This window comes from Oncorhynchus nerka, linkage group LG3 (assembly GCF_034236695.1).
Source record: "Oncorhynchus nerka isolate Pitt River linkage group LG3, Oner_Uvic_2.0, whole genome shotgun sequence".
NCBI lineage: Eukaryota > Metazoa > Chordata > Actinopteri > Salmoniformes > Salmonidae > Oncorhynchus > Oncorhynchus nerka.
Genome location: NC_088398.1, coordinates 41,375,578 through 41,500,712, shown reverse-complemented (window position 1 = coordinate 41,500,712; position 125,135 = coordinate 41,375,578). Strand labels below are relative to the sequence as shown.

The following is a 125,135-nucleotide window of genomic DNA, read 5'->3' as shown; positions in this document are numbered from 1 at the left end:
TATGCCGGTTGCTGGACAAAGACACATCATGGCACTGGCTACCCAAACATGAGGCCGCAGTAAAGGAGATGAAATCTCTGGCTTTATCTATGCCAGTGTTGCGCTACTACGAAGTCACGAATCCTGTCACAACCCAGAGTGACTCCAGCCAAAGGGGACTTGGGTGCTGCCTTATGCAGGCCAGCCTGTTGCGTTTGCCTTGAGAGCGCTCACCCCCACCGAACAAAACTATGCACAAATTGAGAAAGAGTGCCTCAGCATCGTCTTCTCCTGCCAGCGCTTCCATCACTACTTGCATAGTCGAGAGCTGGTCACTGCTGAAACTGACCACAGACCACTCATTGCCATATTCAGTAAACCTCTCCTCAATGCGCCCAAGAGGCTTCAAAGCATGTTTCTGACTCTGCAAAACTACAGCCTGAAGGTCATCTACAAGCCAGGACCAGAGATGTACATCAGCGACACACTGAGCAGGGCAACAGCACAATGTACAGGCAGAGGCACTGCCTATCAGCAGCATGCCATCTGTTCCCTACAGCAGGAACAAGAAGATGTTCAACAGATCAATAAAGGCAAACTACTTAAACGTCACAGATCACCGCCTAGCCCAGATCAGGCAACACACTGACAAGAACGAACACCTTTGAATTTTTTTTAAACCTTTTTAACTGCTCCCTGACTTGTCTGCAGAGACGGTCATAAAGCGCTGCAAGGTGTAGTTTGCAAGGCAAGGTCAGCCTGACAAGGTCATCACGGACAATGGCCCACAATTCACTGCACAGTTCAAGAGTTTCGCCTCAGAATGGGTGTTTGACCACGTGACCTCCTCTCCAAGACACCCAAAAGCAAATGGCAAGGCAGAGTCAGCTGTCAAGATTGCAAAAAAACCTGTTAAGCAGGGCCTTGCGCGACAGCAACGACCCATGGAAAGTGATCTTACAGTGGAGGAACACACCCACCGAAAACATGAACAGCAGCCCAGCACAACACCTTCTGTCCAGATGTCTGAAGACTACCATCCCCGTAGCTAACAAGCTACTTGAGTCCTGCGTCATGGTTGGCGTCACGGACAACTGCGTCACAGAAAGCAGCCCGCTAAGTGCTTCTACGACCAGACTGTGCGAGACCTACCAGAGCTGGAGGTGGGTGATACGATAAGGATGAAACCACTGCCGGGAGACCACACAGGACTTTGGAGGCTGGGCACGTGCCTACAGAGTTGCACCACGTTCTTACCTGGTGGATGTTGGTGGCTCCCTCTATTGTCGCAATCGGGTGGATCTGCGCGTAGCAGAGCAGACAAACCAGAACACACCATACACTCACCTAGATGAGCTATATCAGAGTCCAGGCCTAAGGGCAAGGGGCACAGAATTGAAACATGAGCCAACTGAAGGTGAGGGACCTACCCCACCATGCTCTCCAGCTCGTGGCCCTAATCTTACCCCTGTCAGAGCAAATAGTTACTCATGGGAGGGATGGCTGTGCAAGCCATAGGACAGGCTTACTCTGTAAGCAAGAGACTGTGTTAACTTGTCCTCTGTTTTATCAAAATAAATCAAAATAAACTTAAATTAAAAAAGAGATGATAACTGAAGTAAAAAGAAAATGTCATGCTTTTTCAATTGTTATGACTTGACTGTTAATAACTGAATGTTATGCCGTTATGTTTGCACTTTCTATTGAAAAGGATGATTTTACGGAGTCTAGTTGATAGGTAATCGACTAGCCGGACTGTTCCCCGGACTCCGCGTGTAGGAATTTGTACAATGCTTGAACAAGGCTATTGAACTTGACATTGGTGTCTGTCTTTATTCATTTATCAAACATATCATACTGAAACAGTAAGGTCCCTTGCTTGCACCCATAGGGACACTTGACCTTCACCACTGCTGTGACCATCCGGTGAGGCTCCCAGGATCCCAGACTCAGTGACCCAAAGCCATGACTCCAGCACATCCATCCCTGTAGACATGTTGAATGCCTTGATGCCCTCCTTTTCGTTATATGTGCTCCACTTTATAGACAACACCGCATCCAACGACTGAACACCTTGAAATGCATTTGTTGTAAGAAATGTGCTATATAAATACGTTTGATTTGATTGATGACATTACAGCTGTAGAATATGAGGACAAGTACAGTTTTTAATATATATAGTACAACTTTTAAGTAAGAACTTGGGATTTTATGACATATCAATCATATATTGGGAAGGATCCCATAAATCAAGACTGTGTGAATGTATGTACCACTCCGAATAAAGAAATACTGTGCCTTTGAAGATTTGTCTCTGGTTATAAAACTATAATACAGGCTGAATGTCTAAACAAAGTCTATTTTGAATGTCAATAGATTTGTAGATTCATTCTAAAACTGAGTTATCACTCATCAAATTCTGGTATCCGGGGTAATCTGGTTAATGATTATACCACTGATTAATTGGCTCTTTCCTTGTAGAATGTTGACAGCTGTATAGAAGACATTGTATTGCTAAGATGCTCAAACTTAACTTAATAGCTACACTCACTGACACAGGATAAACTGTATCTCTCATGCTGGCCCACACCAAACCAGTAAATTGTCTTTCACTATAGCTGCACTTCTCAACATGGCAGACTTACCCTTTTAATGCTCTTATGCCATAAGGTCTGAAATAGACACCAAAGTCAACATCCTGTACAAACAATTATTGAGGCTAAGTAAAACAATTTTTTTTTTTTTATATTCTGCTAACTAGAGTGTAGTCAGTGGCTAGCTAGACAGAAAAAGGGGATTAATTCATGTCTTGGGCACAGATCGCGCTGGTGAAGTGTAGCTGACAGTGTGCTAGAGATTAGGTTCAGGAGCTTCCTGCAGGAATGTGTTGTCTTGCTGAGGTCTTCTCTGTTGCTAATTTCCAGTTAGAATATGGAGAGTAAATTGAGGCGAATATATTGCGAACTCACCTTGTCTGAGCGAGAATTACATGGTCAAAACAATCGGAACCATTATCAGGTTTTACCGCTAACGTTAGGTTGTATGTGTATTATGAGGAAACCACAGTGCCTGACTATTGCGCTTCCTGCAATGATGAGGGTGCGACGTGACTAAACCAGAGAGGAGAGGAGAGAGGGTTTACTCCATATACAAATTCTTATTTTTGGGCGGAGGTCAATGACAGCGGCAAATTTGGTTAAGAATAAATGTAATTGCTAATATTCTACATAATGCTTATTTGATCAAATATAAGTTTCGTAATGGTTAGTTTGTTTAAAATGCACGGATATAAATGGACGCACGTGGCATTTCGACAACTTTGAAAAAAACTACCTTGTATCGGAGTTGTGCCAGTCTTCACACGCCTATCTGCCCTCTCATTGGCTAGAATGGTCCCACCTGATCGCGCCTGTCTTCCATATTTGAATACATATATTTCCATTGTTAGAGAAGTCACTCGACCATCTTGTCAATATAATAGATCATCTTTGCTTAAACTTGTCATACGAGTTTCCAAGTTTAGAGTAGCATTTGAACGCGACATTATCATCTTCCTGCTGTATACCTGTATCACATTAGTTGAAACCAAGACTTGTTCTCATGGCAGTTTAGGATAATTTTAACGTGACAGGTTAGGATAATTAAGTTAAGGATAGGAAAAGGTGTAGGGTTAGCTAAAATTGTCCCTGGTGTGACTGGAACATATCTAACTGCAACCAGGCCTGCCCTGAGAACAGTCTTGGTTTCCACTAACGCAATGACGCGTAACCGGACATCTCAGCGTCAGGAACTACATAAGAGCTGTTACCAAAATTCTCATTTACATTTGCTCGGGTTTAGAACTCTGGAAAAGTTAATAGGTCTATTTGACAATTTACTAATGAGATTTTTTTTTTGTCTTCGTTTGACAAAATAATTAATAGGCCTATCAAGAAGAAGTAGGCTACCTCAGGTTGCAGTTACTTTGTTGTAGTCTACTCTGGAGAGAAGTGTATTATTTTATCGAAAAAAGCCACTGAAACACCAAAAGATGGACTCACCAGCAAGCCCCCTCACTCGTGCTGGGAGGACTTTCTGGACAGTTTGGGTGAGTTTCTGCGCTGAAATAATTTACTACAGGACACTATTTTTATAGCCTACCGTGATTGGTTCATTATTTCCTATTGCTATAATTACAATAGATATATTTTAGACTACTTAATAATTTGTTGATGAACAATTAGTTTGAATTGAGAACTTCCCCAAGGAGGAGAAAAAGACAATGATTGCATTAACTCTATTTCACTGTACCTGGATTGATGTAATGTTATGTTATATGTTATCATATATGGACAAGGAAGTAAATGACATTAACATAGAGTAATTCTCTCTCTCTCTTTCACACACACACACACACACACACACACACACACACACACACACACACACACACACACACACACACACACATGCGCACACACACACTCACACTCACACATACAAACAGAACTACTTTACGGAAGTTGTGGGGAGGTATCTAAGCCCAGAGTCCATTAACAATGACACAAGCTCAAGACAGGAAGCCACTGCTGCACAACAAACAGACGACCATGGAGATGGTGCGAAAAATGAGATAAAGGAAACTGAGGTCACTTTTGAAACAGGCTCTGAGGTTAAGAAACTAAGATCTGTTGTTGCCTGGGAACAGTGCGATGTCATCATTGGTCCAGGCCTCGGCAGAGACAATGTGCAATACACTGGACAATCCAACAGAGGGAGTGATAGCAAATCATCCCCTAAGGGGCATGATATAAAACAAGAACAGGTGGACCGAACAGAAAATAAAGGCACAATCCAGCATGTTACTAAAGAAGAATTAAATATGGGGAAAGGGGTCCAATCAGTGGTAGTCACTGGGATCCCGATCTTATTTAGAGAGCCGACATCTGAAAGGTCAGAGGGCCAGGGAGCACAAGGACAGACTGACAGTTACAACTGTGCTGAAGCAAATATATTAAGAGGTGCAGTGGCAGAAAGAAAAGCGGAGGAAGAAGAAATCCCTGAAGAAGTTACTGAAGAATTCCCCAGTGGTGAAGAAGGAACCAAAACAGAAGAACATGAAAACAATAGAGATGGAGAAATACATTTTGATATAGAGTCCCCAAACCTTACATCAGCCTGTGCTGAACCTGCCATACTTTTGGATAAGAATGGAGACAAGGAAAATAAGGACAGATTAATGAAACACGATGTGCAAAGTACAGAGGATGAAACCATGGTAAAATTAAATGAAAACGATGGAGAGAAAAAAACGGAAGTACTCTTCATGGAGACAGGCAAAGAAGGGTGGAAAGTAGCAGAAATAGTAGAATTCTCAGCGGGAGGGGAGAATAGCGAGGATCTGTGTGTAATCAAAGACAAACTGAGTCGAGATGGTAATGAAGTGAAGAATGGCATAGACATGGAAGAACTTGGGAGGAAGGAGGAGAGAGAGGAAGAGAATAGAGCAATAGAAGAGATGGGCAGAAGAGAACAGGAAGAGATATTGGACAGGGGCTTTGGACCGTACAATGATATCCAAGTCTCAGAAAACAATAACAAACATGAATATGGTGACAATCGTTTGAAGTTTGATGAAGGAACTATAGAGAGGTTTGATCAAGAAAATGACCCCAACCCACGACCACTTTGTGGAGGATTATCAGACGAAGACAGAACACTGGGAAGAGGCCAGGACATCTTTGTTTCAGAGGCAGAGTTGGAATTGCCAATGGCCTATGACAAAAGAGTCTTTGTGTCAAATGATGAGATAACTATTGTTAGAGACGAGCAGAGAATGGAGGGCAACACTGAAAGAATTGACAGCACAGTGTTAGAGGAAAGAAAAGAAGAGGTATCAGAGGATGGATCCAAAGTGTTTGAGGACAGGGGCAGTAACAAGATAGAAGACGTTGCAATCGGTATTGGGACGAAGACGGATACAGAGGCAGAGGATGTGAAAGATAAAGTGACTGGGCTGGACACTTTCTTTTATCAGGAGAGAAATGTTGTAGTGGAGAAAAATAAACTACAGGAAGACAAGATTTCAAAGGAAGACGAAGACCCCCTTAATGAAGTGGAGGGAAAACGTATTTCAGTGGTTGACAATAGACTGGAAATCAGAGGCGTGGCAAAATACATTTCCCCTGGGCTATGTGAGGACCTTGTTGTGGCTCAGGAGCCAAAACGTGTAGCGTGTGAAGAAACTCGAGAGGAAATTCCTGAAATCAACAATGGCAAAGAGTTAGACGAGAATACGGCACCGAAGATCCTGGAAGTTGGCGGCGATGAAGTCAACACCACCCGTTTACAAGAAGCACACACCGAAAGTGATACCAAAGGGTTAGAAGGTGTAGAGAACACTGGAACTAGTATTAAATCGGACAATTCACCAGTGAGTGAACTCATGGAAGGGAAAGAAGACCTGAAAACTGTTGAAGGATTATTTGAAAGTGAGGATATTGAGAAAGCCTCTGATACAGTGGTAGACGAGCACACAGTCGCGAAAGCAGCGAAATCACTGGGAGAAACGGAGAGAACAGATTCTGTATCACTGAATGAAACAGATACTCAAATACTAGAGGACCTAGCGAAGACAAAGGCTGAATCACACGAACCGATGGAGATTGAGTTAGGACTGTCAGAGGAAGCCGCAGAGACATATGTTTGTTTATCAGATGAGACACTGAGGACAGAGGCTGGATTATACAAAGAGACAGAGGAGATAAAGGCTGAGTTTAGAGAGGGATGGATGGAGTCAAAGGCAGGGGAGACAGTGGGGACAGAATTTGAATCAGTGAAGGAGACACAGGCAGAAATACCAGAAGTGAGGACCGGGGTTGTGCCATCAGAGGACAAAGATGAGACAGAGTCTGGATCAATGCAGGAATCAGCAGATACCAATTTTGGATTACTAAGGGAAACTGTGGCGGAAGGGTTACAAAAGGGGGCAGAGGTAGACACACCAGAGGTGAGGACAGTGACTGTGCTGTCAATGGAGACAAACACAGAGGAATTAGTGGAATCTGAGGCTCGGGACATGTTGGAAACAGAATCTGGATTAGTGAAAAAACACGAGGCAGAAATACCAGATGTGAGAACTGAAACTGCATCATCAGAAAGAACTGTGACGACAGAGGCAGGATTATCAATGAACATGACATTGTACCCATCATCAATTCACACAGAGGCTGTGTTTCTCACAGAGACAAAGGCTGTGTCATCTAATGAGTCACTGGAAACAGACAAATCATCTGAGGCTGGGGCTAAATCACAGGGAATGGTAGAGGCTGGATTACCAGATTCGACAGAAATAGAGGCCAAATTATTTGAGGAAATGGTTTGTGGAGAAGTTGTACTATCACAGGACACAGAAGATGAATTATCAGAGGAAAAATATAATATAAAAGCTACATTAATGAAAGAATTAGTGGAGCCAGGGGCTGGGGAAACATTGGAGCCCGAAAAGGGAATCCTGAATGAGACAGACGCAGCAATACTTGATATGAAGATTGAGGAATCGCCATCAGAGGAAACAGAGTCTGGAATAGTTGACACAGAGGCTAGAATTGTTCTGGAAACGACAGCGATTGAGTCTGAATTATTGGAAGAATTATCTGAGACTGAGTCTGGATCACAGAAGGACAAAGAGACAAAAAGACATAGTATTGAGACAGAGCCAACGGTGGAGACAGACGTAGAGGAATTAGTGGAATCTGAGGCTGGGGATACGGTGGAGACAGAAATTGGATTAGTGAGGACAGAAGCCGAATTACCAGAGGAAGTTAGGCCAAAGATAGAGCTATTGGAAAAAATGAATAGAACAGGTGCTGATTCATCAGAGGACACAGATGTGACAGAAGTCAGATTTTCAGAGGAGATCGAGACTGATTTAGTAGAGACCAAGTATGGGTTACAGAAGAACATAGAAGAAGACATACTACATGTGAGAACAGAGACTGTGCTGTCGGTGGAAACAGTAGAGATGGATACGGACTCATCAGACAAGTCACTGGAGTCCAGATCACTTGAAATATCAGAGGCTGGATTATTTGAAGAATCAGTGGACAGTGAGGCTGGATTAAAGGATATTTACACAGAAATACCAGATGTGGAGAAAGAGTCTGGATTATCAGAGGAGACCGTAGATGCTGGATTATCAGAGGAAACAGATGAGTCAGACACAGAATTAGTGAAAAATACAACGGCTCTGATAATGCTAGAGGCTGAACTTTCAGAGGCGACAGAGGCTGTGTTAAAAGAGAAGGCAGGAGATAACACGGCAAACAAATCACTGGAAATTGAGGTAGGATTATTTTGGGAAAACGATGAGACCGAGGCTTTGGTAACAGAGGAAGTTGTGAAGACAGGGCCTGTTTTATCAAAGCAGACAGATTTTGGATCACAGGGTCAACTACCGGAGATCGACGATGGAATAATAGAGAAATCCCAGGTTGGGCAGTCTGGGGAAACTGTGGAAACAGATGCAGGATTACCAGAGGAAAACAGAGGGGAGGGTGCAAAAGCAGGATTCAGTTCCCCGTCCGGAACCAAAAATGTAGACCAAAGTCTTCAGCTTCAGGTAATGATAATACTTTCCCTATTAAAGGGATACTTCAGGATTTTTGGCAATGAGGCCAAAATCCACAACTTCCTCATTTTTAAAAATGGTATCCACAAGTTCATCTGACTCTGGGGAAGTAGATAAAGGGCCTCATTGCCAAAATCCTGAAGTATCCCTTTAAAAGAATGCTATCAAATACATCACGATTGTGATGTCTAATCGTAAGAGATAAAGCAAACGTTAGTCTATTTCATATATTTTATTGGATTTGTTTAGCTTATTTTTATGTTACCGAAATTAAGCTTGATAGCTTCATCTAAAAGGATGTTATGAATTTGAAAACTTGTTAGTAAATCAGTTGTTTAACATACCATTGCAGTTTGACGCCTCCGCTTTGGACTTCACTGTTCAAAAGTCTCGCATTGCCCTCAAGAATCCACATGCCCGTCCACCCAGGGATCCCCGTACTCTTCTACAGATGCCATCTTTGACCCCCTCCCCTTCAAAACCCACCGTACACATTCCAGTCAGAGGCCCAACAGGGATACCAATGAGGGGCATGGGCGGCATCGGAATCAAACTACCTGGTAAGTTTAACAGAGAAAAGAGGAATTTAATGTATGTGTTCTTTCATTCTGTTATCGTTGGTGACACAATGTTCTATGACAGATAATGGATGATGCCCAGATTTAAGTGTGAATGGATATCTTTCTTTGTTGTTTGTGTTGCTATGATGTTGTTCAGGACTCGGTGCAGGGCCCCCCATCTTAAGAAAGACCGGAAAGGGCGTGATAGGTGAAAATAACACCGAAAATATCCCTCAGGTACCAATCAGATACTTGCACTTTTTGAGCTCAACCTTTGAATAGGTCTAGTAGTATGTTTATTATTCTGACTCTTAATTTGATTTGGCAATGTCATCTATTCAACAGAAATCTGAGCTCGAGCCAGATGTAAGGGATGAATCTCCCAAGAAAGAAGAGACGCAAGAGGAGCGCAAAACTAAATGGACACCACCTAGGCACCCAGGGTAGGGAATCAATTGAACTATTTTCTACAAGATTCTCTTAATTTCTTGTTTGAAATCACTTTTATATGGAGATATCTCCTACATGAATGTCACTCTCTTTTTATTATAACACCTTTTGTTTAATATATATCCACCAGATTTGGAAATCCCCTGATGATGAATGAGCTGAAGAACAAGCTGAAGAAGACTCCAAAAGAGAGTGGAGATGATTGACAGGACCTTTTTTCTCATTGGTGAACCATGGTTCATGAACAATGGGTTTTAATTTATCATAAGTATCTCCATTTTATTTAAAACTATCTTTGTCTATTTCTTTTGAATATCTTTGTATGAACATTTTCCCAAAAAATAATATATTTTTGTTTTGGACAGTGTTTACTTGTTCCAGAGGGTTTTTAAAAACTGGTGTGATAAAAAAAAAGTTGACTGCTCAAGGCATTAAATTGATTCAAGAAGACTATTTGTGACATTTGTTTATTTCTTCATCAGTGGGTTTGTTCCAGCAAAAATACATCTCTCATGCATTATTTCCGTGCTAATTATTGCTGTTGCTACTGTAGTTACCTACAGGGAAACCAGCTATAGCGTCTTGATATTTGGGCTAGCCTATAATTGCCTATACTGATTAGTCTTATGAAGCTGTTATATAAACCTTAAGATTCATTATATTTTTTTAAAAACTGTTTATTTTTGGGGGGCTTGCCTGTTCGCTTGTTATTTTGGCATTAATATGTCACATATCAGTTTGCAAACAATGTAAAATAAAAATAAAAAATGTCATTGAGTTAATAAAACTGCATACAAACATGGTATTGTTTTCGCTTTCTTCAGTAAGGCAGCTCCTAAATGCAGGTGTTTCAGCCTAGCTCAGTGCTTTCTGTCATCAAATCGACAATCATTTTTAATTCATGTCATATGAAGAGAAATAATGAAGAGAAATTATAGATAAAAACGTATCGGTGCTCATCGGCCGTTGTACATAAAGATTACACAAGTTGGAAATCGCAAATTCAGCAATGAGTTGTTTGGAAGGAATCAGTGGCTAACTGCAAGCATTGCAAAGAAACCATCAACGTTAGCCTGCTATTCAATGGAGTGGCTGTTTTTTTTTCTCTTCCAAGTTCCCGCCATTAATCCAGAGAATGCCAGACTTTGATGACAAAATTTGTCTACAAAGGCCCGCTGCGCCACCTGCACAAGGTGAGTCCAAAAATGTATTGAATGCTTCTGCATAAATGTCATATGCAAGGGAGAAATGTGTACTGTAGCTAAGAAAGTAATACTAAGTGTATGTTGTGTAGTAAACTGTTAGTAGCTCATGTACCTCACCCTAATAATTTGGTCTATTTTCACCAACGCGGTATTGTAAACATAACGTTAGTAGTTGTGGTGCTTGGTTTGCACGTGCAAATTCAGCACACACACCATTCTTGAATAGAATGTTGTTATTTCACGTGTCAAATTAAAGGCTTAATTTAATGCGTGAAATAGTGTTATATGACGTATATTTTTTGACACGCGAAGACCCAAACGGCATTCAATGTGCTTTACCCTAATAATTTAGTCTATTTTCACCTCTAAATTTCACCGACTGTTCTAACTTGGTGGTGCACAAATAGCCTATAACCTGTTTTAGAGAAATGTAATAATTGAATATTGTAAGAGCTTTCATTGTATGTTTATATGCCCCCTTTATTTATCCTACGGTTCTGACTGGTACAGTGCGTACACTTTAAGAACGGCCCATGTTCTGAATTATGATGCTGTACATTTCAAAAGTGCTTAACAAATAGTTATATTGACCACGTCCGTCGTCGCTCGCTCAAAGTCTTAATCGAAATTACGGATTGCATCTTATCTGCTTGTCGGACGTATTTGTACATCTCAATTGTCAGTAGATACCACATTTGTTTAAGCAAGTCTGAATGAACTGTAAATTAGTCTGAATGAACTGTAGCAGTGGTGAGGTGTTGGGACTCTGCTGTTGGGACAGCTTTATGTAGGCCCTAACAGTTTGTGGACACTGTTTGTCACCGTTATAATGCAATTCATGTATTGTTTAGTGTTGTGTAGTGGCTTTGCTGGCATGCATCCCACATGTTTTTTTTTTTTTGCCCCACCAAGATGTACATGATAAAATCGCCATTGGTAACAACCAACTCATTAAGAAAATTATATTAGTTCAAATAAGCCATTACATGTTTTGTTAACCAAATTCGACACTCTCATTGACCTTGATACAAAAACAACTCGCATAGTGAGCAAAAAGAAAACTACACCTGCTGGCAAATACAGATTGTGGCACCAGTTATCCCTCTCACCTCGCTTCTTCCTTTCTGGTGCTATCCCGGATTGTTGGGACGTCCCAAGCAAAGGGTCCCGGAAGGCAGCAACTCGCACCTCTCTTGATTCAGAGGGGCTGTTTTCATGAATTTTTATGAAATAGACTATTTGGACTTTGTGGCTGTAACTAGTAACTAGTGACAACCATTTTTGTTTTTGTCTTTGCTAGCTAGCTAATAAATAATCAATTTAGCTACTATATTCGCTACTATCTTCGTATGTTAGCTACCTCATCAAAATGTCTGCAAAGAACCAGAAAGAGAACGAAAACTTTGCTGAGGGAGAGTCTACGCTGAAGGAGGAAATAAATTACAAGGTATAATGGGTTGTTGACTTGTCAAATGTCTGAGCATCTAGCTACAGTAGCTAGCTAGCTCTTTGGCAAACGTTGGCTATGCCATCTTATAAAGGTTCTCTGAACTGACTTCATGTCTGTAGCTAGCTATATAAGGTTTTCTCACTGAAAGTGAAATGTTTCTGTAGATCAAGGAACATAAAATGGTGATTGATGAGCTCCAATCTGCGTAAAAATAGGGTAAAACAGGGTTAGCTAATTTAATTAGTTTAAAACCCACTGATTGCTCTAACGAATATGGTATTGTCAGACCATAATTTACGGACATCTGCTAATCGTCATCCATATTTATTTCAGAGCGTCTATGTCCAACAGCCCAACAGTAACCTATTCTTCTTGGCAGACAGAGTGCAGACTCTTGGTTCATGCAAAAGTAGGCCAAAGTGCATACAAGTTTCATATTATTATACAAGTTTAGTTTTCTCTTAGCCATAGATAGACTAACCTGTGAACTTTTCTTCCCTCAGAGGAACTGGTCAACATGAAGAAGGTCCAGGATATGTCGAAATCTACACAATCTGGGAGGGAAATACAAATGAAGCCTTCCTAGCTATAAATATGTGTGATATCTGTTGTATGCTGGAGAAGAGTATGCAGGAACACCTAAGGAATAGAGGGCCTAACTCCAGTCGTATCACCAAAAAAGCTTCAAATCCCCACTACCAGTGTCTGTTCTCTGCTCGTGTACTTCACATGAGATTGACTTTCACCTCAGCCAGCACAAGACAGTAACAGGAATGTATTGATGTGGAACCAATATGTTTTTGGTGGACTGTCATTGAGACCAGAAGATAATGACACTGATGTTATTGGCCACCATCTCTCAGCCTGTGACAGCCCTACAGAGATCCTGTCTGTCCTGGCCAAACCTTGTGGACCCTGGACTTTTACCTATTACCAACAGGCAATAGGCACTATCTCTGGTTTAGGAGAGACGTCTTTGGCCGGCGAAGCTTGCTTTGGCAATATGCCGCTGAGGAGAAGTCTTTCACTCTGACGTCTGTGGCTGCCCATCTCCCTGGCTCTGACAGACCACCATAGTGGCAAGAGGTTCCAGCAGTAGGTGTTTACAGAATTGACCTTTGCAGAGTCTGGCTCTTTGACCTTTGAAGTTTATCCATGGGTTCACGCAGGTGAGAGTCTGTCATCTATTAGTCAGGAATCCAAGTTGGAGGGTATCCCCAGGAACACCTCAGCAGTGATGAACAATTCAGGTCTCTCCCTAATTAATTCTCCCTAACCTCTCCGGTTTGCTCACTGAACATGATAATCCCTCAGTTGTCAAAGGAGTAAGAACATGATCCGAGCTCAAAAGCCTCAGTTAAAGACCCGGAGGTGTTGCTGGAGTCTGATGATAGAACGTTTGTGGTGAATAGTCTTATTGATGTTCTCAGTGAGGCAGTATGGAGTAAAGGTCGACCGATTATGATTTGTCAACGCCGATACCGATTATTGGAGGACCAAAAAAAGCTGCTGCCGATTTATCGGCCGATTTCTATATATATATTTGTAATAATGACAATTACAACAATACTGAATGAACGATGAACACTTTTATTTTAACTTAATATAATACATCAATAAAATCAATTTAGCCTCAAATAAATAATGAAACATGTTCCATTTGGTTTAATAATGCAAAAACAAAGTGTTGGAGAAGAAAGTAAAAGTGAAATATGTGCCATGTAAAAAAGCTAACGTAAGTTCCTTGCTCAGAACATGAGAACATATGAAAGCTGGTGGTTCCTTTTAACATGAGTCTTCAATATTCCCAGGTAAGAAGTTTTAGGTTGTAGTTATTATAGGACTATTTCTCTCTATACAATTTGTATTTCATATACCTTTGACTATTGGATGTTCTAATAGGCACTTTAGTATTGCCAACCTAATCTCGGGAGTTGATAGGCTTGAAGTCATTAACAGCGCAATGCTTGAAGCATTGCGAAGAGCTGCTGGCAAACGCTGTAAAGTGCCGTTTGAATGAATGCTTACGAGCCTGCTGCTGCCTACCACCGCTCAGTCAGACTGCTCTATCAAATTATAGACTTAATTATAATATAATAACACACAGAAATACAAGCCTTAGGTCATTAATATGGTCAAATCCGTAAACTATCATTTCGAAAACAAAGCGTTTATTCTTTCAGTGAAATACAAAACTGTTCCATATTTTATCTTACGGGTGGCATCCATAAGTCTAAATATTGCTGTTACATTGCACAACCTTCAATGTTATGTCATATGTCATGAAAGAGCTGCAAAACCTAGACCCGTACAAATCAGCTGGGCTTGACAATCTGGACCCTCTATTTCTGAAACTATCTGCCGCCATTGTCGCAACCCTTATTACCAGCCTGTTCAACCTCTCTTTCATATCGTCTGAGATCCCCAAGGATTGGAAAGCTGCCGCAGTCATCCCCCTCTTCAAAGGGGGAGACACCCTGGACCCAAACTGCTATAGACTTATATCCATCCTGCCCTGCCTATCTAAGGTCTTCGAAAGCCAAGTCAACAAACAGGTCACTGACCATCTCGAATCCCACCGTACCTTCTCCGCTGTGCAATCTGGTTTCCAAGCCGGTCACGGGTGCACCTCAGCCACGCTCAAGGTACTAAACGATATCATAACCGCCATCGATAAAAGACAGTACTGTGCAGCCGTCTTCATCGACCTCGCCAAGGCTTTCGACTCTGTCAATCACCATATTCTTATCGGCAAACTCAATAGCCTCGGTTTCTCGGATGACTGCCTTGCCTGGTTCACCAATTACTTTGCAGACAGAGTTCAGTGTGTCAAATCGGAGGGCATGCTGTCCGGTCCTCTGGCAGTCTCTATGGGGGTGCCACAGGGTTCAATTCTCGGGCCGACTCTTTTCTCTGTATATATCAATGATGTTGCTCTTGCTGCGGGCGATTCCCTGATCCACCTCTACGCAGACGACACCATTCTATATACTTTCGGCCCGTCATTGGACACTGTGCTATCTAACCTCAAACGAGCTTCAATGCCATACAGCACTCCTTCCGTGGCCTCCAACTGCTCTTAAACGCGAGTAAAACCAAATGCATGCTTTTCAACCGATCGCTGCCTGCACCCGCATGCCCGACTAGCATCACCACCCTGGATGGTTCCGACCTTGAATATGTGGACATCTATAAGTACCTAGGTGTCTGGCTAGACTGCAAACTCTCCTTCCAGACTCACATCAAACATCTCCAATCGAAAATCAAATCAAGAGTCGGCTTTCTATTCCGCAACAAAGCCTCCTTCACTCACGCCGCCAAGCTTACCCTAGTAAAACTGACTATCCTACCGATCCTCGACTTCGGCGATGTCATCTACAAAATGGCTTCCAACACTCTACTCAGCAAACTGGATGCAGTCTATCACAGTGCCATCCGTTTTGTCACCAAAGCACCTTATACCACCCACCACTGCGACTTGTATGCTCTAGTCGGCTGGCCCTCGCTACATATTTGTCGCCAGACCCACTGGCTCCAGGTCATCTACAAGTCCATGCTAGGTAAAGCTCCGCCTTATCTCAGTTCACTGGTCACGATGGCAACACCCATCCGTAGCACGCGCTCCAGCAGGTGTATCTCACTGATCATCCCTAAAGCCAACACCTCATTTGGCCGCCTTCGTTCCAGTACTCTGCTGCCTGTGACTGGAACGAACTGCAAAATCGCTGAAGTTGGAGACTTTTATCTCCCTCACCAACTTCAAACATCAGCTATCCGAGCAGCTAACCGATCGCTGCAGCTGTACATAGTCTATTGGTAAATAGCCCACCCATTTTCACCTACCTCATTCCCATACTGTTTTTATACTGTTTTTTTATTTATTTTTTTATTTACTTTTCTGCTCTTTTGCACACCAATATCTCTACCTGTACATGACCATCTGATCATTTATCACTCCAGTGTTAATCTGCAAAATTGTATTATTCGCCTACCTCCTCATGCCTTTTGCACACATTGTATATAGACTGCCCATTTTTTTTCTACTGTGTTATTGACTTGTTAATTGTTTACTCCATGTGTAACTCTGTGTTGTCTGTTCACACTGCTATGCTTTATCTTGGCCAGGTCGCAGTTGCAAATGAGAACTTGTTCTCAACTAGCCTACCTGGTTAAATAAAGGTGAAATAAAAATAAAATAAAAATAATTACGTAATATTCTGGTAAATTAGTTCGCAACGAGCCAGGCGGCCCAAACTGTTGCATATACCCTGACTGTGTGCAATGAACGCAAGAGAAGTGACACAATTTCCCTAGTTTAATATTATACTTCTGTGTATAGATTTTAAGAAAGGCATTGATATTTATCGTTAGTTACATTCGTGCAACGATTGTTCTTTTTTTTTAAATGTGCTTTTGTTAAATCCTCCCCCGTTTGGCAAAGTTTTCTGTCTTTGTTAGGAAGAAATAGTCTTCACACAGTTCGCAACGAGCCAGGCGGCCCAAACTGCTGCATATACCCTGACTCTGTTGCACAGAACGCAAGAGAAGTGACACAATTTACCTAGTTAAAAGAAATTCATGTTAGCAGGCAATATTAACTAAATATGCAGGTTTAAAAATATATACTTGTGTATTGATTTTAAGAAAGGCGTTGATGTTTATGGTTAGGTACACATTGGTGCAACGACAGTGCTTTTTTCGCGAATGCGCTTGTTAAATCACCCGTTTTGGCGATGATAAATGATAAATTAACAGGCACCGCATCGATTATATGCAACGCAGGACAAGCTAGATAAACTTGTAATATCATCAACCATGTGTAGTTAACTAGTGATTATGTTAAGATTGATTGTTTTTTATAAGATACGTTTAATGCTAGCTAGCACCTTACCTTGGTTCCTTGCTGTACGCGCATAACAAGTAGTCAGTGTGCCACGCAGTCTCCTCGTTTAGTGCAATGTAATCTGCCATGATCGGTGTCCAAAAATGGCGATTACCGATTGTTATGAAAACTTGAAATCGGCCATACCGATTAATCGGTCGACCTCTAGTATGGAGGCATGTGCAGTGTCTTCTCTTTGATACACTGGTGACATCACCACCGACCAATGACGAAGCGGCAATTGCCATAATTTCCTTGATTCCATGATTCTGGCTGACTGCCACATCCCAACCCACCAACCAATTGACCTTCTGAATGTGGCATTCAAACTGCAAGAACCAAAGGTGCTGAAGGAGTCTACCAAGAAAAGCAAAAAGCACAAATCAAAGCCCATGGATTCTAAAACGGACGTTGCTGATTCCCATGTGTATAGCCCCTTTGACATACCAGACAGGATCACTGGCAGAGCAGGCCTGCAAGAGCTTCAGCACTTGAGAGAAAATTGAATTATGTTGAAATCAACGTCCCTCGGGAGTTGCAGAAAACTCGCCAAGATCTCATCTGTCACCTGGTGCACCCATTGGATACTGTGCTTGATGACAGCATTGGATGTGCTGTGTGGTTTGCAGCGAAAGGAACCGGCTTCTTTACAGAAGGCAACAAACCGATGGGGGGTTCACTTCATCTGCCAAGGTACAGTATCACTGATGTGTTTGTCTTGTCCTTTTTATAGATTTTTTTATTCTACCTTTATTTAACTAGGCAAGTCAGTTAAGAACAAATTCTTATGACGACCTAGGAACAGTGGGTTAACTGCCTTGTTCAGGGGCAGAACGACAGATTTTTACTTTGTCAGCTCGGGGATTCTTGCAACCTTCCGGTTACTAGTCCAACACTCTAACCACTAGGCTACCTGCCGCCCCTTTGTAGATCACATGGGTAAAGTAAGAAGGAACATGCCATTTAGATGTGAATAAAGTATTTTCCTTTTTTGAGAAAATTATGCTAGCTTGGGCGTGGTGTAAATTCGATCAACAGTATGTAGGCCTAATCGAACCACTGCTCTGTCTGCAAGTGGCTTTGACAGGTTTTGGAGCCAATGAGCAGAAGGCAGGGTACTCCAGACACAGAGTCCGCTTCAAGACCTCTGGGTAGTCGGGTCTGGTCCAAGAGCTGGCCATGGAGCTGGGCAGAATTTCTACAAGGAATCTAATTTCGAGATGACAGAATCATAGCGGACCATGGGAAGGAGGCTAGGCAAGTACTGAATAGGACACTAAGAAATAACATTTGTTTTCGTTTTAGTGATTAATGCCCATTTATTACCACCAATTTAAAATGTTGATTTGAGTCACACCAGTCTGTCGTCACAGTTTCTGTCCTTCTTCAGTGGCAAGCAGATTTTCCATTATTAAAAAAATAGGAACACAGAAAGAGGCCATGAGTAACTTGATCAAAAAGAAAGGCACAGATTCACCTATAGGGTTAGGGCTAAAAAGGGAATTAATATTATTTTATACTAATACAATTGCTCAGAGAAAGAGTTTTTGTTTAACCCTTTACACTTGTGGAAATTGGCCTATATGGATGGGGCTGCATTTAAATGTTTCTTACAGAAGAAATATGAGAAGCATATGCATAACCATCGTAGCAATTGAAAGGGAACAGTTTAGAGATAATGGGAAAATTATTAGACCAAAGGTGAGTACACAACCGTTCACCTGACAAGTCTGAATCCAAACACTACACTGTTGATTTTATGTGCATTTTTAATTTACTGTGCTTTTCGCCGCATTTGTTGATGACGAAATCGGAAAATACTCTGGATACATTCAGTAACTTTAAGACTATTACTGGAAAATGTGGGATAGATGCAACACAAGACAAAACATTTACAAGGGTTTGAGTGAGAGGACTAACTCGTGTCTCCAAGTGGCCACACACCTCTCCAAAGTGGGCACAGTTCCTAAGTAATTTCAATGCACTTGATTTACTCAAGGAAAGAGTTCAACTAAAAGCTACTTTTTTTTTGTTGCTCTATTAGCATTGCCATTGAGGAACTGAAGCAATCGCACATGCTATATTTATTTGTTGGTTTTGTATAGGCTTCCCTATTTGGACGAGGATGTGGTGTGTTTCCTGAATGTCCTGCCAGTGTCCGAGAAGGCAGATTTGTCGGGAGGAACTACTACTGAGGCTGGCTGCCAAGGAGCTGGGCCTTGGGAACTTTGCTCTACTCCCTAAGAGAGCCATGCAGTTTGGTGCCCGCATCGCAAAGAGGAAAAACAGCCATGGGAAGGCGTCAGACAAGTGCAAGAGACTCCTCACAACTTAGGTCAGCAGAACATTTAATCAGGAATGTTATCTTTGTTCACTGTATTGACATAAGCCAACTAAGTCATGCTTGTAATTCGGGTCACAGTGAGCCACAGTATCAACAGAAATGTTTTAATTCATTTGAATACATTTACTCTTGATATGTTTTTGTAATAGTCAAAGTTGCTGTTTTCTTCACATTGTCAATCTCACACATGCACCTGAGTAAGCTATATTGTGTAAGACTTCACATCTTGAAGGTCTTCTCTGAAGTACCAGTCACGTTAAACATAGGAAGGAAGGTTTCCCACACCTTGAAGATCTTCTCTGAAGTACCAGTCACGTTAAACATAGGAAGCAAGGTTTCCCACATCAAAACGGCCAGAAATCTGATGAATATACACAGGCTTTCTGTAGAGGGAAAAGGAAATGTGTGCTTAGAGAATGCATTGTTTTTACATCCATGAATGTTGACCATCAATCTTAAATAGTACCTTGAAATGAGCCTTGACAAAAAAGTTTCAAATCCATTAAGTTAATGATTGATTACCAGCACAAATTAAGGAAATTACAAACTGTTTACCTTCTTTCCATCAAGAAAAGCATCCTCCAATAAAGGCTTTTCTTGGAAAACATGTAGAAACAAGGACACTGCAAAAAAAAAAAAGGAGGCCTAACTTAATAATGAGGGCGGCCACATTCCATACAGATGAATATGTACACACTGTAGAAAGTTAGGAGGGTTATTTATCAAGTAGAATGTGGTTTGCTCTTATCAGCAAAAAGATTACTCGATCCCAGTTTGATCCCTTATAACATTAGCCAAAGTGTCACGCCCTGACCTGAGTATTCTTTGTTTTCTTTATATATTTTGGTTAGGTCAGGGTGTGACATGGGTGATGTATGTGTTTGGTACTGTCTAGGCGTTATGTAGGTTTATGGGGTTGTTTACCATGTAGGTGTTTATGTATGTCTATGGTTGCCTAGATTGTTTCTCAATTAGAGGCAGCTGTTTATCATTGTCTCTGATTGGGAACCATATTTAGGCAGCCATCTTCTTTGGGTATTTCGTGGGTTATTGTCTATGTGATGTTGCATGTTTGCACTCAGTTTTGATAGCGGTCACGTTCGTCTTGTTATTTTGTTTGTTTAGTGTACTTCGTGGTTTTTCGTCTTTCATAAAAAAGATGAATTCACATCACCCCGTGCTTTGGTCTCCTAACTACGACGATCGTGACACAAAGGTTTATCTGTGACTTCTGTCTTTTTAATGTTGCAATTATAAACCTTCCGAGGGTAAAACAAGTCATAGCTAGGAAGTTGGTTATATTGTAGGGAGGGACAGTAAAGTGTTAGAATGCACTTATTACTCTTCTAGATTTGGTCTCAGAGGGAAGGGGTTTCTCAATTCATATAGAGCACCTGAAGGTTTCCATTCACCTCAAAAATACCATGCTTCTGTGTGTCTATGGGAGCAAAGACCGATTTTGTTCTTAAATAAAGTTGGCTACATGTAGGCTTATATGTAATATTATTTATTACATGTAATAAATCATTCACAAATCTTATCCCTTTGGAGATATGCTTCAAACAAGTCATGTGTGATTGATGCAAAGTTATAAAGGTTTAAGTGTACATCATCTCTCGTGGACAGACTACGTAAACATATGGTGCCGTAGATCTGTCACGAGACAACGGGATGCGTGAGATATCGATCAGCTTTAGTTCCAGAGCGGATTTAACACCATTGCTAGGACCTGCATTCGCCTATAAACATTTCCCGTACTTGCCAGATGGGTATTTCCACCTACACGGTGGGATTTAAGTTTGACGTCGGAAGCCGTCAGTTAGAGGAAGTCTCTGAGGAAACAAAGGTAAAGGTTTGGATTCACTTCAAATTTACGAGTGAGCCGTCGCAAGCCACTGAACATACTTATCTACTTATTGACTCAAGACATATCATTTTTTTTTTTTATTAACTTGTAAAGATCTCTAAAAACAGAATTCACCTTTTATATTATGGGGTATTGTGTGTAGTAGATCAGTGACACAACATTTACTTTTAATAATGGCTTAATTCGGGCTGAAACAAGCACATTTGGAAAAAGTCAAGCGGTGTGAATACTTTCTGGGGTGTTTTAGCCACAATGGAGCACGTAATGAGTGTTAAAGGTAAACTAATTCTGCAATAGAATCTAATTATCGACAGACCCTAAAGTAGCTTTCCTATACTTCAGGAGTAGAGTTGCAAAGGGAGGGTATAATATTGGAAATTCCAAGTAAACTACCAGAATATATCACAAGACATCTAGTGGCCCTTTTAGGTACTTCAGATTATCACAGGTGTCTGTAATTATCTCTGGCCCTCTGTCAGGTGTAACGTCAAATAATGAAATGAAATGATAAAATTACAAAGCTGTAAAACATTATCCTAAATATAAACTGTTATGTTTGTTCCTTGTATAATGACAAACTGGGGCGTAGGTTTAACTACATATACTTCAGCTAGAAAACTCCATGTTTAGCCATGAAAGGCATTCTTTAACCATCCGCCTCCCGCATAGCCTGCTGGGTAAAGTAGTCTAAATGTTATTAACACATAACAACACATAAACCATCTACGTTGTGAATACCATTGGTGTTTAATATGAGTATGCTTTTTTCTTCAACATTTTTCTATGTCAATATGTTATTGTTAATGTTTTGGCGTCAAACTGGTGGCAGTTGTGAAAAAAGTCAATAGTTGGACAGAGGTAATTGAAAATAGTGCCATTGTTGATTTAGATGCTTTTTTTTCATGAATTAGGCTATTTTTCTCTTGAACCATATGGTTTATCTACTAGAAACTCATGGACAATATGGACACAAAGTTATTCAAGTATATATTACCAAAATTACCAAAATTCCGGTGACTTTGGTAAATTATTGGTAGCTTTGCAACCCTATTCAGGAGGAATCCTGGAGCTGATGCGTAGCGCAAGGCCAGCACTGCAGTGTATGGCTGCTAGCTTGGTGGTGTCACATTTGAAAAAACGCTTGTGTTTGAGGCCCTGGGGCCTCATTTATCAAAGGTGCATGTGCACAAAAAATACTCTAAACCTTGATAAATGAGGCCCCTGATGCGCTACAGTGCCATGCCGGTGCTGGTCAATCTCCTTGGCAGCCAGCAGGCCATGCTCCACTTCCGCTGTGCCTGGTCAGGAACAGCGACCAGTACCAGTCCCTCATAGCCCAGCAGGTTAGTACTGTTTAACCAATGTCTTGTGTGTGTGTTTGCATGTTTGACCATTCCTGTGTGCTTGTTTGTGTGTGTATCTAGGGTGGGTGGCTCCATTGGTGAGGCTCCTGGCAGCGAAACAGTTAATTCAGCCTCATGTACTTCCTTTAAAAAAAACATAGCTGATATGGCTGACTTGTTTAAACAAATGTGGTTTCTATTGACAATTGAGATGTACAAACTATAGCATAAGGGGACGACGAGCGGCTAAGAGGCAATCTGTAATTTTGATGAAGACATTAATGAGCGAGTTAGGACGGTAATTTAACTATTTGTTCAGCATTTTTTAAATGTACAGCGACAGAATTCAGAGCATGTGCTGTTCTGTGACAGAAAAATTATGTATTCACCTTATTTGTTGGATATGTAACACCATTATTCACCTAAACAGTGAGATATTTCTGAGATATTTCTGTCCTGCTAGTGCTGAGTTTTATGTTGTCCACTCTAGTTTCCTGGTGATAAAACCTACAGCTATCATTCCAGTGACAGGATGTGGGGTGGTTGTAACACGGATAGAGAGGAGTAGAACAAAGGCCTCAATGGTTCTTAGACATCCTGGCCTGGGAAAATAGGCCAGGGTCGGGGGTTAAGATAACGCCGGTCTCATTATTGCAATAATTAATTGATATTAAATAAAGATGATTGTTTGACGAAATGACCAAGTCTCTCAGTACTTAATTTCCACGACAGTTCTTACACTATTCTCCCTGTACACCAAGTCAGAACCATAGGATAAATAAAAGGGGCATATGAGCAGAGAAGGAAAGCTCTTACAATATTCAATGATTACATTTCTCTAAAACAGCCTATAGGCTACATGTGCACCACCAAGTCAGAACGGTAGTTGAAATTAAGAGGGGGGGAAAAGGGACCAAATTACTAGGGTGAGGCACATGAGCTACAATCAGCTTACTACACAACATACACTTAGTATTACTTTATTAGCTACTGTATACACATCTCCCTGGTATATTACATAATTCATGAAGCATCATACAATACAGTTTTGGACTCACCTTGCTGTGTTCACTTGAACAGGTCCTTCATGAGCAAATTTGGTCATCAAAGTCTGGCATTCTCTGGATTGATGGTGCGTCCAAGATGACTGGGAACTCTGGGGGGAAAAACAAGGTCAAATTACGATGACGTTGGAGCTCTAGAAAGAGGCCTGAGTTCCCGACTTGCAATACCGATTTGGATGACCGTTCAATTCCGAGTTCCCAGCTGTCTTGAACTCACTGAAGTCAGATTTCAAGGTTCTGAGTTTCCAGTTGTTTTGATGGCAGAAGTCATGCTGAATTGACAGCATGGCCAACGTTGAATGTTTATCCTTTTAAGTTTGGAAAAGAGACCCTTAAACCCAGACTTGGAACTACAAACCCACTCCACTGAATAGCAGGCTAGGGATTGCTTTGCAATGCTTCCAGTTAGCCACTAATTCCTTCCAAACCACTCATTGTTGAATTTGCGATTTCCTACTTGTTGTGTAATGTTTATGTCCAATGGCCCATGAGTACCGATACGTTTTATCTGTCATTTCTCTTTATATGACACGGATGAAAAAGCACTTGCCTGTAGATTGTAAACTTGATTCATGATGATGACTGCTAGCTAAGATTTTGAAAGTATGATGTTGACATGATCAGTCCAATCAAAGCTAGTGTAGAAATAACATGATTTGACAATTTTATCTGTGGCCAATGACCTTGAGGCTTCTTGGATGGGCACTTCTAATGTAACTCTAATGCAGCACCCAAGGGGCTTGAATTTTCGAGCTCTACCCTTAGATTTAGCGGTGATGTAGTGTCCCCATGAGTGACAGAACACTGAGCCAATCCCGGCACAACTAGAAAACATTACCCAATCATGGCGCAACTAGAGAACATTACCAACCTCTACGCTCTGTATTTTCCGCTGGCTGCTCAACCACCACAGAAAGCACTGAACTGGGCTGAAACAGCTGCCTTACTCAAGAAAGCAAAAAAGGGACCATGGCTTTATTAACTCAATGATTATTTTTTTTTAAATATTGTTTAGAAACTGATATGTGACACATATTAATGTCAAAATAACATGCAAAACAGGCAACCCCCCTCCCCCACCAAAAAACACCTGCCCTGAATGATGGATAATGGGATGTTTCTCAATATGCATACTACTGTGCTTCACACTCTCATGCTCCAAGTGCATTTTCAGAGGACTCTCTTGAGTACGTTCTTGAGAGGACAAGAGGGTGGAGAACATATAAAACCTTACATTTGAGAAGCACTTGTTCTTCCCCTACTGTAGTATCTCACACTGCATCTGCCCATTCACTGAAACTTCTTCCAGCTAGGACAATGGCAACAATAGAAATGAAACAAGCAATTGTTTTACTTCATAATTATCAGCTAGTTATAAGTGAGTCACTGTAATCTAGCTAGACAGCTAGCTACTTAAACAAGCAAAAATGACCTAAAACTAATGTTAAGCAAGGTACAGTGGATGTCAATTATCCGTGGGTACAAACTGATATTTGACACACATTAATGTCAAAATAACATGCAAAACAGGCAACCCCCTAGTTTATAATTATTTGTGGCTAGCCAACTCACCCATTATCTGAACCTTCCTTCTTCTAGCCAGGACAATGGCAGTAGAGATGAAACAACAAATACACAAAGCAAATGTTTTATTTCATTCCTATCAGCTAGCTATAGGTGAATCGTAATAATGTAGCTAACCAGATAGTATAACAGGCAAAAATGACCTAAAACCAATGTTATCCAAGGTATATGTAAATTATTTGTGGGTAGCTAGCTAACAATTATTTGTGGCTAGCTAACAATAGTAGCCAGTTATCTCTATTGACTTACAATGGGCTTGTAACCTATGCACTCTACGGTGGATATTGTAGGCAGGAAACAATGCCCAAATTAACATATAATGTATTTAATATATCATGTATTTATTAACACTCTGGTAGCACTTCAGCACAGTACTTTAAGTTGTCCCCTCGGCAGTGTTCAGGGTTGAGTTCAGTAGGGCACACAGTATCAAACAGTTTCGTCACAGAAAATCAAAATGTGTTATTATGAGACAAATTCAGGTAGTACCTCCCTGTTTTAATTTGTTTCTAAACGTTTTCTCCCTACTAAATGTGACCCAGGTGGAGGTGAGGTAGCAGGGTGCCGTCTCTCTGTGGACCTTGGTAAGACACACTATGAAATGGCAGAGCATATCGGCTACAACTCTATCCTGGAGCTCATCCTCTCCTCCTCGCGACAGGGTGCAATATGTCGGTAGGTTCCTTAAACTCCAATTCCAACACTTTTGTTTTAAATGCCACCCCTCTGTACTTGCCAGAATTTTCACGCAAAATAAGTCCCTTACACCAAGGTAATCTTTCTTAAAAGAGGACTCCTCGGCAGAGCAAAGGTTAAGTGACACTCATCAGTTCATGGACAGAGTTGGCTCGCTAACAAGCTAACGTCAAGCTTTTCCAGACAACATTTAATTCGTTCAGGGGGATGCCCTCTCTAGGGATCGATGAAACGAAACACAGAGCGTCGTAAAACAACGCTACTTCCATGTGCCGTTGACAGGCAATGCAGATTAATGATTGACTGTACTGTGGACATGCACCCTGAGATTTGTGCTGGAGCGAGGCCTGCCTCTGTCACCGCAAGTCAAGCCACCTCCTGCCCCCAGACGGCTTTCCTCTGCTAGACTCATCACCCCCAGCCAGAGCACAGGAAGGCATGTAGCCAGGAATGTCTACCTTGAAAAGAAGAGGAACACAATCCTAAACAATACTGACTGTTCCAAATGTTTCGATATCCTAAAGTTGATTTGGAAGAACTGGGATATCAGTTGAAATGGGATGGGTGTTCACTGTTTTGTTGTGTATCCGAATGCTTACTTCTAACTCCCTGAATAGATGTTTTCTTTTTCCTGTAACATGGCAACAGCCTCTAGTCTTCCCTCAGGTCCCCTGTCTGTCACACACGTCTACAGAGAATCTGTACAGCAGCATCTGAAATAGTAACTGTCCAGACAAGACAACAGATGGTTCTTTTTATTCCAGCCTTTTTCAGGATAAATGTCTGTTCTCTTAATTAGAGAGACAAAATTAGGTTAACGATGTGGAAATGGTAACTTACATTTCTACGTGAATTTAGTCAGGTTGTCCAAAAAGTGACATATTACACCTTTTAATGTACAGCTTGAATTATATGTAACACTTTACTTGAACCCTCTTACACAAGTTCTACATAACGCCATCCTAGTAATGACAGAACAGTCACGACAGGTGATGTCATCTTATTGGCCTAGCGACTAACTTTACACTATGCTAACCCATTGTTATTAGGGTCAGGTAATTGGCAAGGCATTACACTAGCGAACTAGCTTACCCTGGTCATATTTTCCTTGACAGTTTCATGAGGTGACAGATGGCATCAACTTATGCCCTCATCCTGTCATCTTCACACGGATCTTCACACGGTCACCACTGCTGGCCGATATGCAACAAAGGCATCACTCACATCCCGCAACTGCCAATTGTCAAATGTTGTGTGGAGGTGTTAGATATAGTCAGGCCAGAGATGGCCCTTACGTAGCCCTTATGATTCAAGTCAAGATTTACCTACGATTCATGTTGGTAAAGTGTAACCAAATAGTATTGTGTTTCAAGCTGCCAGGCAGTTATAGCGCAATCTGAGCCACCTGGACAGGATGTGTAAAGAGAACAGAGTTCCACCACTGGTTCATCTACTACGGGTGTCCCGGACAACTAAGAGAACCCTCCTCAGTGTTATACGAGCCCTGGGCATCCTGTGTGTTGGTACGTACAGTTGAAGTCGGAAGTTTACACTTAGGTTGGAGTCATTAAAACTCGTTTTTCAACTACTCCACAAATTTCTTGTAAACAAACTATAGTTTTGGCAAATCATTTAGGACATTTACTTGTGCATGACAAGTCATTTTTGCAACAATTATTTACAGTTTCAAAAAATTCACTATCACATTTCCAGTGGGTCAGAAGTTTACATGCACTAAGTTGACTGTGCCTTTAAACAGCTTGGAGAATTCCAGAAAATTATGTCATGGCTTCTGATAGGCTAGTGACCGGAAGGTTGCAAGTTCAAACCCCCGAGCTGACAAAGGTACAAATCTGTCGTTCTGCCCCTGAACAAGCAGTTAACCCACTGTTCCTAGGCTGTCATTGAAAATAAGAATTTGTTCTTAACTGACTTGCCTGGTTAAATAAAGGTAAAATAAAATCAATTGGAGGTGTACCTGTGGATGTATTTCAAGGCCTACCTTCAAACTCAGTGCCTCTTTGCTTGACATCATGGGAAAATCTAAAGAAATCAGCCAAGACCTCAGAAAATAAAATTGTAGACCTCCATAATCTGGCTCATCCTTGGGAGAAATTTCCGAACGCCTGAAGGTACCACAGTCATCTGTACAAACAATAGTATGCAAGTATAAACACCATGGGACCACGTAGCCATACTGCTCAGGAAGGAGACGCTTTCTGTCTCCTAGAGATGAACGTACTTTAGTGCGAAAAGTGCAAATCAATCCCGGAACAACAGCAAAGGACCTTGTGGATACAAAAGTATCTATATCCACAGTAAAACGAGTCCTATATCGACAGCAAGGATGAAGCCACTGCTCCAAAACCGCCATAAAAAGCCAGACTACGGTTTGCAACTGCACATGGGGACAAAGATGGTACTTTTTGGAGAAATGTCCTCTGGTCTGATGAAACAAAAATAGAACTGTTTGGCCATAATGACCATCGTTATGTTTGGAGGAAAAAGGGGAAGGCTTGCAAGCCAAAGAACACCATTCCAACCATGAAGCACGGGGGTGGCAGCATCATGTTTTGGGGGTGCTTTGCTGCAGGAGGGACTGGTGCACTTCATAAAATAGTTGGCATCATGAGGGAGGAAAATTATGTGGACATATTGAAGCAACATCTCAAAACATCAGTCAGGAAGTTAAAGCTTGGTCACAAATGGATCTTCCAAATGACAATGACCCCAAGCATACTTCCAAAGTTGTGGCAAAATGGCTTAAGGACAACAAAGTCAAGGTATTGGAGTGGCCATCACAAAACCCTGCTCCTCAATCCTATAGAGAATTTGTGGGCAGAACTGAAAAAGCGTGTGCGAGCAAGAAGGCCTACAAACCTGACTCAGTTACACCAGCTCTGTCAGGAGGAATGGGCCAAAATTCACACAACTTATTCTGGGAAGCTTGTGGAAGGCTACCCGAAACGTTTGACCCAAGTTAAACAATTTAAAGGCAATGCTACCAAATACTAATTGAGTGTATGTAAACTTCTGACCCACTGGGAATGTGATGAAGAAATACAAGCTGAAATAAATAATTTTCTCTACTATTATTCTGACATTTCACATTCTTAAAATAAAGTGGTGATCCTAACTGACCTAAGACAGGGAATTTTTTCTTGGATTAAATGTCAGGAATTGTGAAAAACTGAGTTTAAATGTATTTGGCTAAGGTGTATGTAAACTTCCGACTTCAACTGTACATCCTCAGCAAGGCTCAATCTTTTTTTGAGAAACAGTACATTCACTCAAAGGTTTGCAGAAGTCATGCATTGGTATCAATGGGAGATTTGAGCAACCGTTTGTCATGTTATTACTTGACTATTTTGCCCATTACTGTTGTAACAGTGTTAGAGTAGTAACATGGCTTTCAGAGTTGACTTGGAAACAGGTCACAGTATACAATCTAATAATATACCATGACTTCTGGTTTATACTGCACATCACAGGAGGTTGGTGCCACCTTCATTGGGGAGGACAGGCTTGTGGTAATGACTGGAGCAGAATCAGTGGAATGGCATCAAATACATCAAACACATGGTGTCCAGGTGTTTGATGCTATTCCATTTGTTCCGTTCCGGCCATTATGATGAGCCGTTCTCCCCTCAGCAGCCTCCTGTGCTGTACATGTGTTTTTGAGTGCATGTTTCGTACATCTAATTTTAGGATTGACACAAACCAATAACCCAAACGGCCAGAGGGTCATAGCTGAGGAGCAAGCCATTCCAATGCTTTCACACATTTCTGGTTGGGATAACATCAATAATTTATGTCCTTTTCAACACAGTTTGAAGATAAATGGTGGCCCACCTGTTCCTCAGTGCAACAATAAAAAGGTACATTTTGTTATGTAGTAAAAATGCCCTACATTTGGTTTCATGATAAATCTCAATGTTTTTCATGATTGGCTTTGACTCCTATGTACATCAGGTGTGTCCAAAATGACAAGCTGCACTAATGGCCAGCTGGTGTCTGTAGGTCACTTTGGGCGGACCAGCTCGGCTCCAGCTCCAACGCCAGAGGAGCTGGACAGCCAACCCCAAGCTTAGGTTGTGGGGGACAGCCCACCCTGGATTCATTAAGGCTGGATGAAGACAGCCAGCAAAGACAGTGACCCTGGTGGTCAGTCTGGGATCTAACCTGACTGGGAACCAGCTTAACGTAGTGATCTTGTGACTCAGGGACTGAACTCAGAGAACCATTCTATTTATGTTCAAGATGAATATATTACATTATATTATTAATGGGAAAGAGTGACTTAATGGTCTAATATATAGGATGTAGTTTGAATAATAAAACAAAATGAAACAACCATTAACATAGTATGGAGTCATTTCTGCTAGGATGTACAGTATATCAAAGGTTTAATCATAAATGTTGAGAAATGTGTTGTCAGTGTTGGACAGGATTAGAGGTCGACCGATTATGATTTTTCAACGCCGATACCGATTATTGGAGGACCAAAAAACCCCGATACCGATTAATCGGTGGATTTTGTTGTTGTTGTTGTTGTAATAATGACAATTTCAACAATACTGAATTTACACTAAAAACACGCAGAAATACGAGCCTTTGCTCATAAATATGATCGAATCCGGAAACTATCATTTAGAAAACAAAACGTTTATTATTTCAGTGAAATACGGAACCGTTCGGTATTTTATCTAACGGGTGGCATCCCTAAATATTCTTGTTACATTGCACAAAATTCAATGTATGTCATAATTACGTAAAATTCTGGCAAATTAGTTCGCAAATGAGCCAGGCAGCCCAAACTGTTGCATATACTATTTTTCTTTTCTGCGTGCAATGAACGCAAGAGAAATGACACAATTTCACCTGGTTAATATTGCCTGCTAAACTGGATTAGTAGTTATAACTAGTGATTATGATTGATTGTTTTTTATAAGATAAGTTTAATGCTAGCTAGCAATTTACCTTGGCTTCTACTGCATTCGTGTGCAATGGTTAGAGCGTTGGACCAGTTAACTGTGCGGTTGCAAGATTGGAACCCCTGAGCTGACAAGGTGAAAATCTGTCGTTCTGCCCCTGAACAAGGCAGTTAACCCACAGTTCCTAGGCAGTCATTGAAAATAAGAATGTGTTCTTAACTGACTTGCCTAGTTAAATAAAAGGTATAAAAATGTTTTTTTAAATAATTCTGAAATCGGCGCCCAAAAATACCGATTTCCGATTGTTATGAAAACTTGAAATCGGCCCTAATTAATCGGCTATTCCGATTAATCGGTTGACCTCTAGACAGGATGCCCTTTCCTTCCTTCAGTCTCAATTGCATTCCTGAAAAAAATCAAATAAAGAGTAGGTGCATGCCTTGGACTCCAAAGCCATATTTTCATATCCAAAATATCCATGACTCCATTTTTAGTACATAACTTGGATGGAGGACAAAGCAAATGTAATTCAGTGGCGTCTGTGGCAATCTTCAAAGCCGTAATGATGTACTGGTTACTGGCAAGTCCTCCTGACATCACCTAACAGAGCAAAACCTTTAGGAAAACAGACTTGAGTGTTTGTAGAAATATACCTTTGGTCCAAAAGGAGATCATCAGTAAAATATGGTGAATTAGATCATCTTGAGAGCTATGAACCCACTATCCAATTATGGGATGAATTCACTCACCAGGGTTCTAACTGACAGGAAACAGTCCACCTATATCAATGGTTAATTTTCTTCCCCTAATGTGTTAAACTGTGGAATACCGCAGGGCAGCTGCCTTGGGCCACTTCTCTACTTAATATACACCAACGACCTTCCCTATGCCTTGGTTGAAACTCAAGCTACTATATTTGCAGATGATACTACAATTTATGCAGCAAGACAATCGGTTCAACAGGTACAGCAAGGAGATTTGGAGATTATCAAGAAATGGGTTTGCCAAAACAAACTTGCTTTAAACACCAAGAAAACCAAAGTTATGTTGGTCTGTTCAACTAGGAAAAGGCCAAAACAGCATGGGATACAATTAAGTATGGGAGGAGTACAAATTGAAGAAGTGGCAGAAACCAAACTACTGGGAGTGCAGCTAGACAACTGCTTATTATGGTCGTCTCAAATAACTAATCTATGTAAAATAAATATATATATTAAAACAGCATGCATAATCACAAGGATAGCTAAATATTTACCAGGGAAAATCCTTCAGCAAATAACACAGGCATTGGTTGAGAGTCAAGTGAACTATTGTTTGGTGGTCTGGGGAAATGCATCATCTAGTGAAGTTAGGAGGCTGCAGAATGCACAGAATAAAGCAGCAAGGATTGTTTTAAGGCGGAGATATGGTTCTTCTGTTGCAGTCATGCACAGTGTTCTTGGTTGGTCATCAATCGACAAGATAATTGAAAAAAAACATGCTTATCTTATTTTATAATATACATAATTTAAAACGGCCAAGTTCTATTCACAATTGTATTCAGTTGGTAAGAGACAGACATTCCGTAAATACTAGGAATAGATTGTCCACCATCTATGCGTTATCCAGACAGAAAAAAGAAATGGGCAAAATAATATTTCGATTTAGAGCAATAAAGAAATTGAATAAATTAACTGAGCAAACTAGAAACCTTTCAATATATAAGTTTAAACATGATTTAAAAACAATTTAAATATAGTATATAGAAATGTTGTGGGACTATAGTAGATGAAGAACCAATATTTATATATTTTTATTTATTTTTTAAAATATATTTTTAGATTGAGTATTTATTGGGTCATTATGCTAGTGTATTATGTATGTTTGTAATACTGTGTTATATGTGAAAGTGTGTTTGTATTATACATTGTATTTTAATGTTAAGGACTCTTGGAAGATTAGTCCAAATGGGGACTAAAAGAGATCCTAATAAAATCAAATAAAATCAACCAGGGTTGGATTGCAGGAAGGCAGAAGGCCTTACAGAAGAAAATTGCACGATGTGTGCACTTGGCAATGTGAGAGGCCACTGTGTAGCGGCAGCTGTATCATTCACACATGCAACAAAGTCCCCTGCTCCACACCTTGGATGAAACAAAAAAAACACAATTGATGCATTATTCACACTTAATTTAAATTACCTGATTCAATGTGTCGACCAGGGAAAGGTCATGATATTAATGCATATTATATATTTGACTTATTTATTACCTTCCTCTTTTTTCTGTATTGACATTGTCACCTGATTTTGCAGAAGAGCAAAGGACAAGTTACAGTCATAGTCTGCTCCCATTGGTGGCTTGAAGAGAAACATCAACCTGTCTCCAGCTTAAGCCAGAAGCTGTATTGCTTGACCCCCACTTATCGTGGATCACTTTGGGTGTTTGATGAGTGACAGACATCTTGCCACCTGTGAATGAACAAAGGTCACAAATTCAAGGCCAAGAAAACCCACCGGCCTCTGACAAGTGTTTTCTTAAAGGTAGACTCATGACCTTGTCTGTAGTGTCCCCTGGAACACCATCCAGTGTTTGACCCAGTAGAAGAAAGTCGCTGATTCCTTGGGCCAGAGCCAGGAGAGTGACCAGAGACCAGGAGGACAAGGAAGGGGAAGACCACTGGTTGGAGCATCCTGACCATCAGGGCATGGGCCTCCATGTGGTGGATGGGGATGAAGTGCTTCTGCTGTTGCTTTACAAAGCTCAGGCTGAAGTCCAGACCTATCCCCAGACTCAGGGCCCGGCTTCAGTGGTGGCTACAGCAGACCGCTCCATGGCCTCCTGTACAACATGACCTACAATATGTTCTCTCTGTGGAGCCGCTGCGCAACAGTGGGAATAATCCTTCTAGTCCTACAATGAAATACAAAATCAGACCATCACTTCTGCTGGATGAACATGAACAAATTAACAAAATTATACCCACCTCTTTTTGTGAATGAAGAGATTCTCCAAGGATTAAGCCTTTTTTTATCCACTACAGCCGCACCTGTCACATGCCATGAACAAGCCTGGAACTCATTGCTACTCTAAAAGCACATTTCCATAAATGCTTGAGTATAAACATAGGTGGACCCTGTGGAGCTGAATTTTTAAATGCAAACATTTTTCACTAAAACAGAAGTTCCTGCATTAGCCAAAATACATATCCATAGCAAATCACCAAAATCTAAGATTATGGATAATACTGACAAGATACTCGTCTCTACGCCGAGACAAAGGGAGATGTTGTCCACACTGTCAAACTCCTGCCTATTCCTCTCTATTTTAATTTTACATTTTTATTTCACTTTTATTTATACAGGTAGGCTAGTTGAGAACAAGTTCTCATTTGCAACTGCGACCTGGCCAAGATAAAGCAAAGCCGTTCGACACATACAACAACACGGAGTTACACATGGAATTAACAAACATGCAATCAATAATAGAATAGAAAAATGTATATACAGCATGTGCTAATGAGGTAGGATAAGAGAGGTAAGGTAATAAATAGGCCATGGTGGCAAAGTAATTACAATATAGCAATTAAACACTCTTTGGATTGTAGCACATAACCCATACATTTTTTGGCTGACCAAATTCGACACTCATTGACCAAAAACTCAACTCCACGCCATCTGCTGGAGAAGACAGATTTTTGGCTGAATTGAGCCTCTCGCTTCGCCTCTTCCTCTCAGCAAAAATGGAAGCAGTGTAGCTACCCACTGGACACACACACACTAGTTGAATCAATATTGTTTCCACGTCATTTCAATTCAATTACGTTGAACCAACGTGGAATAGACGTTGAATTGACATCTGTGACCAGTGGGGTACCAGCTACCATGACTATTTTTGAAAGGTACTGTATTAAAAACTTGATTATTGAAGTCTGACAACAATACCGTTGTATCAAAAGCTGAAGTTGCAATGCTGAGAAATGGTTTTTGCATGGAGCTCCACGACTTTTAAGATAGTGAAATAGTTTACCATTGAGGGGGAAAAAAGGGTCAGTTCCTGTGGCTCCCATAGACACCAATGCAATCGCAGTTGGGTCTGGTCTACTTTGGCTGCGTTTAGACAGGCAGCCCAATTCCAATATTTATTTTTTATCCAGCAATCAGATCAGCTCTGAAAAAGATCTGATGTGATTGGTCAAAAGACCAATTAGTGGAAAAAATATCCAAATTGTGATGCCTGTCTAAACGCTTACTTAGTTAATTTGCCTTTTCTCAATTGGATTTGCTTAACTCCTGCATACTCTCTGGCCTCCTTTTGAAATAGGTCAAAGGTAATTGAGGGGAGGCTGTAAGAAGAGGGAGTAGACAAAAATGCACTTGAATGAAATGAGACTATTCTCCAATCGTGCATCATCAGTAAATGAGTTATAAAGACAAATATAGATGTGCAATACATTTTATATATAAAAGGACACGTTTTTAAATGTTAGCATGATTTTCTCCTTCGAGAAAATAGTGGTAATTTCAAAACTCTTCCATGAATGACTCTGGTAGGATACACTTGTGCTTCCTCGCCAAAAGGAGGCTATCGAGGAGGGGATGAGCATCTTCCGTTTGCCTACTAACGGATTGACACTCCGGGACCACATACCGGTTTCTGGGTCACGGAGGAGAGGTTTTTGGAGGAGGGCGGAGGACGGACTTTGGTCCAAATGAGAAAAGGCCATTGGCCTTTTATCAATTAGATTTCCCCGACTCCTGGGTCTTCACTCCTTCCTCTCTCTCCCCCTTTTGAAAAAGGTCAAAGGTAATCAAGGAGAGTGAACGTGGAAGGAAATGTGCTTGTTTGAAATTAGATGGTCCTTCTCCATTCACACATCCTTAGGCAAAGGACGTTTACAGGGGTGGATTTCAAAACAAATGTGTAAAGTGATTAAAACAAATTAAGTTAGTTGTGCAATACATTTTATAGATAAAATCAAAATGCTACTTATTGTTTTAAACATGTGCATGTTTTTCTCCTCTGACGAAACAAAAGCTGATTCAAAATGGGTGTGACGGATTTAACTCTTCGATCAAACGTGGATATGGAGGGGAGAACACTCTTCCGTTTGCCTACTAATGAAATTAAACACTCCTTGACCACTTACTGGATTCCGGGTCATGGAGGAGAGAGGACGGAATACGGTCTTTTGCCCAAATGAGAATTTCCCATAGATACAGAAAAAAACAAGGGAGTGGTACAGTATGTCTCGCTTCCTCTTCTGTCTCTTGACACTTGTACTGGTTTCCACTAGCTTCTATAGCCACAAATTGTGGTCTTAATGTAAGGTTAGGCATAAGGTTAAGGTTAAAATCCCATTTTAACAAGATAAAATTGTAGAAATGGCTGGGGTATATGACTTAGTGGCTATAGAAGCCATTGAGGTATAATAAGAACTGGAGATTACTTCCAAGATGTCCGTGTATTTTTTTAAAGGTAATTTACTCACGTTCGTATATGTCAATTCATGGACTGTCTATATCGGGTTGCATCCGGTTTATATGGACCAACATCACATCCACACTAGCATTCAGTGCGCACAGGGAGCAACAACGTCATCATGTCATCCAAAAACATCAGACATTGGATGAATATAAAATGTTAATGAACGTGTTAAAGGATCAAAACCACAATGTACATTGGGTAAATTGTGACTGACTAATAAATTAATAGTTATTTATGATGTAAGGTGATTTGTATCAGTCTGCAGTCGCATTCAGTCGTTTTGGTTCTCTCGGACACTGCCATTGGCTTCAGCTGTGAGTGATAAAATAAATGGCCTCAGCAACAGTTATTTTAATAATTCAATGGATGCTTTGTGCACAAAAGGTGATGACTAAAGTGTCTTATTAGGATTTTTCAAATCTGACTTCGCTATGTGGCGGTGTATGGAAATGTTCTTTCTGGGTCAGGCTCCAGTTCAACTGTAGAACCAAAGCATAACTATAGGAGCATTGGAAAACATGCTTCTAGACTGGACTTAACATTTATTAACAACAAATCAATACAGAAAGTACATGAGGGAACACAAGTATACATAGATTAAATACAATGGACAATCGAGCTAGGGGGTACAATATCACATTACAATTACACAAGGACCTTAAGGGACATGCATACACTTATAATTCTAACAGCTTTTTGTTAGTAGAGTATTTAATTGTCTTAAAATACAGTTCAATTTCTTTTTGTAGGGTAAGAAAATGTGTTTTTTTTTGTTGGAAATTTACATTTGTGTATATGAAACTTGGCCAAAATAATAATGAAATTAATTACATAAAAATGTTTCAGCTTATTTCTATCGTAGGTAAAGAATCCAAGCAGTACATCTCACCACAATAGTGTAAAATCTTCATAAATGTGTTCAATTAAATACAGTTTCCTTACATGAATACAATGCCAAAAAAGATGCAACACTGTTTCTGGGTGGTCATTACAAAAGGAGCAATTTGAGTTGATGTTTTCTTTAAACTTCTTCATATAGTGGTTGGCAGGATAATATTTATGAATAATTTTAAAGGAAACTTCCTTAATTTTGTTAACAAGTAGGTATATGTGTGGCAACATCCAAACTTTTTTCCAACAGATATTATCAATAAATCCATTCCAATAAGGAATGACATAAGGTATAGATATAACATCCTGCTGAAACAAGGTTTGTATCGCTCTGTTGTTGAATGGACCAAAAGAGAAACAAATCTTTCCTACTGATGAGTCAACAGGGTCAATAGCAGGTAGGCTCTGAGGGTCAGGTCTTGACACGTTCCTGAATAACAGAGCAACACCTGAGGGAATGGGATCTAAAACAATTGCAAAATCTTTAGGTATTACAGGGACCTTGTAAAGTGATAAGAATTCCCTATAACCGAGTAAAAGACCCTCTGCATTTACCAGTTTGCTCACCAATAGGATATTATTTCGGAACCAATATTCTAAAAACAAAGAAGTATTTTTATACAATATATTGCCATTTTTCCATATATAATAGCTGCGTGGAGAAAAATTGTGTTTATAAATTAAGGACCATGACGAGAAAACTTTCTGCTTTTCATCGGCAGGTTTCACTGGAACTTTGTCAATATTATAATTGCAAAACAACATGTTAAGGTTAAGGCCATCAAAAGTTAAGGCCATCAAAAGTAGAGAAGACATGATGAGGAATAAAATTCCAGATAGAAGTGGGTCTTCTTAGGAATTGTTTTATCCAATTGATCTTAAAAGTATTATTTAAAGTAGTAAAGGCCAGAAAATTCAGCCCACCATTCTCATAAGTGTCCATTACAACAGTTGTCCTAATGTAATGGGTACGGTTTCTCCAAAGAAAGTTGAAAAGCATCTGGTCTATCTCCTTGCTTATTTTACTGTCAAGACATAAAGATAGAGCGCCATATGTTAGTCTAGAGATACCGTCGGCCTTAGTTATTAGGACTCTACCTTTTAAAGATAAGTCCCTCTGTAGCCATTGATTTAGCTTATTCTGGGTTTTTTTAATAAGAGGGTTAAAATTGAGTAAGCCTCTAGACTTTGGTTATGGTTATGTCTAAATATGTTCTTCTTTTACTGGAATACCATAATATGAAGGAGTCACACAATCTTTGACAGCTATGAGTTCACATTTATTAATGTTGAGATATAGACCAGCCGCTTTGGAAAAGGATTGTATATCACATTGATCGATATGGGAATTTGGTTAGCGTCTTTCAGAAAAAGTGTAGTATCATCAGCCAGCTGGCTTATAATAATTTCTTTATCAGCTATGGAAATACCTTGTACAGGACTATTATTTAAAGAATTTGCAAGAAGTTGGGTGATTAATAAAAACAGGTACGGAGAGATAGGACAACCTTGCCTAATTCCTCTCTTTAACTCAAATCTAGGTGAGGTGCCATATTTCAATTTGATAGAGCTGTTACCATTTGCAAAGATAGCCGTAGTCTTAATAGCCTTACAGAAAAAATCCCCAAAGCCAAGTTTCTCAAGGGAGTGGAAGAGAAACTGATGCTCTACCGTGTCAAATGCTTTATAAATATCTAAAAATAATATGAAGCTATCCTCAGTTATTAGGTCTCAGTAGTCAAGTATGGCTAATACTAGTCTGACATTGTTAGAAATATGTCTGTTCCTCATGAAGCCAGACTGTGTTTCATCAATGATTGTATCCAGGACCTCTTTAATTATTTTTGCAAGTAGTAAGGCTAATATCTTATAGTCATTATTAAGAAGACAAATTGGACGCCAGTTATCGATGAGCAGCACTTCTTTTTTAGGCTTAGGTATCAGTGTTATTAACCTCTGACTCGTTGTAGGAGGGAGAACATTGTTTTTAATACTCTCTAAAAAAGACTTCAAATAGGATGGGAGCTACTTGTTCAGAAAATAATTTGTAAAATTCTGATGTAATTCCATCAACACCTGGTGACTTATTGTTATTTAGATGTTTGATAGACTCTAATCTCTTCAACTTTAATGGGTTCATCACACTGTATAGATTCTATATCACTGATAGAGTGAACATTATTCAGTGAGTTAAAAACATATGTGGATTCCTGACAGTATGTAGAGCTATACAATTTTCTGTAAAAATTGCTGCAGTATTTAGCCATTAATTTTTGGTCATATGTAATAACACCATCAATGTTTACTCATGGATAGTGTTATTTTTAGAGTGAAATTTCTCAAGTCTAAAGAAATAGGATGAATTCTGTTCTCCCCCCTCAAGCCATTTTTTCCTAGATCTAATAAAGGCTCCTTCTGCTTTTAATCTATATATATTATCCAGTTGATTTTGTAACTCGATTAGTTCCATCTTCTCCTCCCCAGAGAGGCTGGCTGGGGACCTCTGAGAAAGGGAAGTTATCTTAATGATCACCTTTTCCTCCTCAGCTCTTCTGGTCTTAGCAAGATTACTACCATATTTTATAAGGTATTTGGACACCTCAAATTTAAAGAGCTCCCAGTTCTTGCAATAAGATTTTTCTTCACAAGCCCTTCCCCAAAAGTGTAAGAGCAGATCTTTAACCTCAAATTCAACTATATCATTATTTAATAATGAGCTATTTAGCTTCCAGTAGGATGCTCTACCAAGGTTAGTATCCGGGGTAAATATTTTGATATCAATGTAAATGGCCCTATGGTCTGTGAGGGGACACACTCACTATCAATACATTTGGATATAAGCCAAAAATATATTCTGGATTGTCTGGAATCTGTTTTGTTACTCCAAGTGAATGATCTGTCAGCCGGAAACCTCTCCATGTATCAGGAAGATCAAACTTTTCCATAAAAAGTATTAAACCCAAATGATGATTGGTTGGCCTACCTGGGGGCCATCTATCATTTGAATTATCTATAGTAATATTAAAGTCCCCTCCTATCAATAATAACGAATTGGGAAATTGAAATAGCCAATGAAGTATATGTTTCTCTATAGATTCAAGTAACTCATCATTCTCATGTTTGGTGTACCCGTAGAAGTTTACAGTAATGAGCATAATGTCATTGTAACTGATCACAAGACAAATAAAGTGACCAAAGGGGTCACATTCCGAGTGTAGAATATTACCACCAAAGGTATTTTTCATTGTAGTGACACCAGCAGAGCGTTCAGATACATGGGCCAAATATCGTTGCCCCACTGTGACCTCCAGAAGTTGGCATCAGCCAAAATTGAGTGAGACTCTTGAAAAAAGCAAAAATCTGTTCGAAATTGTTTAGCAAATAAAAATAAGGCCTTGCGCTTCACATTGTTTCGTAACCCCCTAGCATTAAGAGAAACTATAGACAAAGACAAAGCAACAAAGATTATATAAAAGTATTAACTGTAGTAGGATGAGTCAAAGACGTAGGAGCAGTGAACGTAAATGACAAGGAACCGAGATCTGCACCATTTAAGTCCATTTAAAATGAAAATAGCTCATTACATAAACTTTGAGCTGGACGTTATCCGGCTTTGAAATTCAACTCAACTGAAAATCATGTTCAAGACCAGACCTAGGGTTCTTGTGGTAAGAGAGACTAAAAACCCTCTTTAGTGTAATCAGGAACTATTCTGAGAAATAAAATACAAATTAATTTAAAAAAAAAAGGGTACCTACTATTTTAAGTTCATATGAAAACTGATCATAAAAAAATGTTTTACATATACACGTTCCTAGGACCTTTTTTGGGAAATGAGTATTAATAACTAAATAGAACAATAAACGTGTAAAGTCATTTAAAGTCAGAGCAGACCTGTATGCCCTTTAAAACAGTATCTTAGTTACTGTATACATAAAAAAAAATACAACTTTCAATCTTCTTCGTAAGTTTGTAAACAAAACAGGTATTCTGGTCATACAAGAACAAACTAATAAATTTAAGTTCCTGAGTATTCCTGAAAAATAGTCACCTGATGCTTGTTAGGTAAACAACATAAGGAAAATTTGAATACCATGGCTGAAACCATCAACCTGTTCCTCCTGGTGAGGTTTTAGGGAGGAATATGGATTTCTGAACCATTGATGAAGCCTCGTCCTCCGACGAAGTAAGCAGCCTTTCCCTCATTTCGTGCCATCTTTGGCCACAACTTGTTCCTTCTTTCTATGTCCTCCGGGCTGAGATGCTCGGCGAAACGCATACCATGGCTCTGAAGGAAGGCGTTCTTACTAGCAGCTTTCCAGACAGCATCCCTGTAGAATCTGGCAGTGAAGAGGATGATGATACCCATTGTTCTTGAATCGTTTTGCTGTTGCTTCTTGCCGAGGCGTCGATGGTATCACCAACTTTGTTCTTCTCTGCAGGCATAACGTCTTGGCAGATGAGGATAGCCTCTCCTCGCACATCTTCATTCTCCACCTCTGACAAGCCGTAGTCTCAGGTTCCATCTTCTTGTGTATTGTTCCAGATCAGTGAGACGTCTATTGTACATTGTTATTCTTTTCCACTTTAGCCACTCTCGGTTTCACATCCTTGATTTCACCGCATGCAAACCCCACAGTCTTTTTCAAGCCTTCGATAACCATGTCGTTCGCGCCTACCATTTTCTCAATGGCGTCAGACCTGGAGTTGAGGAGTAAGGAGAGGGTAGCTACGATGTCAGAGTTCATGGTGGGTTTTTCGGAGGGTGGAGGTTTGCACGGAGTAACCTGTAAAGAGGGGAATTCGTCATCTTTAACAGCATTCGAAAGCATGATATTATCCATAAGCCAAGCGTAGTTATGGCAGTTGTCTATAAGCATGTTTCTCTCTTGTTGATTAGCAATAGAACGGCTAACTTCTTCCTTTCTATTTTTGTCACGACTTTGCATTGACATGCCGAAATAAATTATCCAATTATTATTCCAGTAACAGGAAAGGTCACCCTTTTCGCTTCTAGACCGGACGCTGACCCCTTCATAGAAGCTAGTGACGTCCCGTGTACTTTGGTCATGGCTAGACGGTATCCAGCTTTTGTCAAATCAATGTATTTAAGCTAACCCTAACCCTTTTTATTAACCTTAACCCAATTCTCCTAACCTGCTACGACCGTGTACTTATTATACTTAAGAGGAGCTTTGTGTCACATGAAAACAATTCCTCCATGAAACCACAAATAACACTAATCTAACGTTAGGTGGTTTCATTTTTATGATTTGAGAAATATGAAGAAAATGTTAAAAGGTTTTTCTGATATCAAAGGGATTGTTTTAATTTAAAATCAGTGCATTTTATGAATCTAGGAAACCAATCTATGGGTGTCTATGAAGAGTGATAGCCTTTGTTTCAGGGGGATATTATATGCAGTCGGACATCAACAAGCATGGATGGAAACGGAGAGCTAGCTCCACGTATCTGAAATCTGTCACGTTTCACACTTCTAATCAAAGCTGGTCAACAAGGTAATTTTAATTCATCAATCGGTAATGTTAAGTATACACTGACAGTATTTTTTTCCGCATGCTCTGAAACAACCTTACATCTCTGCGCCACTACATCCAATGTTTATCTTATTGTAAACATTTGGTCTGTATCCGAGTCGTTTCATCCTGATTTTTAACAGAGTTGCTTTGAAATGGAACCACAACCCAAACGCAGAAAAGAATATGAGTGTGACATAGACTCCTGGGTTGCTTACCCTGTGCTGTCCAACGAGCAGTCACAAGACATTGAGCTAATCGAGGCCTTTGCGGCTCCCATCATCAACAAGAAAGAAACCTCTCGTTTGATCAAGGAGTTGGCCAAAGTATACCCATTACCTGGACTTCAGCACATCAAGAGAGTACGTTCATGCAAGGATAAGGGCAGCCCTCACCCTTTGGAGGTCATTGTATGCCTTGCCAGTGATGCACCAGTCGTTGACCACAGTAAGGAGCTGCACATATCTGATCTGTCGTCATCCGGTAGATTAAACTGTGAAGGTCTAGGATACCCTTTCCTGGTCAAGATACCAGCATGCCCTCCTTTGACCAGACCGCAGTTTGAGCAGGCCAGCAAACACTGGCCCACCTCCTTTCACGAGGACAAACAGGTGACTGTGGCCCTGAGGGGCCAGCTGTTCACCTCCTCTCAGAAATCAAAGATGCAGGAGTACATGATGGCTGCTGTGGCTGCAGCCAGAGCGGGGCAGGAGAGTGGCATGGAGGCTGTGGGGGCTGCGGTCGTTGACCCAGAGGCAGAGAGGATCCTCGCTGTGGGACATGACTGCCAGCAAGGCGGTCACCCACTTCATCACGCCATCATGGTCTGCATTGACCTTGTGGCACGTGGGCAGGGGGGTGGGGCCTACACCTATGACAAGTACCCCGCCTGCCAGTCTGTTTTGCCCTATTCCTCACCCTCTCAAAAACAGGGCGCCACCACCATGACAACCTGTGGGGTCGTGCAGGACGGGGACAGTGCAGAGGAGAGAGTTGAGCCATACATCTGCACCGGGTACGACCTGTATGTTACTCGAGAGCCTTGTGTTATGTGTGCCATGGCGCTAGTCCATTCTAGGATAGGCAGAGTCTTCTATGGGACAGCCTCTACCGATGGGGCATTTGGGACTAAATATAAAATCCACGCTCAAAAAGATCTGAATCACCGCTTTGAAGTTTTCAAAGGAGTCTTGGACCAACAGTGTGAAGACCTTAACAGGCCTATACACTATATCAAAATGAATTCTTAAAGGTTCACATAATTGTTACAGGAACGCTAGACCATTATAAACGGATTAATCTCGTGTCAGACTACTAGGCACACATGGTTGATGAACGAGACTAGATCAACGTGTGAATTACATAAGTAACATTTTACTTCTGGAAGATTTTGAATTTACATAAACACATTTTAATGTTTTACTTTGTTACTGTGTAAAATTCAATGCAATAAAGTTTGGCCACTGTGACATCAAGCATTCACAACCTGTTTTATTGCTTATCGTCAATATGGTTCCCATCCATTTCCCATGAGATTTCATCCAGTTAAGACATACATGCTGCTTTCGGGGCATAAATGTTTTAATGATGTTAGGTACAAGGGCTGACAAAGCTCCAAGAATACCGTGGATAAGACATAGGTAGTCCTGTTTTTGTTTGGTTGTCTTAATAGTAGCCTCCAGGAGATATTCATATCCTAAACAAGTAGATCTACATGAATATACAGGCAACTGACAAAATAAAAGGAAACACCAACATAAAGTGTCTTAAAAGGGCGTTGTGCCACCATGCCCCTCTTTACACAGTTATGGTTCCGGAACTGACACACCCACTTGTTTTTAGCATGCAAATTTCAACAAAATGCTTGTCAAGTGGAATAGGTACAAAAATCTCCAGGGTGAACCATTCATCCAAAAGACTAGAAATTGTAACAAAGTGATATGGAAGAAAAGTTAAGGGTACAAGACTACATACCAGTTAGGGGGCAAACAAACTACTCATCCCATACGGCAGTGCAGCCTGTTTCATCCAATCGGAGCAGATGAAATTCACATGACCACTGGAAACTTTCCTTGGAAATTTGAAAAACATGCTGGTTGTTTGGCGAGGTGTTTCGTTTAACAATTTCTGTTAGCTACCGGAGTTGCCATACATAGTACTAAAATAAACAGACCTGTTAGTAAAATCACAGGAACTGAATTTGTTGTGTTATAGTCTCCCGTGTGACGATCAGTTGCCCAAACTACATTATGTTTTACCTCTGGGTTAACCGAGATTAGACACATTAGAACAGACCCAGGGTCTGTTTCTGTGGCAGCAGAACCGCCAAAACTCATGTTTAGTGTTGTTTTTGGTGCCCTTTGAAGCCAGGAACTGACATAAAAGCACAACTTCAACACAGGTTGAAACATTCATAACCGATGGACACTACATCAACATACGAGTTGTTATCTCAGGTGAAAACAGAACATCTACATTGCACAGTAATATCGTCATCACTAATATTTAACATCACCACGAGGATTGAGACGCGGCACCATTCTTCCTGTGAAATTCCACCATTTGGTGTTTTGATGGTGGAAAATGTCTCAGGCACCACTCCAGACTCTCCCAGAAGTGTTCAATTGAGTTGAGAGCTGGTGACACACACACTTTAAACCACCTATGCTCCTTTGAGACCCCTCTTTAAAGTCACCGATCTCTTCTAGCCATGGTAGCTGAAATAATGGGAAACTGGGCATTTTATATGACCCTAATCATGATGAGATTTTAATTGCTTAATTAACTCCGGAACCACAGCTGCACAGAAGCACCCACTTTCAATATACTTTACATCCCTCATTTACTCAAGTGTTTATTTTATTTTGGCAGTCATGTGTAGGTACATAGCCATACCATAGACCTCTCTCAGTAAACAATTATCTGACAACACTTAACATCTTATGACAAATCATCTGATCTTCACATAAGACATGAACCTATACAGACAAGCTATATACATTGCAAAAATGCCTGCCCTATATGATTGAGTAACAAGGATAAATTATTAATATACAATGGAAATCATGCTAAATTAGTATTTCATATTGATCAGGGGCCTCAAGTGTCACATACACACAAAATATGCCCAAAACATGCATGTGCCAGTATTCACACAAGTTGGCATTAATAAAAATGTAACTTGATGTGCTTATCCTCCCGCATACCTTAGACCAAGGGGTGTCAAACATACAGCTCACAAAGGTGGTCCCAGTAAAAACAACTCAATATACTTTAAAATTTAAATTATAATGAACCTATATTTATATAGTTTGACTGTCCAGCTCAATAATCACTGTGCAGTCAATGGATCTATATTCATACAGTTTCTTGACTGTCCATCTCACTAATAAATCACAAGACAGTCAGGGAGCATTGAAAATTCCAAAAACTGAATATAGGACTTTTTTGTGTGCTAATTTTGATGGCAAGGATCAATATAACATTTTCAGTGTAGCCCTCAAACTCGTTGAAAACCGAATGCTGACCCCGGGGCACAACTAGTTCGCCACTGCTGCTTTAGACCATGCGTACGCACAGTCTCTAGTGGTTTCAGTATTGCATTGTAAGGCAGAAGTAGCCTAGTAGTGGCCTTGTGCAGGAATACATAATGACACTCTTATAACAAAAAAGGTTGTGTTTTTTAGACACACACAAAAAAACAGGTAGGCCTAGCTAAATATAAGATGCAATCATTTACCATTAGTGAGAAGAGCGAAAATCCCTTTATTTGATCTAAAATAATTATAGAAATAGATTTATTCTTTACCTCAATTACATGACCATTGTAGAATAAATTCCTCACCTTTTCTGACTGATGGTTTCATACAAGTTAGGATAGGCTACCATTCATCCCATCTCTCATTTAATTGGACCCACTTCACAGTAGTAAATAGATAAGCTACGTTAAGTATTTTGCTCTGTGATCTGCTCTTAAGTGCAGGTTAACGGAAGAGCAGAGGGTTCACCTCTTCCTGTTGACGTTTGTGAGACACGTCTGAACACTGTAATGTCAAATTCCGAGACAAACATTGCATTTATACACAACTATTGCAAATGAAATTGCTCACCTTTTCTGGCCATGAGTTCATTTTCCTGAAGCAGCCATACAACAAATTACCAACGCGCATCTCATTTAATTGGGCCTATTAATATAGGCGAGTATAATTACATTTTTTGCTCTATTCATCCGAAAGGGAGCGTGGTTTATAACATACAGCTGAATTTAAACAGGTGAGCAGACAGGTTGATATTTTGCATTGAAGTGTGTGTCAGCTACCACTAATTAGGCCTACTAGCTTATTTCTATTTCAAGGAGTCAGTTTCAGAACTCGGGGGCAGTGCACCATATTTAGATTGGGGGAAAAAGTAAAAAGTAAAATGCCAAACATGATTAAATTAATTCAAATCTGTTTACAGGTCCACGACAATTAGCAAATGTTTGTCTTCCAGAAACAGTCAGATAGGCTACCGCAACAGTCACTGCAAAAGAAAACATTCTGCCAACACCTCCAAAAACATTTGATCACGTTCGCCATTTCCAGATATAGTCTTAGCCTAATTCCAATACTTCCAAAGTAAGTAAGGGCGCTAATTGTCACCATAAAAGGTGACCGATGGGGCGTTTTTCAGGCGGAGTTATAATGCTTGTTCACGCACGCAGTTTTACGACAGGTCTGATTTCTAAGGGGAAACATGCGTATGATTGGCACGTGCCAAGTTTATAAATCTCAATATTTGTGCGTGCACAGACTTCAGAAATGGCGCATGCAGATTTAGTGTAAAATTTACGCAACGGTTCTAAGGCCCCAGTTTTTTTCCAGTAATCATTTTTAGAAGGGTGTCATTCTTAAGTGTGTGTCAAACAATGAACCATAGGCCCCTACTTTTATGAAGAAATCATCTTTAAAAATACATCTGGTATTTTTAAGGCTTCCGGTTAAGAACAGAAAAATACATTGTGACAAGGAACGCAGTCCATGTCACTGTGTGAAGTGAGGGCAAATAACAAAAAAACAGAACAGAACAAAAAAAGGCCCACGTTTGAACCCTGGGCCAGCCCAGGTCTATGCAGATCAAAAAAATACAACATTAAATATTTACTTAAGTTAGTAATGCACATGGCATTCTCGCTCATTCTCCCACTACAGTTTAACCTGACGTATCTAAACAATGAGTGATAATTGCACGTACTGTACAAAACTGCTTAGTACACACTCCAGTGGTACAGAGTACATAGGGTTAACTATTCATCTTGCTATGAGGAAAGAGCTCCTTTGAGAGTTGGTCACACACCACTGACCCTCTTAACACTCAGATTAATACTTGTTGATGCCAAAGATTCGGACTCCATGTAGTTGTGGCAATTTGGGGATCAGCACGCTCAAAAGGGAAGCAGTGTTTATGACAAAGTGTGTTGTGTCGTACTTTGTGTAGAAGCTGGCAAGAAAATATCTAGGGGGATAAAAAAAATTAAAAAGTTAGCAAATGTAAATGAAAAGATAACTGCAACATGGTCAACAATTAGCATTTATAGGGCCATTTTCACAGTCACAAATGGAGCCTAGTCCGGGACTAAAACACAATCTCAATGGAAGACCTCCATTTAAGTGCTTTTCAGTCCAATACTTGGCTTAATCTGTGTTCAGGAAACCGCCCCAAACAGTTTACAATTACTTTTGCACTGGATGCTAAGTGGGTATCTAAAGCTAAATGTACAAAAATGTAACCTCTTGTTCTAAATGACGGAAGGCTACGTACAAAATGATTGGGGAGATAGTGAAGAATTTTCTGGATGATGTGAACTGCACGCCGTAGTCCAACTGTTCCCAATGTGTCAGGAGCCGGGCTTTGCCTTGGTCTGGGGTCTCAAACGGAGTGCCTTTCACTGCATGCATGAAGACATACATCCCCTGGAAGACACAGACATACAGGAAATGAGTCCAAGTCTCAATGGTGAGTGACAGTCCACTAAGACAAGACAAACACATTTTAAAGTAGCAAATGGTGTGCCAGGGACTGAGGGTAGATGTTGCAGCACAGCTATGTGTCTTTTCGGTTACGTGTCTTTTTCTTTCAAGAATAGAGAATTCATCCTTCCATGGTCCCGTGTAGGCTCAGTTGGTAGAGCAAGGCACTTGCAGCGCCAGGGTTATGGGGGACCAGTACGGAGAAGAAGGGGAAAAAAAGTATGCACTAATGACTAAATCGCTCTGGATAAGAGCATCTGCTAAATGACTTAAATGTACACATTTAAAAGACATAGCTGCGATAGAACCTGAACTGTATTTAAGATAAGAAGCTGAGCGCGTGTGAAAACTGCTGACCAAAGCATGTCATAATTACCACAACACAGGACTGATACTTAAACTACTTTCTCATAAGTGGGACAATGGGAGTTAGTATGTTCTGGGTATTCACTTAGTTTCTTTATAACACCTGGCACTGTGGACATGAGGTCATTCCTTAGATTTTGCAGGACCCCAGGAAGGCAGCAACTAATGGGGATCCATAATAAATACATTAGAATAATTAGGGCTGGGACAATACCGCAACACTCGTTAGTATTGTGGCAAGGAAACAAAACAGATTGAACTTCTTTAGGAAAACAGCCCTAATGTTGGAAACAAACATTAGTGTCATCCAGAATCACATTTCATTTATTTTCCAAGCCATAGCACACAATATTTTACATACAGCAGGTTTTTAAAAAGGACCAAAATGTGGTCTTTTTCATGTTTTAATTGCAATGCCGATATTGTCCCAAGTAATAATAGGTGATAAAAGCACTCAAAATGGGGTCAACACAAATGTATTCATGAGAAGAAAAATTACTTACAAAATTGTGTATAACATTTGTGAGAGTCCACACCACAGGTACACCGAAGAAGGGTATGCTCAAGAGCACAATGTGAAGCATTCCAACACCGAGGGCATAGGTCAGCCAGATCCCTCGACTGTTCATGACCCGAGTGTTGGGGTTCACCTCACTGTGGGCTACACCAACATTCATTTTGTTTCTGTGAACAAGTGGATTATGTTATTGATGAACATGCATTAGTCCTTTGAAAAACATAACACAAAAAACGAGTCATTCAAAATTAACCCCAACAGGGAGCCATTTGCTTCAGGACTATAAAATAATTACTTTCTGCATTGCAATACACAAAAAAGGTCATAGCCTGGAGGTACAAGAAATGATTACGCAAATATTATGAACATGATCTGCTTATGTAGTACACTTTCACCTTTCTTGCACAACAATGCCTACCGCTGTTTACAGGCAAATCAAAGAAAGCTTTTCACAACATGACATGAGTAACCGATTTGGACTTCACTTGTCTTAAGAGTTGCTTTTCAGACCAATTGCTTGGCATGAGATCGAAAGTTCGAGGTTGCGTCATACAGTCTAAGATTTCTCAAGCTCTTGATAATGCTGGGAAAATAAATACGCCTGTGGGCAAGTAATGCATGTTTATGTAAATCCTTTGCTGGTTAGCTTGTATCTCTGCCGTTTCGTGAAAGCGTGTGGCATGTTTGTTTTCAAGCCTATAATGGGAAACCAAGCTATTCACGTGCAACTGTCCTAAGAAGGGAATGCATTCATAAGCAGCTGCACGGAGGCTCAGAAAAGTGCAGTAGCAATGCTAGGCAACACTTGCGAACTTCGTTTTGAGACAGAAAAGATCAAGGCACGAAAAGCAACTCACTAACCTCAGGTAGCAGACAGCAGCGTCTACGTTAAACAACTTTCCCGAGCCAAGCCTGTGTGATCGGAAGTTAACTACAACTTTCCCGAGCCAAGCCTGTGTGATCGGAAGTTAACTACAACTTTCCCTAGATAAGTGTGATTCTTAAAAAAAGGTGAATTCAACATGAACCCTGCTCTTAAAATTGGGCTTGCTTAGTTACCTATGCTAAGTGAGATGCCTTGTAATTCATTGACATTCATTTATCATATTTCTAGCTAGCTAGTTAGTTAGCTTACTTTGCATTATGTTCACATTTGTATAAGTCCCAGCTATTAATGATTCAGCCAAACTCCAGCTAATGTTAGTAAGTCAAGTATGCTTGAAACACCAGTTGAATAGCTAACTTCCTAGCTAGCCATTTTGGTGATAAGCTAGGAATATCTAGTTACTGTAACGTTAGATAGTTAGGTGACAACATTTGCATACCAATAGCTAGTGTTATCAAATACTTGAACAGATATGGCAATATACTTACTGGAGTACCTTGTTATGAATCTGTTTTTAAACGTGACAGTGAAGAAGGCCAGTCTCCCCTAATCAAACGTGCGGTTGTTGACTGAACCTGTGCGCTTAGCGACTAGTGAGCTATCTAGCTAACTTTGGCGCAGTTCTTCTTCTATGGTATTATGGCGGTCCACCAAAATTCGTTAGAGGTGCATGTCGCCACCTACTGTATGGGTGGTAAACTATAGGAAAACATCTATTGTAGAAAAAAGAAGAAAAAAACATCACACTCCTTCAGTCACATTCCAATTCAAGTCACATCCCTACAAAGGCTCAGGGGTATGTGAGGGTGGATCCTCCTTTGACAGGATTTCTTGCAATACCTCTGCTGTAAACTCAGAGGATTTCAGGATTTCTTCTTTGTTTGTGCTATGCAGTTAATGACCATTGCAATAAATGCTAAAGTCCACCTTTTTCCACATGTAATATATCAGGATCCCTTGATTGCAGATAAACTTTCACTGGTGCAGCCCCAATTACCACTGCATCTTCAACGCCACTTGCTCCTTCAACTCTTCTCACATCCTCTTATTCTTGCCACCTCTGTCTCCTAAACCCAACAGAGCAATCCAGAAATTCGAGGGCATGTTCACCACCACAATTCAATACTCTTCCCATATGCATACGCTTGACACATGACCAAATCTTTTGCATTTATGGCACCGAAGGGGTTTGTGCAAAGTCTCTTACAGGTTATCTCACATAGCCCAACTTGACATGAGAAGGGAGAGACTCTTCATCAAAGAAAACAAGTATGGATGAACAGAATTTCTTCACTTCATCTACCATATGGGTCAGTCAACCACGTGCGCCCACCACTCTATCTACTTCCACAGGTTTTACATCTGCACAAATAGTTCAATCTGGTTTCATCAGACCAGATAATCTGGTTTCTCATGGTCTGAGAGTCTTTAGGTGCCTTTTGGAAAACTTCAAGCGGGCTGTTATGTGCCTTTTACTGAGGAGTGGCTTCCCTCTGGCAACTCTACCATAAAAGCGTAATTGGTGGAGTGCTGCAGAGATGGTTGTCCTTCTGGAAGGTTCTCCCATCTCCACAGAGGAACTCTGGACCTCTATCAGAGTGACCACTGGGTTCTTGGTCACCTCCCTGACCAAGGCCCTTCTCCCCCGATTGCTCCATTTGGCCGGGAGGCCAGCTCGAGGAAGAGTCTTGGTGATTCCATACTTCTTCCATTTAAGAATGATGGAGGCCACTGTTCTTGGGGACCTGATCTCAAATATATATATATATTTTTACCTTAATTTAACTAGGCAAGTCAGTTAAGCACAAATTCTTATTTACAATGACGGCACTAATAAATTCCTTAGGCCCTAAACTATGGATGTCACATGACTGGGAATACAATACAGATATGCATATGTTGGTCACAGATACCTTAAAAAGAAAAAAGGTAGGGCCGGGATCATAAAAACCAGTCAGTATCTGGTGTGACCACCATTTTCCTCATGTAGCGCAACATATTTCCTTCGCATAGAGTTGATCAGGCTGTTGATTGTGACCTGTGGAACGTTGTCCCACTCCTCTTCAATGGCTGTGCGAAGTTGCTGGATATTGGTGGGAACTGAAACAGGCTGTCGTACACGTCAATCCAGAGAATCCCAAACATGCTCAATGGGTGACTGGTGTCTGGTGAGTATGCAGTTGTGTTCATTGTCCGTAGCTTATGCCTGCCCATACCATAACCCTACAACCACCACGAGGCACTCTGTTCACAACGTTGACATCAGAAAACCACTCACCCACATGAGGCCATACACGTGGTCTTTGGTTGTGAGGTTGGTTGGACGTACTGCTAAATTCTCTAAAACGACATTGGAGGCAGCTTAAGGTAGATAAATGCACATTACATTCTCTGGCAACAGCTCTGGTAGACATTCCTGCAGTCAGTATGCAAATTTCACACTCCATCAAAACTTGAGACATACATGTCATTGAGTTGTGTGACAAAACTGCATATTTTAGAGTGGCCTTAGTCCCAAGCACAAGGTACACCTGTGTAATGATCATGCTGTTTAATCATCTTCTTGATATGCCACACCTGCCAGGTGGATGGATTATCTTGGCAAAGGAGAAATGCTTACTATCAGGGATGGAAACAAATTTGTGGACAAAATATGAGAGTAAATAATATTTTTGTGCGTATGGACAATTTCGGGGATATTTTATTTCAGCTCATAAAACATATGTAAAGTGTTGGTCCTAAGCCGCCTTACTCTGACACCACCTTGTATAGAGGTCCTTGATGGCAGGGAGCTTTGCTCCAGTGATGTACTGGGCCGTATGCACTACCTTCTGTAGCTCCTTGCGTTAAAGATGCCAAGCAGTTGCCATACCAAGCGATGATGCAGCCAGTCAAGATGCTCTCAATGGTGCAGCTGTATAATGTTTTGAGGATCTGAGGGCCCGTGCCAAATCTTTTCAGCCTCCTGAGGGGGAAAAGGCGTTGTCGTGCCATCTTCACGACTGTGTTGGTGTGTGTGAACCATGTTTATTCCTTAGTTATGTGGACGCTGAGGAACTTGAAGTTCTCAATCCGCTCCACTATAGACCCGTCAATGTCGATGGGGGCATGGTTGTTGTCCTGGCATCACACTGCCAGGTCACTAACTTTTCCCCTATAGGCTGTCTTATCGTCATTGGTAATCAGGCCTACCATTGTCGTGTTGTCAGCAAACTTAATAATGGGGTTGGAGTCATGCACGGCCATGCAGTCATGGGTGGACAGGGAGTACAGGAGGGGACTAAGCACGCACCCTTGAAGGGCCCCCGTGTTGAGGATCAGCATGGGGGAAGTGTTGTTGCCTATCCTCACCACCCGGGGGCGGCCCGTCAGGAAGTCTAGGATCCAGTTGAAGAGGGAAGTGTTCAGTCCCAGGGTCCTGAGCTTAGTGATGAGCTTGGAGGGCACTATGGTGTTGAACATGGAGCTGTAATCGATTAACACTATTCTCACATAGGTATTCCTCTTGTCCAGGTGGGAGAGGGCAGTGTGGAGTGCAATAGAGATTGCATCATCTGTGGATCTGTTGAGGCGGTATGCGAATTGGAGTGGGTCCAGTGTGTCTGGGACGATGGTGTTGATGTGAGCCATGACCGGCCATTCAAAGCATTTCATGGCTAAAGAGTGCTATAGGGCGATAGTCATTTAGACAGGTTACCTTGGCGTTCTTGGGCACAGGGGTTATGGTGGTCTACTTGAAACATGTAGGTATTACAGACTGGGTCAGGGAGAGGTTGAAAATGGTGGTCAGCGTATGATCTGAGTACGCGTCCTGGTATTCCATCTGGTTATGCGGCCTTGTGAATGTGAACCTGTTTAAAGGTTGTGGAGGAAAAGTGTTTAGTCTGAAGGGACAGCCTTGAATTGTACAGTTTGTTTCATACAATCATTGGTTCCTGTAGGTACTGGGTAGAAATATGAGGGGGAGACGGTCATGACCCCTCCTCAGACCTTTTGGCAGAATGCCCAGAATATGTTCTAAGTTAAGATAGGAGACTGTGCCAGACACGTGCAGGAACCAACCCTATGAACCATGCTGTCATGACTGTCCTGTGAGGATCCAGATGTGTCGGATCAGCTTTGCAATGGAGGATTTCAACCAGACCCTCTCTCACCCACAGAAGCGATTACGGCCTTGAGTCTTCTTGTGTATGACGCTACAAGCTTGGCACAACTTTATTTGGCGAGCTTCTTTCATTCTTCTTTGCAGATCCTCTCAAGCTCTGTCAGGTTGGGGAGCGTCCCTGCACAGCTATTTTCAGGTCTCTCCAGAGATGTTAGATTGGGTTCAAGTCCGGGTTCTAGCTGGGCCACTCAAGGACATTCAGAGACTTGTCCAGAAGCCATTCCTGCGTTGTCTTGGCTGTCTACTTAGGGTCGTTGTACTGTTGGAAGGTGAACCTTCACCGCAGTCTGAGGTCCTGAGTGCTCTGGAGCAGGTTTTCATCAAGGATCTCTCTGTACTTTGCTCCATTCATCTTTCCCTCGATCCTAACTCGTCTCCCATGCTTTTCTCAAGACCTCCTGCCCAAGATGCAGAAAACTCAATTAAGATGAAGAATTTTAGGAATGATTCAAATGTAACATAGTGAAAACTAAGTACATATTTATTTTCTTTCTTCTAGGACTGATGGAATGTCCGCTACAAAGTTTTTTTGGACAAGTTTACCAATGATTCTCTATCTCTCCCTTTGAAAGGCTTCCTGAGGCAGGTGCCTTAGGAGAGCAGTTATTGAGACTGTGTTGTCTTGACGTTGGCCTCTTTGGGTATAGCAAGCCCATCCCCCTCTCCCTGCCTCCTTCAACTAGGCTGCTGTGGTCAGAGGTCATAAATTCCTGAGAAGACCTCATGGACACAGTTATAGAGAGTAGTTTTTCATGGAGACAAAGGAAATCCTTCCACCTGAGGTACGAACAAATTTCATGTTCCGGAGAAAGTGTAAAAGATCGGTGAAGAATCCAGTTACGAACTGGTCCGTTTGTCACAACTTGGGAAGCTCATGGGAGACAGTGTGGCCACATTACCATAACGCTGTCATGTATTGTCATATTATGTCTTGTTCCTGTTCTTTCTCTTCACTCCGTCTCCCTCTGCTGGTCGTATTAGGTTACCTTCTCTTTCTCTCCTCCCCCCAGCTGTTCCTCATCTTCTCTAACTACCTCGTTCACCCTTTCCCACCTGTTCCATTTTTCCCTCTGATTAGGTCTCTATTTCTCTCTCTGTTCCTGCTTCTTTCTTTGTCAGATTCTCGTTTGAGTTTCTCATGCCAGAACCAAACTATCGTCTCGTTTGCTTCACCCTTGTCCCGTCCTGTCGGAATCTGCCTGTTCATCTGATACTACGTGTGATCAGGTACCTCTGTCCTCTACGACCCGCGCCTACCCAGAGAGACCAGCAGTCTGTCGCCGCTAACCCAGCTATTCTCCTCTGCTGCTAAGAAGGGGACTCTAACCCAGCTATTCTCCTCTGCTGCTAAGAAGGGGACTCTTTTGTAAATATCAGAAGGACTTTTTGTTTCATTTGTCGCCCTCTCTGCGGGTTGTCTATTTTGCCATTATCTACATCTGAAGAGGATCTATGTCTTCCCTGTGTTTTTACATTAAAGGACTCTGTTTTTGTTAAACCGCTTTTGGGTCCTCACTCAAGTGCATAACAGAAGAATCTGACCAAGAATGGACCCAGCGACTTCGGATCCTTTCCACTCAGCCGTCGAGATCCAGGGAGACTAGGCAGACACGAGCAGGAATTGTCTGCTGCTCGACATGCCGTTGAGACCCTGGCCGCCCAAGTCTCCAACCTCACAAAACAGATTCACCATCTCCGCCTCGATCCACCGGCCACTTCCAGGGCTTCCGAATCTCCGGAGCCCAGAATCAATAACCCGCCGTGTTACTCTGGGGAGCCCACTGAATGCCGCTCGTTCCTCACCTAGTGTGATATTGTGTTTTCTCTCCAGCCCAACACTTACTCCAGGAGCACAGCTCGTATCGCCTACGTCATATCTCTCCTTACTGGACGGGCTCGTGAGTGGGGCACGGCAATCTGGGAGGCGAGGGCTGAGTGTACTAACCAGTATCAGGACTTTAAGGAGGAGATGATATGGGTTTTTGATCGTTCTGTTTTTGGGGAGGAAGCTTCCAGGGTCCTGTCTTCCCTATGTCAAGGTAATCGATCCATAACAGATTACTCTATTGAGTTTCGCACTCTTGCTGCCTCCAGTGACTGGAACGAGCCTGCTTTGCTCGCTCGTTTTCTGGAGGGTCTCCGCGCGGAGGTAAAGGATGAGATTCTCTCCCGGGAGGTTCCTTCCAGCGTGGATTCCTTGATTGAACTCGCTATTCGCATAGAGCGACGGGTTGATCTTCGTCGCCGAGCTCATGGAAAGGAGCTTGCGTTCTCCGTTGCCCCCCTCTCCGCATCACTACCATCTTCCTCCGCCGGCTCGGGTGCTGAGCCTATGCAGCTGGGGGGTATCCGCATCTCGACTAAGGAGAGGGAACGGAGAATCACCAACCGCCTCTGTCTCTATTGCGGTTCCGCTGGTCATTTTGTCACTTCATGTCCAGTAAAAGCCAGAGCTCATCAGTAAGAGGAGGGCTACTGGTGAGCGCTACTACTCTGGTCTCTCCTTCAAGATCCTGCACTACCTTGTCGGCCCATCTACGCTGGACCGGTTCGTCAGCTTCCTGCAGTGCCTTGATAGACTCTGGGGCGGAGGGCTGTTTTATGGACGAGACCTGGGCTCGGGAACATGACATTCCTCTCAGACAGTTAAGGGAGCCCACGGCCTTGTTCGCTTTGGATGGTAGTTCTCTCCCCAAGATTCAGCGTGAAACGCTACCTTTAACCCTCACTGTCTCTGGTAATCATAGCGAAACCATTTCTTTTTTAATTTTTCGTTCACCTTTTACACCTGTTGTTTTGGGCCATCCCTGGCTAGTTTGTCATAATCCTTCTATTGATTGGTCTAGTAATTCTATCCTCTCCTGGAACGTCTCTTGTCATGTGAAATGTTTAATGTCTGCTATCCCTCCTGTTTCCTCTGTCTCTTCTTCACAGGAGGAGCCTGGTGATTTGACGGGGGTGCCGGAGGAATATCACGATCTGCGCACGGTGTTCAGTCGGTCCAGGGCCACCTCTCTTCCTCCGCACCGGTCGTATGATTGTAGTATTGATCTCCTTCCGGGAACCACTCCCCCCCGGGGTAGACTATACTCTCTGTCGGCTCCCGAACGTAAGGCTCTCGAAGATTATTTGTCTGTAGCTCTCGACGCCGGTACCATAGTCCCCTCCTCCTCTCCCGCCGGAGTGGTTTTTTTTTTTGTTAAGAAGAAGGACGGGTCCCTGCGCCCCTGCATAGATTATCGAGGGCTGAATGACATAACAGTTAAGAATCGTTATCCGCTCCCTCTTATGTCTTCAGCCTTCGAGATCCTGCAGGGAGCCAGGTTTTTCACTAAGTTGGACCTTCGTAACGCTTACCATCTCGTGCGCATCAGGGAGGGGGACGAGTGGAAAACGGTGTTTAACACTCCGTTAGGGCACTTTGAATACCGGGTTCTTCCTTTCGGCCTCGCAAACGCTCCAGCTGTCTTTCAGGCATTAGTAAATGACGTCCTGAGAGACATGCTGAACATCTTTGTTTTCGTTTACCTTGACGATATCCTGATTTTTTCACCGTCACTCCAGATTCATGTTCAGCACGTTCGACGTGTCCTCCAGCGCCTTTTAGAGAATTGTCTTTATGTGAAGGCTGAGAAGTGCACTTTTCATGCCTCCTCCGTCACATTTCTCGGTTCTGTTATTTCCGCTGAAGGCATTAAGATGGATCCCGCTAAGGTCCAAGCTGTCATTGATTGGCCCGTTCTGAAGTCACGCGTCGAGCTGCAGCGCTTTCTCGGCTTCGCAAATTTCTATCGTCGTTTCATCCGTAATTTCGGTCAGGTGGCAGCTCCTCTCACAGCCCTTACTTCTGTCAAGACGTGCTTTAAGTGGTCCGTTTCCGCCCAGGGAGCTTTTGATCTTCTCAAGAATCGTTTTACATCCGCACCTATCCTTGTTACACCTGACGTCTCTAGACAGTTCGTTGTCGTATTTTTCTCATCGCCTGTCGCCGTCGGAACGTAACTATGATGTGGGAAACCGCGAACTGCTCGCCATCCGCTTAGCCCTAGGCGAATGGCGACAGTGGTTGGAGGGGGCGACCGTTCCTTTTGTCGTTTGGACTGACCATAGGAACCTTGAGTACATCCGTTCTGCCAAACGACTTAATGCGCGTCAGGCTCGTTGGGCGCTGTTTTTCGCTCGTTTCGAGTTCGTAATTTCTTATCGTCCGGGCTCTAAGAACACCAAGCCTGATGCTTTATCTCGTCTCTTCAGTTCTTCAGTAGTCTCCACCGACCCGAGGGGATTCTCCCTGAGGGGCGTGTTGTCGGGTTGACCGTCTGGGGAATTGAGAGGCAGGTAAAGCTAGCACTCACTCACACTCCGTCGCCGCGCACTTGTCCTAGGAACCTTCTTTTCGTTCCCGTTCCTACTCGTCTGGCCGTTCTTCAGTGGGCTCACTCTGCCAAGTTAGCCGGCCACCCCGGCGTTCGGGGTACGCTTGCTTCCATTCGCCAGCGTTTTTGGTGGCCCACTCGGGAGCGGGACACGCGTCGTTTCGTGGCTGCTTGTTCGGTCTGCGCGCAGGCTAAGTCCGGTAACTCCGCTCCTGCCGGCCGTCTCAGACCGCTTCCCATTCCCTCTCGACCGTGGTCTCACATCGCCTTAGATTTTATCACCGGACTGCCTTCGTCAGCGGGGAAGACTGTTATTCTTACGGTTGTCGATAGGTTCTCTAAGGCGGCTCATTTTATTCCCCTCGCTAAGCTCTCTTCTGCTAAAGAAACGGCACAAATCATCATCGAGAATGTTTTCAGAATTCATGGCCTTCCGTCAGACGTCGTTTCGGACAGGGGCCCGCAATTCACGTCTCAATTTTGGAGGGAGTTTTGCCGTTTGATTGGGGCTTCTGTCAGTCTCTCTTCCGGCTTTCACCCTCAGTCTAACGGTCAAGCAGAACGGGCCAATCAGACTATTGGTCGCATCTTACGCAGTCTTTCTTTTCGTAACCCTGCGTCTTGGTCAGAACAGCTCCCCTGGGCAGAATACGCCCACAACTCGCTTCCAGAGTAGCCTCGGGTACCAGCCTCCGCTGTTCTCGTCTCAGCTCGCCGAGTCCTGCGTCCCCTCCGCTCAGGCTTTTGTCCAACGTTGTGAGCGCACCTGGAAGAGGGTCAGGTCTGCACTTTGCCGTTATAGGGCGCAGACTGTGAGAGCCGCTAATAAGCGTAGAACTAAGAGTCCTAGATATTGTCGCGGTCAGAGAGTATGGCTCTCCACTCAAAACCTTCCCCTTAAGACAGCTTCTCGCAAGTTGACCCCGCGGTTCATTGGTCCGTTCCATATTTCTCAGATCATTAATCCTGTCGCAGTGCGACTTCTTCTCCCGCGATATATTCGTCGCGTCCACCCGGTCTTCCATGTCTCCTGTGTTAAGCCCGTTCTTCGCGCCCCCGCTCGTCTCCCCCCCATCCTTGTCGAGGGCGCACCTATCTACAGGGTCCGTAAGATTTTGGACATGCGTCCTCGGGGCCGTGGTCATCAGTACCTAGTGGATTGGGAGGGGTACGGTCGTGAGGAAAGGAGTTGGGTTCCCTCTCGGGACGTGCTGGACCGTTCGCTGATCGATGATTTCCTCCGTTGCCGCCAGGTTTCCTCCTCGAGTGCGCCAGGAGGCGCTCGGTGAGTGGGGGGGGTACTGTCATGTATTGTCATATTATGTCTTGTTCCTGTTCTTTCTCTTCACTCCGTCTCCCTCTGCTGGTCGTATTAGGTTACCTTCTCTTTCTCTCCTCCCCCCAGCTGTTCCTCATCTTCTCTAACTACCTCGTTCACCCTTTTCCCACCTGTTCCCTTTTTCCCTCTGATTAGGTCTCTATTTCTCTCTCTGTTCCTGCTTCTTTCTTTGTCAGATTCTCGTTTGAGTTTCTCATGCCAGAACCAAACTATCGTCTCGTTTGCTTCACCCTTGTCCCGTCCTGTCGGAATCTGCCTGTTCATCTGATACTACGTGTGATCAGGTACCTCTGTCCTCTACGACCCGCGCCTACCCAGAGAGACCAGCAGTCTGTCGCCGCTAACCCAGCTATTCTCCTCTGCTGCTAAGAAGGGGACTCTAACCCAGCTATTCTCCTCTGCTGCTAAGAAGGGGACTCTTTTGTAAATATCAGAAGGACTTTTTGTTTCATTTGTCGCCCTCTCTGCGGGTTGTCTATTTTGCCATTATCTACATCTGAAGAGGATCTATGTCTTCCCTGTGTTTTTACATTAAAGGACTCTGTTTTTGTTAAACCGCTTTTGGGTCCTCACTCAAGTGCATAACAAACGCTGTTTATATAATAGCCCCAGATATAAGGTTTACATCTAATTGTTGTATAAGATGAATGAGTGAGTATGATACTGTTTACACAATTTTACAATGTGATTTTGGACTGTTTAATGAAGGAAAACTCGAAAAGGGAATTGGATTTGAACTAAATCAGAGGACCGCCCCTGAGCCCAGTTAGGGTCAGACATCCTGGGACAGCCCTTTTCTGCCATTCCGAATAAAACACAACTTTGAGAAATTATCCCCAGACCAAGCTTACCTCAATTACGAGATGGCTAAAGGTGTAGACCATTGCTGAATCTTTTTAACCATACCATGTAGTTAAACTCTTAGACTATCGATACCGACAGAATAAGAACAAGTCTTTGATATTGATTACTAGTCTGCAGCTAGGAATTCGGTATCATTGAACGCGAAGAACGACAACTGCCGAAGCATCCATTCTATAACGAATGTCACTCTGAACAATCCCCTCTAACCACAACCGAGAGAGAGAGGGAGAGAGACAGACAATTCTACAAAAGAAATTAACTTTTCACCAGCGATCAACACGACACACTGAGCGTAAATATATATATTGATTGCAATTGTTCCCGACTGAGTGAGCGTTCATGTGTAAGGATTAGCATTTCAATTGTTATAGTTATCACTTTGTAGTAACTTCTTAGTCGACCCCCACTCCTCCTCTTGTCTAACAAGCTGCCATGCGGTTCAGCCCACTAGGGCACATTTTACTATCATTTCATGTAACCACATTTACCATGTTTGTTTGTTTATGCATTTCTGTGAATTACTTAGTTAGTAGTAAATAAATGATTTAAGACAATTGATGTATGGATGACTCATAGTGTAGACTGGGTTCGTGCAGATAACCAACAATTTACGACGTTTGGAATGAGACTAACGTGAGGTAAAATAAATAAATCATTAATCAGAAGACTATTGATCAGATATGAAAATATCTGAAAGGTTATATTGGGAAATTATAACTTTGTAATCTGAATACTTTCCTTGGTGCCCTGACTTCCTAGTTAATTACAGTTACATGATTATTCAGTTTAATCACGTAATACTAATTACAGGAATCTTTGATAAAAACTAAGTCTTCAATTTAATGATAGTAAAGACACGACAGTGTACTATACGTAACTATAGTACCCTGATCGGGCTGTTAAGGGAGCTCCCACGCTAAGTAAGGTCTGGCCATTTTGTTACCCCATGTTTTACCTCACATGCCAGCACCCACACAACCCACCTGTTATGAATATCTGTTAGTGGTGTTAACACTGTTTGATTTTTTTGTGTGAGGTCTATTTATTTTGGTTTTAGTGGGTTTTTCACAGGTTAGAAAGGATGCACATTAAATGGCACACAACTGACATTTTCTACCTATTTTCCAAGTTTTAGGTACACACATGTACATTCTCTTGATAATAAATGTACTGAAAAGTCCAATGTAAACCGGGTACACAAAATGTTTGGAATGTTTGAAATGTCTTTAAATAATGAGTCTGAGGTACAGTAATGGGAAAGAAAAGCTCACTTAAATGGGGTGGAATGACTTCTGACCTCTGTTCTGACTTTGTGGTGAGGCCTGATCTCCCTCGAGCTGCCCCTGAATGAGGGATACCCGTCTCTAATTTATTTATTTAATTCTAATTTGTTATTTTGATTTACCCAGCAGTGTTTTTTTTGGACGCATGAATCATGAAGTGATTCGTATCAAAAGGGAAGAAGTGTATTGTTGTAATTGTTTTGTTTCGATACACATCTCACCTGATTGGGTCTGCTGGATGTTCGGGATTCCTGTTGGCCCTCTGACTCCCTGACCCTGTAACTCTCGCCAAGATGTGTGTTGTTTTTTTTTCTTTGACATTTGTCTCAGAGATCTGTATTAAGAATATTGGTAGTAGTAATGATTTGTCATACGGTAAACAGTTTGTATGGATATTTTTCTCTCTCTCTCTATATATATATATATATATATATATACAGTGCCTTGCGAAAGTATTCGGCCCCCTTGAACTTTGCGACCTTTTGCCACATTTCAGGCTTCAAACAAAGATATAAAACTGTATTTTTTTGTGAAGAATCAACAACAAGTGGGACACAATCATGAAGTGGAACGACATTTATTGGATATTTCAAACTTTTTTAACAAATCAAAAACTGAAAAATTGGGCGTGCAAAATTATTCAGCCCCCTTAAGTTAATACTTTGTAGCGCCACCTTTTGCTGCGATTACAGCTGTATGTCGCTTGGGGTATGTCTCTATCAGTTTTGCACATCGAGAGACTGAAATTTTTTCCCATTCCTCCTTGCAAAACAGCTCAAGCTCAGTGAGGTTGGATGGAGAGCATTTGTGAACAGCAGTTAGTTGTCTCTGATTGAGAATCATACATAGGTAGCCTTTTTCCACCTGTGTTTCGTGGGTGTTTATTTTCTGTTCTGTGTTTGTATTTCACCGTTCAGGACTGTTTTCGTTGCGTTCTCGTGTTTGTTGTTTTTGTTCGAGTATTCGTTTTCATTAAAAGAGAATATGAATACTTACCACGCTGCACCTTGGTCCTCCTTTCTATCTCCCAACGACAAGTGTTACAGTGAGGAGAGCCACCAGCTTGTAGCTTGGGCTAAAATGACTCAATCCCCAATCTCATTCTTATCAAGGTTAGTGTGAAACTGTTATAACATGTGTTCTCTCTCTTCCCTGTGAAAGTCAATATGGTTTCTAGGTGGTGTCAAACATGTGATTGATCATTGTTCCAGATGAGGGATTGCTGGAAACTGACATTTTTTGTAACTGACTAATTGACTTGAGCAAGTTATTAGTATGTTTATAACTATATAAGTGGAGCAATTAATGTGTTATGGGTGAGATGGAATGATTTATGTGCAAATGTATTTGTGGCCTGAGGCAAAGTACAAAGGCGGCATGTTTGTTTCTATAATGGTGAGGTAAGTCCCGAGCCAAAGGGACCAACGCAGGCCTGGAGTGGCCCAGAAGTCATTGTGGAAGGACCATGAGGACAATTTGTTCCTATCTAGAGCAGAAATGGTTGCCGACCTGATATCCAAAGAAAAGGACTATTGGATGTGTGGGTTGTGTCTGGTTAAGGAGGTGAACTTTACTATAGCATTTGCAGGAAAAATGCCTTTTAAGACATAGTACAACAATGTACTATGAATCTTAATGGATCAATTGCCTGCACTGTTGGGTTTGTGGTGACAGCTATGAGAACCATTCCAATCAAGAGAGACAAACCTCCTGGATTGAGGAGAGATAAGAGGTATCTGACTGACATCACTCACACCCAGGCACCTGCCTCCAGGTTCTTTGGTATATTTTTTCCTGGGACTATCTTTTGACAGGTCAAGGGGGCACTCGTGCAATCATTGGTGATGAATGTTGTACTTTTGTCCCAGATCACTCTTCTAATATGACTGATCTCGCCGAATACATTGCCACTGTTGCTAAAAAGAATTCCCCCCAACCAGAGAGGACACTTGCAACTTGGTTGGAATCCCTGTTTGGAAGTTTGGGATTCCAAATTGCCAAATGATCTGCCGCGTGTGTTTTGTTTGCCTAATTGTGTTATTAACATGCTGTGTGTATATTTTTTATGAATTCACTCTCGTTAATAGAAGTATAACCTTTATTATGATGAGAGTATTACCCAGTGGTGGAAGAGACGAAGGTTGAAAGTCATGCGTCCTCCGATACACAACCCAACCAAGCCGCACTGCTTCTTAACACAGCGCGCATCCAACCCGGAAGCCAGCCGCACCAATGTGTCAGAGGAAACACCGTGCACCAGGCAACCACAGGGGTCGCTGGTGCGCGATGAGTCAAGGATATCCCTACCGGCCAAGCCCTCCCTAACCCGGACGACGCTGGGCCAATTGTGCGTCGCCCCACAGACCTCCCGGTCGCGGCCGGTTGCGTCAAAGCCTGGGCACGAACCCAGAGTCTCTGGTGGCACAGCTGGCGCTACAGTACAGCGTACAGAATTGTACATCTTGTTTCATACAATCATTGGTTCTTGTAGGTGCTGGTTAGAGATATGAGGGGGAGACGGTCATGACCCCCTCCTCACACCTTCTGGCAGAACGGCCAGAATATGTTCTATAAATTAAGATGGGAGACGGTGCCAGACACATGTAGGAACCAACCCTATAAACCATGCCTATGTGGCTTGTCTGTGTAAGCAGTATATAAGAGAACTAACGGGACTTCCCTAGCAGAGCTCACTTCAGACCGGTACTTTTTGCATCTCAGTTTGACTGTGCATGCTGATAATAATTAATTTAAGATTGACTTCGGTGTCCCTGGTGGTAATTTCCACGACAAGGTTTTACTCACATTTTCTACGGAGAGCAAGATCACGCAGTCATTTGGAACAGCTGGTGCTCTAATGTACGATTCAGTGTTGCTTGCCTCGAAGCAAGCATAGAAGGCATTTAGCTCGTCTTGTAGCCTCACGTCACTGGGCAGGTCGCGTCTGGGTTTCCCTTTGTAATTCGTGATAGTTTGCAAGCCATGCCACATATGACAATATTTTAAGTTGGCAATAATTATATTACACAATTTCTGACATATCACATGCATTACTTTTATTTTCCTGGATTATGCCGCTACAGCCATTCATTCCAATTAGAGCGATTTGGCTTTCTCACTGAGCAATATGGTTGACTATTTCACTCCATTCTGAAACTTTGCGGGTTTATGACATAGGCCCTCTAGTAATTTAATAGGATCTCGATGCATGCCAACACTTTCTGTGTGCGCTGTGTCTGCCTGCATTTCTGAAGTGTGACTTTGTTACACTTTATGATACAAAAAGATGAGGGGAAAAAAGGATGAGGAAGAAATGTACCTACCAACTAACCCATACGATACCTTCTGACCCTGGAAACCTCAACCTGCCATTCTCTCACAGTCAATGCTATCCGGGATCCTTAGGACGTCCCAACCCTAAACCCTAACCTAAACTCTTACCGTAACCATTTTACATTTCAACTTCAATGGGGTATAGTTAATACACATAGCAGCTAGCTTCTTCTTATTTAAAAAATGTGTATTGGCGGATCGTAACCAACTAAAAGGTGCATACATTGCCACCTAATGTACTGGAGTGTGAGGCCGGTCACGGTTCTTTGTACCTCAGTGGTCACAGCCTCTTATCTAGCTCCGTGTTTCCAAAATACCACCCAAACCCCATCGTACCTCTCTTACCCTGTCAAGTAAACTCTCCCTATATACATCATAAAATTCACAATATAATAATACAACTACATGTTCAACTGTTTCTTCCACCATACACCCATTGCACGTTCCAGTACCATGCTTCCCTGTCAATATAAAGAATTTATGAAATCCTGTATGCTCTAATCTCATCCTAGACAACATTATTTCTCTCTTCTGTTCCCATTACAAGACCTGTATGAGCAGGGAAACAACAAAACAGAACCTCTATCCCATTTCTTTGTTTAGCAAATACAATTCTCACTTTCTGACTTCCCAGATCCTATACTGCAAAACACTGATGCAGAATCCGAACATACTACTCTTCTTGGTTGCGCTGCAACATAGTCTCAGAGCATTTCGTATTATTAAGTATGTAAAGCAGAGACACCCTGTTTAGTATGATAGAATTCGTATGGTATGTATTCATTTGTGGGTTACCTTCCTCCATTTTGTATGATACGTCACAAATTGCCATTTGGAAATTATGTTACAAATTTGCAAAATGTATGATATGTTACAAATTCCAATTTGTTGTGGCAAACGTTAGCTAGATGGCTAACGTTAACGTTAGCTAGCTGGCTAATGTAAGCTAGGCGTTAGGGTTAAGGCAAGAAGTTAGGTTAATGGGTTAAGGTTAGGAGAAGGGTTAGCTAAAATGGTTAAGATTAGGGGAAGCGTTAGCTAACATGCTTAAGTTTAAGAGCCCTGTCCTAGGCAATAGATCGCAAAGCAGGGCATCCTCACTAAACTTTTTGGAAATGGCAAGTTCACTTTCTCATCCACAAACGCATCTTAAGTGCAAACACAGTTCAGCAGCTCAAATCAACAGGGATGGGGGGCATTGTTCTTAGGAAACACGTCTACCACCATGGATCGCTAAAATAATGATTATGATCACACTTCATCAATTTAAATATTATGGGGACACAACTTTCACTGCGAACAGTGTCATATCCCCCCTACATTCTGAAATTGCATTTTGTCCCCCCCAGGTTTTATCATTGCAATGTTAATACAAAAAACAGCGACAGTGTGCTTTAGGACCATGCGGACGACTCTGAGCGGTCGGGTAGGCTGTTTGGAGTGTTCAGCAGGCTGGATTTAGGACAGCGCAGACACCACAAAGCGGGCTGACAGGCTGTGTGAAAGCAAAGCCTCTGGAAGGCTAGCCAGGTCAGGACAGGAGAATTGACCATAGTGTGTGTTGCACTCTTTCACCTAGTTGTAAAAGCAAGCAGAGCATAAACTGACTACTCTTCAATTGACTGATGTAGCTGGCAAGGTAACAGCTGTTTAACTTAACAAACAAATAAACTAAACTAGTGTTTATTCGGGTGCTGAGCTAGTATTGTAACTGACATGTAATGTTACATAATGTTTCATCCCATCTCAAATGAGGTAAATAAATTAGCTAACTACGCTAGCTAGTAGATACCACAGCCAGGTCAGCTCAAACCACTAGCTATCTGTCAGATAGTAATAATAGCCACCTCATATTGCTATCTTAAAGCAGTTGTTTGTATGGAAATATATTGTAGCCTTTGTTTTGTCCCATGTCAACAGAATAAAATTAACTTGGCTAGCTTTCGCCAGTTGATGTACCATTAGAGAGAGAGGAGAGCCGGCCAAAAGTTGGCTAATGTTAGATATTATTTTTGCCTCAATCACAATAGAACTGAATCAAACGATGAAACCATCAGCCAAACTTTTGAAGACTGATATTCTGACGCTTTTTCAGTGCAATGTGAGTTATTAGTCAGTATGCCAATGTAACGTTATTGATCTGTCTGTTTCCCTAGCTAATTCCCTACTTTTCACACTGACATAGTAATAAACAGCTCTAACATTACAGGCTTCACTGTCACGGTGAACAGTTAAGGTCTGTGCGGGAGCAATTTCTTCCTCCCGCTCCGGAAGCTTTTCATACCACACTCCAACTGCTGGCTTTCTGTCCGACTCACACGTGCTACCGCAAAGTAATGGTCCCAAACCCAACCACAGTCCCGCAATGCTATTTTAGGCGTATGTGATCCAGCTCATTTGCCAGCCATGGTCCCAGCAATTTTGCGTCCAATAGGCAGTATCAAATGAGCAAAAATAACTTACGAAATAGTTAAAATGACCAGAGATTCTCACATGGCCCTTATATTATGCCATCTTTATTACTGGGCTATATCAGCCAATATGCTGAATGTCGTTTGAGGAGAGAAGAGTAGGAGAGACTTGCACTTTCTCTAGCTATTTGTATAGCCTGCCTTTTAGGAGTGGGAAGGTTTTCAGACAAAGAAATATGGGTGATAAATATGTAGGCCTATTTCTAGGTAATGTAGTAAACCATTTAGGAAGTAAATGTCCTTGTAAAGATAACTGCTCCGTGCTTCTCCACCCATGCATAGGCTATAGCCTACTCTATTTAATTGAGACCACACGCGCACCCGATCTCTCTGGTATGGCTATTGAACTTGAAGCAGAATGAACGATGACAGCAATTGCTACATTTTGCATAGGCCTATAGGATATAACCTACCTTTTAGGAGGACAATTTGCAGGCAGAGACAAATAAAATGGGGAATCAATACTTATTGAAAATGAAAAGATGCAAGGCTCGCTCACCATAGTTGCGCGTTGTGTCTTTTCCCTTTCAATAAATTATTCGATTGTACTTCGACTCACGTTGGTTGAGCGCCCTCCACTTCTTTCCATTATCAAAATGTATTTACAGACACTGTAGTAAACTACATTCTAATCACATTTAAGTTAATTTCATATTTAATGTCTGCAGCCTACTCTATTTTCAATGAGACCCACATACTAGGCGAACTGGAAATCTCACGCCTAACTAGGAGAGGTAGGCTACTGAAGTTGAAGTGTGTGGATAATGCAACAAAATATGTGATTTTAATACAATAGGTAGGGTAACGCATAAAAAGCAGAAAGAGGACCGTTTCCAAATAATCTGGGCCAACAAAAATATTTTCATCCCACGACCAGGCCGCAATTATCTCTGTCAGGACCCGCAGGTCCCATAAGCATCCAGCGGGAATGCAGCCCTCTAGTGCACAGTCGGGATGTTTTAGCATGATCAGATGGTGACAGAGGTCCCAGCAGGATCAGACAGCCAGGGAAGTCCAGTCTATGGAGCTCAGGTGAATTTTGCAGTATATTAACAATATCAGTGAAGGAACTTTGTATCAATCTTGAATTGAAGGGTAGACCTACAGTAGCTACATGACAGCAGTTTAAGCTTACAGCTACAGTCTGGGATCTGTGAATAATGGTCATTTAAATGATTGAACCATTGATTCTATTCTTGGATAATGTAATGTATAAATGTACACCAAGGTAATTCTTTGTCAGGTCTCATCATAGGAGGATCAGATTGTGACAGGGGTCTCAGCAGGGTCAGGCAGCCAGGGAACACCAGTCTGTGACAGAGCTGAGGTGAATTTTTGAAGATACTAAACTTTATTCTCTGTGCAGCAAACATTGGACAAGCCAGATGCTATTTTAAGGCAGTCTGACAAATCTCCAAAGTTGATTTCCAAACTGTATCAAGGGTTGATAGAGGCCTTTTCCGATGACACAAAACATGTCAAACAAAAATGTGAGGAAGACCTGGGAGACGCTATTGATGATGATGAAAGGATACAGATAGAGTGCATTCGGGTAGTATTCAGACCCCTTTACTTTTTCCACATTTTGTTACGTTACAGCCTTATTCTAAATTTGATTAAATAAATATCAGACCTCGACTTTTGCAACACAATATTTAACAAAATAGGCTTTTTATAGGCTAAATTGATGAGCAAATAGGCAGCATCATGCAATTGTCAGTCCTCTAGAATGCAAATAGTCTTCTGTCTTCTTCTTTAAGTTTTTAATTGGCAGATTGCAACCAACTGACAGGTGCATACCCCGCCACCTACTGTACTGGAGTGTGAGGCCGGTCACTATGTTCTCTTAAACTTACTCTGAATTTCTAATCAAATCAAATAATTCCCTATAAACCTCACTACTCCCATCACCCCCACGCTGTGGTCTTCCAAGTAGGACTCTGCAATAATGAGGTGGCGTGTACGCTTCTGTTTCAACGTGTTTAGGGAGTCGAGCAAGAGTCGACTCCTTCAACCAACTACAGGAGTCATGCACCACCAAAAGAACAAGAATCACAAGCTAGAGGGGGTGAAGGTGCACATTTTCATTGTTATTGAACCAGTTGGGCATGAGACAGGCTTGAGTTTGAAGTGAAGGGAGTACAGGGCTTAGCATGTCTCTCTCCAAAAAAATAGTTTTCGGGTGGAAATGTTGAATATTTTCAGATGGAGTCAGGTAATTCGTTAAGGGAGGAGGATTGAAGGAAAAGAGAGAGGAGGTTGAAAAGACTGAGGGAAGTAGAGGATGGGTTTGAATCTGTTGACGCTAGTAATAACAAGGGAGAGGGTATGTTGCGGACCCCAGTTCGAGTTCTGGAGGTGAAATAGAAGGGGTGGAAGGTGTTGTGAGGAGCTCAGAGCCTTGCATTGATGGACATGGTTATGATAAAGATACGTTTGGTCCAATGGAAGTGAGATTTTTGAAGAGGGTGGAACCAGGCCTTTCGGCAGATCTAAGGGTGGTTTCATGTTGGGTGGAAAAGATGGTGGGTGCCTTTGAGTCGGTGAAGGTAACCCCAAGTGGACTTGTGATGTATGTTTGTGTTTCTTCAGATCAGAGGGAGCAGGTGCTCCGTGCGACACAACTTGGGGAAAGACCTGTATCTTGCTTTGCGCTTAGGTACAGGGCACCATTGAAAGGAGTGATTTCTGGGGTAGGGTTAAGTGTGGAGGTGGAGCAATTTAAGTTGAAGATTCATGGTGTTTGTGACGCCCGCTGTTCGGTGTGACACAGATCCGGTGGGGAGCGTGGTGAAACAGAGGTGACAGTCTGTTCTTTTGATCTTTAATTGAGTCTTTACCTGACAAAGTAATGTTAGGACATATATATATATATATATATATATATATAAGTTATGCTGTTAGAGCTTTTGTGCGGAATACACTGTTATTGGTGTCATGTTTATGGTAATGTCACAGCAGTGTGTAGGATGGAGATTCCAAAATGTGGGAAGTGTGCAGGAGGACATGGGACAGAAGAATGTGTAGTTTTGGTGGAAGAAGTTGTGTCAACTGTAGGGGTGCCCATTTTGCTGGGCATCGGAGGTGTCCTTTGCAAGAGAGGCATATTGAGATGGCCAGGGTCAGAGTAGTGCAGAAGATGTCGTATGCTGAGGCAGTGAAGAAAGTAGGAGGGTGGATTAAGGGTGAGGGATTCTGAGAGGATCTCTGTGAAGAGTAGATCTGTGCCAGAACAGAGGAATACGCCAATAAGTGATACAGTGTATGTTTCAGTAAGGTTGTCTTCTTAGCGTTCATAGCAACGGTTATCTCTATCACAGAAAGGAAACGTACTTCACAGAAAATAGATGGTGTGGTGGCAGCTTGCAGAGAAGTATTTGGGGGTACGAGATTTGACTTGACCAGTAGAGTTACAGGGTGTGTTGAGTGGTAGTGTGATACTCTCAGATCATGGCCTGGGGTAGGATCTGATCGGGTTAAAGTAGTGGAATATGGTGGTGGGTTTTAATGTGTGTATTGTTAGTTGGTAGGGTAATTAAAAATATTTAATTTTCCCTTTTCCCTTTGGTATCACAAAGTGTAATTAATTTATACTATAGTTCAGTTGGGGGCGGTAATGCACCATATTGGATGCCAACCGCCATCAAACTCAACCGAAGAAGAAGTGCAGAGGAGACAGCTATCATGCAAAATGCAATAACCTTGTCAATTCAAATAAATATTGTTTAATAACTACACAGCCCACCAGTGAATCACTATTCATAATGTATTGTAAATGTGTTCTTCGTTTCAAGAGTTAATGATTGGCAGGTAAGGTTATAACTAACGTTAGCTGTAACGTTAGTTAATTAACGAATTAAACCCTACTCAGCCTAGGCATGTTTTGGAGATTTCTGGTATATCATACAAGTAAATTCATCGAAGCAGTTTTTGAACTCCGTCGGCCGTTTTTACCTGATTAAATACCATTAGAAATGAAGTTCAATTCATATTCCTAAAACTTAAGTTAAATGTTGTTGTTTTTTAACATCAATTATTTTTCATCAATTATTTTTTCGTCGCTGCTTCCTGTTGACTAGACATTTTGATAAATAGCCCAATGACAAAACACAGTTGTAACGTATCCAAATCAATATCCAGTATGCAGAAACAAATCCTGATATGGCGAAAGCTTAAACATACAATTTGCTATCCATCTACACATACATGTGTAACAATAGTAATTATTTTAAACAAGCACCAAAAACCCTGTTTTGACAAGTGTCAATAAAACTATCGATTAGAGGGGAAATCGGGTAATACGCTGTTGAAACTAAAACAACAATGTAAGGTTTTCAGCGGTTACATCCGCCCATATTTTGGCTCCACTACAATTCCGACGCGGTGTGTTTTAACGTTTAGAAAAGTAAACAATCACTTTCAACCCGGTTTTCGAAACATGCTGATATGCCCTTTATCTCTCGTATCAACAAGGACTCTTTAAAAATAAAAATAAACTTACTGTTTTGCACAGATCCACAAGCTAGACATCCTCCCATGTTACGCTTACACAGATGTTCGTTGCTCGCAAGATAGCCGCCAATGTCTTCCATCTGTCTTCAGTAAACAAGCGATGTTGGCGGTGTGGGAACACTAACACAATAAAGGTGTGTAGTAATTTAACCATTCGTTTTTTGAAAATTATTCCTCGCTGATATGAAAGATGCGTTTCTTATGTTTCCAAAAAACGTAACCTACCGCAAGCGATGCGTTTGAATGTTTAGAGCAAGTATCGCGACTCCTAACAAAACTGGTCAGAAGATTCTACCGTCAATAGGCGCAAAACCAGTCTATGAATGGGGAACATAACCTGCAGACAATCAGTTAGATGTATTTTGAGTAGGGGTTCGCCAAAATGGGAAGAGAAACGCAACATTTATTTGTCAATCACACATCGATATCACGTTGAAATCAATTGGGGGGGGGAGATGAGGTTCCACGGTCTGTTAACTAACACAGCTGGAAAAAAATACATGGAATCTGGGAATGTGTATATTACCGCAATCAATCACCCCAACTACCCTGTACCCCAGTACACTGATTCGTACCGGTACTCCTTGTATATAGGTATTGTGTTATTTTTTAAATATTTATCTATTTGTTAATGTTAGTACTTTTTAACTGCATTACTGGGAAAGGGCTCGTAATTAAGCATTTCACGGTGAAGTCTACACTTGTATTCGGCACAAGTGACAAATACAATTTGATGTCACTGGTTAGAGGACAATTTGTATCGAACAGCTTAGCTACCTTTTGATTCAAGTGGGTCACCAAAGCTGTACGTTTAAACGCAACACTTTAATAACTCCCATGGATATCACGCTGAATTCAGTAGAATACAGGGTAAAACGTTTGGGGTGTAGCGCTGTTTAAACTAACACTAGTCAAAGACGACACGGAAACTTGGAATAATCTTTACATGGTTCGTTAAGTAAGTAAATAACCTATACATGGTAGAAATTACCTATAGATGGTTGGTATTTCACCCTTTAGTGTGGCCAGTGAAGCACATGCACGTCACTCATGACCTGTAGAAGGCTTATATCTATATTTTGCAATGTCACATGTTGATTTCGGGAGGCTGCCACCATGGAAAAGAGAACAAAACACTTTTTCTGTTGGATAATTTAAGTGAAATATTGACTGTCAAATCCTTGTATTGGTGTGGCCAGTGACTTTTATAGAGACCCGACCCCCAATATTCTGTGTCATTTCCTGGCAATTTTATTAACTCCGCATTCTAAATCCTGCACATCCCAGCGCGCGTGACGTACAAAACCAAAGATATTGAACCGTTTGAAGCAATCAGTCTTATGTCATCGTAATGACTCAACTTTTATACTAAAACCACAAATCTGAGATAAAAAGGATGTGTAATTCCACTCAATTTTATGGGTGAAAATGCAAGCTTGTGTAAGGTAGCATCACAAACTGTCCACATTAGGTAAATTAGCACAATGTACTTTATTTTAATATGGCAAAAATAATGAAACATGCCCATTTAAGATGATAGTATATGTTGCCCACTCACAAACTATTGCAACAATGACATCTATTTCTCACTCATTGAACAATTTTAGAGAGTTTAAAAATGCCCTCAACCACAATTTAACGGGACACTCCAGACTAGAACCTCCAGTTGTGAATGACAGCTCATTGCACAACAATGTCACATCAACGTTTTCTTTCTCCATATTGCAGGTGTCCATAAACAGTAGCTAATCATGAAACCGCTGCCTGCAGAAACTGCGCATTCTGTCCAACTGTGAGGTCATCACCTCTTTGGTAAACGTGGTGAAGGAACTCCTGGTGCTGGTGCCTTGAGAATTTACATTAAACTGGTAAAAAAAAAAAATGTGTGTTCACTCTTTAGTGTGGCCAGTGAAGCACATGCAAATCACTCATGGCATGTTGAAATTGTCACATTGTAAAGCACATAGCTATTGTACTTGTTTTCCCTGGTTGGAATTAGGCCTACTTAAAGGTATCCTGTTAAACATGTCCTGATAAAATGTATGTAACTATACACACACCCTCTCCAACTCCCAATGCTGTCAGAAATGGTTATAGTGTACTCATATGGTCATGTCATCTGAATTCCTCAGATATTTTCCCATTTAGAGTGGGCTCGGCTCACCTGCTCTCTCTGTGAATTTGTTTTTCTTGGCATGGGGGAATACTTGAGTTCTCTCTCATGAGTGCACTCTTTGCCCACTTCAGAGCCATTTCTTAATGAGCTGTCAGCGGTAATCCTTTCGGGCAGCACAGCCAGCCTCTGAGGACATAGTGAAGCCTTTTGATTGGACTAATATTTCCAACACTTCTCCTATATTGCCAAGAGGAAAGCAAATCCACTTATCAAGAGGAAAACATTTTCCCGGAACTGAACACCACATGATCAATATCAAACGACCTACAAGTATCTCTAACACATAAACCTGCCTGTATGGAAGGAAGCAAATGTTTTTTATTTTGTATTTATTTAACCTTCATTTAACTAGGCAATGACGGCCTACCCCTCCACTAACCCGCACAATTCTGGGCCAATGGTGCGCCACCCTATGGGACTCCCGATCACGGCTGGTTGTGATACAGCCTGGGATCAAACCACGGTCTGTAGTGATGCCTCTAGCACTGAGATGCAGTGCCTTAGACCGCTGTGCCACTGGGGAGCCCAATTTATTTGAAGCACAATTTATAATTTCTTGTACTTACACCTCATTGAATTGGAAACGGAGCTGGAGTGGACACTAACATACACTGAGTATACCAAACATTAGGAACACCTTCCTAATAGGAACACCCCCCACATACTCAACCCATGCATCAATTGTCTCAAGGCTTAAAAATTCTTCTTTAACCTATCTCCTCCCCTTCATCTACACTGAAGTGGATTTAACAAGTGACATCAATAAGGGATTATAGCATCACCTGGTCAGTCTTTCATGGAAAGAGCAGGTGTTCTTAATGTTTTGTACACTCAATGTATATAATAATCAGATCAATCCACAAAAGAGGCTTTAAGAACTTAGAACACATAGCTGTTAATATGACAACAACAACAAAATCTAATCTGCTTTCAAGGCTCTTTGAAGGGACAATACTGAACATTCTCTATTTTATGTATTTCATGTGTCTTAGGAGAATTATGGTCTGGATCGAATAGAAATCATAGACAATGGCTCAGGCATAAAAGCTGCTGATACTGCTGTGATGGCTGTGAAATACTACCCCTCTAAAATCTGCAGCCACGATGGCCTGGAGCGCCTGGAGACATATGGCTTCAGAGGAAAGGCCCAGGGCTCCCTATGCGCTGTGGCAGAGGTCAGAAGCAGCTCTCTTTTACACTAAATTCTGCTTGAAAAAGTCCAAAGTGGTAATAAGCAGCTGTGATAGATTTGCCCCGTGGTCTCCCACCAGGTAGCTGTCACGACAAAGACTGCCGAGGACGACGTCGGCACCCAGTACACGCTTGACCTCACGGGCAGGGTCGTTTCCCAGAAGCCCTCACCCAGGGCAAGGTTTGGCATTTCCCTTTTTACTGAAATTGGAGTCCGTTTCTGATGGTATTTATTATGTATACGTCACAGAGAAACATTTTATAGGTAGACATGGGCTTTGATGTCTTTTCAGGTACCACAGTCTGTGCACTGAAGCATTTTTTAAGAATCTCCCACTGAGGAGGCAGTATTGCGCCAACATGAAAAAGTGCAAGGAGGAGCAGAAGAAGGTGCAGGACCTTCTCATGGCGTATGCCACTGTAAAACCAGATCCGAGACTCACCCTCACTCACAGTAAGGTACAACTTCGTTCTCACTGTTTATTAATCTTTTTGCACACAATAACACTTCTTACCACAAGGTGTCCTCATCTGTCTGCATTTCCATGGGTGAAACCCAATCCCCGCATTCCAACTCCATTAATCACTGCTTAAGCTCATTAATGCCATCAATGATTTGATACTTTAGTGTTGTCGTTGATAGGGCTTAAACGTGAAGCAAACATTTTTCTTTAGTCATACGCCTCTTTCATTCTCTCGAACACTGTCACTGCTCTCAGCTATTAGTTAGAGCTTCATCAATGGGCCATGTCTTTCAAAAGTTACTGGCATTGGAGTAGTTCCAGTGTATTTAACACGCCACACAACTCATATCTATGTCAAAAAGCCTTCCTCCAACATTTCTTGGGCGTTTACCTTCTTTTCACCCAAAAAATGTCCATATATTGAGCACAGGTGGGTTTATTTTGTGAATGAGATTGATTTTGTGGAAAATGCGTGATTTAGCCTAGGTTTCTGCTTGTCAAAGTAAAGTCTCATTAGATATGGCATCGATGTAAAGATGTAGTTTTTCCATCATTTATCACAACTTCCCAGGAGATAAAATGGGAGACAAAGTATTGCGGAGAAATAAGGAATTATCGTAAAAAAAAAAACTAGTAACACATTGCTTATGCTGTCACTGCAGTATCTTGAGAATTCAAGATCTTTTTACACAGGTTCTCACTTAATAGCACACCAATTAGTATACCACATTTGTGTGGGAATTTGACATGTTTATGCTGTGCAGGAATCCATTTAGTTCTTGCCGGGCACGCTGTCCAGACGACAGAGATTATTTTGTGGTGCCAGTGAAAAGATGCGCAATTTCCCATGACCTGAACCCACTCCCTCCCGTAGTCATATTTAGTGAACTGTGGATGCCTTTGGAGCTGAGTTATGGAAGAAAGGAAGACCGTCAGAGAAAGCTGTAGAACACTGGGCTGCAGACTTAACCCCAGATTCAGTTTCAGTCAGTGGCCACTTGGAGTGAAACATTAAGGGAAGGGGTCAGAGGTATAACACCACTGTATACTTTTCACTGAAATCACTCTGACATCATCAAGGGAGGAGCGTGCCCCCATTTCATGGCATCAGCACATGGGAGGCATATCTGTATCCCGAACTTTGCACTTCGGCCTGTGTTGGGTTTCATGGCTTCTCCAAGTGCTGTGTGTGATCCGTTTACAGTCACCAAATTGCATATTTCATAGCGGAGACGTGTGCTGCTGCGGACAGCATACTTTCAGAAATCAACACCCAGGAGATATACTCGCTGGTGGACACGTCAACGACAAGCCCACCCGTGGGTGTGAAAATATGTGTTCTTCTCATTTAGTGTTGGACTAATTTTCTCTCACATATATCGGACATGAAGGAAAAGTAGAGGATTCCAAGCCTCGGTGGAGGTTGCACAGAGATGAGGAAGATTGTGTAACCTTGTGGTCACTGTGTATCTGCTTTCATTATGTAGTGTACATTGATCCAGTGGGTTGAAATAATATGTTCAGACAACATGCTGATTTGGGAATGGTGTGAAGTACGGTCCGTTTATTCAGTCGAACTGCTCTCACAGTTTGTGACCTGACATAGGCATCAGCGCACAGTAGCTTGTTCTCTACTCATCCCCAAACCCCTCTGGTCTGGTTTAGGCCTTTTTAGAACAGATGACACATAAGCCCTATTCGGACGGGATTAGTTTTACTGGGGGAGGTCGGGTAATGTAATTATGTGCACAGCACAAAACACCACACCCGTGCGAATATGCCATGTCAATCATTTTCACGGGACAGGAGAGTGATAATTCCAGCCAGAATAACCTACTGTTTTTTTTGGCATGCAGACTCCAAGGTCCTCTGATAATACTTAGGGGTATTACTGTGTTTAGCAGGTGCTGCTTGCAGTTTGGGTTAGAACATGGGAACAAATGGATGCTTAAAATGTAATGCTATGCACATACCCTACAGATGAATGATCTGTTTTGTCTCATCAGCTTTTTACTCTTTTTAAAGATGAAGCGGATGATATTGTGCCAATGAATTGATAAATTGCCAAAAACGTCAGTTAATTAAATGTCTGCACGCAGTTAGTTCACGGTTCTTATTGATGTTATTTTGACATTCTCCCAACTGAAAGCCATTATTAGGCTATCTTTAGACAAGTTGAAATATCCTCATGCCTAGAACAGCCTCCAGGCTTCCGTCATAATGGGGGAAAAAATAATTACAGGGGGCAGTTTGGTGAAAACGAATCCCGTCCGAATCATCCTCTGTGAAAAAACAGACATACTGGGGGTTAATAATGACATAACCTACGTTCTATAGTAATGCAAGTCCCGTGCGAGTAGGACTATTGTTGAACCTCTCTCCGAGCGATCCACACAGGTACGGGAAGTGCTAGAGAAGAGGCTTTGATTGGTCATCAGGGTCTGCTGGTTTGAATGCGAGATCCGGGCAGGTGGTCTTTTTTTAGGCGGACTGAAAATAAGCTGCTGCGTGTTGTTGCAGGTGGTGGTGTGGCAGAAGGCCAAGGTGTCCGATCACAGGATTGCTCTCATGGCTACGCTGGGGCCCAACGCTGTGGCCCACCTGCTTTTCAGTCCACCATCAACAAGAACAACCAGAGGTCAGTCAAACACCAGCATCACTCAGCCATGGCCCTGGTCCATCCAAACCAGTCATCAGAGATAAAAACAACACTCTTATACCGCAGGAATGTCACGTAACAATGCTAAATAAGTGAAGCACAAAGATTTGTATTTTATTGCAGGTTTTGCCTGCGAAGAGACAAACGTTAGACCATTTGTTTTGATACTGTCCACATGTAGCTTGTCTTTGGTCGCAGGTTCAGGAATGGCTGAAGAATTGCAACACTTATCTGGAGCTAACTCTGCAAATAGCACTGCTGGGTGATTTGAAATCAACTTTGAGAATAGAAAGGTTCAGAACTTTTGCGAAACAGCACAGTTGAAAAACATATGTCAAATAGAAATCGAAACTGGATGGTGTTCAGAGATAGATGGGAGTGGTTGAGTGGAGCTGAAGGGTGGAACTAGAAAGAACATAAATCATTTAAAATATACTGTGTCTGTAAAATGCATGGAGGTCCAGAACTTTTGTGAAACAGTACAGTTTAAATATATATGGCAAGTAGAAATCAAAACTGGATGGTGTTCAGAGATAGATGGGAGAGGTTGAGGGAAGCTGAAGGATGAGACTAAATACAAAACAAAAGATAACTATTGTAAACTATACCGTGTCTATAAAGTGTATATAGTATGTATAAGCTGCAAGTAGAAGCCTAGGTGCAGATGTCCATTAGTTTACTCCAGTTAGGGGAGGGGTAGTAGGGTTAAGGTAAAATAATAAAGGAAAATATATAAAAAATATATATGTTGACATAATCTTTTTTTAATGGCGATTGGAAATTATGCAGATGCAGACAATTACATTGATGGCAAGCTGTTCTTGGAGGTGTCCACACGAAGCTTGACTTAAATATTGCTGCTCTTGCAGTTCTGTCCTTTCCTGCAGTGCTCAATGACACCAATTTCTGTTTTACTGATTCAATTCAGACTTCCATATCTCCCAAAAGTACATGTCACACTGTTTCGCTCTACAATAAGTGCCCTGAGATTGGCATTTTCTCCTAACCAGGAGTACAATGAGTGATGCAAAACTGGGCACCATTAAAGATACGGTGTGTCTAATTTGTGGCCCGTGGTGCATGTGGATGGCCTAGCGTCATAGAGAGACATAGCACGGCTGCACTGGCACCCAGCCACTCGTCCTCCCTCTGCCCTCCAGTCCTGGCCAACACCAGGGGTCCCAGAGACCCTCTCCCCATACCCTGGGTGTGTTCCACAGTCTGCATGAACCTTTCTCTGGAAGGTGGTGGTTGAGCTGCAAAACAAACAGGTCCACCACAGTCTGTGTGACTGACTGCAAAGTGAAAAACCCAAGAGAAATACTAGACAGCAAGCTTGTAAAATGGCTGCATCAAGAACTCTTGATTTCAAGCCAGTATGTGATGTTGGCTGGCTGTTGGGCAGCTATGTCCATGCCCTTTTCTCCTTCTGTGTGAGAGAGATTTGCTTTGCTGCTGGTAATTGAGTTGGCTGTGGAGCGTTAAGTTTCTGCTTGGTCACGGTAGGCGTTGTGTGGCTGCTACCTGCCGTGCATCTCCCGGCTAATGTGGCCTGACAGATATGGAGCGCAAGTCCCTTTTCCCCCATTTCCTTTGTTGTTATTTTGCAGCAGGACTCTGGAGCCCAGTTATGACAAGGACCTTTGGCCTTTGTCCTCTACTCCCTGTAGCAATGAAAGAACACTTATTGCCTCCCCCTTCTCTGGCCGAAGCTTAGCGATCACGGAATCCAGTTCAAAGATTCCACACACAACTCTGGCAAGTTGATGGAGGAGCCATGCCCCTTGTGGAACAAAATGTTACACTTATTTTGGCAACGTGTCAACCCACAACCATGCCCTTTTGAGCAAAGGTGCCATTGGTTCTCTCATAACCTGACCTAATGAGTAGATAATGAGCTGAACGAGAGGAAACCACATGTACCCGCAAAACCTCAAACAGTGTTGCATCAATGAACTGGCTTTCCATTTACTATGTGTTTTAAAAGTTATGAGAAGTTTTGTATTGCTCATTAAAATGATCAGTGTGCCAATCCTAAAACAAAGCTATGTGTCCCTGGAACTACTTCTTCCATGTGTGAGGATAGTGCTTGGTTTTGTGGTACAGCACTATATATAGCCCAGCCACAGTGATTGCTTTGCAATTTGTTCCTCTCTTGCCTGTTATATAATATTAGCCATAGGTCTGGCTCATGAACATCATGTGCCAGATAAGGAAATGTTTTTGTGTACCAATTTATTGTACTTTTCTCTCAACAATTCTTAGAATGTCCCACCCTCTTAATTTATGCGGTGAGAGATCTACTTGAATAATCAGTCATTAGCCAGGAAAAGATGATCAGTCATCAGGTAGGACGCCAAGCCGAGATGTGTTCCAGTTCCGGGCTCATGGGTGTGACACGTGAAGACGTGTGCAGACAGACTGGGGAACACAGCCCCGGCCTATTGCTCATGTCACCTGAGAAACGTTTGCATCAATCTTAGGACTTTGTGTCAAACCTAGGACCTCTGTTTTGCAGATTTAGGTAGATCTTCTTTCAGATTTCACAAGCCTCAGAGTTCTGACTTGGTTTGTTTTATTATTTTCCTTTTCTTCTCGTGCCTATTATCTTTCTGAAGTATTTTATCACTTTAGGCAAGATAGAATTGTTTAACAAATTTTGTATAAAAAATATTATTGGGGGGAAAAAGTCCATACTCGTAATCACTCCTTGATTGAGTGGACAAATCGAGAGTTTAAGAGACTTAGCTTTAAATTTATTGACAGTGAACCTTGGTCAGTTTTTCTGTGCTGCTTTTCTAATTACCAGAGCAGGGTCCTGTGGCAGTGAACACTGCTGCCAATGAGGCCCAGATGCCTCTACACAACTCAGAATGGGAATAAAAGGGCTAATTCATGGCCAGGCAGTCAGCAGGCAGGATCAACTGTATCACAGTAATTGACAAATGTTGTAATGGCAAAGTATATGTAATGTACACAGCTATTATCAAGGTCTCAATGGCAGTAATTAGAGAGTTTTAAAAAACTCCAGTTGTATGACCCTGATGCTCGTCAACTGCGAAGCTTGTTTATTTTAGAATTGTTTGCCCGAGTCATGCAGTGAGAGATTTGCTAATTAAGTAATTTGGATCAGTTTCTCTTTTCACCAACACTTGTCAACGTAAACTGTTTTCTTCGAGTTTAGAAGGCAACAGCATTTAGATGTCATTGGTTGTTCAAACTTTTTCAAAGTGTCTACAGCGTGTGATGTGTTTGTGTTGGGGAGAAAAAAAAACGTGAATCCTTTTAAGATTTAAAACCCTTGAGGATCCGACATGAATCTATTTGATAGTGTACTTTTTAAAATCTCAAAGTCCATGAGTTTGTATTTTTCAATAACTTGGTTTGAAGTGAACATGGTTTGGCTGTGAAATTTTAAACATGTTAATATTGGGTCTCTGGTTTTTGGTAAGAAAACATTATTGTAAGCGGTTGGTGACAGTGCAGTGCCTAGGTAAACAATGAAAGCATAGAGAATTGTCTCTCCTTGTCCATAGAAGGAAACAAATAAGTAATTTTGAAATTTGGGTGAACTATCCCTTTAGCATTCTGTATTTTTACATGGTGTTTAAAAATGACAGATGACAGATGCCGTGTGGATAGCTACATATTGTTACAAATTATGCAAAAAGCATGTTTGTAACTACAGTAGCTATGTAAAAATGTCTACATCACATTCTACCTTCCTGTGTACTATGCATGTTAATAGGCAGAGCCACTTGGAATGAAGTGGGGACCGAAATACAAATATAGAAAATATAAATTAGGTTTTCACTGAAATGGTTCCCCAGTTATTATGTTGATTTGATTTCTTTTAACAGATTGTGATAGATGGATTCTTTCCCAAACCTGGTATGGATGGCTCTTCATCAAGCTCCAGTAACCCCAGCAAAACATCTATCTTTGAATGATCGACCTGTCCACCAGAAAAACATCACGAAGTTAAAAACATGCTTTTTGTGTTCATGAAATGTACATGCGTCTCAGATGTTTGTTGTGGTTTGGGCGAAGGAAATATGCTGCCAAATATGATAGAGGTGTTCAACAGACAATAGCTTCTCAAATTGCTTGGACAAAGTATTTTAGATGTGGATATTTGTTCTCTTAGTTGTACAGGGAGTTTTCACGTGTTACATTCACTCTTCGTTTACCCTACGTTCACACAAGTCGTCCAAGGAAGACATTTATAATTATACATCAAAATAAAAATAAACAGTGTTTTATTTACCTGAAGATTAAAAATACATATGTGATGCCGCTCCAGCTGAAGACAGCAGCGCAGGCTTATTTCCATTGTGGTCCTCTCAAGTATCACTTTGTCCTCACATAGGCCTGTCTGTTATCCCAAATGTAGCTCTCTCTGTCATTGATGAAGTCACTTTGTTATGTAAATGCTACAACACTGTCACTGTGAAGCATTGCCCATAGGATCACCGCTGCAGTTCTGATACGTTCTCTCTGCTTGACCATCAGGTGGTCCGGCAGCACTACCTGGCTCAAGTACCCGGCAGACTCTGCCTGCAGCCGTTATCCCACTATGATGCTCAACATCGCTGTTCCCGCATCCACTGTAGGCGTCAACCTGACCCCCCCCCCCAAGAAGACCCAGATTCTGCACCAGAACAGGGTTTCCGTTTTCTCTTTTTTTCTCTCTCAATTTCCTTGCGGACAGATTCATGTTCCACACTACCGCTCTCTTTCTATGATCTTTGGTTGAAAGAATACAAAACTCAGGGGAAACTAAATATGATTGAGGATGTTCAAAAGATGTTATAAAAACGGACAGTAGCTGCAGAACCAGATACCAGTCAATTTATCCTTCTCAGCTTTCTGACCGATTCAGCTGCAAATATGCGATGCAAGATCCAGTTAGCAAATGTATGATTTCCCTACATGTAGCTTCTACGGTACAGCAAGGAATCCATTCACTTGCTTTGGCTAGCTAACGTTACTGTCCCTTTACCCTTTGTCCAACTATCTCGTTTCTCTCCTCAAAAGAACTTGATTGATTTTCTGTGATAAAAAATAGAAAGCGCTGACAGTAAACAATAAGTTGCCAATCAGTTCCTTAGCCACCACCATTTGAAATAGGAGGAGCTGACCAGTGCTGTAATTAACCACATTAACTAAATGTGCAGTTACCTGGGTGCACAGCCACTGCCCGTAAAGAAGGGAAAGTGAACAGCATGGGCATTAGTGTGTTATGTTATTTCTCACAGAGACTGTGACTGTCAGGAGGCTGTGCTGGCAGCATTGGAGACGCTGTTGGTTTCCTTGTATGGCCCTGGTTCGGGGTCTCCTAGTGAGGCTCCACCAGTCACTGGAGAAGATGCCTACAGTTGCCCATTATCACTGGGCAACTGTAGGGGAAACGCTGACGTAGAGGACAGTCTTATGGAGCACAGTGTCACGGTGGACAAAGCTCCATTTGGCTGCAGTGATGGTTCTCCATCAAGGGTAGTGGCTGGTGACCAGACAGTAAACACTAGCTCCTCCTCTTCCTCTGAAGACTGGATAGTCAACCAAATCCCAGGGGACTTTGACTTTTCCACTATTGGAAGATGAAATTGCTTTGACCTGCAGCGAGATAACAAATCCAGGCCCAGCCAAAGGCCTGGAGAGGCTCAACCGCCATGACCAAGGTCCTGACCAAAACGTTGAGCAGTTATCAGCAGTGAGTTGGAGCCGAGGCACGGCTCTGACAGACCCCTCCACAGGAGAGCCACTGCAGTCCGTCAAGGTCCACCTGCCCACCGGATGCAGCAATGACCTGGGCCTGGTCCAGGCCAAGGATCAGAGCAGCCCTGGCAAAAAGGTGTCCAACGCTATAACGGAGAAACGTGTGTCACTGAAGGCCTACAACCTGATCAGTAGCCGTACCATGAGGACCCCCCTCCCCCTGTCCCCCGCTGCCTGTTTGAGAGGGAGACCCGGGCAGAGGTTCTCCAGGAGAAGCCCGCAGCAAGCCTCCAGGACATCACCTCTGCCGTGCAGGAGAGATGGAAAAACCTGGGGGAGGAGGACCGAAAGAAGTGAGTTTCCAGACTTCACCTTCGAAGCAGTTTCCATTAGTTATTATTAGCAAGGCAAAAAAAAAGAAAGATTGACCTGTCACTTGCATGTGTAAAATATGGCCCTGGAAATTTTGCTTGGCTTATTCATGTTGCTACCCAGACAGAATTGTTAATATGAGCTATGTTTATATTTTCCAGACTGCATCTGATTACTAGGTTACATGGTCAATATTTTCCACTGTTAAACAGGTATTCTGCATGAAATATCTCCTTTTTCCAAAGTATGCCATGCATCTTGAGCACTCAAAGGTATTTTGCTGGTCAGACGGTTAATAAATTTAATATTCTGTATGTGGACACACACTAACCCTCTCCTTTGTCTTTCCCGTCTGGTGCGGTTTGTTCGTAATCAAGATGTTGTAAGGAAAATCAGCAAGTGCATAAGATGGGCCACATTTCTTGAATTATACTGAACAAATATACAAGCGCAACAATTTCAACGATTTGAAATAAATTCATTAGGCCCTAATCTATGGATCTCACATGATTGGGCAAGGCCCAGCCATAGGCCCACCCACTTGGTTGCCAGGCCCAGCCAATCAGAATGGGTTTTCCCCACAAAAGGGCTTTATTAAAGCAGAAATACTCCTCAGTGTCATCAGCTGTCCGGGTGGCTGGTCTCAGACGATCCCGCAGGTGAAGAATCTGGATGTGGAGGTCCTGGACTGGTGTGGTTACACATCGTCTGTGTTTGTGATGTTAAACGTACTGACAAATTCTTTAAAACTATGTTGGAGGTGGCTTATGGTAGAGAAATGAACATTCAATTCTCTGGTAACAGCTCGTGGACATTCCTGTATTTAGCTTGCCAATTGCACCTTCTGTGGCATTGGATTGTGTGACAAAACTGCACATTTTAGAGTCTCCTTTTATTGCCCCTAGTACAAGGTACACCTGTTTAATGATCATGCTGTTTAATCAGCTTCTTGATATGCCACACCTGTCAGGTGGATGGATTGGCAAAGGAGAAATGCTCACTAACAGGCATGTAAACAAATTTGTGCACAACATTTGAGAGAAATAAGCCTTTGCTGCGATTGGGATCTTTTATTTCAGCTCATAAAACATGGGACCAACACTTTACATGTTGCATTTATATTTTTGTTCAGTATGTAAATTATGAACAAGTTTGAGTATTTCGCTTAATAAAAATAATATGTAGGAGAACGAAATTGATACGAATAAAATTCAGAAAATGCAATTGAACATTTTATAAAAAAATGTGAAAGTTACATTTTGTGACCCTTAATTGCCTTTCCACAGCTGAGAGGCCATGGTTTTCGGTGGTATCTGTATAGTACAGCACACTGTAATAGGGTCTGCGTGACTCATGATTCAGCACGAGAGAGGTCACTCACCTTTGTGCTTCCCTAATAGTGAAGAATTGTTTTAAATTGGATATTTTTACATTTTTAATTTGACCTTTATTTAACTAGGCAAGTCAGTTAAGAACAAATTCTTATTTTCAATGACGGACTAGGAACAGTGGGTTAACTGCCTTGTTCAGAGGCAGAACGACAGATTTTTACATTGTAAGCTCTGGGATTCAATCTTGCAACCTTTCGGTTACTAGTCCAACGCTCTAACCACTAGGCTACCTGCCGCCCCATATCAAAGATACGCAATGCACGTCGTACTGCCATTAGGGACCTTTGGAAAAAATCAAATCCCAGAGCTGACAAGGTAAAAATCTATTGCTCTGTCCCCGAGCAAGTCAGTTAACCCACTGTTCCCCGGGCGCCGAAGACGTGAATGTCGATTAAGTCAGCCCCCCGCACCTCTCTGATTCAGAGGGGTTGGGTTAAAAGAGGAAGACACATTTCAGTTGAATGCCTTCAGTTGTACAACGGACTGAATAGGTATCCCCCTTTCCTTTTTATTTTCTAACAACATCCAGATGTACATTCACATGCCAGTAAAACAAATCATAAATGGCATTATCTTCTGATCTACATCCACTGAGACTGAACAACTCAACCAGCATCATGGAATAGCATCATTACCCTCTACCGAAAGCACTCCACCCAATTATCGTGGATCACTGCATACCAGTTTAAAGTAATTGAAAGGACGGAAAATGTGTCTCAGCGCTAGCCTACGTGTGGAACTTATGTAAGGTATGGACGAGTGTATGGAAAAAGACATCTGTTTAGAATCCCACCTTGTGTTACCGCTGTCTTAAACGTGAAATAAGACGAGGCAAATATTTGGCTCCTTTTTCGACGCCACAGTTAAGGGGCACGCCACTTCTAGGAATCGTTATCGCTCTCACGTGAACTCTAGTAACACAGGTCAGTTGCATGTGTGGATGCCGTAACATAATACCAAAAATAATCATTTACATTGAAGCGTATGGGAGTGCAAGTTAGCAGATTCAATTGCCTTTACCCCCTTACACTAAAGCAGGCTTTTTATGAGTGTAATTTAGTTGACCTTACCTCTAGGACATAGCAGCAGTGGCACACCTGGGATTTCGTCTCATTGACCTCTGATGAAATGTCCAGAAGCATTAGCAGCAATATTATGTCATTGTAGTATTACAACCTTTTGGGCTTAATTGATTGACAATCTACATTATACTTACTTACTTCTTCTTCCCCTATGGGGACATAAGGCTACAATGAGTTCCTTCAACCACTCTCTGTCCTTGGCCACGTGTTGAGCCTCGCCCCCACGAGAGGTTCATCTTGGCCAGCTCGTCCGTCACAGTTCTGCTCCATGTAGTTTTAGGTCTTCCAGGTTCTCTTTTCCCTGGCGATCCACCATAGGGCAAATTTTGGGATGCTATCCTGCTCCATCCGGAAAACATGGCCAAGCGAACGCATTCTTCTTATCTTGATTTTGGTATGTGATAATCTGGCTTTTGGTCTTCCTGTAGAGTTCGTCTTTGGTGGTTTTTATTTTGCCAGAAAATTCTGCAGATTCTTCTGAGGCATCCATTATGGAATGCCTCAATATTCTAGGTGGTGGGCAGAAAGCCGAAAAACGTGAAGTTGATTGATCTCCTTCGAGGGAGCAGATTTGTTTTGTATATCAGTGAAACATTGTTATAAAGACTATAAAATTTGTTGGCACCTTCAAGTCTTGCACATTTTCATAAAAAGTACATTTCAACACTGTCTGCACAGGCACATTTGCCAAAATTGGAACCAATCAGAACTCCTGTACATACCCCTCGTGATGAAGGCAGCCAATGGCCGGCTTCTATCTAAGATGCAAACGCAGATATACAGTCATTGAAACACAGCCTCGCATGAAAACTCGAGCTGCTGTCTGTGTGTAATGACTGAAATAAGATCCATATCTGTTTGAGTGCACTTGAAAAATACAGCTTGCAATGAACATTGTCTTAATCATATGAAGCACTAACTCCATTGACCACTTGGGCAATTTATTGAGGCTGGCTAATGTTAGTTTGATTAGCCTAGCAAGCTACTGTAAATGTAAAATTGCCTGCTGACAAAGCCAGTGTTTCATTAGTTCCCTCTCTGTTGGTGAATTACATGTTTGAATCATGTGTTGGCATGGTTATATTTATACAATTTTAAGTAACTAGCTTAAAGAAACATTTCAGTTATATAATTAGCATAGAAACCCAAATAAAAGCATGTCGATTGAAAAATGTGTGTGTCATGTATGCTAGAATGGAGGTTTAAAAACGAACATTACAGCTACCTTAGAATTACAATCTTCTCTAAAAACAGCTGGACAAAAAATGTTTACAATGTGGTCTGCAATAACATGACCAGAGTTTGATTTCTAAACTAGATGAGTTCTCAAATGTCAGCAGCTACCCAACACCATGGTGGGCATGTGTAACTTTTTATTTTTTAAATGTTATTTTACCTTTATTTAACTTGGCAAGTCAGTTGAGAACAGATTCTTATTTTCAATGATGGCCTAGGAACAGTGGGTTAAGGGCCTTGTTCAGGGGCAGAACTACAGATCTTTACCTTGTCAGCTCGGGGATTCGATCTTGCAACCTAACCACTAGGCTACCTGCCGCCCCTAATGTTTGATGCATTGGAATATAAGGTATGGATAATGATACAGATTCTGCAGCATTATAGAAGAAGCAGATGGGAATTCATGTTTGAGTTTCAAATACTAAATGTAAAGGAAATATATTTAGGTGGTTTAAATGATTAGGCTAACTTTCCCAACAAGCTCTCACAGTCTCACGACACAATTAGACGTTCATCCATGTTTCTCAAACGTCAAATTGCCAAGTTGTTCCAAACGTCAAATTTCGAAGTGAGTAAGGTGAAATGAATCCCTGTAGCCCCTAGTGTCCGGTTTCCCCGTCATCTCCCGACGTCCTTGGGCATCGAATACTGACTTGTGTCTGGCTGAACTTTCTTAGTAACCTTCTTAAAGTTGACGGTGCCAAATTCTTGCCAATACATTATTCTACTCCTAACTATGACTTATTGTGAGGCATGTTTTCCATAATGTTCGTTTCATGCATGTACAGTCGAACAAAGAACATCACATTTAGTGTTTCACCATTTGAGTATGGAAGGTTTTATTTATTCGTAGGTTTTATTTATTCGCACTAAAGAAAAGTCAAATACAAAACTAACTGATATAACACTGGTAAAAATGGTGTGCAGTTGAGGTTGGAAGTGCAAAAGGGCTTATGAAAACCACACCACAAATATATGTACAAAGAAAAGTTTGTTCAGACAGTTAAACAAAGCACATTCATTATAATTGTACAAAATATACTCAGTATACATAATCAAATTGGGTAGTTTGGTTCATCAGGCTGACCCCCAGTTTAAGCTTGTAGTTATTGAGGGATGACGGTGATTTGACAATGTGAAGATAAGAATTCCAGAGTATGGTACCTCAGTCAATTCTCTATCAGATACAATGTGAGGTGCGGCAGTGGGGAAGGTGAAGGTTATCACAGTGTCTGGTGGTCAATAGATGGATTCAGAATTAACCTGGAATAGTCCATTGAATGGTTTATGTAAACAGTCTGGGAGGAAGGAGTATTTGTAGATGAAAGTACATAATTGTTGTACATTAATGTTGTAAATAGACAAGATATTGAGTTTCATAAACAAAGGTGCAGATGGAGCCAGGTCATTTGTAGATGGAGCCTGTGGTTTCTCAGGTAATATTTTAAGTATCTAAATAATAGTCAAACAATCCGTTTTTTCACCTCGTCAGTCTGATGCTATATGGTTTTCATTGGGGGCTCTTCAAAGGAGGAAGGGGAGTGCCATCCTCAGTGAATTTCATATATATTTTTTAACACATTTAAAATATTATTTTTAGATAAATCTAAATATTCACATGTCCCAAATAATTGATTAAAACACTGTTTTGCAATGAAGGTCTACAGTAGCCTCAACAGCACTCTGTAGAGTAGAACCATTGTGTAGCCGGAGGATAGCTAGCTTCCGTCCTCCTCTGGGTGCATTGACTTCAATACAAAACCTAGGAGGCTCATGGTTCTCACCCCCTTCCATAGACTTAGAAACAACAGGGGTTCAAACTTTAGAACCCAGTTCCTACATTTGAATATAAAAATGGATTTTATAAACAAAACTATGCTACATTTTATCTCTGGGACCCTCAGGATGACAAATCAGTGCAAGATTACTGAATGGAAGTACATTATTTACCTTCGAGGTGAATGTACAGTATCAAACCAGTTGCTGTGATAAAAGTTTTTTTGTGCACTCTCCTCAAACAATAGCATGGTATTTTTTCACTGTAATAGCTACTGTAAATTCAACAGTGCAGTTCGATTAAGTTAACAAGAATTTATGCTTTCTGCCCATATAAGACATTTTCTTGTTAAGAAAATTTTCTTGTTAAGATTTTCTTGTTATAAATAAAAAAAAAAATAAAAAAACATACCTTTTCCCCACATTGTTACATTACAGCATTATTCTACAATGGATTAAATAAAAAGTCCTTAATCTACACACAATACCCCATAAATACAAAGTGAACATTTCTTTTACTAGTAAAATAGTAATACCTTATTTACAAAAGTATTCAGACCCTTTGCTATGAGACTCGAAATTGAGCTCAGGTGCATCCTGTTTCCATTGATCATCCTTGATGTTTCTACAACTTGATTGGTCTCCACCTGTGGTAAATTCAATTGATTGGACTTGATTTGGAAAGGCGCACACCTGTCTATATAAGGTATCACAGTTGATAGTGCATATCAAAGCATAAACCAAGCTATGAGGTTGAAGGAATTGTCTGTATAGCTCAAAGACAGGCTTGTGTTGAGGCACAGATTTCCGGAAGGGTACCAAAATATTTCTGTTGCATTGAAGGTCCCCAAGAACACAGATTCCTCCATCCTTCTTAAATGAAAGAAGTTTGGAACCACCAAGACTCTTCCTAGAGCTTGCCACCCGGCCAAACTCAGCAATCGGGGGAGAAGGCCTTTGGGAGGTGACCAAGAACACGATGCTCACTCTGACAGAGTTCCAGAGTTCCTCTGTGGAGATGGGAGAACCTTCCAGAAGGACAACCATCTCAGCAGCACTCCACCAATCGGGCCTTTATGGTAGTGGCCAGATGGAAGCCACTCCACATTAAAAGGCACATGAAAGCCCGCTTGAAATTTGCCTAAAGGCTCTCAGACCATGAGAAACAACATTTTCTGGTCTGATGAAACCAAGATTGAACTCTTTGCCCTGAATGCCAAGCGTCAATTCTGGAGGAAATCTGGCACCATCCCTATGGTGACGCATGGTGGTGGAGATGTTTTTCAGCAGCAGGGACTGGGAGACTAGTCAGGATCGAGGGAAAGATGAACGGAGCAAAGTATAGAGAGATCCTTGATGAAAACCTGCTCCAGAGCGCTCAGGACCTTCACCTGTGGAGAAGGTTCACTTTCTAACAGAACAACGACCCTAAGCACACAGCAAAGACAACGCAGGAGTGGCTTCGGGACAAGTCTCTGAATGTCCTTGAGTGGCCCAGCCAGAGCCTGGACTTGAACCCGAACAAACATCTCTGGAGAGACAGCTGTGCAGCAACGCTCCCCATCCAACCTGACAGAGCTTGAGAGGATCTGCAGAGAGGAATGGTTGAAGCTCCCCAAATACAGGTGTGCCAGGCTTGTAGCGTCATACCCAAGAAGACTCAAGGCTGTAATCGCTGCCAAAGGTATGAAGTATTGAAAGCCAGCATCCCGGAGTCACCTCTTCACTGTTGACATTGAGACTGGTGTTTTTCCAGTACTATTTAATGAAGCTGCCAGTTCAGGACTTGTGAGGCGTCTGTTTCTCAAACTAGACACTAATGTACTTGTCCTCTTGCTCAGTTGTGCACCGGGGCCTCCAACTCCTATTCTGGTTAGAGCCAGATTGCTCTGTTCTGTGAAAGGAGTAGTACAACCTGTTTTACAAGATCTTCAGTTTCTGGCATGGAATAGCCTTAATTTCTCAGAACAAGAATAGACTGACGAGTATCAGAAGAAAGTTCTTTGTTTCTGGCCATTTTGAGCCTGTAATCGAACCCCCAACTGCTGATGCTCCAGATACTCAAATAGCTTCTTTAAATCAGAACAACAGTTTTCAGCTGTGCTAACATAATTGCAAGGGTTTTCTAATGATCAATTAGCCTTTTAAAATGATAAACCTGGATTAGCTAACACAACGTGCCATTGGAACACAGGAGGGATTGTTGCTGATAATGGGCCTCTGTAAGCCTATGTAGATATCCTATTAAAAATCAGCCGTTTCCAGCTACAATAGTCATTTACAACATTAACAATGTGTACACTGCATTTCTGATCAATTTCATGTTATTTTAATGCACAAATAAATGTGATTTTTCAAAAACAAGTACGTTCCTAAGTGTCCCCAAACTTTTGAATGGTAGTGTATATACTAGGTGGGGTTAGTCACCCAAGTCATAGACTGTTTTCTCTGCTACCGCATGGCAAGCGGTACTGGAGCACCAAGTTTACAGTAGGACCAAAAGGCTCCTTAAGACTGCTGAACAATTAATAAAATGGCCACCGGACTATTTCCATTGAGCCCCCCTCCCCTCCATTTGTTTTATACACTGCTGCTACTCACTATTTTATCTATGCATAGTCACTTTACCCCTACCTACATGTACAAATTACCTCGACAAACCTGTACCCCTCCACATAGACTCGGTACCCGTACCCCCTGTATATAGCCTCGTTATTGTTATTTTGTGTTTTTGTTTTAGTTTATTTGGTAAATATTTTCTTAACTCTTTCTTGAACTGCACTGTTTGTTAAGGACTTGTAAGTAAGCACTTCACGGTAAGGTCTACTGCACTTGTTGTATTCGGCACATGGGACAAATAAAGTTGGATTTGATCTTGAAGACTAAATTCAATCAATGGCAGTCTGTGCCGTTTCAGATGAGGGAGGACAATTGTATTTTTTAATGAGCATGACCTTATTTCTATTACAGCATATTGGATGACTGTCATTCATATTCCCTTCACCCAGTTCAATGTAACATTGATAGGTTTAGGCTACTACATGATACTCTAATTTTCCCTGTACCCATCATGAGGTTGCTACAACCTAGTCTATGAACGAAAGATTACAACGTAGGTGCACAGGTCGAGAGAACATTAAGTGGACAGACAGCGACACATTCAATACCGCCTTGCCTGCATCTACCTGATCTAGGCTATAATAATTTGTCCAACAGTTGCAAACGAGAGTTTCTATTGCTTCCACTTAAATGTTTTTCAACATAATCGGCTAAATGAATACACCCCTGGTCACACGTAAACACAGTTCACATTCATAACAGCCACGTTGTATTCTTTGTCACATCCGCGCTCTCCTCCTCTAATTTTTTCCCTTTGTTTGTGGACTTTAATGCACAACACATCAGCTGTATGTGACCAGGCGACAAAACCTTTCTAAGCCAAACAATAACTGCTACACACAGCCTACATCGTTGTCACCATATTAGCTAAAGTAACGTCATAGTCAAAATAGCTAAGAGATCTAACGCGTTAATAAACCCGCTACAATCATGCAGTAACTTTACAGCGTATTCGGGAAATATTCAGAACTCTAGACTTTTTCCACTTTTTGTTACATTACAGACTTATTATAAAATTGATGAGAAAACAAACAGTTTAATCCATCTACACACAATACCCCATAATGACAAAGTAAAAACTGTTTTTTGAAATGTATTAACAATGTCTACACTGTATTTAATCAATTTGATGTTATTTTAAATGGACAAATAATTATTTTCTTTCAAAAACAAGGACATTTGTAAGTGACCCCAAACTTTTGAACGGTAGTGTAGGTCCTGGATGGCAGGAAGCTTGGCCCTAGTGATGTACTGGGCCATACACACTACCCTCTGTAGCGCCTTACAGTCAGATGCCGAGCAGTTGCCATACCAGGCAGTGATGCAACCGGTCAGGATGCTCTCGATGGTGCATCTCCTGAGGGGGAAAAGGTGTTGTCGTGCCATCTTCGACTGTCTTGGCTTGTTTGGACCATGATGTAGACACCAAGGAATTTGAAACTCTCGACCCGCTCCACAACAGTCCCGTCGCTGTTAATGGGGGCCTGTTCTTGTAGTCCACGATCAGCTCCTTTGTCTTGCTCACATTGAGGGAGAGGTTGTTGTCCTGGCACCACACTGCCAGGTCTCTGACCTCCTTCCTATTGGCAGTCTCATCGTTGTCGGTGATCAGGCCTACAACTTGTGTCGTCGGCAACCTTAATGATGGTGTTGGAGTCGTTTGGCCACACAGTCGTGGGTGTACAGGGAGTACAGGAGGGGGCCCAGTACACAACCCTGAGGGGGCCCAGTGTTGAGGATCAGCATGGCAGATGTGTTGTTGCCTACCCTTAACACCTGGGGGCGGCCCATCAGGATGTCCAGGATCCAGTTGCAGAGGGAGGTGTTGTGTCCCAGGGTCCTTAGTGATGAGCTTCGTGGGCACTATGGTGTTGAACTCTGAGCTGTAGTCAATGAACAGCATTCTCACATAGGTGTTCCTTTTATCCAGATGGAAAAATGGCAGAGTGGAGTGCGATTGAGATTGCGTCATCTGTGGATCTGTTGGAGCAGTATGCGAATTGAAGTGGGTGTAGGGTATCCGGGAGGATGCTGGTTGATGTGAGCCATGACCAGCCTTTCAAATCACTTCATGGGGCGTTAATCATTTAGGCAGGTTACCTTCGCTTCCTTGGGCACAGGGGCTATGGTGGTCTGCTTGAAACATGTAGGTATTACAGACTCAGTCTGGGAGAGGTTGAAAATGTCAGTGAAGACACTTGCCAGTTGGTCTGCGCATGCTTTGAGTACATATCCTTGTAATCTGTCTGGATGACGCTTTGCCTTTTTGTTGGTTCGTCTGAGGGATTTCTTATACGCGCCCAGATTAGTGTCCCACTCCTTGAAAGCAGCCGCTCTAGCCTTTATCTCGATGCGGATGTTTCCTGTAATCCATGGCTTATGGTTGGGATATGTGCGTACGTTCACTGTGGGGAAGATGTCATAAATGCACTTATTGATGAAGCCGATGACTGAGGTGGTATACTCCACAATGCCATTGGATGAATCCCGGAACATATTCCAGTCTGTGCAAGCAAAACAGTTCTGTAGCATCCGCGTCATCTGACCAGTTCTGTATTGAGCGAGTCACTGGTACTTCCTGTTTTAGTTTTTGCTTGTAAGCAGGAACCAGGAGGATATAATTATGGTCAGATTTGCCAAATGGAGGGCGGGGAAGAGCTTTGTATGCATCTGTATGTGGAGTAAAGGTGATCTAGAGTTTTTTTTCCCTCTGGTTGCAGATGCTGGTAGAAATGAGGTAAAACGGATTTCAATTTGCCTGCGTTAAAGTCCCCGGCCACTAGGATCGCCGCTTCTGGATGAGCATTTTCTTGTTTGATTATGGCCTTTATTGTAACGGCTGTATTCCTCGGAGGAGGAGGAGTAGTAAGGATCGGAGGACCAATGCGCAGCGTGGTACGTGTTCATGCTCTTTATTAAAACAAGCGAACAATGAAACAAAACAATAAACGACACGTGAAATAACCAACCGAAACAGTTCCGTGTGGAACACACAGGACACAGAAAATGAACACCCACGAAACACAAGTGGGAAAAGGCTACCTAAGTATGATTCTCAATCAGAGACAACTAACGACACCTGCCTCTGATTGAGAACCATACCAGGCCAAACGCAAAACACAACATAGAAAACGAAAATAGACAAACCCACCCAACTCACGCCCTGACCATACTAAAACAAAGACATAACAAAGGAACTAAGGTCAGAACGTGACATTTTATAGAGTTGGTTGAGTGCGGTCTCAGTGCCAGAATCGGGTTGTGGTGGTAAATATACTGCTATGAATAATATAGATGAGAACTCTCTAGGTTTCTTGTCTGTGTGCTGTTAGTGTTTCTTGCTTTGTATTATGATCTGTTTTTTTTATTAAAACACCCACTCCCTGAACTTGTTTCCCGACTCTCAGCGCACTTGTTACAGTCTGTCCCCAGCTCACTGGCGCAGGAAACTGAGGGCCCAGAATATTTTATAAAATGTTGCAAGGAGCTTCAGGTCAGACCCAAGTTAATAGTTGATACAGTGTTTCAAGTTTGTTGCAGACAGGCCATGCGTAGCCAATGTGATTTATAGGATATTTATTTTTATCAGGATATTTTCTACCTGAAGGCTGCAATGTTTTCATTTGTTGGCTTTATAGGCTATTTTTACATACAGTAGTTGGCAATGGCAATATAAATTACTTTTTAGATTGATAGAATTTTGATTAACCACATGACAATGATTTGGAGATACAAAGACGTTATTAGAAATGAAACGAAACTGTTCCATATGAAAATCATAACTGGCACGCCAGATCGGTAGAAATGGTCAGATAAATTGCCATTCCACCGGCAACTTCAGGAGTATAACGGCAGAATCTGTGAAAGCCAGTAGGAGCGGGAGGAGGATGTTCTGCACAGGTTAAGTTTAATTTGTAATTTTTAATTTGATCTTTATCTATGGCTCCCTCTTGAGTCATTAGTGTCTTATTTCATCGAACAGTGAGCTTAACTTTATTGACTTTATTGTCCCCATGGGGACATTTTGTTGCAGTGTTTAAATACAAAACAAATTGACAATACAGCTTCCACAACAGTTACATACCAATAACAAGAGACTAGCCTGCTGGCCTTACTGGGTCGATAGGAACATTAGCCCAAGCTATTTAGGAGGGATATCACGCCTGGCACAAATTATTGTCTTGTTCTGTTTTTCCTGCTGAGGGGTGCCCTATACCTGCGCTGAGTGGGAAGTAGTTCAGAGTCCGGGTACAGGGGGTGGCTTGGGTCTAAAATGATTTTGTGGTCCTTGCGGAAGGCCCTGACCTTAAAAGATCTCATCCAGGCCTGTCTGTTTGACTCCAAGCACCTTGCTTGCTGTGGTAATAATCCTTCTCAGCATGTTTCTCTGGCTGACATTGGCATTGCCAAACCAACAAACAATACGAAAAGTTAAAATACTCTCAATGAAAGATTTGTAAAAACAGAGTTAGTACAGTCAACATTAAAAGATCCCAGCTTTTTGAGAAAGTACAGTCTCTGTTGACTCTTTGTAGATTTGGTCTGTACATTTACTCCACTGAAGCTTATTGTCCAAGAGAACACCCAGGTATTTGTATTCCTCTACAATCTCTATAGCATCAGACAAGCTCCATGCATATATAGTTGATTATATTAAACATATAGGTTGTGTATTTGGAAAAATGCACGTTTAAATATTTTGACCAAACGATTATTATTATTTTTTAATTTTTTTCACCTTTATTTAACCAAAACACAATAGAAAAATCTATATACAATGTGTGCAAATGGAGTAAGGAGGTAAGGCAAAAATAGGCCATAGTAGCAAACTAATTACAATTTAGCAAATTAACACTGGAGTGATAAATGTGCAGATGATGTGCAAGTAGAAATACTGGTGTGCAAAAAAAGTTAATAAAATCAATATGGGGATGAGGTAGGTAGTTGGATGGGGTATTTACAGATGGGCTGTGTACAGCTGCAGAGATCGGTAAGCTGCTTCGATAGCTGACGCTTAAAGTTAGTGAGGGAGATATAAGTCTCCAACTTCAGCAATTTTTGCAATTCGTTCCAGTCATTGGCAGCAGAGAACTGGAATTTAAGGTGGCCAAAGTAGGTGTTGGCTTTGGGGATGACCAGGGAGATATACCTGCTGGAGCGCGTGCTACGGGTGGGTGTTGTTATGGTGATCTGTGAGCTGAGATAAGGCGGAGCTTTACCTAGCAAACAATTATAGAAGACCTGGAGCCAGTGGGTCTGGCGACAAATATGTAGCGAGGGCCAGACGACGAGAGCATACAGGTCGTAGTGGTGGGTGGTATATGGGGCTTTGTTGACAAAACGGATGGCACTGTGATAGACTACATCCAGTTTGCTGAGTAGAGTGTTAGAGGCTATTTTGTAAGTGACATCACATGAAGTTGAGTATCAGTAGGATGGTCACTTTTACAGGGTATGTTTGGCAGCGTGAGTGAAGAAGGCTTTGTTGCGAAATAGGAAGCCGATTCTAGATTTCATTTTGGTTTGGAGATGCTTATGATTCTGGAAGGAGAGTTTACAGTCTAGCCAGACACCTAGGTATTTGTCGAAAGAACAGACTTTCGGTCGACCAAGATTTTGTTTTTAGTTAGGGACAGCCCTATTACTTATTCCCCTATGTCTCTGGCTATTAAATCTTCCATTAAATAGCATTGGCATGTTCTCTCTACGGACCCCTATGTTGGTCGGGCTTTTCAGACTATCCCTCGATTCGCTTTTAAGCGTGCTAGAAACCTAAGGGACGGCCTGGTAAGAGCAGATTAATATGTACCCCTTCAACATTTTCTGTATACCCTCCCTCCTGGCAATGTTCTGTCATAATTGTGTGAACTGTGATGTCATAATTGTGTGAACTGTGATGTCATAATTGTGTGAACTGTAATGCAATGGCCAATGGTGTTTTCTTTCTTCACCCTCATACGGGAATGAAAACCAAATTTGTGGTCCATTTACTGTCAAGTGCTCATGTGGCTATTATTATGTTGGAAAGTCTAAGAGGGAATTGAACGTTTGTATTACAGAGCACAAGTGCAACATCAGAACTGGTGACGAGAAGCCCCCTGTAGCCAGGCACTTTAATGCGGTCAGACGCGTGCAAACTGACGTTCCAAGTTGTACAGCCACATAAGAGGAGAGGTAAAAGATACAAATGCCTGTTACAGAGAGAGGCATATTATATCCATGTCTTACAAAACAGAGAGCCCTAGAGGCCTTAATGAAGAACTCGTGTTAGGTTGCTTCCCTTGAGAAATGTGCAGTTTTCTTTGTTTCTTTTTATTTTGTGGGAAAACAGTAGAACATGTATATAAATAATGATTCTGAAAAAAGCAGTACTACAATGTGACGTCCGCTATAAATATGGGTGGATGTCTATAGTTCTCCAAACGCTGATGAAGGCTGCCTCAGAAACATTTGTTTTGACCTCTGCTCCTGTAAAAAAAAACAAGACAATATTTCAGCGAGTACTTGTTTTTCCTTTCTTTCAGGAGATGATAATATACCATTTCTTAATTGGCTAAAGGGTTTCTGGTCCTTGCAGGTATGAAGATAAGGCAAAGAAACACCTGGAACGCTATGACCTCCAGACCAAGCTGGCCTCAGGTCGAGGTGTGAGAGAGCCCGAGAGGGGGCTCAGTCTGGGTTCCCCGCTGAGTCGGCCCCAGGGCTAGAAACACAAGGAACTGCCTTCTAACCAGCCGGTCCTGGACCAGCTCTTCTCCTCCCAACTCCAGAAGAAGAGAAGCCCCAGGCCCAAGCCCTCACAACCCCTGCCGTTCAGTGTGGTTGCCCTCAGGCAGCGGCTTAATCGCCTTTCGTCCCAGAGCGTCCAAAGACTTCGGGGCCTCAGGCTTGTAAATGGCTTGGCCTCTCAAAGCGCCTGGGTCGTTTTATTTGGTAGAAAGCTCATGTTGTTAAATCTGCTTCGGGTGGAGGAGGCCTTGCTGTTTAGGAGACTTCTGCAGAATAATATACTTCCCACAGCGATCCTGCAGAACCCTATACAGTTAACAGATGGGTGACATATCACTCCAATTTCTCACCTGACAGAAAAAAGGGGAACATTGACACGATCTTGTTCTCAGCTCATAAGTTCAGAGCGATTTCATGGCGCATTCTATAATCTGGTCATTATGTAGCACCCCTTATGTATCTAGTTACACTTCATTTTACAGTTTGCTATTTACCTGATATACTTATAAATAAAATGTGTACTTTTTCTATAATTACATAATAATTCATTTTTGGATTACTGTGAGATTCATTGAAACAAGTACTACAATGTCCCATTTGGTATCAGGTACAGATTTGGTATCCTTGATTAATATGTTCTTGTGTTTTTCTAGTTTCCAAGTGGGTGTACTCAGGTTCTCTGGAACATGGAGAAGGGAAGTCCTGAGATGAGTGGAGTGGCCTTCTCTGATCCCAGGCTTGTGGCCAACGGGTTTCAAATCCGACTCACTCCAGGTAGGGTAGAATATTAAATTAATAGATCGCTCCATTGTGGTAGGTAAATTGACAAATGTAATCTTGAGTTGAAAAAGACAAATGTAAAACCTTCACACATTAGGGGACCCAGCACTGATCCCTAAGGAACACCTTTTGTTTGGCTGTTTGGAGAGGAGATCGACCCTCTCCATGTTACCTGGCTAAGCGACAGACAAGAGCGGATGCAAATCATTTGTTTGAGCAAAACAAACTGAGTTTGAACCTTTTGAGGGTTTCCAGACAGTAATTAGCTTGAAGAAACATGACTTTACTTTGCACAAGCTGACACTTTTAGCAAATCCCCTTATTAACACGTATGATGATGACGTTGCGAGGATAAATTGCTTTAGAGGAAAAAATGTCAGCATTTCCCTGGTCCTGGTGTTGCAGTTGAACAAGCAGTGAAAGTTCATTGGCTTGTTAAAAAGGATTTAAGCACTAGAATATTTCTCGCTCGTTCTCCTAGTATGGTACTTTCATCCAACTTACCTTCTTTAGCTGGTAAATAAGACGGTACAGTTTACAGCCCACTCGTTCCTTCCGAGAGAAAATAGGCCTTTATTATCGTTTGATTCAAGCTGTTTAAAGGTCTCAAGGATTGTCCAATTCGATTTAACAAAGGTTGGGCCCATTGGATCATTAATGTCATAGTTCACAAATAATTTAGAAATGTCAAACATAAGAGCTGGAGTAACAGGATTATGGTCAATTATTTCTGACAGAGTTGCTATGTCAGTATTGGATTAGCAGTGGGTGAGACAGAAAACATCAAATGTTCCTCCAAAATGCTTCCACCATATGCAACATGTTAGAGTTGATGAAGGGATTTTTGTATTCTTGTCTAGGTGCTGACTTGGGACCAAATTCCCCCTGGTGAAAAGCGCTAAATAGATCCACCCCATTATTATGAGTCGTAGTTGTAATCCCTTGCCATCAATTACGGAAGGGGAAAATTCAAGTTAAGATTCAAAGGCCACAGATTTACCATGTGTTTTAGCTTTTTGATAGCGTTCCAAGGTTTCTCTTTTTGGTCAATATGTGTGTACCGGTATTTTTTTAATCTGGGCTTTATTTGTAAATCGTGAGGTGGCAAAATTGATCGTGAGTGGGGGGTGAACCGGGGGGGTTCTGAGGTATTGGAACGCATGAAAAAAAGTGTCAAACACAACATAGCAGCACAAACAGCCAGGTAGCCTACTATATAGTTGTGCTGAAATGGACAGCGCTCTCCGGTGCTGATTTAAAAGCCAATTTACGCTTGATCCGAAAATGTGGTCGGAAGCTCGTAGGGTGTGACATAATTGCGGCGCATCCGGAGGCATGCAGAGGCCAAAATAAGTTCTGTACTCCATCGCCGTGTGCCTCCCAAATTGTGTAACAATGCAGAGAGCTCTGTATAGCTGTGCATATCAAGAAGCTGATTAAACAGCATAATCATTACACAGGTGCACCTTGTGCTGGGGACAATAAAAGGCCACTCTAAAATGTGCCGTTTTGTAACACAATACAATGCCACAGATGTCTCAAGTTTTTTAGGGAGCATGCTGACTGCAATTAGCATGCTGACTGCAGGAATGTCCACCAGAGCTGTTGGCAGAGAATTTTATGTTAATTTCTCTATCATGAGCCTCCACCAACATCATTTTAGAGAGTTTGGCAGTAAGTCCAACCGACCTCATAACTGCAGACCACTTGTAACCACGCCAGTCCAGGACCTCCACATCCGGCTTCTTCATCTGCGGGATCATCTGAGACCAGCCGTCCGGACAGCTGATGAAACTGTGGGTTTGCACAACCAAAGAATTTCTGTACAAAATGTCAGAAACTGTCTCAGGGAAGCTCATCTGCATGCTCGTCGTCCTCGCCAGGAACTGACTGTAGTTCAGTGTCGTAACCATCTTCAGTGGGCAAATGCTCACCTTTGATGGCCACTGGCCCAGGCAGATGGTTGCAGATGGTTGTTGTGTGGGCGAGATGTTTGCTGACGTCAACGTTGTACACAGAGAGCCCCATGGTGGTGGTAGGGTTATCGTATCGGCAGGCATAAGCTACGGACAATTTTTTTTTTATTGATTGCAATTTGAATGCACAGAAATACATTGATGAAATCCTGAGGCCCATTGCCGTGCATTTATCTGCTGCTATCACCTCATGTTTCATTAGGATAATGCTCGCCCCATGTTGCAAGGATCTGTAAACAATTCCTGGAAACTGAAAATGTCCCAGTTCTTCCATGGCCTGCACACTCACCAGACATGTCACCAATTGAGCATTTTTGGGATGCTCTGGATCACCATGTATGACGGCGTGTTCCAGTTCCCACCAATATCTAGCAACTTCGAACTTCGCCATTGAAGAGCAATGAGACAACATTCCAGATGCCACAATAAACAGCCTGATGCGAAAAGAAATGTGTTGTGCTGCATGAGGCAAATGGTGGTCACACCAGATACTGACTGATTTTCTGATCCATGCCCCTACTTTTTGTTAAGGTAACTGTGATCAACAGATGCATATATGTATTCCCAGTAATGTTATATCTATAGTCTAGGGCCTAATTAATGTATTTCAATTGACTGATTTCCTTATATGAACTGTAACTCAGGAAAATCTTGAATTGTTGCATGTTGCGTTTATATTTTTGTTCAGTGTCACTGCAGAAACACACCATATAAACTCGGCAAGAAAAGGAACGTCCTCTCACTGTCAACTGCGTTTATTTTCAGCAAACTTAACATGTGTAAATATTTGTATGAACTTAACAAGATTCAACAATTGAGAGAGAAACTGAACAAGTTCCACAGACATGTGACTAACAGAAATATAATATTGTGTCCCTGAACAAAGGGGGGGGGGTCAAAATCAAAAGTAACAGTCAATATCTGGTGTGGCCACCAGCTGCATTAACTACTGCAGTGCATCTCCTCCTCATGGACTGCACCAGGTGTGCCTGTTCTTGCTGTGAGAAGTTACCCCACTCTTCCACCAAGGCACCTGCAAGTTCCCGGACATTTCTGGGGGGGAATGGCCCTAGCCCTCACCCGCCGATCCAACAGGTCCCAGACGTGCTCAATAGGATTGAGATCCGGGCTCTTCGCTGGCCATGGCAGAACACTGACATTCCTGTCTTGCAGGAAATCACACACAGAACGAGCAGTATGGCTGGTGGCATTGTCATGCTGGAAGGTCATGTCAGGATGAGCCTGCAGGAAGGGTACCACGTGAGGGAGGAGGATGTCTTCCCTGTAACACACAGCGTTGAGAGTGCCTGCAATGACAACAAGCTCAGTCCAATGATGCTGTGACACACCACCCCAGACCATGACGGACCCTCCACCTCCAAATTGATCCCGCGCCAGAGTACAGGCCTCGGTGTAACGCTCATTCCTTCGACGATAAACGCGAATCCGACCATCACCCCTGGTGAGACAAAACCGCAACCCGTCAGTGAAGAGCACTTTTTGCCGGTCTTGTCTGGTCCAGCGACAGAGGGTTTGTGCCCATAGGCGACGTTGTTGCCGGTGATGTCTTGTGAGGACCTGCCTTACAACAGCAACCGAACACACATCAAAATACCAGAATTTATGAGGGGGAAAAAATGGCAACCAGCGTAACAGCACAGAAGACAAATGAAACAGCCAGGTAGCCTACTACACACTGAGTGTAAAAAACATTAAGGACACATTCTTCATATTGAGTTGCTGTGCTTCCCACATTTGTGTCAAGTTGGCTGGATATCCTTTGAGTGTTGGACCATTCTTGAGACACAAAGGAAACTGTTAAGTGTGAAAAACCCAGCAGCGTTGTAGTTCTTGACACAAACCGGCGCTCCTGGCACCAACTACCATACCCCATTCAAAGGCGCTTAAATCTTGTCTTGCCCTTCACTGAATGGCACACATACAAATTCCATGTCTCAATTGTATCAAGGCTTAAAAATCCTTCTTTAACCTGTCTCCTCCATTTCATGTACACTGATTGAAGTGGATTTAACAAGTGACGTTAATATGGGATCATAGTTTTTACCTGTATACACTCAGTACAATGGTACTGAAATGGACAGCGCTCTCCAAGGTGCTGATTAATTCCAAGCATTTTAGACGTCACTGCAGAACACTCATCATACGCATATGCCCACATACTCAGCTCTGAGCTTTACATGCCCCAACTTCATATAATTAAGCAATAAGGCCAGAGGGTGTGAGGTATATGCTATACAACGCAACGTGGAGTGCCTGGATACAGTCCTTAGCCGTGGTATAATGTTCATATACCACAAACCCCTGAGGTGCCTTATTAAAAACTAGTTACCAACGTAATAAGTGCAGTAAAAAAAATGATAATCATACCCGTGTTATACGGTCTGATATACCGTGGCTGTCAGTCAATTAGCATTGAGGGAAGAAACCACCCAGTTTATAATTTCTAATAAAATATGTCAATGTAGAATACAGCAGAACACACATACTGTATCAAACTGTATAGGCCTGCCTATGTGATGATGTGAAGCGCATATTCAGATTAACTTCACAGTACAGAACAGGTTTGTCAAAAACAACATACAGTATGTGTCTACCTTAGTTTTCCAAAACCTCCCACAAGACAGCCCTTCACTCTTGTGTCTTCTCCCTGTTTTTTTTCTGGTGTCTGTGCCACATCTTTGTCCTTTAACAATCCATGACCTCACATGGGTTGAATTTGGTCAAGGGAAAACAAGGTTCAGAAAAAGTTGTCCTGATATGATCAAAATCGAATGTATTGGTCACATACACGTGTTTAGCAGATGTTATTGCGGTTGTAGCGACATGCTTGTGCTTCTAGCTCCGACAGTGCAGTAATATCTAACAAGTAATATCTAGCAGTTTTACAACATATACCCAAAATACATGTAAATCTAAGTAAGGAATGGATTAAGAATATATATACACATGTCACCTATGTGAGAATGCTGTTCATCGACTACAGCTCGGCATTCAATACCATAGTACCCTCCAAGCTCGTCATCAAGCTCGAGACCCTGGGTCTCGACCCCGCCCTGTGCAACTGGGTACTGGACTTCCTGACGGGCCGCCCCCAGGTGGTGAGGGTAGGCAACAACATCTCCTCCCCGCTGATCCTCAACACGGGGGCCCCACAAGGGTGCGTTCTGAGCCCTCTCCTGTACTCCCTGTTCACCCACGACTGCGTGGCCATGCACGCCTCCAACTCAATCATCAAGTTTGCGGACGACACAACAGTGGTAGGCTTGATTACCAACAACGACGAGACGGCCTACAGGGAGGAGGTGAGGGCCCTCGGAGTGTGGTGTCAGGAAAATAACCTCACACTCAACGTCAACAAAACTAAGGAGATGATTGTGGACTTCAGGAAACAGCAGCAGAGGGAACACCCCCTATCCACATCGATGGATCAGTAGTGGAGAGGGTAGCAAGTTTTAAGTTCCTCGGCATACACATCACAGACAAACTGAATTGGTCCACTCACACTGACAGCATCGTGAAGAAGGCGCAGCAGCGCCTCTTCAACCTCAGGAGGCTGAAGAAATTCGGCTTGTCACCAAAAGCACTCACAAACTTCTACAGATGCACAATCGAGAGCATCCTGGCGGGCTGTATCACCGCCTGGTACGGCAACTGCTCCGCCCTCAACCGTAAGGCTCTCCAGAGGGTAGTGAGGTCTGCACAACGCATCACCGGGGGCAAACTACCTGCCCTCCAGGACACCTACACCACCCGATGTTACAGGAAGGCCATAAAGATCATCAAGGACATCAACCACCGAACCACTGCCTGTTCACCCCGCTATCATCCAGAAGGCGAGGTCAGTACAGGTGCATCAAAGCTGGGACCGAGAGACTGAAAAACAGCTTCTATCTCAAGGCCATCAGACTGTTAAACAGCAATCACTAACATTGAGTGGCTGCTGCCAACACACTGTCATTGACACTGACCCAACTCCAGCCACTTTAATAATGGGAATTGATGGGAAATGATGTAAATATATCACTAGCCACTTTAAACAATGCTACCTTATATAATGTTACTTACCCTACACTATTCATCTCATATGCATATGTATATACTGTACTCTAGATCATCGACTACATTCTTATGTCACTAGCCACTTTAACTATGCCACTTTGTTTACTTTGTCTACATACTCATCTCATATGTATATACTGTACTCGATACCATCTACTGTATGCTGCTCTGTACCATCACTCATTCATATATCCTTATGTACATATTCCTTATCCCCTTACACTGTGTATAAGACAGTAGTTTTGGAATTGTTAGTTAGATTACTTGTTGGTTATCACTGCATTGTCGGAACTAGAAGCACAAGCATTTCGCTACACTCACATTAACATCTGCTAACCATGTGTATGTGACAAATAAAATTTGATTTGATTTGATGTCAGAGCGGCATTGGACTAAGATACAGTGGCATAGTATAGAATACAGTATATACATATGAGATGGGTGACGCAATATGTAAACACAATTTAAAAGTGACTAAGATACCGTAGAATAGTGTGGAGTGCAGTTTATACATATGAGATGAGTAATGCTAGATACGGAAACATTATTAAAGTGGCTAGTGATCCCTAATCTGTGTCTATAGGCAGCCGCCTCTGATGTGCTAGTGATGACTGATGCCTTGAGATAGAAGCTGATTTTCAGTCTCTTGGCCCCAGCGTTGATGCACCTGTACTGACCTCGCCTTTGGATGATAGTGGGGTGAACAGGGAGTGGCTCGGGTGGTTGATGTCCTTGATGATCTTTTTGGCCTTCCTATGGCATCTGGTGCTGTAGGTGTCCAGGAGGGTGGGACGTTTTCCCCTGGTAATGTGTTGGGCAGACTGCACCACCTTCTGGAGAGCTTTGCGGTTGTGGGCGGTGCAGTTGTCGTACCAGCCGGTGATACAGCCCGACAGGATGCTCTCAATTGTGCATCTGTAAAAGTTTGTGAGGGTTTTAGGTGTTAAGCCAACATTTTTTAGCCTCCTGAGGTTGACGAGGCGCTATTGCGCCTTCACTACACTGTCTGTGTGGGTGGACCACTTCAGTTTGTCGGTGATGTGTACACCGAGGAACTTGAAGCTTTCCATCTTCTCCACTACGGTCCCATCAGTGTGTATGGGGGGTAGGGGGGGGGTACTCCCTCTGCTGTTTCCTGAAGTCCACAATCATCTCCTTTGTTTTGTTGAGGTTGAGTGAGAGGTTGTTTTCCTGACACGACACTCCCAGAGCCCTCACCTCTTCCCTGTAGGCTGTCTCATCGTTGTTGGTAATCAAACTCACTACTGTTGTGTCGTCTGCAAACTTTATAATTGAGTTGGAGGAGTGCTTGGCCGCGCAGTCATGGGTGAACAGGGAGTACAGGAGGGGGCTGAGCACGCACCCTTGTGGGGCCCCAGTGTTGAGGATCAGCAAAGAGGAGGTGTTGTTTCCTACCTTCACCACCTGGGGGCAACCCGTCAGGAAGTCCAGGACCCAGTTGCACAGGGCGGGGTTCAGACCCAGGGCCTGGAGCTTGATGATGAGCTTGGAGGGTACTGTGGTGTTGAATGCTGAGCTATAGTCAATGAACAGCATTCTTACATAGGTATGCCTCTTGTCCAGATGAGACAATGCAGTGTGGTGGTGATTGCATCGTCTGTGCATCTATTGGGGCGGTAAGACAATTGAAGTGGGTCTAGGGTGACCGGTAAGGTGGAGGTGATATGATCCTTGACTTGTCTCTCAAAGCACTTCATGATGACAGAGGTGAGTGCTACAGGACGATAGTCATTTAGTTCAATTACCTTTGCTTTCTTAGGTACAGTGACAATGGTGGCCATCTTGAGGCATGTGGGGACAGCAGACCGTAATAGGGAGAGATTGAATATGTCCGTAAACACACCGGCCAGCTGGTCTGCACATGCTCTGAGGACGCGGCTAGGGAATCCGTCTGGACCAGCAGCCTTGCGAGGGCTAACACACTTAAATGTCTTACTCACGTCGGCCATGGAGAAGGAGAGCCTACAGTCCTTGATAGTGGGCCGCGTCGGTGGCACTGTATTATCCTCAAAGCGAGAAAAGGTGTTCAGCCTGTCCCGAAGCAAGATATCGGTGTCCATGACGTGGCTGGTTTTCCTTTTATAATCCGTGATTGTCTGTAGACCCTGTTACATACTTCTGTCTGAGCTGTTGAACTGGGAGTCAACTTTGTCCCTATTCCGACATTTAACCTGCTTGATTGCTTTGCGGTGGAAATAACTACACTGTTTGTATTCTTCCATATTCCCAGTCTTCTTGCCCTGGTTAATTGCGGTGGTTCGCGCTTTCAGTTTTGCGCGAATGCTCTCATCTATCCACAGTTTCTGGTGGTGTGCAGTGAGGTGCATATCAGGTTAATTCGAGAAAATCCCAGCTCGCATTCTGCACTGGGGATGGTGCTAACTGTCACAAACCACTCTTTCAATCCATCTGGAATGTCTCCTTTACCTTTGGTGTCCCTGTACTGTCTGTAGGCCCGCATCAAACCGCTGGCAGAGAGATTCTATCTCTATTTCCCCATACAAAGTACCTTCAGCTCCTCGATGAACTGGCTATGTCCTGTATTGTCCACTGCCTGTCCTTGAGAGAACATTCTAGCATCCAAGTTCCTCGCCAAGCTCTCAAAAAACTCCCTTTGATTAAGGACTCTTTTGCTGGGTCTCCCCCATTCAGTTTGACACCTTGGAAAGAGTTCTCCTGAGTCCCTGTCTGGCTGAGTTGTGTGTCAGCCTGGCTGCTGTGCCATTGCACTGACCACCCTTGTTTCTCTGAAGACATCCTTGTGTGTATTAATAATGGTGCAGTTTCTCTTTTGCAGCTCGAGTGACAACTCAGTTCTTGAAGTACATTACACAAGGCCTAGATTGTTAACAAACGTATGCAAGGATATGAGCATAGCAAGGTCACTATAGCTCTGACGAGTCACGCTGTCGCGGGAGGCATCCTCAGCTGCTGTGTTGAAATGCTTCCAAACAGTATCTACAGTTCTAAAACTGGATGCCACCCATCTAGAGTCCAAGATCCTGCCAAGTTTCACAGCTGAATGTCTAAACTATCTACGCACTTCCTCAGCTACATTTGTTTTTTGTTAGATACGCTATAAAGTGCGTATAGTTTGTCCATCACTATTTTAAAATGATTGATCGCTCCCATCTCTTTTACCACATTGCCTGGAGCTTGGTTGCTACTTCACTCTTGCGTCCCAGCATGATAGGCACACCATCATACATTATTCCAATGAGCGTTTTGGATCGAAAGTTCTCAGTCAACTTCACACACTCTAATGCAGATAACAGATTATGGACTAATCCCTCTGCAGATAAATCATCCAGTTCTACAAGGTCAAAACATTTTTTTGCAGGTATGTCCGTATTTGCCAGCTGAAGTCTAATATTTACAATCAAGGCACTTTTCTTATTCAAACTAGTAGCCTCATCCAGCATTAAGCTGATTTTGGGAGTACCCTGTACTATTCTTTCAAATAGTTTTCGCTTCATTTCGGATTAAATATGTTGCTGTGTGTTGCAGCCAGCGTTGTTGGAATGGAGAATTCTCCCCATGTCAAGTCCATTTAACTCCTGACAGTTGATTTCTTGCTTAAAGCCATGAGCGGGCCTGTGACGTTTAGCCTCCTTTGTAAGCTGTTCGGAAAACTCTGGCTGTAGTGCCAATTTTTTTTATTTTGAGTGTTAAGTATGACCTCTGTTAAAGGACAACTCCACCACTTTTCAACCTCATTTTAATTATCTCCAGTACAATACCAGTGTCTGCATGCATTTCTGCGTTTTGTAGAAAATACATAGTAAGATAAAATGCGACGGCTACCTTGTCCCGGACCTGCTGTTTTTGACACTCACACACTCTCTCTCTCTCTCTCTCTCTCTCTCTCTCTCTCTCTCTCTCTCTCTCTTTACCACACCTGCTGTCTCAACCTCTGAATGCTCGGCTATGAAAAGCCAACTGACATTTACTCCTGAGGTGCTGACCTGTTGCACCCTCTACAACCACTGTGATTATTATTATTTGACCCTGCTGGTCATCTATGAACGTTTGAATATCTTGGCCATGTACTGTTATAATCTCCACCCGGCACAGCCAGAAGAGAACTGGCCACCCAGTTCGATCACTAGGTTTCTTCCTAGGTTCTGGCCTTTCTAGGGAGTTTTTCCTAGCCATTTGCTTGCTGTTTGGGATTTTATGCTGGATTATTGTACAGCACTTTGTGACATCGGCTGATGTAGAAAAGGGCTTTATAAATAAATTGGATTGATTGATTATACCTGACGAGATCATCAAAAGTTTAAACATTTTAAAAACAGTGATATTCAAACATTATGAGATTCGCAGTGATGTGGGGAGCAAGAAAATACTGGCTAGAAACTCATTGCAGGATTTGAAAATCACTGTTTTTCTTACTTTTAATCCTACCCTTTGATGTCACAGAGAAGCGCTTTTTAGGACCCTTTTAACCACAAGTCATAGAAACGCGCAGTTTTCACATTTGTGACCCGTTTCAGAAAAACTAGGCGTATGTCACTTTAAAAATTAAAAAAGTTGTTTTTTGGCAGAAATGCCTTCTCGAACATGTGAACGTTCATGTGCCTTAATAACAAACTTGTATGCCATCTGTAAATACGAGTACAATTGTTAAATTACGAGCCTAGTTGGTTTAGCCACAGAAAAAGTAAGCAACCTTCCACTGGCCATGATTGGCTGAAATAATGAGTGGGATGGACATGCCAAGAGATGAGTTTGGATTGGTCTGCCATATAACACACTTCTGTCTATTTGAGCTGGTCAGTATGTCTAGGTAAACCTGTCTAACGTGGCTTTTTAAAAATGTATTGCGTAGTATAACTGCATAAACCTAATGTCACGTTAAAGTGTACTGTTAGCTAGCTAACATTAGTTGGCTGGCTTGCTAGCTAACGTTACGTGTATGCTCTCCACTTTCTGGAGGCCCGAGTTTTGAAATCAGTGGAATTCGAGTATGATAGCTAAGGAGATGGAGAAAACATCTGTCCCCGGATTATATCTTCAAACTAAGGGCAAACATGGCATCCGACAGGAGACCCGTCCATCCATGATGTATACAGGTAAGATAGTCCAGCTAGCTACATTTTCAGATATTACACGTTTCTAATTTTGACAGAAAGTGGTTTTATTTCAAGTTAAAGTGTTCTATTAGCTAGCTAACATTATCTGGCTGGCTGGCTGGCTCGCTTGCTAATGTTATGTGAATGACACGTCTTAACAAAGGACTCCACTATGCAAGTATCCATTTCAATAGAATGTCACCAACAACTGTTGATAGGCGTACTAGCTGGTAAATTTGTACTGTTAGCTAGCTAGCTAATGTTAGCTGGCTCGCTAGCTAACGTTACGTGCATGATCTTATTATTCGTATCTCAGAGCCATTTGCTTGACTAGTTATAGCCTAATGTTAGCTAGCTAACATTGAACCTGGTTGGTTAGCTACCTGCAGATTCATGCAGGGTAGTAACATCATGAGTTGGGATTATAGTTCATTGTTTACCTAGCTAGCTAGCTACATGTCTAATCAAAAAGACTCTCTTGTTTGAGTGTGCCAGAGCGCAGAATAACTGATGAATATACGAACGCTCAACACCCATTGAATATTGCAGTGTCAGTAAGCGTCGGCAAAAAAGCGTTATTCAATTGTTGCCAGCAACACAGTTACAGTCACCAACGCTCTGGATAACATGAAAACAGCCTAACTAGGGTGAGGAATATGGTCAGACTGGGGTGTTCTCTAATTGTTGTCTGGAAGTAGCTAGCAAGCTAGCCAATGTTAGCCAGTTAGCTTGGATGCTTGACTGCCGTTGCGAGGTCAGACCGTTCGGATCAACCCTACTCATCGGCCAGTGTTTTCCCTGGCGAAATGCTCTGAATTTACGAATGGACAATCTGACAGCACAGATGTAGTCACCAACGCTCTGGATAACATAACAGCCTAACCAGCTCTGCTTGGACGAGTAATGTTCAGTGAGCCGTTCTCTCATTTGTGTCTGGAAGTTGCTAGCAGGTTAGCTTGGGTGCTTGACTGCTGCTGTTAGTACAGAACACTAATCAACCCTTAAATAGATGGGTGGGGCTAAAGCTTAAGAGGGTGTACACGATGCTGAATGGGTGCAGACAAAGAACTGCTCTCCAGTAGTAGTACCAAAACATTCAAAGGCAATTTTCTTCCCTTTGTTCCTCAACTGTAGTGTATGATATACCATTTTGTAGCCCTGAGTCTCTGCTTTTATCCAATATAAAAATAAATCTTTCAAATTTGATATAAGACCGATTTGAGCCGGTTGGTCACATATGTAGACCCTGCTTTGGTGCTGGAGATAATGAATATGAGGTTGAAAAGAAGGTGAATTGCCCTTTTTAACTTATTATTGCTGAGATCCCGCTAACGGGATCGATATGACAACAGCCAGTGACAGTGCAGGGCGCCAAATTCAAACAGAAATATCATAATTAAAATTCCTCAAACATACAAGTATTTTACACTATTTTAAAGATACACTTCTTGTTAATCCCACCACAGTGTTCAATTTCAAATAGGCTTTACAGCGAAAGCACCACAAACAATTATGTTAGGTGAGTGCCTATTCACAGAAAAACACAACCATTGTTCCAGCCATAGAGAGGAGTCACAAAAGCAGAAATATAGATAAATTAATCACTAACCTTTGATGATCTTCATCAGATGACACTCATAGGACTTCATGTTACACAATACATGTATGTTTTGTTCGATAAAGTTCATATTTCGAAAAAATAATTTTCAGTATACATTGGCGCGTTATGTTCAGTAGTTCCAAAAACATCCGGTGATTTTGCAGAGAGCCACATCAATTTACAGAAATACTCATCATAAATGTTGATGAAAATACAAGTGTTATACATGGAACTTTAGATAAACTTCTCCTTAATGCAACCGCTGTGTCAGATTTCAAAAAAGCTTTACCGAAAAAGCAAACCATGCAATAATCTGAGTACGGTGCTTAGAGACCAAAACAAGCCAAACAGATATCGCCATGTTGTGTAGTCAACAGAAGTCAGAAATAGCATTATAAATATTCACTTACCTTTGATGACCTTTGACCTGACCTTTGATGATCTTCATCAGAATGCACTCCCGAGAATCACCGTTCCACAATAAATGTTTGATTTGTTCATTTATGTCCAAATACCTCCTTTTGTTAGCGTGCAAGTCCAGCGGAAAGTACGGACGAAAAGTCCAAAAGGTTATATTACAGGTCGTAGAAACATGTCAAACGAAGTATAGAATCAATCTTTAGGATGTTTTTAACATACCACTTCAATGTTCCAACCGGAGAATTCCTTTGTCTGTAGAAATGCAATGGAACAGAGCTCGCTCTCACGTGAACGAGCGTCACCAGCTCATGGCTCTCTGGCAGACCTCTGACTCATTACCCTCTCATTCCCCCCTCCTTCACAGTAGAAGCCTTAGGAAGTGCAACATGACCAATATCCCACTGTATCATCAATAGGGAATGAGTTTAAAAACTACAAACCTCAGATATCCCACTTCCTGGTTGGATTTTTTCTCAGGTTTTTGCCTGCCATTTGAGTTCTGTTAAACTCACAGACATCATTCAAACAGTTTTAGAAATGCCAGAGTGTTTTCTATCCAAATATACTACTATATACTACTATACTATATACTATAATATGCATATCTTAGCTTCTGGGACTGAGTAGCAGGCCGTTTACTCTGGGCCCCTTATTCATCCAAGCTACTCAATACTGCCCCCAGCCATAAGAAGATAAGGTGTCCTCTTTAGCCTTGTACAATGCTTGCTGCCGCTAAATGGGCCTTGGTTCGGGCATGTTCAACTTTCATTCTGAGGACTCTTCTTGTAATATTGGAGGTTAGTGTACATTCCACCCACTCTGTTGCGAGTTTCATCCCCCCAGTCTTTTCCGGATCCAAGCTCCCTGCCTTTTTGCATGTTGTACAGCGCGACCTCGAATTTTGCATTACAGGCCAAGGGTTTTTAGTTTGTTCTCGAAACTGAGCCTCCGTCCAAATTGCACCGGGTCCAGGGACTTCATTGGTGGATGCACTATCCTTCTTGTCTCCCGTTCCCGCCAAGTCTGACTCGCTAGTAGGCCTAATAGCAAGTGGTGGTGCCGTGGTGATACTGAACTGGCAGCATTAGAAGCGCTGTTAGCTAAGGCATCTCCATCAGGGGCAGCTTGCCTCTCACTCCTCTCTGGATCTGGCAATTCTTTGGCTTGTTTCGGGTTAATGTTTCATCTTTCTGTGGATTTCTGAACTTGAAAAAGGTCATTAAACTAGATTGCCTTTTCTTATCATTTAAAAAAAAAGAAGGCTATAATCAGCTTTTTGATAAGCCACACCTGTTAAGTGGATGGATTATCTTGGCAAAGGAGAAATGCTCACTAACCGGATTGTAAACACATTTGTGCATTTGAGAAGCTATTTGCACACATGGGACATTTATGAGAGTTTTATTTCAGCTCATGAAACATGGGACCAACTTTACATGTTGCCTGTATATATTTGTTCAGTGTAAATCATGCTATGAGAGGGCAAATCTGAGAGGTGCCAGATCCTGTTCCAGCAGATTCCAACTCAAATAAACCACTGGTTTTTAGTGTTTTTCATATGACATCTGCACATTTTATCTGTACTCTAATGTGTATATTTGTAATATTGTGTTCTGTGTTTGTATAGAATACCATGAATGCCTGCGAAAGCTCAGCCTACTCCCCTCCCCTTGTCCTTGTGTGACCTTATTTCTCCTTGCGATTGAAAAGTGCACACAAGGCCTTCTCCAAATTCAAATCCTGGTTGTGTTGGTGCCTGTATGGGTCACCTCAGTTGACGTTGGCATTATGCCAGGCACTGTGCCCTCACAGTGGGTTTGTACCACAGTGTGCAGGTGAACAGAATGGCTGCCCTTTAGAGAGGGAAGAATTTCTGCCAATCCCAGCAGGTGGGTGTGAATGTTAGTTGAGGTAGCCAGGGTGTAGAGTGCCAACAGTAGCTATATCAGATAGATATATTCTGGAAAGAGTAATGTAATATTGCTTGCATGTTTGTACATAGGAAAAGATAAAAACTGGTTTCATAATGACCATGACCATGTTCCATCTTACAAAATTGTTGAGCGGTGACTTGTTGCTTGTTGACCCAAATTTGATCTCTTGCCAGTGCGGCCCCTATTACATTTGCTTTCCTTTGGCCATGTTTTCCCTCATTGTTGAGTGATTAACACTTAAAATCATGCAGTGCACAGACCTTTCAGGGGGCAGGTGCATAAAATGGAGAATAAAATGGCCAAAGAGCCCTATTGTCATGTCATCCAACGAATGTAAACGCCTGGAGTTTGCTAAACATGATTGGCACTTGGATTGGAACCGATGCAATGGTCAGATGATATGAAAATATAGTTCTTTGGTCACTCACACCAGTGGTGTTTTTGTAAGTAAGGATGCATAAGCAGAAAAGAACCTCATACCTACTGTAAAATCTGGTGGTGGATCTTTGTTACAGTGTGTTCTAAAAGTGTTAAGACCCCATCACTTTTTCCACATTTTGTTATGATACATCCTTATTCTAAAATTGATTAAATCGTTTCTTTTTCTTTTTCTCAATCTATAAACAACAACATCATAATGTTGTTGGTGCATTGGGGGGGTTCTTGGGGGTGGGAAATGGAATGATTTGTATTTGATTTTTTTCCTGGGGGGGGACTGTGGGAGGGGTCTTGAATGGTTCAGGGACAGCTATTGGGGAACTGTGTGTGTGTGGGGGGGGGTCTTGGAGGGTTCGGGTTCACGTTTTTTGCCCTGATGGTAGATCGGTCAACATGCCCTTGAGCAGGGCATTGACCCTGGATGTATCTGTGTGTCGCTCTGAATGGGAATCTGTTGGATGACTGGTATGATGTAGTTGTTGAGTGGCTTCACTGAAAGTATATTGTATGTTTAGAATATTCAATACATTTTAGAAAAAACCATAAGGATGAAACAAAAACAGGTTTTTAAATAATGACGACGTAAAAACAGTTTTTATAACATTTATGCTTCATCATTATGGGGTTTTGTTTATAGATTGATGAGAAGGGGGGGGGGACGATTTAATCCACAACAACAAAAACAGAACTATCACATTTACAACAGTATCAGTCAAAAGTTTGGACACACCTACTCATTCAAGTGTTTCTTTATTTTTACTATTTTCTACATTGTAGAATAATAGTGGACACATCAAAACTATGAAATAACACATATGGAATCATAAAGTAGCCACCCTTTGCCTTGTTGACAGCTTTGCACACTTGGCATTCTCTCAACCAGCTTCACCTGGAATGCTTTTCCAACAGTCACGAACAAGTTCCCAGTTATGCTGAGCACTTGTTGGCTGCTTTTCCTTCACTCTGCGGTCCAACTCATCTCAAACTATCCCGATTGTGTTGAGGTCAGGTGATTGTGGAGGCCAGGTCATCTGATGCAGCACTCCATCACTCTCCTTCTTGATCAAGTAGCCATGACATAGCCTGGGGTTGTGTTTGGTCATTGTCCTGTTGAAAAACAAATGATAGTCCCGCTAAACACAAACCAGATGTGATGGCGCATCGCTGCAGAATGCTGTGGTGGCCATGCTGGTTAAGTGTGCCTTGAATTCTAAATAAGTCACTGGCAGTGTCACCAGCAAAGCACCATCACACCACCTCCATGTTTCACGGTGGGAACCACACATGCAGAGATCATCCATTCACCTACTCTGCATCTCACAAAGACACAGCGGTTGGAGCCCAAAGTTTCAAATTTGGACTCTCTCCAAATACTACCGCTGCACCATTGAGGGCATCCTGACTGGTTGCACCATGGCCTGGTGTGGGAATTACTCCATCCACGACCGCAAGGCCATCCAGCAGGAAGTGAAGATGGCCCAGTACATCACTGGGACAGTGCTCCCACCCATCCAGGACATCTCCTCAAAACGGTGCCTGAGGAAAGACCCTCAGAATCATCAAGGACCCCACAAACCCCAGCCTCAAGCTGTTCACTCCCTTATTGTTGGGCAGACCATATTGGAGCATGAGGTCTGATACCAACAGGCTCAGAGAGAGTTTCTAACTACAAGCCATCAGACTTCTGAACAGTTGAACTGGATTGACCACCTGCTCTGATTCTCCGCACCGTAGCACAGATGCACTCATTCATGCAGGCAGAGACAGACATACACATTCATGCTACACACACACTGCTAACAGACTCTTATTATGATTGCTAAATACTGCAAAATTTAAACACTTGCCAATCCCCCCCTTCCCCAAAACACGTTGAAATATTGGGACTATAAATTGTGCCTTCCTGTATTATACTTCTGCTAAAATGTTTATTCTATTCTAATGAGACATGTACTTTATGTTTGTGTTCTTCTATTTTTATTGTTGTTGCATTGTCGAGAAGGAACCTGCAAGTAAGCATTTCATTGGACGGTGTATACCGTGTTTATCCACAAATCCGACTAATAAAACCTGAAACTACACTGAACAATAAATGAAATCATTTATATTCTAAAATTGATTAAATCGTTTCTTCCCCTCATCAATCAACACACAATACCCTATAATGACAAAGCAAAAATGTTTTTTATTTTTTATTTTGCAAATGTATTGAAAATAGAAAACAAGGCTGCAGGCCCAGACGGCATCCCCAGCCGCGTCCTCAGAGCATGCGCAGACCAGCTGGCTGGTGTGTTTACGGACATATTCAATCAATCCTTATCCCAGTCTGCTGTCCTCACATGCTTCAAGAGGGCCATTGTTCCTGTTCCCAAGAAAGCTAAGGTAACTGTAAAGTCCCCCCTTATCTCAGCTCGCTGGTCACCATAGCATCTCCCACCTGTAGCACACGCTCCAGCAGGTATATCTCTCTAGTCACCCCCAAAACCAATTCTTTCTTTGGCCGCCTCTCCTTCCAGTTCTCTGCTGCCAATGACTGGAACGAACTACAAAAATCTCTGAAACTGGAAACACTTATCTCCCTCACTAGCTTTAAGCACCAACTGTCAGAGCAGCTCACAGATTACTGCACCTGTACATAGCCCACCTATAATTTAGCCCAAACAACTACCTCTTTCTGTATTTAACTGTATTTAATTAATTTATTTATTTTGCTCCTTTGCACCCCATTATTTTTATTTCTACTTTGCACATTCTTCCATTGCAAAACTACCATTCCAGTGTTTTACTTGCTATATTGTATTTACTTTGCCACCATGGCCTTTTTTGCCTTTACCTCCCTTCTCACCTCATTTGCTCACATCGTATATAGACTTGTTTATACTGTATTATTGACTGTATGTTTGTTTTACTCCATGTGTAACTCTGTGCGGTTGTATCTGTCGAACTGCTTTGCTTTGTCTTGGCCAGGTCGCAATTGTAAATGAGAACTTGTTCTCAACTTGCCTACCTGGTTAAATAAAGGTGAAATAAAAAATAAAATAAACTGAGCTAAACGACTACACTCACTTCCGTCATCATGAAGTGCTTTGAGAGACAAGTCTAGGACCATATCACCTCCACCCTACCTGACACCCTAGACCCACTCCAATTTGTTTACCGCCCCAATAGGTCCACAGATTACGCAATCGCAACTACACTGCACACTCACTGCCCTAACCCATCTGGACAAGAGGAATACTTATGTGAGAATGCTGTTCATCGACTACAGCTCAGCATTTAACACCATAGTACCCTTCAAACTCGTCATCAAGCTCGAGACCCTGCGTCTCGACCCCGCCCTGTGCAACTGGGTACTGGACTTCCTGACAGGCCGCCCCCAGGTGGTGATGGTAGGTAACAACATCTCCACCCCACTGATCCTCAACACTGGGGCCCCACAAGGGTGCGTTCTGAGCCCTCTCCTGTACGCCCTGTTCAGTTTGCGGACGACACTACCGTGGTAGGCTTGATTACCATCAACGACGAGACGGCCTACAGGGAGGAGGTGAGAACCCTTGGAGTATGGTGTCAGGAAAATAACCTCACACTCAACGTCAACAAAACAAAGGAGATGATCGTGGACTTCACGAAACAGCAGAGGGAGCACCCCCCTATCCACATCGACGAGACAGCAGTGGAGAGGGTAGTAAGTTAAGTTCCTCGGCATACACATCACGGACAAACTGAATTGCTCCACCCACACAGACAGCATTGTGAAGAAGGCGCAGCAGCGAGGCTGAAGAAATTCGAGAGCATCCTGTCGGGCTGTATCACCGCTATCAGGCTCTCCAGAGGGTAGTGAGGTCTGCACAACGCATCACCGGGGGCAAACTACCTGCCCTCCAGGACACCTACACCAACCGATGTCACAGGAAGGCCATAAAGATCATCAAGGACAACAACCATCCGAGACACTGCCTGTTCACCCCGCTATCATCCAGAACACGAGGTCAGTACAGGTGCATCAAAGCAGGGACCAAGAGACTGAAAAACAGCTTCTATCTCAAGGCCATCAGACTGTTAAACAGCCATCACTAACATTGAGTGGCTGCTGCCAACATACACACTCAAATCCAGCTCACTTTAATAATGGAAATGTATGTAAAAAATGTATCACTAGCCACTTTAAACAATGCCACTTAATATAATGTTTACATACCCTACATTACTCATCTCATATGTATATACTGTACTCTATCATCTACTGCATCTTGCCATCTTTATGTAATACATGTATCACTAGCCACTTTAAACTATGCCACTTTTATGTTTACATACCCTACATTACTCATCTCATATGTATATACTGTACTCGATACCATCTACTGCATCTTGCCTATGCCGTTCTGTACCATCACTCATTCATATATCTTTATGTACATATTCTTTATCCCTTTACACTTGTGTGTATAAGGTAGTAGTTGTGTAATTGTTAGGTTAGATTACTCGTTGGTTATTACTGCATTGTCAGAACTAGAAGCACAAGCATTCCGCTACACTCGCACTAACATCTGCTAACCATGTGTATGTGACAAATAAAATTTGATTTGATGTTGAGCTAAATTTAGAGTCTCATAGCAAAGGGTCTGAATACTTTTGTGAAATTTTAATTTTAATTTTTATTAATTAAAAAAACATCTAAAAAAAAAGTGTTCACTTTGGAATTGTGGGGTTATTGTGTGTAGATTTTTGTATTTAATCCATTGTAGAATAATGCTGTCATGTAACAAAATGTGGTAAAAGGGGAAGGGGTCTAAATACTTTCTGAATGCAATGTATATGACCTTTTTAACCATTCTAGCAGACATGCAAACTGCAACCAAGTTTCTATGGGAAAGCTGTAATATATATTTTATTTGTATCACAAAAAGTGGCTGAAATACTACATAAGAAAGTTATTGGAAAGTTCAGGAAAACATAAGGGAAGATCATCAGGCAATAATTGTGTGTGTAGAAAAAATATCTGCATTGCTTTCAACTGCAGTTGTCACAGTCCCTCTTCTAACATGGCTTGTGCGTCTTAGAGGGAAACAGAATACACATACATGTTTCTGAGAGTCTTAGCTTCAAGGGAGGTTATTTAGCTTGAGCCAAAACCATAGGAAGAAAACAGAAACCACTCAGTTTGTCCAAACTGCTCTTTGCAGATATCAAAGCTTACTCACGTTAACTCTACGGTTAAACAGCACATTCAGTTGACTACAGAACACTGTTTGTCTCCACTGCTTATAGCAGATATATTTATGTTCCCAACATCAGCTTTTGTCTCCACATCAGACTGATGCTGATAAAATATTTTTAAGTTCTTATCAGGTGACTAAGGATAAATCCTTGTCCAAACGTCTTCATTTAAAAAAAAAAAGTTTTTTCCTTTTAACTAGACAAGCCCGTTAAGAACAAATTCTCATTTACAATGACAGCCTACCCCGGTTAAACCCTTACCCGGACGACGCTGGGCCAATTGTACGCCGCTCTATGGGACTCCCAATCACCACCGGTTGTGATACACCTTGGAATCTAACCAGGGTCTGTAGTGACACTTCTAGCCCTGAGATGCAGTGTCTTAGACCGCTGTGCCACTCAGGAGCCCACAAGAGATCGTTGTTGTACTATGTTCGCAACAATACTCAGGAACATATTACGTCTTAGCTCTGTAGAAAACACTTAATTTATAATAGAAATAATATATTCTAAAATGGACCTCAGCATATTTGTTATATTTTGTCATGTATTTCTCTATTTGTTATTTACAGTGAGTGACAATTACTGATTAACATGGGATGTGATCATCCAGTATTTTAGTTGTGATGTTATTTTTGAACTCATTAAACAATGGGCTGTAAAAGAGCTTACTGTTAGTGAGATGCTCAATATTCAGAGATACTCACCGAGTTAGACTTTATATTTAAAAATACAGTTTTTACTATGGGCCTTGTTGACACATATAATTTAAAAAACAAACAAACAAAAAACAGAAGAATCAATGACCCCACTGAAGATGCCATTGACCCATGAAATTGAATGTGGTGTGTTTGTAAAAATTCTCCCTCTCCTGCAAACTAGTACCTTTTAATGCCATCACAGTGTGCACTTGATGCCCATAAAATGAAAGTAGTTGCTCCTCTGTGGTTGGCCCAAAAGTGCAGTCACAGCGAGACACCTCCAATTACCTTGCTGAAAATAAAGCTCAGATGCAGTAAGAATTTAACAGTTGGTGCCCTGTGGACATATGGTTCGTGGCTTTAAAATGTGTTGATCAACTCCACATGAGCAAGGTGGTGGTGGTTATCATGGGGTTTAGCACCGGAAACCTTAGGGTTATTGCTCCACACTTAATATAGAACATTGTGTTACTATTTCCATTCACAACAATTTACCCATGTCTTTCTTACGTGCAACAATGCTTCATATTTTTTTTTATTCCTGCAGTACTTTTCAATAGATTATTATTTTCTTGGGGATACTATTTCATAGCCCTGTTACCCATCAGTCATGGCGCCAAGTGGTGAGTTTATGAGAGAAGTGAAGCAAGAAGTAACTGACAGATCCATAGTGGAATAAATGTAGCCCTCTAATGCAATGTTTCCAAGTAGACTAAATCCTGATGGATCCTCTCCTCTACACTTTGATGCCCCAAAGACATGTGCTCTGTGTTTGTCATTGGTGTGAAAACATGCTTGACCTTTATTTCATTTAGCTTTCTGAAGCTTTTCAAGCCAATCGTCATCAGTGAAAGGAAATTGAAGGGGGGTGTTGAGTAGCTGAAAGCCTTGTTTTGAGAGCAGTACATTTTTCCACATTAAGTGTTGCGGAAAGCCTCTCAAATGCGGCTCTCCAAAACCACAGTAAATTGACGTGTTGATTTGGCAAAATGAAGAAAATGTGTCTTAAGGATTTGGCACTTGTTGGCAGTTGTCTCATGAGCATTTAAGAGCATTTTAAACTATACTGAACAAAAATATCCATGCAACATGTAAGGTGAAATAAAAGATCCCAGAAATGTTACATATCCACATAAAGCTTATTTCTCTCAAATTGTGTGCACATATTTGTTTACATCCCTGTTAGAAATGCTACCCTCTGGAGAGTCCTGCGGTTGCGGGCAGTGCAGTTGCCGTACCAGGCAGTGATACAGCCCGACATGATGCTCTCAATTGTGCATCTGAAAAAGTTTGAGGGTTTTAGGTGACAAGACAAATTTCTTTAGCCTACTGAGGTTGAAGAGGCGATGTTGCACCTTCTTCTTCACACTGTCTGTGTGGGTGGACCATTCCAGTTTGCCCGTGATGTGTACACCAAGGAACTTAGAACTTTCCACCTTCTCTACTGATGTCCGGTCTGATGTCCCCCTCTGCTGTTTCCTGAAGTCCACAATCATCTCCTTTGTTTTGTTGATGTTGAGTGAGAGGTTGTTTTCCTGACACCACACTCCCGAGTGCCCTTACTTCCTCCCTGTAGGCTGTTGCGTCGTTGTTGGTAATCAAGCCTACTACTGTTGTCGTCTGCAAACTTGATGATTGAGTTGGAGGTGTGCATGGCCATGCTGTCATGGGTGAACAAGGGAGTACAGGAGTATACTGAGCACGCACCCTTGTGGGGCCCCAGTGTTGAGGATCAGCGAAGTGGAGATGTTGTTTCCTACCTTCACCACCTGGGGGCGGCCCGTCAAAGCCCAGGACCCAAATGGACTGGGCAGGGTTGAGACCCAGGGCCTCAAGCTTAATGATGAGCTTGGAGGGTACTATGGTGATGAATCATTAGTTATAGTCCATGAACAGCATTCTTACATAGGTATTCCTCTTGTCCAGATGGGATAGGGCAGTGTGATGGCGATTGCATTGTCTGTGGACCTATTGGGGCTGTACGCAAATTGAAGTGGGTCTAGGGTGACCGGTAAGGTGGAGGTGATATGATCCTTGACTAGTCTCCCAAAGCGCTTCATGATAACAGAAGTGCGTGCTACGGGGCGAGTCATTTAGTTCAGTTACCTTTGCCTTCTTGGGTACAGGAGCAATGGTGGCCATCTTGAAGCATGTGGGGACAGCAGACTGGGATAGGGAGAGATTGAATATGTTTGTAAACACACCAGCCAGCTGGTCTGCGCATGCTCTGTGGACTCGGCTAAGAATGCCATCTGGGCCGGCAGCCTTGCGAGGGCTAACACGCTTAAATGTCTTGCTCATTTTGGCCACGGAGAAAGAGAGCCCGCAGTCTTTGTTAGCGAGCAGCGTCGGTGGCACTGTATTATCCTCAAAGCGGGCTAAGAAAGTGTTTAGTTTGTCTGGAAGCAAGACGTTGGCGTCCATGATGTGGCTGGTTTTCTTTTTGTAGTCCGTGATTGTCTGTAGACCCTGCCACATACGTCTGGTGTCTGAGCCGT

General features: G+C 42.1%; 3 protein-coding genes, 2 long non-coding RNA genes and 4 pseudogenes across 9 annotated transcripts; 6 read left to right on the top strand and 3 right to left on the bottom strand.

Moving 5' to 3' along the window:
* Positions 1-3,790: 3,790 nt before the first annotated feature.
* On the top strand, positions 3,791-10,400 carry si:ch211-136m16.8 (uncharacterized). The gene is made up of 6 exons (XM_029631885.2): positions 3,791-4,066; positions 4,466-8,578; positions 8,940-9,147; positions 9,305-9,384; positions 9,493-9,590; positions 9,728-10,400. Exons 1-6 carry the CDS (start codon positions 4,010-4,012, stop codon positions 9,801-9,803), a joined length of 4,632 nt encoding a protein of 1,543 aa, XP_029487745.2. The 5' UTR covers positions 3,791-4,009; the 3' UTR covers positions 9,804-10,400.
* Positions 10,401-11,989: 1,589 nt separating this feature from the next.
* Positions 11,990-12,848, top strand: LOC135565342 (ASNSD1 upstream open reading frame protein-like; annotated as a pseudogene).
* A 16-nt stretch (positions 12,849-12,864) lies between these two features.
* On the top strand, positions 12,865-20,651 carry LOC115108002 (asparagine synthetase domain-containing protein 1-like; annotated as a pseudogene).
* Positions 19,475-24,818, bottom strand: LOC115108015 (uncharacterized). The gene is made up of 3 exons (XR_003860288.2): positions 23,747-24,818; positions 20,034-20,101; positions 19,475-19,861 (listed from the first exon to the last, which is right to left on the bottom strand). It is a non-coding gene; the product is annotated as an uncharacterized LOC115108015 (long non-coding RNA).
* Positions 21,093-30,381, top strand: LOC115108011 (uncharacterized). Its single transcript, XR_003860287.2, has 4 exons — positions 21,093-21,324; positions 25,879-26,011; positions 29,862-29,910; positions 30,005-30,381. It is a non-coding gene; the product is annotated as an uncharacterized LOC115108011 (long non-coding RNA).
* A 979-nt stretch (positions 30,382-31,360) lies between these two features.
* On the bottom strand, positions 31,361-42,393 carry LOC115116243 (tRNA N6-adenosine threonylcarbamoyltransferase, mitochondrial-like; annotated as a pseudogene).
* LOC115107968 (probable inactive tRNA-specific adenosine deaminase-like protein 3) lies at positions 41,990-44,334 on the top strand. Its single transcript, XM_029631800.2, has one exon. It carries the CDS (start codon positions 43,015-43,017, stop codon positions 44,107-44,109), a length of 1,095 nt encoding a protein of 364 aa, XP_029487660.1. The 5' UTR covers positions 41,990-43,014; the 3' UTR covers positions 44,110-44,334.
* A 1,366-nt stretch (positions 44,335-45,700) lies between these two features.
* Positions 45,701-73,056, bottom strand: LOC115107976 (ORM1-like protein 1). 5 transcript variants are annotated; one of them, XM_029631812.2, is made up of 4 exons: positions 72,969-73,056; positions 49,737-49,917; positions 48,659-48,810; positions 45,701-48,352 (listed from the first exon to the last, which is right to left on the bottom strand). In XM_029631812.2, the coding sequence occupies exons 1-4, from the start codon at positions 72,995-72,997 to the stop codon at positions 48,217-48,219; spliced, it is 498 nt and encodes a 165-aa protein (XP_029487672.1). In that variant the 5' UTR covers positions 72,998-73,056; the 3' UTR covers positions 45,701-48,216. The 5 variants fall into 5 exon arrangements, with proteins under 5 accessions (XP_029487672.1, XP_064867919.1, XP_029487689.1 ...); XM_065011847.1 differs by lacking the exon at positions 72,969-73,056 and adding an exon at positions 51,125-51,266 and having other exon boundaries at positions 49,737-49,894; XM_029631829.2 differs by lacking the exon at positions 72,969-73,056 and adding an exon at positions 51,133-51,266.
* Positions 73,057-74,664: 1,608 nt separating this feature from the next.
* On the top strand, positions 74,665-102,064 carry LOC115116233 (PMS1 protein homolog 1-like; annotated as a pseudogene).
* The last annotated feature ends 23,071 nt before the right edge of the window (positions 102,065-125,135 follow it).

Excerpts from the sequence above, each read along its gene's own strand:
- si:ch211-136m16.8 (XM_029631885.2), top strand. The coding sequence starts at position 4,010 with ATGGACTCACCAGCAAGCCCCCTCACTCGTGCTGGGAGGACTTTCTGG. Across the intron at positions 8,579-8,939 it reads ACCAAAGTCTTCAGCTTCAG|TTTGACGCCTCCGCTTTGGA; the intron begins GTAATGATAATA and ends ATACCATTGCAG. Across the intron at positions 9,591-9,727 it reads ACACCACCTAGGCACCCAGG|ATTTGGAAATCCCCTGATGA; the intron begins GTAGGGAATCAA and ends TATATCCACCAG.
- LOC115107968 (XM_029631800.2), top strand. The coding sequence starts at position 43,015 with ATGGAACCACAACCCAAACGCAGAAAAGAATATGAGTGTGACATAGAC.
- LOC115107976 (XM_029631812.2), bottom strand. The coding sequence starts at position 72,997 with ATGTCTAGCTTGTGGATCTGTGCAAAACA. Across the intron at positions 48,811-49,736 it reads CAAATGTTATACACAATTTT|GGGATGTATGTCTTCATGCA; the intron begins GTAAGTAATTTT and ends TGTGTCTTCCAG. Across the intron at positions 48,353-48,658 it reads ACTATCTCCCCAATCATTTT|ATATTTTCTTGCCAGCTTCT; the intron begins GTACGTAGCCTT and ends TTATCCCCCTAG.